Genomic DNA, 144,179 nt, shown 5'->3' with positions numbered 1-144,179 from the left:
TCCTCTCCTGGCCATCAAACTTGTGATGCCCAGATATATGTGAAGGCAAAATACCCATACACCTGGAATAAAAATAGCTACATCTTTAAACTTTAACAAATATTTCAACCTCCTTCTTGCTGTTACCAAGTAGAGGAAGGAATGATACACAGTATTTTTCCACTTACAGACAAGATAACAAATACGACAAATAAACAACTTTTCAAAATTATATTACAAATAAGATAAAGCATTGGAATGATAAAACAGCCTCATAATTCTGGATTTGTTTCTTCTCCTGCAAGGAATCTCTTGAATTGCTGGGTCAAGATAATCCAAAAGTTACCATGAGCCTGCAATGTCCTACCAAGTAAGATTCAAGTTCTTTCTTTATTCCGATCTCTTTACTACCAACACAGAATAACAGCCTTCAAAATACAAGCATATTTCCTCTAAGTTGTCTTTTCCCCCACAATATAGTAGTAAATGAGCTTACCTCAGACATCTTAAAACTGAAGATGGGCCAAAATATAGACAGCCTGTAGTTTGACCATACATGTAGTGGCATTTAGTTGTATTTTAATAAATAAAGAGTGCCTGAAGATCTGAGAGTAAAACAGTCCCATCGGTCAGCCTTATAGACTAGGTTATGGCAACACATACCTTTAATCCCAGTAGCCACAATAACACACACCTTTAATCCCAGTACCCACAAAAACACACAGCTTTAATGCCAGTAGCCACAACGACAGGCAGCTTTAATTCCAGTAGCCACACTAGTTGCCATAGAAACTGGGAGGTGCATGCCTTTAATCCCAGTGGTGCATGCCTTTGATCCCAGTCCTAGAAGAGGAATATAAGATGGGGGGAGACAGTTCTCAAAATACAGTCTCCTTCTGAGACCTCTGGAGGCAGGATTCTCATTTCAGACTGAGGTCAAGGTAAGAGCCAGTGGCTGGCTGTTTTACTTTTTAGGATCTTCAGGTTGAACCCCAATTTTGGACCCTGAGTTTTTATTAATTGTGCTTCACATACACAGTTAACTACTACAAAATTTCATTTTGTTCTTTTGTCTTTGCGTGTGTATCTGTATTTTATATTCTATATACTTATCATTTATTATATATACTTATTGTTTATTATACCATATATACTCTATTTCCTCCATTCTAATGTATAAATTCTCCCTATCTGAAGTCAGTATGCATCTCATAATGGATGTCAAATGTGACTAGAAAATTATAAAGTATTGGAATCTACTGAGATTTTATTGTCATTGCTTATTATATACATGCAGACTTAACTGTACTGAGAGGAAGTCTGCACAACTGATTGTCACTTCAATTGAATTATTTGAGTTGGTAGGTCTACTCATGATTAAATTTTTAACCTAAACATGCCTTTCTCCCTAATTGTCATTTAAAATGTCTTCTGAAAATTATATTCTGATGTATCATTGAAATGAAAAATTATTGTGTTTGTGGAAGATTTTTTTGTCACACACCAGATAATGCAATGAAAGGCAGAAGAAATTGCCAAATCTCTTGGAACAGAACATAAAAATTTCAAAGTTGGGAAAGGTTGGTGTGACCACTGTATGCACTGTAAGTGACTACCACGCAAGACTGAACATCTGTTTGTCAGAAGCCTCTGGGTGACTTTAAAAAAATAACAGATTTGTTTCTAGTTAATGAATTATAGAAAAACCAAAACCAAACCAAACAACAATAACAACAAAAGACAAAGGAAAGAAAATAAACTAAGCATTTAACCAAATGGGTTGATGAGCCCTGGATTCTACTGCATGCTTTGATATGATTTTGTCGTATCATCACAAGTCAGAGTTATGAGAAGCAGTTACATGCCCACATACCACCTCAGGAAGGTACATCAATTCTGAAAAAAATCTCTACCCTAAGATGTGAAGAAAACTTAGACTTTACTTTTGGGGGTGTTATTGAAGAAGTAAATAGGATATAATACTATGTATATACATATACACAAATATACATTATTGTTATCAGAATAAAACTTAATTACATTAAATGTGGTGCTTTTCTGCCTAGCAGTGGTGGTGCATACCTTTAATTCCAACACTTGGGAGGCAGAGGCAGGTGAATCTCTATGAATTCAAGGCCAGTCTGGTTTACAGAGTGAGTTTCAGGACAGCCAGGACTACACAGAGAAACTCTGTCTCAAAAAGCCAAAAGAAAAGTGTTTTTCCAAAATCTATGGATAAACCAATGTCCCACAATCTCTATCATATTTGTATTAAGAATAATCAAGTCCATACTGTTAGGGGAGGCCACTCGTTTGTTTCTGGCTGCCAAGATCACAAAACCATATTATTTAAATCACTGCTTGGCTAATCACTTAAGCATATTGGTAGCTAGCTCTTATAGCTTTGGTTAACCCATTTCTATTAATCTGTGTATTGCCTCATAGCTGTGGATTACTGGCAAGGTTCTAGCATGTCTGTCTCTGGTGTGAGCTACATGGTGTCTCACTGACTCTATCTACTCTTTATGTATCTCTTTCAGCCTGGCTTTATTCTGTTAAGCCGTTGGCTCAAAGCAGCTTCTTTATTCATTAACCAATAAAAGCAACATATATACAGAAGGACTTCCCACACCACTATACCATATGTAATTTTGCATTGTGACTTTAATTCAATATTTTAATCTGAGCATTTTCATAGCCATGGGTTATCTGAAAGCTCGATTTGATGGACTGGTGTACTGAAAACTTGCTTTTCAGAAAGGTTGCACCAATTGACAATCTCACTTACAGTTAATGAAAGTGTACCCCATTCAATATATGGGCTTTATTAGTTAAAATTACCCCTTTGCTCTTTTGACAGGCAAAGCAAATATTATATTATCTTTATTTACAATTTATTGATTACTGCCAAGGTTAAGTGCTTAACATTTCAATTGTTGACCATTTTAATTTTTTGTGTACAATTTAGCAGTCCATGGTTTTGGATTATTTGTCTAGTGATTCCTCAGGATGCATCACATTTGTCTCTAATAGTGAACTAGATGTTGTAGACAGCCCACTCTTTATCCATTTGGCCTACTTCCTGCGTGAATGCCCACCACCACTGCACTCTCCCCTCTCAAGATGTTAGTCTCTGTTATTTTGCTGAGGGCTTTTCTGGGAGCAAGATAAGGTATTTTGGTTATAACCAGTTACAACTTGTAAGTGTAAGAAAGTCAATGTCACACTGCTGGAAGGGCCTAGGGATAAGCATCAATATAGAACTCTGTGTATAAATACCATAAACCCTCATCATTCCATGGAATGATTCTAATGCTTCAACACAGATTCTCAGCATACAAGGTAGGGCTGAGTCCCACTTGCCCACAGGCTAATCCACACATCATTAACTTTCTTCCTTTTTTGTCTCAGTTTCCCTGTTTTCATCTTGTGCTTCTGAGGTTCCTCCCCAAATATCTACTTGTGTCTAAATCTTATACTTAGGGTCTGCTTTTGAGAAATAAAAGTACAAACAACGAAGCAATCATGTCTTCTGTCCACATACCTTTAAGAGGACTTAACAATGCCTAGGTTTCATTCACCTGGGAAATGCTAGTTGACTCCTGAAAACTTTGTAGGAGATTGCTAGCCTCTCAATATGGAAATAAAATTGGGGTTCAGAATTGCAAAGCTAGAGAGCAGAGCCTGGACTGGGTAAACTGAATAGAACAGGCCCATATGCCTGTTTGATATATAGAAACCTGTTTTATGTTCGCATTCAGATATTTATAATCTTTCTATTGTCAAGATATATATGGACTCTCTGAATGTATCTATGTCATTGCCAATTTATTAATTTAAAATGAGAAATACAATTCTTAAGCAGGCCAAAATGCTTAAGTAGTCAGATCAGTGTGCTCTTTCCTTGTAGGCAAGTTGTGTGGTGAGACAAATATATTATCTACAGATTGTTTGGTGAGCATAAAATCAGAGCAGGGAGAATTAGATCTTAAGAATGGTCACTCTGCTTAGGCAACTTGAAGCACTCTCATCAACTTCAGGGCCAGCCTTGCCAGCAAACCCATAACGTTGAGTTCACTTGGCCAAGATCATTCTGCTGGATGGAGTTTGGCTGGTAACTTTGCATTTAGCTGGCCAACTACTTTCTATTCATTGCAAGAACTCTATTATACAATTAATTTGGTTCCTACTTACAAAATCACAGTGGCATTGCAATCTCGTCTCTTCAGATTTGCCCTGGCTCACCTTGAGCAGAGCTGTGAGGGTCCTCAAAATTTTCAAAGCTGTGTTTAATTTTCATAAAAAAGTAACTCTCCAAAACTGGAAACTCCAAAGTAACTCTGACTTTGTTCCCTTTTAGTGAGATGGAGAGCTTGAGGGAGTGTTGTACAGCTGTTACCTTCCTCAAAAGATGGATGGAAATTACTTTCAACTACACAGGTATCTACTTTCTTTTCCAACTCGGCCTACTACCATCACCTTCCCATGTCCCTATCTATACACTTGTTAACCTGCCATCTCTAGAATAACCCATATTCTCTTTCTTCCATACTTCACAATGCTAGAATATCTTCCTTCCCTTATTTCCCAGTGAAGACACAACTAAATGGCCACCTCACCTAACATTCCAACACCAAAAATGAACTCTTTTCTTCTATGCTTCTATAGCACTTAATTCAACTGTCTATCACAGCATCCATCCCAGTTTAATATAAACACATATGTGTTCATTTTCCTACTAGACTACGGACTCTCAAGGGCAGAGACTATAGTCTTATATTTACTCGTCTGTTCTCAGAGATTAGCGTAGTACTTGATTGTCAGTAAATGTTTGAATAAATAAATTGTCCAAAGTCCTATAGACAACATCCAGGAACTGTTACTAAAAACAACAACAAAAGCCTTGTGGTCTTGAAAATTATATGACAATAAAATCAATAGTCATTTAGTCAAGCTTACAGTGAGCTAAGGTTTGTTTGATTGATTCAATCATTCAATAAATGTTTGTTGAGTATCTACAATGTGCCAACCATTGGTAACCAAGTAGTGAGCAATGTGCACTAGACCATGACTTTGATGAAGTTTATGTTCTTCTCAGATAAAAACAGACAACAAGCGCATAGTAAAAAACCAATTCCTAGGTGCAGCAATTATTGCAAAGAACATGAAACAGGATGACATAAATGTAAAAGTCTTGAGCCAAGAGGTATTTCAAATTTTGGATTGAGTAGTCAGGAAAAGACATTCTAAAAGAACGGCATTTGATCTGGTATGTGAATAATGAGAAGAAGCCAGCAATAAAAGGATCTGGGAGAGAATTCAGTATGCAGAAAAGCACAAGTACAAAGCAGATACGAGGTGTGCCCAAAGTCAGTGAGGTAGAAACAGGTACTGGGTGCTGAGAACACCATGTTCTGTGGCTCAGAAGAATTTGGAAATGCTGGAGGCACAGTGCAAGACGAGCTCAGAAAGATGGGCAGAGTCAGGGCAAGTCCCTTGGATCCTCAAGTTACAACAGACAGAACCTGGAGGCCTTTTAGTAGGAGGGTGATCACTTTTGATTTATGTTTTTAGAAGTTCATTAGGTTCTTACAAGCTTATAAACCAGGATTGCTATCAGTAACAAAAATCGAAAGCGATCACTAATTTCTGCTACTATGGCAACACTCGGGGTAGTAAGAGAGACACTGACATACCAAAGACAAAAGGCTGCAGTGCATCTCCGAGTAAGGTTTGCGCTTGATTCCAGGAGGTCATGGAAAACACACCCCTTTCAGAAGAGCCCTTAAAGAATGAAGCTGGGTTCTCTGGGATTGTGATTTGTAGGCTGGTTTTCTTTGCTTTATGTTTAAAAACCACCTATGAGTGAGTACATGTGGTAACTGTCTTTCCGTGTCTGGATTAACTCACTCAAAAGAATGTTTTCTAGCTCCATCCATTTGCCTACAAAATACTCCATTGTGAGGACACTAAGAGAGACTTACATAGATCTAACCTACACAGGAAATAGAAAAAGACAAGATCTCCTGAGTAAATTGGGAGCATGGGGACCTTGGGGGAGGGTTGAATGGGGAGGGGAGAGGCAGGGAGGGGAACAGAGAAAAATATAGAGCTCAATAAAATCAATAAAAAAAATTTTAAAGGAAATTTTAAAAAAAGAATGAAGCTGGGTCCCAGATGGATACTTAAAAATTGAGGTGGGAAGAAGAACAGGCCACAAATGGACTAGAGTAGTTTTTTCAGAATTAAGGTATAATTAACTTTCTGCTCACTTCTAGTAGGCAACAATCTATGCTGAAAATTCCCCTCAACTGCCTGGGATTTAGGAGTTTGGAAGAGAAAAGGGCTAAGCAGAAAGTTGTTCATGGTGCATCTCTTTTCCCTCTCTAGAAATCACGACAGAAAAACCAGTCCAACCACCTGGTCTTATTCTCAGAGTTTTCTGCTATGCACAACTTTTGTAGCAATGCCTGGAAACCAACCGTACTTCCAGCAGAACAAGTCTGTGTGTTCTGTGAGGTTACATGGATGTTTTCTTAAATAAAATTTAGGAGAGATGGGGATGGAGTCCTACTGAAACACTACTTCGGTCTTGGGCTTTTTTGCTTAGAGTAAACCAACAGGATTATTTTCTGCTGAAGCCAAAACAAAACAGGAAGGATAAAATCACCAAAGGAGGGAGAATTTTGGAGAGAGCTAAGGATGGAGACAGTTTGTAGGTGTGGGTGCCCTGGATGAGTAAAGGGACTAAAGACATGCAGTTTTAGACTATGAACAAAGGGAATTCAGCCCTGAAAAATATGGGAGAGTTTGAAAACAACCAGCAGGAGACCCAGGCACATGCTGAAAAATGCCAGGAATCTATGGTACTAGGGTACAAAACATGTCCTGGAGATGCTTGTAAGATCTAGTCTTTATATTGTAAAAAGAAAACAAAAAAGGAAATGGCCACGGTTTGGGGCTGCCTCCTAGAAGGGGGATATTAATATTTTACCTTTCCGAAGACACTTAGAATTCAGAATGCCGGACAAGGAGCTTAGGGTGTAGTGGTGAAGCTGAGGGGGAGGTTAAACCCTCATTTCTTTATCAGGTACACAAATGAAGTCAACATCCAGGCTATTAATGCAATTAAAATGCCAGGTGAGGGAACCGAAGTTACTTCTTAGGGGAGAAAAGTCGACTGACCAGAATTTGACCACATGATTAAATTCATAACACAGGAGCCTTAACCAGTAATCTAGCATCTATCTCAAGTTTTTTTTTAAGGAACTCCTGGAGAGAGGTTCTACTGTTCCCTGAGTTAGAAGGAGCCCCAAGAAGAGAGCAGGAAGAGAACAGAATGTAGAAGCTACATGCTGCGAGTCAAATGACCTACCTAGTGAGAACCTAATGGCAGTGTGGGGGAAGGGCTGATTAATTAACTGAAGTGAATGGAAGGACATAATTACAAGTGCCTTGCAATTTGATCACAGTGCCTACAGTGGGGACAGCCGTTAACTTCATAGCCCTCCAGCACCTGAACCAAGCTTGCACATGGTGCTCCTTCCCCTCCCTGTGAAACCATCTTCCCAAATCATCTGAAGATAACCTCAGATGCCGTCTTCACGGTACTATCTGCCCCATAGGAGTCAGGTGCTTGTGACCATTTCTGAAGCTGTGGGTGGACTGACCAGGCATTTTCTTCTGCCCTGAAGGCCGGCATGAAGAGCTGTTGAGAAATGACCTGTATCAGTGCAACAGGCTCCCTGCCCCAGCTGTACAGTATTACATCGCTCCTTTAGGCCAGGAAACATGACACCCAGTAAATTGGTGGGGAGCCAGGACAGCAAATGGAAGATAAGCTGTCTGCAGGTTGGATGCAGGATATTAAGGAAAGGAGTGAATGTCAGACCTCTGACAGAGGGGCACATCACAAATGAGTCAATTTTTATTATAGTGTTTGTCCTGACGTGTTTGAAATATAGCTAACCGTCCAACTCTATGGCACTTGAAAGATTTTGGCCTGACAGTTCCAGAGCCCTTCAATATGGGTGGCATTTCATTTAGAAAAAAATATATGACCATTGGCAGAGGAGATCTAAAGCAGAAAGAGATCCCAGTGACAGTTAGGCAAAGCTCTCTTGGCCTTTTTCTCAGCCTCAGAAAGAGCTGCTAAGGCAAAATCACATTGTATTTGCAGTCTTTACTTGCTCTCCTGGAGAGAGGAAGGGGGCTGAGGGGACAAATCATTAAACAATATACAGACCGTTTGGGTTCGGCTTGATGACAGAGCAAGGATACGAGGGGCTTAACCTCTCCCAGCGTTGTTTTTTCCCTGCTACCTCATTGACCTCACAGGGTTGATTGGAAAGTCAGCTGAAAAAAATAGATGAACCTAGAAATGGAAATACTTTATAAAATATAAAGGCTTACTGTTTGTCATTACTGAAGGCCAGTGTCAGCAATTATATTTTTCAGTAAAAGGATAGAAAGCAGATAATGTTGGTGCTATTTTTTAATTGTTTCAGCCCTCAAAGGTCTGTGCCACAGAGCCTTATTTGTTTCCACCTTCAAAACCACCGCTGAAAGGGTTAAAACATTCTCAGGCATTGGGAAGCAAGGCTTAACAAATAGGCAGAGACAGAGGAGAATCCCACATCAAATATTGATTTATAGAAATTTGTCCACATTTCATGACAGAAAAAGCTAACCTAAGAATAGTAAGTTTCTGTCTCATTATCGCTATCATGGCCCTTGAAACCACTTGTCTGAGGTTTACGTTCTCAAGGACAAGATTTCCTCTTCTAAGGATGCTTTATGTTTAACACCTGACCCTGATAATATGTTTTTCTTGAATAGCTTTCATACTGTGCCAACCAATGATACATGACCTTCTGATTTGTTCTTTGTTTGAATACTATATAATGAAAACACGAATTCAGTAAAATTGCAGCAGATTCCAAAAAAAAAAAAAGAAAAAAGAAAAAGCTAACCTAAGGGTGATTCATTGAATTGAATTATGTATTTGACAATGTCTCAATATCTAAACTATATAAAGAATTAAAATTTTTACATATGGGACTGATTATCTCTCCTCTCCATATCTGGGAAGGCTCCCTTGTCAGAAAATCTACCACCTCCCCTGTGCAGCAGGAGAGTCCTCTGCATCTTTACACATTTCCTGAAGTAAAATTCACATGAAGTCTATAAAATACTTGAATGAAAAGCTTTATGAATCCTATTACTTTGTACAATGAAAATATGCTAATAATAAAAGCTTTAAAACTTTTCACAAGCGGTTCTCTACTTTATCCACACTGAAGGGTGCAAGTCCAGGGGCTTCTTGGAAATTTACAATGTTATGTAACAACCAAGACTAATTCCAGAATGATTTGCTCACCCACCAAATAAACCCATACATCTAAGGAGTTGCTTTCAGTTTTCTCCTGCTGCAGCCTGGTTCCGCTCTCTTATCTGTTTATCCTCTCTACAGCCTTGCTTCTTCTGAACAAAGGATGAGTCTTTTTGTGTCTGGAGTCCTTTCCTTCCCATAATACTTTTAAGATTCACCAATGTCGTTTTAGATACTACATATGAAAAATGTACATGTGTGTGCTTGTGTAACTGTCCTTTTAAAAATGTAAATTATGTTTCATTTTGCAGACAATCTATTAATTATCTGATGGATGTTTGTGTTGTTTTCAGTTTGAGGATATTAATGTACCATTTCAGGCTGGGGATGAGGCTGAATTGGTAGAATGCCTGCCTAGCAAGAAAAGAGACTCTTGGGTTCAATCTTTAGCATCACAAAACCCAATTCAAACCAAACCTAATGTCTCTAAGCATTCTGTACACATTTTCATGTGAGCATATATACTCCTTCAAAAATATTTTATTTATTAGTATTTTATGTGCATTGGTGTTTGGCCTGCATGTGTCTCTTTAAGGATGTTGGGTCTCCTGGAGCTGGAGTTACAGATGGCTGTGAGCTGCCACGTGGGTGCTGGGAATTGAATTTAGGTCCTCTGGAAGAGCAGCCAGTACTCTGAACTGCCGAGTCATTTCTTCAGCCCAGAAATGTATGTTTCCACTTTTCCATAGAAGGGAGAAAGGCAGGGTGTCCCACCAGGATCTGCTTAGTCCCCTGGGAATGGGGACAGAGAGTGAGGAGAGACCACAGCAGGTGTTCTGCTACAGAGCTGGGGATGAGACTGGGGGATTGGATTTTGAGGAATGGAGGAAGAGATTAAGCTCTGTAGTTAGCTTGCCTGTTTCCTTGACCAGGGTGGCCTGTGGGTTCCCAGAAAATGCCTGCTGAAGTTGGGGTCTGCGATAAAATAATTTTAACCCTTCCTGTTTTTATTATGTGCTTTGTGGCCCAAGCTCTCCTCAAATTTTCAATCCTCCTGCCTCGCTCTCGGGGATTACAGGCATATCCCCACCAAATCTGGCTCTGACTGGTTGTTAAGACTGCATTGCTTAATTGTCATATGTTTTCCAATTTTCGTTCAATATTGATTTCTATTTCTATTTTGTTCTGATCAGAAAAATGTTGTACTTGATTCTTATTTCTTCGTAGCCAGGAATATTTTAGAGTGTTGATATCTTGAGCGTGGCTTCTATCAACAGAGAGACTGCCAGACCAAATTACAAAGAAATCATAACACCAAAAATTACAACAGTTGAGTCATTTCTTGCACTATTGCAAGAGCAATGGGATCAACAATCAGCCATGTACCACCTTTTTGGTTGTTGTTCTAGGCTGCTCCAGGCATATAAACTAGGCCACTTCAACACTCTGGGTGAGACAAAATGCAAGGAAGATGCAGGTCCCTTAGATAGCACCCTGAAAGACTGCACACCCACTCAACTCTCCCTTTCCCCTTGAGGGAGAAATCATGGGCCCAGGTGATCTCTCTTCATGTTGAACTGTTATTGAGAAAGGGAGTGAAATTGCTCTTCTAACTAATTTCTTGCTAATGTGTGGCTGTTCGTTGTTTTGTGCTTGTCTGGGATAGCACACTTGATGACCTGTTTTGTTTGTTGGTTTGGCTTGGGCTTTGAGACAGGGTCTGGTGATGTACACCAAGTTGACCTTTCTTATTATCTTACTTACTTACTTAGTATAATTACTATCCTACTTGCCCCAGCCTCCTGAGTTCTGAGATTTGTGCACTATTACATTCAACTAGGTAGGTAGCATAACAACTTGGTTAAATTATGGACCTCTCATAAGGATATATTGTACACACACACACACACACGCACGCACGCACGCCATAATTAAATCAATGTTTTGGGAGAGGATTGAAATGTCCTATCTTGACATTTTGCTGATGTCAATAGAACACTATTCTCTCTTTTCTTTTGGAGACTATTTAAGATAATTGGCTAGAAGTCTTTTTCTGCTAAATACAATGTTTGCACACCCACAGGGATGGCTTCTCTTTGTTTCTTTTTCTCTTGGCATGGATCAGACTATTTTGTTTCTTTGTATTTTTTGTTATGCTTTGTTCATAATTGGACATTTTAAATATGATGTGATAATTATAAGAATCATACTGTCCCTCATTTTCGTGATTTGTTGCTGCTTTTTGTGGCTGTTCTTAATTGTGTTTTAGAGATCTTTAGAGTTTGAGAAGTCTATACTTTTTGTTTTAACAGGCAATGAAAAGCTCTGTTAAGTTAGCTTGATGTTCAGTTAGTGAAGAAAAATATCTTTAAACTCTCCTTCAAGATCCAGCCACTTTGTCTTTATTAAACATTGTCCTGGTTGCTATTTACGAGAACTCGATTAATTTCCAGAGCTCCAACAAAGTTACTTATGATAGTTTTTTCTAGTCTTCCACTGGTCTTTCTTGAGGGAAAGCGCTGTTAGAGTCCCTTATCTTCTGCCATTTTCCCTGGCGTTATCTGGATATCATTCTGAAAAACTACTGTGACTATTTAAACATCTGTTTTTTTTTTCCAGGTTGGATAAGTCATTGAAATGAAGGCAGTCTATAAAAAAATATGTACCTTTCACTTGTCAAATTTTCTTTTCTGTTCACATGGCACATGGGAAGAGTAGAACTCCTCTCTGCAGGTTGTTCTGAAAACTAAGCAGTACAATCTAGAAAAGTGGTCATGCTAAGGTCTAAGCACAAAGTGGCAATCTAAGCAGAAGGCCGATTCCAAGAGAAACGTGATACAAGCTAGGTTCATTGGATTAGGTAAAGGACAACTTGAATGGTCATCTTTATCCCCCCCCCATACTAGGAACAGTACTGCACATTACCATTTGAAGAGGTAGGATGAGAAGAAAAAGTGAAACAAATTTTCACTTTATAATTTTGTTCTTAATCAATCATCAGTGGCCATCATTTATGACCTCACTTCATAGAGAGTCTTTCAGATACAGACCCAAAGAGCTCAAGACATTATTTTAATATTAGGAAGACATTTAGTCTCCTATATTCTCTTCAACATTTTTAGACTTGCACATCCAACAAGAATTTCTCTCTCATTTGCCATTTTATTTGTATCACTACTTTGTCATGAAATTATAAATTGTCCTACACCATTGTAATTTTGTGTGTGTGACTCACCCTCTACTGTTTTTCCATTATTGTCCTACAACTTCCTTGAGAATATTTTTGACATCTATGTCATTGAATTTGTTATCACCCTCAATGTCACATTGAACATGTAGTAGATATCTATATTTTCTTTGATATGTGAGAAAATACCTGACAAAAATAAACTAAGGAAGGAAAGGTTTATTTTGGCTCACAGCTTGGGGGCTCACAGTCCATCACAGCTGGAAATCATAGCTCTAAGAACTTGAAGATCAGTGCCCTTTTTCGTTTCTATTCAGTAAAGGACCTCAGCCCTTGGGATTGTTGCATCTGTCTTTAGGGTTGATCTTCTCTTATCAGTTAGACCTTTCTAGAACCACCCTCATAGTCACACTCAGACTTGTGTTTCCATGGTAATCCCAAATCTTGTCAAGTTGACAATGAAGATTAACCACAACACACAATGAAGGCTTTGAAAATATTTCAACTTGTTAAAAGGATGTATGTCCCAAATTAGTGGAACTCTCCCAGAATTTCCATGTAAAGACAAATCATTAGCCCTCTGAGTTCTTTTACAAGCTTTAAAAACATGTTTCAGCTTAGAGCAAAGTCCTATATAATGCTTACAGTGGAGCAAAAGTCTTTTTCTTGCTTTTATTAAGGTATATATAGTTTTTCTTTGCTCCTCTCCTTCTCCCCCCCCCCTTCTGCCCTCTCCTATGATCCCCAAGCTCCCAATTTACTCAGGAGATCTTGCCTTTTTCTACTTCCCATGTAGGTCTTCTTTGTTGTTTAGGTTCTCTGGGATTGTGAATTGTAGGCTGGTTTTTCTTTGCTTTATGTCTAAAAGCCAATTATGAGTGAGTACATATTATATTTGTCTTTCTGGGTCTGGGTTATCACTCTAAATATAATGTTTTCTAGATCCATCCATTTGCCTGCAAGTTTCAAGATGTCATTATTTTTTTCTGCTGTGTAGTACTCCACTGTGTAAATGTACCATATTTTCCTTATCCATTCTTCAGTCAAAGGGCATTTAGGCTGTTTCCAGGTTTGGTCTATGACAAACAATGCTGTAGCAAAATTCTTTTTTTTTTATCTTTAGCAAATATTTTAAATTCTATTTTTATTTGTATCAAGTATGAAAGCTTTTAAGAATAGAATCTCTATGCCTTTATATTTTTAAAATATACAGACAAGGGACTGGGGAAGTAGCTCAGTGGTTATGAGCACCCGGTACTCTTGCAGAGGACCCAGTTTGATTCCAACACCCACATGGTAGCCCACAACTAACTCCAGTTTTGAAGGATCTGATGTCCTCTTCCGGCCTCCTCAGACACCAGGCATGTACATGGTGCATTGACATATATGCAGACAAAACGTCCATACATGTAACATTTTTACAAGACAAAACAATTCAGACAAAGACAAAGATGATCCCAGTCTCATTGTTGCGTATATTTGTCAGACTTTCTAAATTTAAGAATTAATTCCAGAAAGTGACACATATGCATGACATGAATTTTCTGTGAAAATTCCAGGGATCTGCACCTTGTCACCGCCCCCCCGCCCAGTGCTGGGGATTATACCCTCCAAGTTCTAATCGCACCCCCCCCCAAGACCTGGAACCCTCATTCTATGTTTTGGTACAAAATAGTATTAGAGATATCTTTGTGCCCCTTACCGTTTTAAAAAATAGATCTATTTTTTTTATTGCGAAAAGAAGAAAAAAAACATAAACAAAAAACAAGTTTCCACCTCCTCCCAGTCTCCCATTTCCCTTCCCCTCCTCCCACCCTTCTCCCCCTCCTCCCACCCTTCTCCCCCTCCTCCCACCCTTCTCCCCCTCCCCCCACTCCTCTCCCCCCCCTCCCTCTCCAGTCCACAGTGTAGCAAAATTCTTAACCCAAATAAAATGCATTCTTTTGAAGAAAAATTCCTCCATCTCCAAATCTACTATTCTTTATTAACCCATTAATGATTTCTGCTAAATCAAAAGTTTTGGAAGCTTTTCAGCCCAAAGAACCCTGGATTCAAAATCAAATTGTTTGGTACATTAAGTGTTGATTCTCCATCTCTGACCTTCCAGAATGAAGCAGAAACTTGCCACTTAGCACTTTTTTTGTAAAGTCTTTCAACTCAGTAGACTTGGGGACACATCTGGCCACTCCTCCAGTTTCTGAGGTGTCAGGGAGTGATTGTTAATGATAGAGATACCTCCCCAGTCTATGGGTTTCCTCACTACCTTTTGATTATATAGGGCAACCTGGTCCATTCTGCAGGGCTTCTTCCTGCCGTCACAATATTGGCCCTTAATTATGAAAGCTTTTGCCTGGAAAGCTGTGACAGGGGTTAATGTAACTGTTTTTCCCTTCTCCACAGATCACTTTACTGGAAGCAAACCTCCCCAGAATGCTGCTTAGAGAGTTATTTATCTTTATAATTTGAAAAGGCCATGCTCATGTTCTGGTTGACTCTGGCTGAATCTTGCTATTGTTATTTTTCCTCTGTCACCTCCCACCAGTCTCATCAGCTAAAAAGATCCAAAACAGACTGCAAGAGAGAGTGGGTCAATAGCAAGCAGGTTTGGCCTTCTAAAGGGCATGACTTTTTTTTTCTCCCCAAAAAATGGTTTATCACTGGATGCTAGAAGACAAGGACATGGGTGGCTCTCCAGGGCTTTTTCCATCTTGAATTTGAATGAGCCTGGCTGCCGTGAATCCATAACAATCTTCACTTCATGCTTTTCAGCTGCCCTAATATGCTACTCAGATCACCACTGTAAAACACGAGGTGGAGGGCACATGCTTTGTGTTGGAACGGTGATCACACTTTCATTCCAGCACCTTTTAGTGCCCGACTCAGACACCCCCTTTAATGCTTTTGCTGAGGCTTGAGGCTGATGAGGATAGGGGGTGAGAGTAAGTAGCTTATATCCTACATTCCAGAAACCAGAAAGCAGCTTCTCTGACAATGCTCCCCTTTATCTGGAAGAACCTACAGCTTGGACACAAGAGACCCAAAAGAGATGGATGAGGAGCAAGGTTTTGGTCAGTCTCAAAGCCAGGTTCAAAGTTAACGTTTCTTTTCTTCTTTTCATCTTGAGCCCAGAATCCTAAAACCCTCTCTAGATAGACCCCTGTTATCAGTTTGGTATATATCTCTCAAGACTTTCTTTATGCATATCCATCTATACATCTATATCTATACCTACTATGTATCTATATATACTGAAATATATACTATATATCTATATATACTGAAATATATATACTATATATCTATATATACTGAAATATATACTATATATCTATATATACTGAAATATATGCTATATAACTATATATACTGAAATATATACTATATATCTATATATACTGAAATATATACTATATATCTATATATACTGAAATATATACTATATATCTATATATACTGAAATATATATACTATATATCTATATATACTGAAATATATGCTATATATCTATATATACTGAAATATATACTATATATCTATATATACTGAAATATATACTATATATCTATATATACTGAAATATGTATACTATATATCTATATATACTGAAATATATATACTATATATCTATATACTGAAATATGTATACTATATATCTATATATACTGAAAATACAAAAGTTTTTAGAAACACAAAGCTATTTCATTCTATAACATTTCACCATTTTAAAAACCAGTGCTTCTTAACTGTTAGCTTACATCAGAAATACTTGGGAGACTTACTTGATAAATTACAAGTTTCTCTTTTTAATTTTAAAAATTACATTGATTTACTTGGTGTGTGTGTGCGCACATGCGCGCGCGCGCGCGCGCGCGCGCGAGAGAGAGAGAGAGAGAGAGAGAGAGAGAGAGAGAGAGAGAGAGAGAGAGAGAATTTTTATTACAGGATATATGTTGAGGTCAGAGGACAAATTGATGGGGTCAGTTCTCTTCTTCCACCATGTGGGTCCAAGTGATAGATTTGGCATCGAGCATCTTCCTCCAATTTGCTGTCTTGCAAGCTCTAAATTTGTTCTTCTATAGTTTCTGGTTCAGTAGGTCTAGGTTGGGGCTCAAGAATGAAATTTTCTGAAATATTCACAGGTAAACTGAGGCTGCTGGTTCAAGGACTATATATACTTCCAGAAAAGTCAACTAACTTAAGCAATATACTTGAGGATTTTTCTGTGAAATTTCATTGTTATAACTGCTACCTAGCATTCTACGGTAGCATTTTATATATACTCATCCTATCCTATTTACCTTGTGTCATTATAGATAGCAACCCTCTCTTCCACCGTTTGCTTTTTATTATTCCCCACATGCTCACAATAGATTATTCTTGTGTGAGAAAATACTGAATCTTTTTGTCTTTCTATCCTTTAAGAGTGGTTTGCACATAATACACACTCAATGAAAGAGTGACAAAGAGATTGAATGTACCGTCTGATGCTGAGGGGGTATATGGTTTGGGGAGAGATTCAGGAACCTGAAACCTCCAGATGTGATGTTAGTGTTATATTGATAGACAGTGTGTGTTGGAGTGGGAATAGGAGGCATATACTAGTGGAAAATTTGGGCTTGTAAGATGATGCCTAGATTTCCCCTACCTCTTCTTCCCCATCCCCCATCCGTCACTGTCTCCACATCCTTAACAAAAAGAGCAGTGACTACATGGTGGCAAAAGAGATTCTGGTAAGATGCTAGGGATTTAATGCTTACATGTTACTAGAGGCAGAAAGAACTCATATTGCACTTTAATATTATCATCTGAAAGACAGAATGGTACTGGCAATGGCTACAGATGAGCGTTCATATTCCAAAATCCTGAAATCTAACATGCTCTGAAATAAAACCCCGCTTGCTTGCACAATAATATGAGGCCCCAAAGCCTATGCAATTATTGCGAACTCTGAAACACTTCTGGTCTCATGCATTTTGGAAAAGGGGTACTAAACCTGTACTGGTTTTACATTTGGAATTTAACATTTTTCATTTGAAAAGCATAAGGCATTCTTATCACTTTGGTCCTTATCTCTTCTGCCTAGAGTATGATAGTTTGCTTGCAGAGAAACATTTGCTATAGTCATATGCAGATACCTGACATATCTCCACTGGATTTGCAATATGTTTTCTTCTGATCAGTCACATTTCTTTACTAAGGCATGAATTATAATCCTCTGCTCATGGAATACAGCAACAGAAGTCACACATTCATAGAATTACTATTAGTTTGATACCATACGAAAGTTTGAGGGTCACAGAGGAATTTTAAGGTGCTATTTCTGTTCTTGAGAAGTTTGTATGTTAGGTGGGAGCATTAGGCATTTACATACAAACCAGCCTAGCAATGATATGTGCTGATGAATCATTAAGTGCCCATAAGTATAGCATAAATCTACTGAATCTATAGTCACCACCTTCCACATCAAATGCTGACAAGGATTCTCTGCTTGACAAAGTGTGGACAGGATTCTGAACCCCCTCAGCCCATCTGCAAGCATGTAAACTACAGTTTTAGCAAAGTAACCTGGTAATTCAAGTGACTGGTCACTGTAGCCTCATCAGCAAGAATCCTGTTAGGTTGATTTGGCCAGAACCCTCAGGTCCGCTGATGATTCTGCCTAGTAATTTTCTATCCACTCTCCTTTACTGTGTACTTTGGCTAAAAATTCTCTGTCTATATTTGGAGTCAAACCTAATCTCTCTCTCTCCCTGAAAAATCCCCTTGTGCTAGACTTGCACCATTCCAATGGTCCTGAGTAAAGCTTTCACAAATGATACTAATTTTTTAAAGATTCACCATCATCACCGCCATTATTATTATTTAATTACGTGTATATGTGTGTCTCTGTGTGGGTATGTATATGTGAATGACAGTGCCTTTGTTATCCAGAAGACAGTGTCTGATCCCATAGGGCTAGTTACATGATGTGGGTGATGGGAACTGAACTCAGGTCTTCTACAAGAGCAGTATATTCTTCTAACTACTGAGCCATATCTTCAGCCTCAATCATAAAATAGTTAAATGATAATGGAAGTATAACTACTTTCAGTAAAAAATATATCACAAAATTTGTATGTTATTTCAGACTTAGAATAAATAAGTGAACATAGAATTATCTCATTAAGAATTTTTATATTACCTCGTGGTATGATGGCATTGTTTAGGAAGCTGAGACAGGAAGACCAAGAGTTTGAAGACAGTCTTGGTTACATAATGAGTTCCTGGATGTCTAATAGGTTCAAAGATAGTCTGAACTATATGGCGAGAATTTTTCAGTACAGAAAAGCTATTAGTATAGCTCAATAGTAAAGTGCTTGCCTAATGTGAATCCCCACAACTACAAAAGAATTATTTGTATTAATTATATGATAAAATTATTTTTAACATATTAGATTACATATATTATTAAATTTAGTTCCACCTATCTTTTAACTTAAAAATGTGGTTATTAGATAAGTTAAAGATATTTATATGGCTCCCATTAACATCCTGTTGAACAGATCTAGTGTAAATAATGCATTATAAAATTTGTATAAATAAAAGTCTGCTGAACTGGGATAATCACAGGAGACTGGACTCTTGTTCTGCAATGATGCAAACATCACGCAGACTAACTTAATCAAGCACAAATGCATATGTGCACACAAAATGAGGGACTTTCGTGGCTCACATAACTGGGATCTCTATACAATATTTGACACTGTCAGAAGCTACATCAAACATTACTATAATGAAGAGTAGAGACAGCTTGAGTGTTCCTAAGTGAGCCCCATACTAGTGCCCTAGGCAAGCAAACCAAGCAGTAAAATTAGGAACTCGTTTTCCATCTAGCTTCAGTCGAAAATTCCAAGAGAGAACCCTAATTGGCCTGGTAAAACCTGTGGCTGCGGAGGCCAGTGCTCTCTAATTGCGAGCTTTTCTACAGTTCCCTACAGAGGGGAAAATGTTCTCCAGTGGAACGAGAAAAGGGAAATTAGGAAACTAGATGTGAAAGGCAAAACCCAGCATGTACAGTACAGCAGAAGTGTACATATGTAAATGCAATTAAGATAAAAATATAAGTTAATGTGCTACACAACGCCAAGGAACTTTTTTTCAGATTAAGTTTTCTTTCTTTCTGTTTAGTCAGAGAAATATTTTTAAGGTTTTATAACAGGGTGGAGAGATGGCTCTGCCATTAAAGGCTAGGCTCACAATCAAAAATATAAAAATATGTTTTAAAGTTTCGTCTCATTCCTTCTAATGCCACACAAGACATCTCATTAAAATATTTTTCTTTTCAGTTAAATCGAGCGCTTTTTTACAGCTACAAGAGTTACATAGTTTACCGGCAAAGGTCAGTTTTACAATTTTATCCAATCTTATCCCCACCTGGACTTGACTCCCACGTCCTTTTAGTGAAAGACTTTGAAGTTGAAGGTTGTGTTCAGGCAGGCAGGACAGCTTTACTCCCACCTTGAGTTGGAACAGATAATGGATTCCACAAAGCAGGTGTCCAACTGGCCAAGGTCATCACACAGTGAGTTGGTCTTGATATCTGAATTGCAGCTAGGGACAGACTCAGCATATGACAGGTTAATTTGATAAGTGTCCTTTTGTCTTACTATCATAGTGGCCTGAGACTATGGAACAAATCAAATGAGAAATTCTGTGTCTCCCTTAGAAGTGCCCAGCAGGCTAGCAAAACACACTGGTGTATTTGGATGATTTTGCTTCCCAAGGGCCATTTGTTCGAAAAAAAAAAATGGAAAGTGGAAATATGAAGTCAGTTTTCTCCTGACATTTCCAAGGATGAATACTTCGAAGGACAAACAGGCATAAGAGTTATCTATAATTAAAGTAAGACAAAATGGGTTTAAGTTTCTAGGCTATTTTAAAACATAGTAAATAAAATAAAATATTCTTAAAGAAATCCTTGAAAGGCATTCAGTTAAGGTGCACATATTACAATTACTTCACAGCCAGGACTGTAACTTAATTGTTAGACAACTTGCCTAGCATTCCTGAGGCCCCTGAGATCAGTCCCCTGCCCTGCTCAAACCTATTGTAGTCATGCATGCCTATAATACAAATATTCAAAAGGCAGAGGCAGGAGCATCAGAAGTTCAAGGTCATTCCTGAGTACACAGCAGATTGAGGCCAGCCTGAGATATATCAGATTCTGTTTCAGAACAAAATAAACAGGAAAAAAAATAGCTTGTAATGTTTTATTTTATGTACTACTCTGCTAAATGGCAGAACATCAGACGCAAACGAATATACATTTAGATTACTATATTCCCATTTGTACTTAACAAAGGGGCAGCAAACGTTTCTATAAATCACCAGAGTGAGAAGAAGATATAAAAGTCTTTTAAAGGCTTAACAAATAGGCAGAGACAGAGGAGAATCCCACATCAAATATTGATTTATAGAAATTTGTCCACATTTCATGACAGAAAAAGCTAACCTAAGAATAGTAAGTTTCTGTCTCATTATCGCTATCATGGCCCTTGAAACCACTTGTCTGAGGTTTACGTTCTCAAGGACAAGATTTCCTCTTCTAAGGATGCTTTATGTTTAACACCTGACCCTGATAATATGTTTTTCTTGAATAGCTTTCATACTGTGCCAACCAATGATACATGACCTTCTGATTTGTTCTTTGTTTGAATACTATATAATGAAAACACGAATTCAGTAAAATTGCAGCAGATTCCAAAAAAAAAAAGAAAAAAAAGAAAAAGCTAACCTAAGGGTGATTCATTGAATTGAATTATGTATTTGACAATGTCTCAATATCTAAACTATATAAAGAATTAAAAATTTTACATACCCAAGCTCCAAATAATCCAATTAATTAATGAAAAATGATCCAACCAGACAGTTTTCAAAAGAAACACAATAAATATATGTGAAAAAAGTTCCACGTCCTTAGACATCAGGACAATGCAAGTTAAATCTACCCTGGAGCTCTCTTTCATTTAGTAATAATGTTTCTTATGATGAAAGAAAACAGCAAATGCCAGCAAAATTACAGGAGAAACCTAACCTATAAGGGTTGGTGGTAGTGACAAGTAATTCAACCCCTATGGGAATCAGTATGGAGGTTCTGCAAAAAAAACCTAAAAATAGAATTTCCAAATAATTAAGCTCTGTCACTACTAGGCGTATATCCCAAAGGAATCAAATTCAGTGGGAAACAGAGATACATATACCCATGCTTACCATGGCACTCGTAATAATAACGCTTATGGTACCAGTGTCAGTGTCCATCACTGGATGAATGAATAAAGACAGTGTAGCACACATGAACAGCGCAGTTGATTCAGAAATAAAGAAAAATGAAATCATACTGTTTGCAGAAAAAAAGAATGGAAGGAAAATGAACATGTCAGACAGAATAAGCCATGACGATTGCCACATTTTCTTTCTTATATGAAACTGAGAAGAAAGGACAGCAAATGAGTGTAATATGGGGAGTGGGCATGATAAAATATATTAAGTGCATTAATAAAATTGTCTCAGGAAGGCCATGACTCCGTATAATTCACATCTCTTAATAATAATAATCAAAGAACACTTTGAGAGCCCATTATATCTTGAGAACAGAGGAGTCCTAATTTTTAACTGCTAACTCAGTTCTCTTTTTGCTTTGCTGTACGGATTGTAACAACATTTGTACTAGGAGCTATGAATCTAACAAAGTCTGCTTCTTCCCTAAAGAGTCAGCAACACAGCGACTGTGTAGGAACAGGCTGCCTTTATGTTGTCAGATTACGATGTTCTTTCTTTCCAAAGTTAAAGTTGCCCAACAAGCACATTTTTGAGGATCTACTGTATGTAGAACATTAAACTAATTGGTAGGTACGGAGTGACAGATTCCTTGTATGCAAGCATCTTTGATATGGATTGGGAGAGACAATTGCTAAGCATCGTTTAACTAAGGAAACAGATCATCAGAGGCTAAGAAGAAAATAAAATTATAACTAGTGCCAGGTGGTGGTGGTGCACACTTTTAATCCCAGCACTTGGGAGGCAGAGGCAAGTGGATCTCTCTGAGTTTGAGACCAGCCTGGTCTACAGAGTGAGATCCAAGACAACTGAGGAAGTTAGACAGAGAATCTTTGTCTGGAAAAAAATTATAACTAGCATTTTGACATTAAGGTGAAAGACTTGGGTAGCCTGTGTTTTAGCTAGGCTGCTTGGGGGTTAAGAAAAAAGATTGTTAAGCAGCAATATCAAGTATAATTAATGCAGGAGCTTGAATATTCAAAATGACAATAATGGAATGGGCAATGAGTTAACATTGTCAATATGAATTCTTCTTGTAGATCTCACAAACCAGGTGTAGTGATATTTCATTTGTATTTTAATAAATAAAGTCTGCCTGAAGATCAGGGAGTAAAACAGCCCCACTGACCAGTCTTTCACACCAGACAGTGTAACACACACCTTTAATCCCAGGAACCACACTAGTTTGCCATAGAAACTGGGCAGTGCATGCCTTTAATCCAAGTGGTGCATGCCTTTAATCCCAGCCCTAGAAAGGAATATAAAACAGGAGGAGACAGTTCTCAGTCTCAGCCTCATTCTGAGACTCCTGGAGGATCTCAGGATCGCCATTTCAGACTGAGGTAGAGGTAAGAGCCAGTGGCTGACTGTTTTGCTTTTTTGACCCTCAGGTTGAAGCCCAGTTTCTGTCCCTGGGTTTTTATTACTTGTGCTATACCCCTGAGTAGTTTGAATCTGGAAATGGGGATATAGAGGATAAGTGGGGACAAATGCTTGAATGGAGAATGAGGAGCTTCAGCAAGAGAGACAGCGTTATGATAGTGCTTTTCAGTATTACTTCTTGTTCCATAATGTATCCCCTGCTGTCCTAAAACTGAGACTTACCATGTTTAATAGTCTTCTAACTATTTTAAACAAATGAACTCATATATAAGAACTATATCCTATATACTACTGTCTACTTTTTACATGTAAGGTGCTGAGGAACTTTCCTATGGTAGGTTGAACAATGGGCCCCCCATAGGTGTGCAGGCCCTAGTCATAAGAAGCTGTGAATTTATTTATGGAGTGAAAGAGGTTTTGTAGATGTAATTAAGTTTAGGATTTTAAGATGGCAATATCCTTCTGGATTTTGTAGGTGGATTTAACACAATCGCAAACTTTCATAAAAAAAATCAGAGGTTAATATGGAGACAGAAGAGGGACTGATGTATCCAAGAGCCAAGGAATGCAGGCAGAAGCCTGAGGAGGCAAAGCAATAGATTCTTCCTTTGAACCACCAGAAATGGATGGTGCTGCCATTTTAGTCTAGTAAAACTGACTTTGGATTTCTGGTTCCTCAAACTGTCATATGATAGATTTATGTTATTTGTGTTGCTGTTCACCACTACATTGGTGGTAACTTTTTTATAGCAACAATAAGAAGTATGTTCCCTAAGGCCATGGAACTACAAAATAACAAAACCAGGATTTAAATGGAGTTCATTAGATGACGGGGCAAGAAATTAAACCTCTGTAACATAGGACCTATCAAAGGTAGAAAACAAATTAACTGTTGAGTACTCTGCCCTAAATGTGACATCCATATCAAGCCTCCAAGACATAGGGTGTATTACATAAGCTATGGCAAAAAGACTATAAGAGAAGAATGTTACGAAACTCTTTCTTTTGTACAAAACAAAACCATTGCCATCTTGAACACATAGAAGTTATGGCTACCTATACAAGATCCACATTAAACAAGATAAAAATAAATAAATAAATAGATAAATAATAAAAAAAACAAGGAAGTAGGGGGACATGAATTGGGATGAAGAGGAGAAGAAAATCAGCAGGAGAAGGTGATTAAGTGATGGTAATAGGGGCGAATATGATCACAGTAAAGTTTGCACATGTATGAAATTGTCAAGACGACAACAGGGAAAACTGAGGGTGCCCTCAATTTTCTTATGTTTTCATGGCCCCACAGAACTGAACGGGGAGGGAACAGAAGAGGAAGAGGGAGAATGGAAACCAGAGAGAGAGGTCCCATACCAATTGCTGTGTTCTAATCCCCTTTCCTGTTCAGTAACGCCAAAGGCTGGTGCTCTTAAAGTTGGGGGGCTTGTGGGTATAAGAATTGGCAAGTTACACACTTCCAGGCCATCCTACAGGGGCTATACTGCCCAAACCGCCTCTCTATTTCTATCCCATTCAGCTTACATCCAGATCCCCACACCCCCTGTCTCCCTCCCTCTCTCCCTCCTTTGGGGCATAGCGCCTCCCTGCCCAGCCTGCTAGGACGCTGGGACCGAACCGGGAGGACAAAGGGGTGGCCGGTAGCTCCTTTGTTCCCATAGCCTGCCCGCAGCAAGCGGGGTGGGCCCTTTGTTCGCGAGCTAACCAGGCAGCGCAGAGTTTCCATCTGGGCACCGAGTGAAACATCATTGTGGAGAAACATCTCTGGGGAGTGACATCACTGGGAAGGTACTTCAGTGGGCAAGAAGACCTGATCCTGTAAAAGAAGATCCAAAAGGGAGTATTGGGAGGAAGAGATGGGCAGACGCCAATGCAGGAATTCTCCCAACAATCTGAAAAACAAAACTGAACCACCAGAAGCCAGTGACCCCACAACAGGAGGACATGAACACCTTAATCAAGAAGAAGTAGAAAAAACTGACTTCATGAAAGTGATTGACACACTTAAACAGCATATAAAAAACGCCCTTATGGAAATGGATGAGAAGTATAATAGAAAGTTCGAGGAATTGAGTAAATCAGTGAATGATACCCTAGGAAACCAAGGAAAAACAATAAAGCAGATAAAGGAAACAGTTCATGACTTGAAAACTGAAATGGAGGCAAAGAAGAAAACACAAACAGAGGGCTGGCTGGACATGGAAAATCTAGGTAAACGAATAGAGACTACAGAATCAAGTATAACCAGCAGAATACAAGAGATAGAAGAAAGAATCTCAGATTCTGAGGATAACATAGAGAAAATAAACACTCTGATCAAAGAAAACAGCAAGTCCAACAAACTCTCATCACAAAACATTCAGGAAATATGGGACACAATAAAAAGACCAAACCTAAGAATAATTGGAGTAGAAGAAGGAGAAGAAGTGCAGCTCAACGGTACAGAAAATATACTTAATAAAATTATAGAAAAAAACTTTCCCAACCTGAAGACAGATGTACCTATGAAGGTTCAAGAAGCATACAGAACACCAAATAGGCTGGATCAAAAGAAAACATCCCCTCGCCATATAATAATCAAAACACGAAATATACAGAATAAAGAAAGAATATTAAGAGCCGCAAAGGAAAAAGGCCAAGTTACTTATAAAGGTAAACCTATCAGACTTACACCTGACTTCTCTATGGAAACCATGAAAGCCAGAAGGTCCTGGATAGATGTTCTCCAAAAACTAAGAGACCACGGATGCAAGCCCAGACTACTATATCCAACCAAACTTTCATTCACTATAAATGGAGAAAACAAAATTTTCCAGGATAAAAACAAATTTAAACAATACGTAGCCACAAATCCAGCCTTACAGAAAATAATAGAAGGAAAATCACCAACCAAGGAGTCCAACAATGACCACAATAACTCAGACATCTAGAGACTCTTCACCAGCGCAAATCAAAGAAGGAAAACACACAAACCCTACTACTTAAAAAGTGACCGGAGTTAACAACCACTGGTCATTAATATCACTTAATATCAATGGGCTCAACTCACCTATAAAAAGGCACAGGCTAAGAGATTGGATAAGAAAACAGGATCCAACATTCTGCTGTCTACAAGAAACACACCTCAACCACAAAGACAGGCACCTACTCAGAGTAAAGAGCTGGGAAAAGGCTTATCAAGCAAATGGACCTAAGAAACAAGCAGGTGTGGCCATACTAATTTCTAACAAAGTTGACTTCAAACTTAAATCAATCAGAAGAGATGGAGAGGGACATTTTATACTCATAACAGGAACAATTCATCAGGAAGAAGTCTCAATCCTGAATATCTATGCCCCTAATATAAAAGCACCCACGTACGTAAAAGAAACATTACTAAAACTCAAGGCAGCCATCAAACCACACACACTAATAGTAGGAGACTTCAACACTCCTCTCTCACCAATGGACAGGTCAATCAGACAGAAACCTAACAGAGAAATTAGAGAATTAATGGAGGTAATGAAGCAAATGGACTTAACAGACATCTATAGATTATTCCACCCAAAGAGGAAAGAATATACCTTCTTCTCTGCAGCTCATGGAACCTTCTCGAAAATTGACCACATACTTGGTAACAAAGCGAACTTACACAGTTACAAAAAAATATTAGTAACCACCTGTGTCTTATCAGATCACCATGGATTAAAGTTAGAATTCAACAACAATGCTACCCCCAGAAAGCCTACAAACTCATGGAAACTGAACAGTCATCTACTGAACCATACCTGGATTAAGGAAGAAATAAAGAAAGAAATTAAAGTCTTCCTTGAATTCAATGAAAATAAAGAAACAACATACTCGAACTTATGGGACACTATGAAAGCAGTCCTGAGAGGAAAGTTCATAGCACTAAGTGCCCACCTAAAGAAAACAGAGAAAGCACATATTGGAGACTTAACAGCCCACTTGAAAGCTCTAGAAAAAAAAGAAGCAGACTCACCTAGGAGGAGTAGAAGACTGGAAATAATCAAATTGAGGGCTGAAATCAACAAAATAGAAACACAGAAAACAATCCAAAGAATCAATGAAACAAAAAGCTGGTTCCTGGAGAAAATCAACAAGATAGATAAACCCCTATCCAAACTAATCAAACGAAAGAGAGAGAACACGCAAATTAATAAGATCAGAAATGAAAAGGGGGACATAACCACAGACACAGAGGAAATTCAGAGAGTCATTAGATCTTACTACAAAAGCCTATATGCCACAAAACTGGAAAATGTAAAAGAAATGGACACTTTTTTAGATAAATACCATTTACCAAAACTAAACCAGGACCAGGTGAACAATCTAAACAGACCTGTAAGTCGCGAAGAATTAGAAGCTGTTATCAAAAACCTCCCTACCAAAAAAAGCCCAGGACCAGATGGTTTCAATGCAGAATTCTACCAGAACTTCCAAGAAGACCTAATACCTATACTCCTTAATGTATTCCACAATATAGAATCAGAAGGGTCATTACCAAATTCCTTTTATGAAGCCACAATTACTCTGATACCAAAACCACTCAAAGACTCAACCAGGAAAGAGAACTACAGGCCAATCTCACTCATGAATATCGACGCAAAAATCCTCAACAAACTACTGGCAAATCGAATCCAAGAACACATCCGAAAAATTATCCATTATGATCAAGTAGGCTTCATTCCTCAGATGCAGGGCTGGTTCAACATACGAAAATCTATCAATGTAATCCAGCATATAAATAAACTGAAAGAAAAAAACCATATGATCATTTCATTAGATGCTGAAAAAGCATTTGACAAAATTCAACATCCATTTATGTTAAAAGTCTTGGAGAGATTAGGGATACAAGGGTCATACCTAAATATAATAAAAGCTATATACAGCAAGCCGACAGCTAACATCAAATTAAACGGAGAGAAACTCAAAGCCATCCCGCTTAACTCAGGAACACGGCAAGGCTGTCCACTCTCACCATACCTCTTCAATATAGTGCTTGAAGTTCTAGCAATAGCAATAAGACAACATAATGGGATCAAGGGGATTCGAATTGGAAAGGAAGAAGTTAAACTTTCGTTATTTGCAGATGATATGATAGTGTACATAAGCGACCCCAAAAACTCCACCAAAGAACTTATACAGCTGATAAACAGCTTTAGTAATGTGGCAGGATACAAGATCAACTCCAAAAAATCAGTTGCCCTCTTATACACAAAGGATAGGGAAGCAGAGAGGGAAATCAGAGAAGCTTCACCATTCACGATAGCCACAAACAGCATAAAATATCTGGGGGTAAATCTAACCAAGGAAGTGAAAGATCTATTTGACAAGAACTTTAAGGCATTGAAGAAAGAAATTGAAGAGGATACCAAAAAATGGATGGACCTCCCTTGCTCTTGGATTGGGAGGATCAACATAGTAAAAATGGCAATTCTACCAAAGGCAATTTATAGATTCAATGCAATCCCCATCAAGATCCCATCAAAATTCTTCACAGATCTGGAGAAGACAATAATCAACTTTATATGGAAAAACAAAAAACCCAGGATAGCCAAAACAATCCTATACAATAAAGGATCTTCTGGAGGCATTACCATCCCTGACTTCAAACTCTATTACAGAGCTACAGTAATGAAAACAGTGTGGTACTGGCATAAAAACAGAGAAGTCGACCAATGGAATCGTATAGAAGACCCGGATTTTATCCCACAAACCTATGAACACCTCATTTTCGATAAAGGAGCTAAAAGTATGCAATGGAAGAAAGAAAGCATCTTCAACAAATGGTGCTGGCACAACTGGATGTCAACCTGTAGAAGAATGAAAATAGACCCATATCTCTCACCGTGCACAAAACTCAAGTCCAAATGGATTAAAGACCTCAATATCAGTCCGAACACACTGAACCTGATAGAAGAGAAAGTGGGAAATACCCTACAACAGATGGGCACAGGAGATCGCTTCCTATGTATAACCCCAGAAGCACAGACATTAAGGGCAACATTGAATAAATGGGACCTACTTAAACTGAGAAGCTTCTGTAAAGCAAAGGACACTGTCACTAAGACACAAAGGCAACCTACTGACTGGGAGAAGATCTTCACCAACCCCGCAACAGACAAAGGTCTGATCTCCAAAATATATAGAGAACTCAAGAAACTAGACTTTAAAATGCTAATTAACCCAATTAAAAAATGGGGCACTGAACTGAACAGAGAATTCTCAACAGAAGAAGTTCAAATGGCCAAAAGACACTTAAGGTCGTGCTCAACTTCCTTAGCAATCAGGGAAATGCAAATCAAAACAACTTTGAGATATCATCTTACACCTGTCAGAATGGCTAAACTCAAAAACACCAAGGATAACCTTTGCTGGAGAGGCTGTGGAAGAACGGGTACCCTCATCCATTGCTGGTGGGAATGCAATCTTGTGCAACCACTGTGGAAGTCAGTGTTTCGGTTTCTCAGGAAATTCGGGATCAACTTACCCCTGGACCCAGCAATACCACTCTTGGGAATATACCCAAGAGATGCTCTATCAAATGACAAAAGCATTTGTTCAACTATGTTCATAGCAGTATTATTTGTAATAGCCAGAACCTGGAAACAACCTAGATGCCCTTCAATGGAAGAATGGATGAAGAAAGTATGGAATATATACACGCTAGAGTACTACGCTGCGGTAAAAAACGACTTCTCGAATTTTGCATGCAAATGGATGGAAATAGAAAACACTATCCTGAGTGAGGTGTCCCAGACCCAAAAAGATGAATATGGGATGTACTCACTCATAATTGGTTTCTAGCCATAAATAAGGACCACGGAGTCTACAATAGGTGAACCTAAAGAAGCTAAGGAAGAAGGTGAACCGAAGGAAAAACATATAGTTGTCCTCTTGGCTAAGGGAAGTAGACCAAATTTCCGGGGAGAAAATGGGATCTTGGGGGGGGGGTGGGATGGGGGTAAGGGGAGATGGGGAGAGAAAAGGTAGAAGGGAAGGAGGGGGGACTTGGGGAAACAGGAGAATTGGGATAAAGGAAAGGTGGATAGGGGAGCACGGAACCACAATTCTTAGTTAAGGGAGCCACTTTAGGGTGGGCAAGCGACTTGACCCTAGAGGGGCTCCCTAGTGCCCAAGATGAGGTTCCCAGTTAGTTCCTTGGGCAGCTGAGGATTGGGAACCTGAAATGACCCTATCCTAGAGCAATACTGACGAATATCTTGCATATCATCATAGAATCTTCATCTGGTGATGGATAGAGATCGAGACAGTGACCCACACAGGAGCACTGGACTGAGCTCCCAAGGTCCCAAGGAGGAGCAGAAGGAGGGAGAACATGAGCAAAGAATTCGGGACCACGAGGCGTGCATCCACCCACTGAGACAGAGGAGCTGATCTACGGGGAGCTCACCAAGGCCAGCTGGACTGTGACCGAAAAAGCATGGGATAAAACCGGACTCTCTGAACATGGCGAACAATGAGGGCTGATGAGACACCAAGGACAATGGCAGGGGGTTTTGATCCTACTTAATGTGCTGGCTTTGTGGGAGCCTAGCCAGTTTGGATGTTCACCTTCCTAGATATGGACGGAGAGGACCTAGGACTTAACACAGGGCAGGGAACCCGGACTGCTCTGTGGACTGGAGAGGGAGGGGGAGAGGAGTGGGGGGAGGGGGAGAAGGGTGGGAGGAGGGGGAGAAGGGTGGGAGGAGGGGAAGGGAAATGGGAGGCTGGGAGGAGGTGGAAACTTGTTTTTTGTTTATGTTTTTTTTTCTTCTTTTCGCAATAAAAAAAGAACCTATCTACTTCAAAATAAAATTAGAAATAAAATAAAACACATATGAATCACTTAACACACTATTTTACCAGAAAACTAACACAATAAGAGTTTTAGAACAAAATAATTTAAAACAAATGTATTTAGAAATGAAAAGAAAGTAGGCCCTGAAACCAGTTTATGTACTATTGTCATCCTAGATGGGGTAAAAGTTTGCTGTGCACTAGGGAAAACAAATTGGGAAGAGGCACCAGATTGTAGGTACTTCCAGGTTTTGCTTTAAGTTCACAATATTTTGTGTACTGTTGAAGTTTCCTAGCTGCAGTATACCATCATACATATTTTTCTAATGAATAAAATCAGCAATATATTTTATTTAAAGTACAATATAGATGGAATAAAAGTTTGCTTGTGCTGCTGCAATAGCGTCCCAACGCCCTCGATCGTATCCCTGCTCTAATCTCCTGTACTCTCTTTCCCCAGGCGCTGAGAATAAAGTCCACATTTTAACCATAGCTCACAAGGTTCTATAGGACAGTTCCCTGGTCTACCTTTCCAACCTTCTCTCTAATCATAACCCCCCAGGATCATGTGTTTCCTTTCTTTCATCCCACACCTCTTCCAGACCTGCATCTCCACATCTGCTATCCCTTGTGTTGAAAAGCTTTACTGCTCTCTCCGTTCCCCAAACCCTGTGTATCTTGTCTTAAGTATGTGTGCTGGTTAGGTTGGGGGGGGGGGGGGCGTTTGTTTTTTTGTCTACATGACAAAATTTGGGGTTATCTGAGAAGATAGAACCTCAGCAATTGTGTCCATCAGACTGGCCTGTGGTCATGTCTGTGAGGGCAATTTATTGAGGTGGGAGGGCCCAGTCACTGTGGGTGGTGCTACCCCTGGTCAGATGGCCCTGGATGGCATAAGAAAGCAGGTTGAGAAAGTTATGGAGAGCAATAACAGCTCTCCTTCCACAACTTCAGTCCGTACCTCCAGGTTCCTACCTTGACTCTCCTGGATGATGGATTGTGATGTGGAAGTGGAAGGGAAATAAACCCCTTCATTGCCGAGAAGCCTTTGGTCATGCTGTTTCTTCACAGCAAGATGAAAGCAAGCCAGGATCGTAGGATATACGATGCCACAAGTGGGGTTCTAAATTACAATTCTGAAAGTGGCTATGATTCACTAAAAACGGTGACAAGGTAATTTTCCTTTTATATTGTCATTTCTACATTTTATTTAGTGGACTATTTGTAAAAGAAGAAAATCTTGTGACTGTGCCTTAAAACAAAGCAACAGTGTAACCAATGGTGTTTTTATTCTAAGGCTAAGGGACAGTAAAGGAGGATGATTTAAGATGGACGCAATCATTGAGCATATTTCACTGTTCTTGGAACTCTCTTTCTTTATATAATTGATATAGCACAACCTAACTAAAGGCCAAGTCATGGTGGCCTAAATATCTACTGGTCTAGGGACAACTGGAAGACATTCTGTTAGTTTGAGTAATAATTGCCTTCATAATTAAAGTCAGTATTGCAGGGGAAAAAAGAGACACACTTTTCAGAGTCATCAATGTTCTGTAGAGAAGAAAGATATTGATTGCTACTAAGCATTGCCACAGAGATTACATTTTAGGTTGTGACATTAAATTATCCTTTGAGACAAGGTCTCTGTATGGTTGTCCTGGAACTCACTAGGTAGATAAGGCTGGCTTTGAACTCACAGAGATCCATCTGCCTCTGCCTCCTGAGTGCTGGGATTAAAGGTGTGTGCCACCACTCCTGACCTATGATATTAAATCCTTAGAACATAACTGTCGAAGAAGATGCTGAGAAAGCAAAGCAAAAAACCTTCTAGTGTTCCAACACAAGTGACTAAAATTCATAGACATTAATTTTCTTTGCATTTCTCCCTCTTCCTCCATTCTCTCCTCCCTTCCTCCCTCTATCCTTCTCTTTTTCCCCTCACAGAAGTCATGATGGTGACTTAAATGTCGGAGTCTCTTGGCATAGTGCTTTGATAATCACTTCTTTTAAAACCTTAGTCTTATTCTTCTGTTAGTTCTAGTCAGAAACTAGATGGCTGGTAGCTATGAACATAATTGACACCATGAAATATTTTACTGAGTATCCTCTTGATGGTTAACACAGAAGTGATAAACATATTTCAGATGTTTTTCTCTTTTCAAATTGACTCCCAATTAATCTCACAGTTCTATAATGATGTGTGAAGTCAAAGTTACAAAAATGATAAAATATAACTTTTAATAAAGTTATGAAATATTCTCATTCAATAGTATACAAAATGCAAGGATCACCGGAACAACGCATAAAAATAAGAGTGTCCAATAGAGATATAAAAATGGGAGAAAACTGAATCTACAAATATATCTCTACATTTTACTTTTTCAAGTAAACACATGGCTCATATGACACAGCAAATTATTTATAGTCCTTTTTTACCTGTATGTTACAAAGCAATATTGAGGGCATGAATAGAAAACAGCCTAAATCATTGACAAAAATCAATAAAAAAACCAACCAAATGAATTTTTCAGATGATAATAATGACAAATCCCTGTGTAGCAGGTTCTATCATAGTGTAATAAATAGATCTTCAGACTGTTGAGTTAAGTGAATCACCTATTTTATGGTCATAGTTGCATTTGCAATTGATAATGTAATCTTGTTGGATAACCTGTAAATATCTTATTCATCTCTCAGTATAAAAATGGAGTAGCGCCCTATTGTATGAGAGAACCATGTTTCCTAAGAGTAACAGAAGTGACTGTAACAGATCAAAACACCACTAAAGTTCTGGACCTTTCTAAAATATGTCAGAAAACAAAAGAGGACATAACCAATATTCAAAGTTTAAAAAAAACTGTTTCATTGTCATGTGTTTTCCCCTTTTCTTTTCCTTATTCATACAGTTTCAGGAAAGATCGAAATCAAAGTCTCTTTGCAGAGTCATTCTGACTTCAAGCATTTCAGTTTCCTGGATATAGGATGCTTTAGCGCTGTTGCGTTCCACAGGCTGGGGAAAGTTTACTATCAGCTTCCTACAAAGGAGGCAAGATAAAACAAAATGAGATCAGAATGAACTTCCTAGAGTAATATACCATGTTCAATAAGGGTGTGTGTGTGTGTGTGTGTGTGTGTGTGTGTGTGTCCGAGATGCTTGACTTTCCTGCAAAAGTATTTAGACAATATAAATACCAAATAAAATATACCTATATAACACAGATCATGTATCAGTTTGGATCCTTATACTTCTACGCAGGCAAGCCACATGTGGTGCATGCATACCTATGTGGAAGCAGGAAGATTCCCAAGTTCAAGACCAGTGTAGGCAACAATGAGAATCCCAGGTTACCCTGGGCTGCATAGTAAGATCCTGTTCCATTTTAAAAAATCCAAATAGTAGTTTTGAATGAGTCTCCCTCTTTCTCTAAATTGACCTTGTTCTGCATTGTATAATGTCTCAGGTTATGCCTCTAGTGTAGAACTAGAACCATGCCTCTTTAAGTTTGTTCGGCTAATCTGGTATCAGTCTAATTTATATGTAGGTAGAATGCAGACAGCTGAAACAATTCTGAAATTGGGGTGGTTCTTTAACACTTCTGCTAACACCACTTTAGGGTGAACCACTACTACATATGTAGACTTTAAATACTTGGCCTGGAATGATTTCAATGCCAGATCAATGGAAATATTTCTTTCATTTTGCTTCTGGTTCTTAATACCGTACACTGACAAATTCGTTGCGATGGATTTCTTGGTTTATCCTGCTGTTTATGGCTCAGCTGTGTGCTTTTAAATGTGTCACTGCGATAAGCCAACCATAATCCTGTCATAGTGGTAGGAATCTGAAGTATGCCAAGGGCCATAGCACGCTGATACCTGAAGAAAGTGAAACATGTGAACCACTTATTGCCCTCGCGTTCTCAGTAGACAGGGCTTAAGTGTGCATGTGTGGATGTGTATTCGTGTTTCTCTGTATGTGCACATGCAAGGGAGTGCATGTGGAGAGCAGAAGGTGGCATCAAGAGTCTTCCTCAACTGCTCTTCATCTTTTGTTCTGAGACGGGGCTCCCACTGAGCCAGCGAGCAGCACTCCCCCGTGCCCCGGTTCAGTTCTTGTCTCCAGGCTCCCGGCCTGCTTGTGTTCTTGCTCTGGCTTTACTCAAGGGTGGACTATGACCTGAAAACTGCAAAAATGAAACAAGCCCTTCCTCCGCAAGCCGCTTTGCGTCAAGGTTTCATCACAGCAACAGAAAGCAAACTCAGATGGTAGATATGTTATTCTTCACGTGTCCACGTTATTTAGATAATAGAGTACACAAACGACCTAATTCAGGCCAGGTTCTATGTGGAAAGGTGCCTCTGTGAGAGACTTTCATTTAGTGAGTTCTGGGGGATAGCTGGAATGATGGCGAAGCTAGAGCAGCTGCCTCAAGATTGATGGAGACAGTGAGAACTGCCAGAGAAACGGAAATTAACTGCATGGGGTGCTGATATGCATGGATTTTATTTAGCAGGCATGAAAATACCATGGAAGGCTGACTGTTCTCTTAACCAACTTTCCTTACAAAGGTTGTACGAAGAATAAATGTGTATAAAAACATTGCATAAAGCTTAACTGCTCTGTGGAGTGATGGTAAGAATAGTGAATCTAATTTTTGTAAGATGGGATGTAAGAATACTTTTTAAAATTATTATTTTATTTTATTACTTAAAAAATACCTATCCAAATTCCCACTTCCTTCCCTCCTCTCACTTCCCTCCCACTCCCTCCAAACACCCTCCCCACCACCCCTTCCAATTGTAAGAGAGGGCAAGGCACCATGCCCTGTGGGAAGTCAAAGGCCCTCCCCACTACATCCAGGTTGAGCAAGGTATACATTCAAAAAGCCAGTACATGCAGTAGAGACAAATCCCAGTGCCATTGTAATTGGCCCCTCAGGCTGCCCCAATTGTCAGCCACATTCAGAGGGACTAGTCTGATCCCATGCTCGTTCAGATATGAGAACAAGGAAAGAGATCTCGACTGAGGGAGCCATTTTGGGGATAGCAAGAAACCTGGCTCTAGAAAAATTCCCAAGAATCCACATGGATGACCCCAGCTAATACCCTGGGAATGAACTAGAATACCTTTTTAAGTGGGGGGAATGCTCAGAAGAATGTTTAGCTAAATATTCATCTGTAGATCATTTTGTGTTAAATGAATTTTCTGCAGAAATAAAGAATAGTCTTTTTGTAGACCACCCTTTTTTAAAAATCTTCTCAAAGCCCTAAGCTCAACAAAAGAAAATTGTAGATATTGATAATAAAGGACAGGAATGTTCCAGGAACTGCCTGCTTCCTAAGCCCAGAGAGAAAAGGTGATGAGTTCTAGAGAACGGGCCACAGCAATCGCCAATATGTATTCACTGCTGCAATCCACATGGGAATGGAGCAAATCAGTGAGACACTTAGATACTTCTTCAAATATGCACCAGAGTCCAATAATGTCCTTTCAAAAGAGTGAGTTTTGAGAGTCAGGACTCGTTTATCTATGCTTCAGGTGAAATATTTTGTAAGGCTATTCCTGAATGTGTTGTCTGAGGAACATGATTTGAACTGACAGAATGAGAAGACTATGATTTTGTGGATTTTGAAAAAAAATGAACAGTCCTCAAATTTTAATCTTAAAGGCCTACTAACTTTCAAAAGTTTAAAGATGGCACTTCCCTTCTACAACCACTGCACCCAATTTCCTATTAGTATGTAAGCAAAGCTTACAGCTTAGCACTTCCAGCTAGTTTTTTCCCTGATAGATAAAACTATATTAGAATGTCAAGGATTATTTTTCAATGGTGTCAGGCCATATCCAGTATGCAGTTGCAAAATATAAAAGCTAGATATTTCCAAACATTTTTGGATTAATCACAGTCCTGTGCATACTAAGCAAGCACTTTATCCCATAGTTAGAGCCTAGCCCCCAAATTCACTTGATTGTGCAGATGAAAATATCTGAATTCTCAACGAACACCTCACTCTTCTTAGGACTTTAAGGTTGATGAAAACTAGCTTTAAAAAGCAATATTCTAATGACTCATTAATTTGATAATATTCTACTTCAATTCTATGTTTTACTTACTTTTTAGGAGTGCGAAGATCAAGGAGAGTTTCTTGGATATCAATTTCAATTTCAGAAGGGTTTGTATCAGGCAGTTTAATTTTCACCTAAGATAAAATAAGAAAATACTACCATTTTGGAAAGCAGTTACTTTTGAAAGCATAAGACTATATAAAGAACGGAGAAATAATATTTGCTAAGAGGAAATGCCAACTGTGTGCCAGGCTATGTGGTTTCCTTTTATTGATCTTAATAAACAGAAGTTATTAGCTCCATTTTAGTCATGGAGAGACCGAGTAGTTCATCGAGGAGATAAAGGGCAGGCATCGGTAATGTGACTAAACATCTTCTGACTCACTAGACTTGTAGAGATCTCTGGACACCTTTATATGAGTAGGACTCACATAAATGTAGAAAATGTCATGTTAAGTGTAGGTTGGTCATGCCAATTTGCAATCTCTTGATAAAAATACCCATACCACATTTTCTAGGGAAGTATTGGCCTCCAGAAAAGTTAAGTGAACAAAAGAAAAATAATACTATAACTATCTCCTAAGAAGGACTTCCTACTAGTTTAGCAAGATTGCACTTACAAATGTTTCATCACATTTACTATAGGGCCCAGCAGTCAGCAGCATTTCCACTTCTGGTTATAGATCCAAAAGGCCACTTGTGGCTACATACTGAGTTGAGAAAAGCCTGAGCCACATGAGACCTTGCCTCAAAACAACAGCAATGACAAAAAGGAAAAAAGAAGAAAAAAAGAAAAAGAAAACATATTCAAAATTTTATACATGGTTTTGTTCATAATAGCAGCATTCAACATAGTCAAAATGTATCAACAACCAAAATATGCGTCCATTGATGAATGGATAAAGGAAGTATAACATGTACACACAGTGGAATATTATTGAGCTGAAGAAAAGGACAGAGTACATTAAATATTTTTAAATGTGTATGAGTGTTCTGTCTGCATGTATGCCTGTGCACCACATTATACCCAGTGCCTAGTGGTCAGAAGAAGGCATCAATCTCTTGGGACTGGAGTTACAGGCAGTTGCAAGCCGCCATGTAGGTACTGGAACTAAAACCCAGGCCTTCTGCCAAAGCCACCAGTGCTCTTTACTGCTGTGCCATCTCTCTAGCCAAAGTACATTTTATTGATAAATCCTGAAAACATTATGCTGAAGGAAAGAAGCCAAGCATTAAAAGGTGCATTGTATAGGATTTTATTTATACAGCACGTTCAACCTAGGCCAATCCAGAGGTAGAAATTGGACTGGAGTTTGATAGAGGCTGGGGAATGGAGAAAAGTATCTGCTAAATGTGTGTGAGATTTCCTTTTAGGTATAAGAAAATAATTTGGAAAATAGATATTAGTGGTGGTTATATAGCACTCTGAATAACTAAGCGTCACCAATGATAAATGTATATTTTACCACAAAATTGCACTTCTCTAATTTACATCTCTCTTAGTTAGGGTTTTTATTGCTGTAATAAAATGCCATGATCATAAACAACTTGGGGAAGAACGGGTTTATTTCATTTTAGAGCTTTTAGTCCATTATCCTCCAGGCAGGAACCTGGAGGCAGGAACTGATGCAGAAGTTATAGAGGAAGGCTGCTACTGGCTTGGTCCCCATGAACTGCTATTCATATGCATCCCAGGACCACCTGCCCAAAGATGTCACCACCCACTGTGATCTGGGCCCTCCTACATCAATCCTAAATTTTTAAAAAATGCACAGTAGGCTTGTCCAAGGGCCAATCTGGTGGGAACATTTTCTCAATTGAGGTTACCTTTTCAAAAATGACTCCAGCTTGTGTCAAAGTGACATAAATTAGCCAGCAGAACTCATTTTGTGATGGGAGTTAACATTATGATATATAAAAGTGGAAGGACATATAGTATCTATAAACAAAAGAATAAAAAAATAAAATCCAAAGTTCAGGTAAATTATAAAGCTTTTTAAAAGATGAACTTGATGACCTGACATTTTAGTTATTTGGATAGTCCAGTTGTTGGAATGGCCAGGGTAAAAGCAAGGTTTAAGGGAAATGCATATGAAATAATGTGACATACTGGAATTTCCTCCTAAAATGCTCAATGCACACAACAGTATTTCCGTAGCATAAGGTATGTGGATCAATATATGCTTCTGAATTTATTAAATCTGTACTTAAGTATGATGATAGATAGCAATCTAGAGGGGATAGTGTTTAAGTACTTACTGTGGTTAAATTTTTGTTCAAACAGTTGCCTTCTAAAATACATTTCAGAAATTAAATCTTCATAATTAGAGATGCCCTAATTGAAATAAATAGCACATTTTTCACAGAAGCAGTTATAGGCACTCTGACTCAAAATAAATGAGCATTAGATAGGACCAAAGTCCCATTTCTGCTGAAATAACCTTCCAGTCAGATAGTTAATTTGAGATGCCCTTTAATGTCTCATATTCACCAAATAGATCAAGGGATAGAACTATTTGTTTCTTAACTTTGAAATTGTTTAAAAGTAAAATAGTATTTCATAACGATTGAAAGGATAATTGAGAAGAAAGACCGATGATGTATGTGAAATTTAGATAGAATTCCTAGGCAGAACTTCAAAGTGGTTATTATAATAATCTGTGCTTCCAGTGAAAGATAATTCAAAGAAGCAGCTCACTAATTTTTCCTCTTAAGAAAATTAAAAGGAGGGACAAGAGAAAAGACAGATTAGGTGGGATGGTGCACACCAATCTCTAACAAGATAAGGATTCCATGGGGATCTAACAGTAAATCCCCTCTTGAAACTGGAAGGACTTGTACTCGTCACATGGATCAAGGGATACAATGGGTTCTTTACTTTGAACTGTTTAGTTCTTTAAAGGAAAAAATTATCTCTTGTAATCTTAGCAGAAACCCCTCCTGAAACTTGAGTCAGACTTTTTAATAATTGGTACTGTCAATGAATACTTGGAAAACAGTTGACCTCTGATTGTGAGAAAGGCTTTCTTTGTTAAAAATTTCCACGTCCAGGATACCACTGACCAAACAAAGGAATTTAGATTCTTTCTTTTACATAGCTTACAAATTGAATTCATTTAAAGATGACTACACAAACAAGATCTGAACAATGACATTATCAATAGAGATGCTAATGCTCAAGGGGGCAAAATACCATGAGATTCCACCCACAAGACAAGGAACTACAAGCAATTAATGACTGCTGAGAAGGGATCCAGTCCCTAAACAGGAATGAGCCCCCTAATTAATTACCCAATGCAAAAACGTTCAGTCCTAAAATCATATACATACAGGCAACAAAAATGAACTTAGCAGGTTGTGTGTGTGTGTGTGTGTGTGTGTGTGTGTGTACATATATAATAAAAGAGGCTAACAACTTGAGGGGGAACATAGGAGGGGTTAGAGGGGTAAAAAAAAGGGGGAAAGTGATGTAATTCTATTTCAATTAAAATGCATTAAAAAATAATTTTATCCCATGCTTTTTCAGTCACTCTCTGAACATGGCGGACAATGAGAGCTGATGAGAAGCCAAGGACAATGGCACTGGGTTTTGATCCTACTGCATGTTCTGGCTCTGTGGGAGCCTAGCCAGTTTGGATGCTCACCTTCCTAGACCTGGATGGAGGGGGGAGGACCTTGGACTTTCCACAGGGCAGGGAACTCTGACTGCTCTTCAGACTGGAGAGGGAGAGGAGTGGGAGGAGGGGGAGGGAAATGGGAGGCTGGGAGGAGGCGGAAATTTTTTTCAATAAAAAAATAAATAAAAAGTAATTTTAGGATATTTTATATATAACTTGGCTAGCCTATAATATTTACTGAAATTTCAGTAAAGCTTAATATATACAGATGGTTTCATGTTGGTATTTTGAAAACTATTCTAAATTAATTCAAGGGCTGTAGATATCATAAAATAATTCTATTGTCAGAAGTATAGACACTATTCCTGATTCATTTGAGTCTTTTAAAAAGTTGAAATTGAATTTCACTATAAAACAAAACAACATCAGGAAACTGTGATAAGAGAGACTTGTGTAGATTTTATTTTGAATAGCTTCAACAATTTAATTTCCTACTGTTGAACTATGGAAACACATGAGATTTTTTTTTCCATGCAACCCCAGTAATATATAACCTCTTGAACAACAGTAATCTGTAGGAAAATGAAAAAACAAAAATGATGATCCATACCTTGAATTTACATAAACATTCATCTTTAAAGAGTAAATATATAGAGGCATGCATTTTCTCTACAACAAGCGCACAAAATCAATAAGACAGAGCTTTAATTAATGTAAGTTTTCTATAATGTCATTAGCTTTTTAAACAGTTCAGTACTATATTGCCAGGCCTTCCTTTTCTTCTTAAATATGTCCCAGAAATATGACTCCTCTCCTATCGTAGGAGTCAAGAGGAAGCTCAGATCCAGGTGTGGTGAGGCAGCCTGTACCTCCAGCAGTTGGAAGACAGGCAGGGAGATTGTGAGTTCAAGGCCAGACTACGAAACATAGTGAGACACTGCTTACAAAACCAAAAACTAAACTTAGCTCATCTACACAATTCCACAGGCACCCAACATTCTCCTAAACAGTACACCACTATCTGTCCTGCTACAGACCAAACCAAGGCCATTATGCTTTTAACGCCATTTTCCCACAACAATAAGAAGTTTCACTGTTTATAACATAATAATTAGCATAAGGATATTCATAGCTCTTCTGCTGCTGTTTTCTACACTTCACCGATTCCTTGCTTGTCTTCTGTTAGGTACACTGGAACACACAGTGCCTCACCCCTTCCTCATTGCTTACCTCCTTGAATAGCTTCTTTGTTTTCTGTCTAAATGAAATCTGTACCTCCACTGAGGGCACTGCTTCCCTCATAGTCTTTTCAACTGGTTCTGGGTTTTGTTTGTTTCTTCCATCTCCTTTATATTACTGTCTGTCCCTTCTCTTTCAGTAAAAACATTTCATGTCCTACATCATGCCAAGTGACAAAATCCAGACACAAAAATGAAAGGGTCTGTCTTATATGCACAATCTTTTTAAAAGGAAATGCATAGACAGAGAGAGAATAGTGGCTACCAGAGATAGGGGAATGTAACATCTTGGTAACAGAGTTCAAAATTTCAAGAATGTAAGATAAATAAACCCAGAGACTTGAAATACAGCATGAAGACTATAATTAAGGTTATACTGTCTAATAAAAAATTTCTGAGATTTAACTTTAGGTATCCTTTACAAATGCCCACGAAAGGCAACATATGAAATGATGTATATATAAACTGACATGATTTTACTGACCATTTCATTATGTATATGGATATAAAACTGTTTGGTACATCTCAGGAAATTATATTTAAAATTTCCACATCTTTATACTCTAGTGTCCATTACTGCTTATATTCAAATCTCCCATCTATTTCCAGGATGCTACTGATTTCACTGAGAATAGTTCCTTACTCTTTATATTATTTCTAACATCATCTCATATCTTAAATATTAGTGATCCAAATGTTCACTCCAATGATTTTTTATATTCAAATTTCATTTCTTCAACTCCGTTAAATCTTTTCTTAAATACTACTGTCTTATGAGAGGCTTCTGCTGACTGTACTACAACAGCTCTAATTAAGGAAATAGCCATCAACTGTTATTGTGTGCATATATGTGTCTATACATACATTCTTAAATATAACCCGTTTAGTCTATATAATGTTATTTGTCTGTATAATTTCCAGGCTGAGTGTTGGCAATGGACAAGCAATTTGGTGTGCCCTTTCCCAGGGAGCATCACTTCTCCCACTCCCAGCTGTATTCAGCTGCCTGGAGTTCTTTGTGAAGGGTTGTGGCCCTGTGGGTTTGTTCCCACCACACCCACGTGTTGCTGGTGTCAGCCTTGCTCAGATCCCAGATGAGAGATCATGCTGGTAAGACTTTATGAGCATAGCTTCTGATGTTCCTAGGACACATAATCTCACAGGAAACTCCTTTATCCTCAGGATCTTACAATCTTTCCAGCCCCTCTTCTAGAGTGTGGCAGGGAGGGCATGTGGAAGGATTTGGGGGGAGGGAAAGGAGGGGGAAACATTGTAATTAAATTAAAAAAATCTCAAAAAAAAAACCCAAGGTGGATAATCGCTAGAAATGATCTGCTACTATTGCATAATATAATCCTAGGGGTATTAATTGATACAACAAATAGGAAAGAAATAGGTGGTAAAATTATTGAAAAGTAGGAAATAAACTTGCTATGTGAAAGAACATTCCAGATGGAATAACATAACTTGGCATACTAAAGGATTACAACCATATGGCTAGAGTGAGTAGAAAATAATGAACAAAGAAGTAAATGCAACCCAAGATGGAACTAAAAGAAGGTAAGACTGAGATCATATAGACCACACAGACCAGGATAAAGGCATTTGGACTTTGTTCTAAGTGCAATAGGAAGGCATTTAGGGGCCTACGTAAAGAAAGGTGTGATCTAATTTTGTATATTTGTTTGCTATCTTTTATAAGAAAAAATATTGCTATATAGTTCATCCCAGCCTCAAATTTACTCTGTAGCCTAAGCTGACCTGGGACTTACAATTCTCCCAATTCCCCCACAAAGTGCAGGGACTGTGTACTCCTTCAGGATCTTTTACATTGTATGTCAAAGGCTACAGCTGAAGCACAGAGAGGAGTCCGAGAAAAAGCAAAGCGGACCAGGCAAGAATTGCTGGTACTTTGGAACACAAAATCAATTGCAATGGTGGTGAAAATTAGAGGAATTTAGAATGTATTTTGAAAGTACAACAAATAAGACTTGCTGCTCGGTTGACTTGAAATATCAAAGAAAGGGGAATGAGAGCGGAGCTGGGTTTTCAGCTTGAGCCTCCTATGTGCTAGGCAAGTGCTCTTATCTCTTAGCTATAGTATCCCTAGTAAATAATGTTGCCGTGAGAAAGTTTAATGAGAAAGATGTTCAAAGGAAACAATTATGAGTTTTTTTTTTTTTTTTTTTTTATGGACATGTTGAGTTTCTGTCACCTACTAAAAAAGTGGGAAGTAAGCCAAGGGACTGAACTGAAAGAGAACAGATAAAGGGGAAAGGATGTCAAAGCTCAAAGGAACTGCAAACAGTGATATGGGAGCAAAGGAGAGAGGGCTGAATAGTGACGTGGGAAGAAAACCAGGAGGTAGGTCATTAACGGAAGCAGGACAAACTGCGTCTCAAAGAGGGAAAGGTCAACAGAATGGAATTCTGCTGAGTTGTCACCGTGTATCTGCAGACTCTCTCCCACCAACTTATTTCCTGAGCAGAGTATCATCATGGGGACTCAGAGCAAACTTGTAGTGATCCTTCTGTCTCTGTCTCCTGAGTGCTGCTGGAATTACAAGCAAGCACCATCACACTCAGACTGACCCTTTCTAACCAGGGTCTCGAAAGTAGAAAGAAGCTATCTGGGCGTGTTTGTATAGGGAAATTCTTTAGTTTTCAAGATTATCCTTTAGTGGTTGCTAAGGAGGGAACTCGGCGCCCGGCATGTTCTCATGTACTACATGTCTCAGTTGTAGCTACACACTCTTGATTGACCCTCTTAAAGGCAGAAGTTAATGATCCCTGGCCCCTAAGTACAAAATGATAGTAAGTGAAAATGCATCTATCTATTCTTTCCTAGATATACCTTAAGGTCTTAAAACTAGGACTACATTTTAATGTTTGTTCATTAGATCCAGCAACAAACAATAGGAAAAAAATAGATGTCGATAAAAGACTAGATAGTTGTCACCAGCTTAAAAGCATACTGAAAACTCTACTATTCTACAATGTTCTCCAAGTTCCATGTATTCCCTCTCTCTTCTCTACTAAACTTCCTTAAAGAATAGTATTTATAGGCTGGGAAATGGTGGCACACGCCTTGAATCCCAGCGCTCAGAAGGCGGAGGCAGGCAGATCTCTGTGAGTTTGAGCCAGTCTGGTCTACAGAGTGAATTTGAAAACAGGCGTGGCTGTTACATAAGAGAAACCCTGTCTCAAACAAAAAACAAAACAAAGAACAGTATTTATTTTGGTGTCTTTACTTGCTCTCTTCCTCAGGTCTGCTCAATTCATCACCCCAAAGCTGCTGTCTGCCAAAAACCAACAATCCATTCTTTTTATTTTTTTCTCACACTGATTTTATTTTTTTGAGACTCATACATGAGTCCTATATTTACATAATTTCTACCCCATTTTCTCCACCTCTAGAACTTCCTGTATCTCCCATTCCCTCTCAAATTCATGAGATTTTCTTTAGTTATTACTTATACAACATCTACACGCATGTATGTGTATGTCTATAAAGCTAGTCTGCTGAGTTAATTGACTATTTCTCATATGCATATGTATTCAGGAATGGCCACGTCTTTATTTTTATTAATTGTTACCTACAGTATATTTTGATCATATTCTTTTCTCTATCCCAAATCCCCCCAGATCCCCACCACCTCCTTACCTACCCAACTTCATGGGCTTGACTCGGCTGTCTCTTTCAAGAACAAAATCCTCAAAGCAAAAATCACAACAAACAAACACTCAAACAAACTCTTCCAAGTACCTGAGACTCAATAGGTTATGGGCCCCTGGGGAAAATTTACTCTTATTATTCCACTGACTTCTAACGGCATACCCATAGATCAGGGAACTGTTCAACCTTCATCAGAGAAGTTTCTTTTTGCAGTAGCTAAGAATTAACACAGACACCCGCAACTAGACAACGTGCAGAGACAGATACTCAGAAGCACTCAGTCAGGGATCTGTGTGAAAGAGGAGGAGGAAAGATTATAAGAGCCAGAGGTGGTGGATGACCACAAGGAAACAACATCTTCCAGGCACAATGGGCATGATACACGTACGAACTCAGAGAATTTAACAGCACAATAGAGGAGATACACATATGAACTCACAGAGACTACAATAGCACAACAGAGCTGATACACTTATGAACTCACAGACACTGTAATTAGCACAACAGAGGCAATATACATATGAACTCAAGAGAATGTAGCAGCACACACAAGGCCTGCATAGCTTCAAAACACACAAAATCCTAGCATGGAGAAGAGGAAGAGACACAAAGTTCCGCCCTTAACCAGGAGGCTACTTGCAGTCAGTACCTGCTGGCAAAGGGAAAAATCAGTTTTCTCCAATAGAGTGTTACTTGGTGTATAAACCACACTCCAAGGCAGGTCACCTGCCAGAAGTAGTTGGCCAACCCTCTTGTTTTTGTTTTTGTGAGTTTTTTTTTATTTTGTTTTGGTTTGATGGACCATTTCTTACCTGACAAATCTAGTGATATTCCCTGATATTCTGAGCATGATTCAATCCTTCTTTATTTCTTTAAAATTATCTTAACTTACATATTAAAATGTACACATTGGGCTGAGGAGATGGCTTGGTGGGCAAAGGGCTTGGTATGAACCTGAGTTCCAATCCCTAGAACACATGCAGCAGATCTGTATGTCTTTAATCACAAAGCTTCTGCCTCAAGGTTGGAGAGAAAGACAAGAGACTAGGCAGCAGTATAGACTCCTGTCACAAATGAAGTGGAGGGTAAGGACCAACACACGAGGTTGCCTTCTGATCTTCACATGTGGACTATGGACCCCACACCTCCTTGCCCATTGTATGCACAGCACCCACGTACAAATCATTCGCACGAATATTTAGAAATTATTCATATATTAATGAGGTACAACATGATATTTTAATATATTTATCCAGTGTGTGATGTTTAAATCAAGTTAGCCCTATCTTTCTCCCCCAACACATATCCTTTCTTTATTATGAAACAATGGAACTCCTTTCTCTTAGCCTTCTGAAATGTATAATACATAATTACTGGGCTTCTTCCTCCTGTATAACTATAATTTACTGCCCAGTAACCAACCTTTCCCCATTCTTCTTCCCCTCCACTCTCTCCCACCTCTGGTAAATGACCATTCTATTCTTTACAGTAAAATTGCTTATATTCTGTGTGTCTTCCTTTGTTCATTCCCTCCTTAAGAATTGCTGTTTTTCCAGTTATGAAACTGCTTGTCTGTAATCAAATGTTTCTGCCAGTTCTGGCTCAACAATTATGGAGCATGTGATTTTGGTCATTTGATGAAACCACATCAAAATGGCACCATTGAAATGTAAGATTACTGATGATTTCTATTACTAGGTAATATGTTTAAGACATTTTGCACCATTATTCTATCCATGATTTTAAGCCCTTTTGTAGTTATTATGTATCACACTATGAAAGGCTTTTTTATAATAATATTTGTAATTTTTAACATTATAAATATATATTACTTTCATAATCAAATATATTAAGTCAACACAATAACATTAGCTTTTAAGAAGATATTTGTTATCCTCTCCCACCACCACCACCATTATAAACTAATGTTACAATATTAACTATAAATGTATGTGTGTTACTGAGAGAACTATTAGAAATTTAATTGGAGGTTTACTGTGCTGCCTCAAGCTGATAATAAGGAATCCTATTACAGCTCAAATATCTTTTTTCCTGACACGTGGCTTGATATGTAACCCATCAAACAAGGTCAGCATAATCAGGAAGCTTAGCAAAACAAGACAAAATAGGTGTCTGTCCTCTAGAATTTTAAATGGAAAAAAGATCATCAACTTCATTCCTAAGTATCTAAATCTATTTATTTACTAGAAGTAAATTAATATGACTGTTTTAACCTTAAGATACGAATCAGGATTCAAGAAACACACTATTCAAGAAGCGTGTGAATTCTCGGTGAACTGATTAGAAAGATTGACAGCTTTTTGAAACAAATACATGCGATAAACATGTGACTTCCAGATGTTGTGTCTTCCAGATGCTGACTGCCTTCCAGACCATGCCTGAATCCCTTCCTGCTCTCAGAGAGGTTCAAGGATGGGAAGAAGACTTGTAGCTCACGCTTCAAAGAAATGACCATCAAAAACAAAACAACAACAACAAAAAAGTTTGTTGGGTCACACGAGATTGTTTCCTTATCAATATAGATCCTTCAGAAGTATAAGTCGAAAAGAATTATGCACCAATTCTAATTTAAAAGAAATATTAAACTACCTGCAGGCTACCTTTCCCCTCTCTTGGAACAAACTGTGAATCATTTAACAGAATAACTGTAGTCCCATTCAGTTTTGGACATTAAATATGGAGATGATTGACAATGGGAATTTGCTGATCAAAATCCCCAATGCACCCACCAGCTTCCTGACACAAATCATCCTTTGCAGAGGTCAGACTATCTCCCTACACATCTCAGATACCCATACTTCTTTTCTTCTGCTAGGCTCCTCACTTGTCAACCACAGTGCCTCTGTCAGTCCCCTTCTTTCTTCCCTTGTTTCAATGATGGATATTCTTCCTCTCTTATCATCCTTCTATCTCGAATTATATACCACTGTCTGAGGCTCACTCCACTGATCTAGTTCACCTTGGTTTTCAATATTAAAACTGGAGTAAGAATTTATGATGTGGGAGTGTCATATATCAATCTGTTGATTTCATTGGTTAAGCAATAAAGAAACTGCCTAGGCCCCTTGATAGGCCAACCCTTAGGTGGGTGGAGTAAACAGAACAGAAGGCTGGGAGAAAGAAGCTGAGTCAAGGAGTCGCCATGATTCTCCCACTCCAGGCAGACGCAGGTTAAGATCATTCCTGGTAAGCCAGCTCATGGGCTAAACAGATTATTAGAAATGGGCTAGTCCAGGTGTGAGAGTTAGCCGAGAAAAGGCTAGATATAATGGGCCAAGCGGTGTTTAAATGAATATAGTTTGTGTGTTGTTATTTCGGGGCATAAGCTAGAGCTAGCCATGTGGGCGGCCGGGTGCTGGGGACGCAGCCCCGCCGCTCTTATTACAACAAATTTATGTGTCTGAATTCTCAAATTGCTCAGCTTCATTCTAAGGGCCTCTTATGCCTCCAATTGGCCCCATTCCTGCAAGTTTCATAACTCTCAAATCCCCCCATAGTGTGTGTGTGTGTGTGTATGTATGTGTGTGTCTGTATGTATATATGTGTGCGTGTGTACAAGTTAAAAATCACACCTACTTTATTTCAAGCATGATGGAGAGCCAGCACGTTGTAGTCATACATTCTAACATCTGAGAAAGCAAATGTCAGCTTGGAAAATCAACAACTGCAGTCTCCTTCTTCTTGAGTTCCGTATAGTTTTGGATTTAACAGCCTACTAGACACCAGCAGTAAGATTTCCCACTGTGTTTCAAATTCAAACTAACAAGGACATATTGTAACTCGCAGAATTTGGTTTCCTTTGTTTTCCTTTCCACACCTCACCCTGCAATGTGCCAACAAAACAATCCAAAGCAATGGATGGTAACTGCAAATATGTGGGAAATTCACGGATTCTGAGGCTCCATGAGCTTCACAAGTGGTTCTCAAAATACATATGCACATAATGACAATGAAAAATGAGGCCATGAATTTGAAAGAGAGTAAGGACGAATATAGGAGAGGGTTTGGAGGGAGGAAAGGGAAAGGAGAAATGTAATTATTTTATAATCTGAAAAAGAAAAGAAACCACAACACACGCTTTCATGGTGTCAGGACATTACTAGTACTGATAGCTTGGCTTAGAAAGCATTTCATATTTGCTGCCTGACAAAGTACCATCTGTCCTTCAAATGTCCCGGTCAAACGCCATCCCCATCATGCAAGAACTTGGATTTTCCTTTCTTTGCATTCAAATCACTCTTCACATACATCTATCAGATTCCAACAGCCATTGCTCTGCCCAATTTTATAAGTATGTTATTAAACCAATTAATTGCTTTGTGCTTCCATACCCTCATCTGTAAAATGGGAGTAACAATAACATCTGTGTCAGGGTTAGTGTGGTGATTAATAAGGTAATTGTTGCTTCTAGAGAAATGCTTAGCACATAATCAACATTATCTCGACCATTTGCTGTTATTCCTATTATTAAGTGAAAGCAGCAAGGCAAACTCATTTTTTTCAGCCTGCAGGAAAATGTCTCTACCATGCTATTCTAGTGACCCTGAAATATCCACATAGGCCGTATAAGCAAAGTTAGACTATAGTGTGATCTAGGTCTTGGCAGAATATACTATGATCCTCTGGGAGTGTGGGAAGGTAAGTAACTTTTGAGGAATTGCCTCACTGCTATTTCGTATCCATCTTTTGACCTTGTAGGGGGCCCTCAATCTGCCATGAGGCAGTTTCTCACACTACTTCTTAGTTCCAGATAAGCATAGAACTTGCCACTTCACTTACCCCGAGTACACAGTGTAAAGTATCTGGCTGTAGTGCAGAGTTGACCCCACAGCAACAGTCTACCCTACTGCTCAGGTTACCTGCCATCTGGACCCTTTTACTTTGTTATTATCCCTTGATCAAAGGATTTGAGGAGCTGATTCAATAGTGATCTTGTTAGTACTCTTTGTCTAAGTAATAATCTCCTGCCTTTGAGGGCCATTGTTTTCCTATTGATGAATCTGTGAAAATCTGTTCAGAATGCCTAGCGGCTCCCAAAGCACCACCACTTATGGACTGTTTGGTCTTGTCAGTAATGGAGAAAGAAATTTGTTTACTTTGTTCAACATTACTTATCTACTGTGTGATCCATCTATAGCATCTGGCACGTAGTAAGTTCTCTTTAAGTATTTGTTGAATTAAAACTTTATAGCAAACAATGATAGGCAGGTATTCGAAGACAGTATAGTCAGGGATATTTATAGAAGATCCATAGAGTGGAGACCTAGGGAGAGGGAAGGATGGAGAATATAGAGAATGAAAAGGACACTAAAACAAAACAAAGTACTGGCCTTGTACTCATGAGGGATACAGAAACACGTCTGTGCTGGTTTGAATGAGAATGCTCCCTGCAGGCTCATATATTTGAATGTCTGCTTTCCAGCTGGTGGACTGTTTAGGAAGGATGAGAGGTGTGGTCTTATTGGAGGAGGTGTGTCACTGGGGTAGGCTCAGTCTCTCTCTGTATGCAACTTGTAGATATGATGTGAGCTTTTTAGCTACTTCTCAATTGCCCTGCCTATCTGCCTGCCACCACACTCCACATCATGATAATCATGGACTAATCCTCCAAAACTGTAAGCAAGTCCCCCATTAAATGATTTCTTTTGTAAATTGTCTTGGTGATGGTGCCTCATCACAATAGAAAAGTAACTAAGACAACATCTATATCACCAATGATGGAAAAACTCTAGCTCTCTTATCATTCTTTTATTAATTCATTAGGAGTATTTGATACCTTATGAGCTCAAACTTAATATAATAATATAAATAGGAGAGGCTAGATGAACATTCTTCGAAGGTGCTTCAAGGAGCCCCTATCATTCTTATTAGATACTTCATGGATGATGGTAGCTTTTTCATCAAGGAAATGGTGATTTTATGTGTTAAGATCTCTCATAAAAGTGTATTTGGGAAAAAAAGGCTTGACAGTTAAAACCAAAGTAAAACAAGTCTGTAAACCACAGACTTAGCTGCAAAACAAGTCTGTAAACCACAGACTTAGCTCAAGCTCCAGCTGGAAATATTTTATTATAGATTAAGACCAGGGAGACTGTGTAGTTACATACACACAAGTAAGTAGCAGGGGTATAATAATAGGCCATCAGAATTTGAATAATGTCACTCTTTAGGTTTGGGATTAGAAGGAAAGGACAAAAAACAAAGTGTTTTAAAAAGACTTTGGACTGGGTTGCTACATATCAATCAAGTCCAAACTCACTTAAAATATTAGCCAATGTTGAGGTTCAATTTTCTCCACATTTTAGTTTTTCTGATACAGAACTGAATCATACAATTGATGTGTATCTGTTTGATGTAGCTATCTTTTCTTTAAAACATTTTGATGAAATGAATGACAGGTTTATAATGTACGGATGTCTTAGATACAAAGAAACACCATATTATCAATAAGAAAAATAAGCACATAAAATCAAGCAAGAACTATTTATCTTAGTTGGGTTTCTATTGAGGTGATGAAAGACCACGACCAAAAGCAACTTAGGGAAGAAAGGGATTATTTTGGCTTGCAACTCTCAGGTCAACTCCATCACTGAGGGAAGTCAGAATGGGAACCTGTATGCAAGGATTGATGCAAAGGATTTGGTGAAGTGCTGAGTGCTGGCTTGCTTTTCCTAGGTTACTCAGTTTGCTTTCTTTTACAGTCTAGGATAACCTTGCCAGGAGTGGAAAAGCCCACAGTGGACTGGGCCCTCCCACATCAATTATCAATGAAGAAAATGCACACCCCAATTTGTCTACCAGCCAATCTGATGGAGGCATTTTCTTAACTGAGGTTCCTTCTTCCCAGATAAGCCCAGCTTGTGCCAAGTTAGCAAATGGGTTAGCAATCTCTTTACTCTGAGTCTTACCAGTGACTGAAGAAATGAGAACGGATGTCAACATTCATCTACTCATAGGAACAAAATCAAGCTAAAATTTGGGAGTTTGATTATTTACTGTGCGGGGAATCAACCCCATGACCCCTGCATACTTCTATTTCTATTACTTTTTCTGACATCAATACTTCCAACTCAAGTCAAAAGTTCTGTTTTGCGAGTCACTTGACCAGTATTTCATTGTCTATACTTATTCTTGATTCTTGCTGGGTGGTGGTGGCGCACGCCTTTAATCCTAGCACTTGGGAGGCAGAGGCAGGCGGATCTCTATGAGTTCGAGGCCAGCCTGGTCTACAAGAGTTAGTTCCAGGACAGCCTCCAAAGCCACATAGAAACCTTGTCTTGAAAAACCACACACACACACACACACACACACACACACACACACACGATTCTTGTTATAGTCACCATTTATTCAAATATGCCATGCTTTTAGCTTGGCTTAGAAGGCCTTTCTTTGCATGCTGTATGCTGTAGAAATTCTCTTCCTCCAAATGGAATTCACTAATCTTTTTCTGCTTTCTATCATTCCATACCTGTTACATGCTTCCACACACGTGCTGACCACAAAGAACTCCAGGGATTCTTTTTTAGACGTCTATCACGTTCACTGTAAATTTCCTGAGAAGAGTTGGCTATTTGTGAATTCTCTTTTGATGTTAGCACTTAGAACAGTGTTTGGTATGTAGTAGAAATCAATTGTTTAAAGATGAAAGGAAAGGAAAGCAAGAAAAAAAGAACAGTATAGAAGTGAAGAAGTGGGGGGTTGAAGTATGGCTCAGCTGGTAATACACTTGCCTTGTAAGCACCAGGACATGAATTTGGGTCCCCTAAACCTACATAAAAATGCCAAGTATAGTGACTCATGCTTGTAATTACAGAGCTGAGGAGATCAGGACAGGAGGATAGGGCTCTCTGACCAGTCCAGTCTAATTGGTAAAGTCCAGGCCAAAAAAAGACCTGTCTCAGAGGAGGTGGATGGTGTTCCTGAGATGAGACTGACACCTAAAACTGCCCTCCAGCCTACACACACACACACACACACACACACACACACACACACACACACACACGGACAGGGGTGTCATGGCACTAACAATGTTTTATTTGATTGTTTGTCATTGGTGTCCATGCCTTATCCAAACCTGAACTCCTGTTAGTCTTACAATTGCCTACATTGAGTTTAATTGCTTAAAACAATTTATCTTTAATGGGTTTTTATCTCTAGTTGATTATAAATTCATTAGAGAGGAAGCACAAATATTCTCTACATATTCTTATTTGGTTTCAGATAAACTGTATATTCCTGTTACGAGATATGATTTAGTTTCCAAGGATCCTTTATTCAGGATACCTTTAATATTAAAACTAATATCAATTTGCATAATAAAAAGGATAGACTTGCAACAGTTTTATTTATTTAGAGCCTAGAATTTCTCCAGAGCTTAGAGCAATCCCCAACACTAGACATCAAAAACATAATTTTACAGTAATTTAAGGGAGAGAAATTTGAATATTACTGGTAAGACCCTGGGAGCTAATTACTTCAAGATCACTTGAAATCTTAACTCATTAGAGTTTGAAAAATCTCCTGAGGTACTTAAAGTCACTATTCCCATTATGTTACTTGATTCAATTGAATGTCTTAGATTTTGTTAATAAGAGAAAACTTGAAGCTACTGCCAAAAGGAGAGTCCATTTATCATTTTCTTGAGAAAAGATATTAAACATCTCCTGTGGGTACCTCAGCATTCAATAATATAAGAGAAGGAAAAGGATTTAAAAAGAATAGCCCCTGATCTAAAAAAAAAAAAAATAAAATTCTAACACCAATTACTTTTACATGTTGCCAAAGTGAGCTGAATTTCACATTCTAAGGTTGACTCAGACTTTTCAACAACATCATTAAGGGGATGGAATAAGCAACACTTAAGTGCTTTCGTTCCTATTATTGGCATTGCTATTGTTAGAAATGGTGACATGGTCCCCAATGAGCTGTGGCGTCACTCAAACGAGGGAACTAAGCAACATTTTACAATTATTTTTAGCAGTAAAAATCAGGTCTGAAAGAAAATGCTTTTTTGAAATTCCCCATTACAAGCTGAGTCATCCCAAGAATAGAAAAATAACAGATAAGACAGATTCAGGGAAGGAAATATTTTATCCCATTTGGCCTGTAAGCTCATCAGGAGGTAATAACCAGTCACATTAGCAGACAGAACATGAATGGAAGCATATTCAGTATAATATTAGGTCGTGTTAATATGACTAGAAATAGTGCATTGTGTCATATGACCTTGCCATGTTTATTTGTACATTTTGTGTAACATGTATAAGCTCAGGTGGTTTTTGGATGCGATCCATTTTAAAAGATCCCGTCAATCCCCTGGTACCTTAAGCACAGCAGCCCCCACTTGCAGTTTACATATTTGTTTACAATCCTACAAAAATAGCAGTTAGTTATCTATAATGGTCATACACAAAATGGGGAAGAAGAGGCGACACTTACCACCAGCTGCTGACAGCATGCTGTCGAAGGATCCTTTCTTGATAGTCCAAGGTATATGTCCTCAGTTCCCACAGTTTGTTGGAATACAATCTCATAACTGAAAAAAAATCAATGACGATGCTCAGGCGAAAGAGTCATTTCATGTCACAACTTCCAACATGCATTAGAGACTTTTTGAGGTTAGTACAGAAAAAGAAAGAAAGGAAATTACTAACATTCCTAAAGTGCTCACTAGTTTTCAAATATGTACTAGAATACAAAGGAATAGAAGTCTAGCAATGCAGTCAAAATGTAAACACTGGAGCAGGACTGAGACTTTGGACATACTGTTTTCTAAAATAAAGCTTACCTGTTTCAGATCTATGACAAATCAGTGAGTTGAAGGAACTTCTGGTACAGGCCCAATAAAATTACAAGTAAAAAAAGAATCATCCCTTGAATACAGTGGCTCAGAAAATACTGGACCCATACCCATGGGATTGATGGATAGATAAAAACACATCCTTTACTGAACGTGAACCACAAAGTGAAGATAATCTAGATTCAGTCCTACTGTCTGTCATCAACTGTGTGACCTTGGTGACATTACAAAGGCACAGCATCTTGACTTCTACATTTGAATGATTTATGGGAGAGACAGAATTACCTGATCTCGATGGTCACTTGCACTTCTAAAGTTCTACTGCAGAAACAGTAGTAGTATACTTGTCATAGCTAGACTGTATGGGGTTTTGATGAAAACATGAAAGGTTTTCCTCATGTCTCTCTCCTCTCTCTCTCTCTCTCTCTCTCTCTCTCTCTCTCTCTCTCTCTCTCTCTCTCTCTCTCTCTCTCTCCTCTCTCTCTCTCTCTCTCTCTCCTCTCTCTCTCTCTCTCGTCTCTCTCTCTCTCTCTCTCTCTCTCTCTCTCTCTCTCTCTCTCTCTCTCTCTCTCTCTCTCACACACACACACACACTTCAGAAATATTTCCTTTGAGGTACCCTATCCATTCTGATAAAACTAAACAATGATTTACAATTTTTTCTTTTTCATCCTTCTCCCCCTTTCCCCTCTTTTTCTCTTTTCTTATCTTTCTTCCCTTCCACCTCTTTCATTCTCCTCTTCCTCGCCCTTTCTTCTTTCAGTGCTTGGAATCTAAATGAGGGCCTCATACACACATGCTAGAAAGTGTTCTACCAAGGACCCACACTCTCAGATATATAAATTATTTTGATCTTTAATTATACCCAGAGAAATAATGCCACTGAAGATTAGAAGGATAAAAGACTGTTGAATTTCTGACAACGTGTAAATAAGAAAGTACAAGAACGAAAAAGAAATTTCTCTGAGTTTGAATGGGACTATCAATAGGTCATTGTTTGATATGGAAAACCTTTTTCTTAATAAGCTGTAATGTCTACCAAGTATTTACAAAGATGAATCCGTGTTAAAACAAGACAGAAGGAACTGACCTGCATGTACATGACTTCCCATATGAAATTTCTCAAGCTTCCGCATTTATTTAAGCAAAGAAAGGGTACAATTTTCCTATCTCATACTATATAGGCTTGCTTTGAAGTCCCCAAGGCACCAACACCATATAGATGAGATGTCTTCCTCATTTATAATCCTAAATAATAAACTCAGCCTCCTCTTTGATGCTTTCTTCCCATCCTTCATATCTAGTCAATTGTTAAATCTTCCTACAAACTCCCTGAAGTAATGACTCTTGAATTCCTACCCCCAAGTCAGTGACTCAGCTTAGGCCCTTGTTATTTTCCATTTGGTCACTGCAATTCCTCTTTTGTGAACTTTGTGTTCATTATCCATTTTCCTCTTTACCCATTAGGACACTTTTGAAGTGTATTTCCATAAGGTGAAAAAAATCCAGATAAAAATTCTTATAAAGCAGTTTTCTTCATGTCATGACTGGAGTTATTATTCACTTTGAACCTTGGCAGATGCTCTCTGGAGAACTTCAAATGTCTAGATGAAAAGCGGACATTTACTCTAGTTTTGAGCTCGCTGCATATGGATGTGAGGTGCTCGTCCTATAATATGACAAATGAGTGACTTTCATATAGATATGTGGGGGTCATAAAACCTGAGGGTTACTTTATTCATACAGGCATAGAGATGTGCCGCCTGCCCAGCAGAAAATGACATCTCTGAAGGTTCTTTGTCTCAAAGTATCCTATTGGGGCTTTTTCTTTTCTTTTAATTTCATCTTTTTTATTTTTAACTTTTTTTTCTCATTTTTACCCTACATGTCCTTTGTGTATATAATATGGCTTCCAGCTTTGTGTTTTTGTGGGATTCCTAAGTGTGTCAACAAGTGGGTGTCTGAGTCTATATTTGTTTCATGTACCTTTTCTTAGAATCTTTTCTGCTTGTTTTGTACTATTACAGTGCATTGTATTATTAAAAAATCTTATTATATATTTTATTATATTATTATTATCCTTTAGAAGCATGTTTTGTTTCTAATGAGAGAGAAAAAGAGGGTGGATATTGATGAGAGGAAAGGTGGAGAGGAACTGGGAGGAATAAAATGAAGAGAAACTAATCAAAATATATTATATGAAAAAATCTATTTCAATTATAAAAATGGATTTAAAATATAGGTACCCTATATGGAGGTTTTTTGCAAGACATAAACTTTTGTTGATTGAAAAACTAGAAATGAGGTAGCCAAAGCAGGATAAAAAGTTTGACATTTTTTTTACTATTCCTTTTGAGCCACGTGTTTATCTTTGTAGCAATTAATTAACTCATTTAAAATGCATTGTACCCAAACTATTTTATTTTTATTTTAAACTAAAAACACAGAGATGGATAATTCTGCCAAATATTTATGATGTAAGATGTTCAGATTATTTGTAAATTTTCAGATGCCTTTATAAACAGCTCTTAAAGACTATCTACTAGAGATGTATCTGACATAGGCTTAGCTACTCAATGGACTGAGGTGGCTAGTTTTATGTCAACTTAACACAAGCTAGAGCCACTGGGAAGGGAAGAGTCAAAACTGAGAAATGTCTCCAAAAGATCAGGTCGTAGGCGAGCCTGTAGGGCATCTTCTTATTTAGTGGTTAGTGATGGGGGAGGGTCCAGCCCATTGTGGGTTGGGTCACTCCTGGGCTTGTTGGTCCTGGGTGGTATAAGAAAGTAGACTGAGCAAGCCAGTAAGCAGCACCCCTCCATGGTTTCTGCATCCGCTCCTGCCTCCAGGTTCCTGCCCCGTGAGAGTCCTGTCCTGACTTCTTTCAGTCATAAACAGAAATGCTGAAGTATAAGCTGAATAAATCCTTTCCTCCACAAGATGCTTCGTTCATGCTGTTTCCTCACAATGACAGTAACCCTAACTAGAACATGGACCTTGAAAAAAAGTCACAAAAATGTTTTAAATCTTTGATTTTTTGAAAATATAAAACTTACAGGTCTTTGACATTACTTATAAAAATCTGTATCCTTCCTTTCAGTTAATTATCTGTGATCGACCACTGCTTTTATTTTTAAAACATAAAAGCATAATAAAAAATATATACCAGTTTTGTAGTCAGACTTAAAAAGTTTGTCAGATCACTTGCCTTAAAAGTCTTTCAGAATAAAGTAGACCAGACATGAAGAAGCACATTTGAAGGTGGAGGAAAGATCCCAAGTTCGAGGCCAGCTTAGGCAGTAGAGCCTGGCCCATTACAAAACAAAACAAAAGCTTAAAACTAACAAAGTACAGTATGATTCAGCAATGCTTGCTTTATATTCCTATGTACTTTAAATACTCATGATTTTAATGTAAATGTAAAAGATATAAATGTATACAAGTGTTTAAAAGTCTATTTAACCATGACTTTTATCTATGTATGTAAATATTTAATATACTGACCAATGAGCATAGCCCTGAAATATATAGTAAGTCCTGCATGATAATTGATAATTGAAGGGAAGTCATAGACTTGTACTGAAACTACAGAACACTCTGAGTAATTGAAAGTAGGTCTTTGACACACAAACATGGTATTGTAATGTGGCTGTATGCGTTTATAATTTAATGGGCTGCTTACTCTCACATTAAACAAAAAAGAAATTGAATATAAATTTAATAATGGAAATGGCTATATTTTTCACTAATGCTAGATAACTAATAGGAAGGCATTGAGTTTCATTATTTGTTTTTGTTCTAGAACAGAAAAAAATAACCAGTTGTTCATACTCTTTGTATAGCCTTGTGGTTTTATCTTTTATGTGGTGGAAAATTCATGAATTTTATTAAATTATAATATTATCAGATGACACATCGAACCTAAGTATCTAAACACATTCCTGGTCTCATTTGACTTACTCTGGGATTTCTCGAACATCCCATATATCATCATGCTCTGCTCCTTCCGGAACTTCGTCTGGATTCCAGATATTCTCACTTTCAGTACCACTGGATTTAGGGATGGCTGTGAAGAAAGGAGAGACATAACTGAAGCCATTATTTGTTGATATAAATTACATTTAATATCACTATAGACCAAAATATTATATAAATGTAACAATAACTGTAGAAAAAACATATAAACAAAAGGAAGAAAATACAATAGCCTCCAACTCAGTAGCCTGGAGATAATCAGTGTAGTTAACCTGGTGGTATACATATTTTTCAGAAACCCAAATAGGTTCTTGTGTAAAATCTTTACATAAAGGAAAAATTGAGGCACAAGCAATCCAATTTGGATAGAGTTATATCATCTTTAACTGAGTTTTACTATAAAAATCCTTTGGCACATTTTCTGTGTATGCATTACACATTTTTTTTAAAAAAAAAGTCATGTCAATCAAAGAAATGGAAAACAATGGTTGGAGTGATTACTTTTCAATGCAGTATTCTCCTACTGTGCATGCTCACTTTAAGGAACTTTTCTATCCCTTGTCCTTTATGCAGAGCTGAGCAGGTGCCTGGCTTTCCATGTATAATCTTTAAATGTTTAAAAGCATGTAGGCTCCAGTAAGCATGCAAAAGCCCGGGTTGAATTTGTTCCATTGGCACATCAAATGGAGACCCATATTAGGCTCAAAACATTACTCTCAGCCTTTTAAGCTTTCCCAGAAATGCACCTGATTGTCAGGTTTTCCATTCCACAGTTCTTTGCAAATCATCTGCTTCTATCCAGCGTGAGCATTCCAAAACCTAAGTGCAGGCTTATACATAACATTTTACATATGACTCATTGCCCTCCAATTTTTGAGATTATTAGACCTACATTTATTGGGAAAATGGCAGCATGGAAATCCATGCAGATATGAACTAGTCTGTCAGAAGGCAAATATCTCTGAGGTAGAGCAAAGAGCCTCTTGAGTACATACAGTAATATTAACTAAAATTTTAAAACCACCCTCAGACCTCATTTTATCCATTATTTTAAGCATTCTACACACTGTCTTTAAAGTCAGTTAATTTGATGAACACAGTGTTCTCCTTTCTGCTCATCCTCTGGTAACTCTGGCCAGGAGCAGCAGAACTAACGATTTTACATTTTCAAAGACTTGTACAATATTCAATTCTGGGAAAATGTATAAACAAAATGCTTGGCTGTCACAAAAAAACAGACTTCTTATTTTTTAAACTGTGGTTTGTTTATTGTCTTAGGTGAGTATCTAACACTGAACTACAATCCTAGCCCCTGGGTCAGTGATTTTTTTTTTTAAGGAACACTATGAACTTTAGAAGCATTTCAATGTAAGGTAAAATTATGTAGCTGTTTGTTTTATTTTCTTCTTCAGAATTCTCTTTTTTTTATTGATTTTTTTTGAGCTCTACATTTTTCTCTGCTCCCCTCCTGATTTCCTTTGTAGTCTCAAAGATTTTTATATTGCCTGGTATATATTTGACTCTCAATGTATTTAAATATTCAATAAATACTTTTGAACTTGTTTTAATAAATGGATTTTGTGAAATTGCTACACTATACAAGTGTGAAAAATTAAAAATGTAGGTCTTGATATTTCTATTCTTGCAACCGAAGAAGAGCAATGTGCCTAAAATTAAGCCTAATCATATATGATTTACTCAGTCTTTTATCTCAGAAAATGCACCAAGGAATGTAGCTAGTTGAAGGCAAATTAACTCTGCTTATTAGAAAAGCACTAACCTGGCACAGAAGTAAAAATGACATCTTTGCATGGAAATGGCTGTTCAGCATGTGCATGATTGCTTCAACTTACCTTCTTTTGTTTTTGTTTTTGTAGACAGGATTTCTTTGTTTAACAACCCTGGCTGCCTGGGAACTCACTCTGTAGACCAGGCTGGCCTCAAACTCAGAGAGATCTGCCTGCCTCTGCCTCCTGAGTGCTGGGATTAAAGGTGCGTGCCAGCTGAGGATAGGGAACTGGAAATGACCCTAGCCTATAGCGATACTGACGAATATCTTGCATATCATCATAGAACCTTCATCTGGTGATGGATGGAGAAAGAGACAGAGACCCACACTGGAGCACTGGACTGAGCTCCCAAGGTCCCAATGAGGAGCAGAAGGAGGGAGAACATGAGCAAAGAAGTCGGGACCACAAGGGGTGCACCCACCCATTGAGACAGTGGAGCTGATCTACTGGGAGCTCACCAAGGCCAGCTGGACTGTGACTGAAAAAGCATGGGATAAAACCGGACTCTCTGAACATGGCGAACAATGAGGGCTGATGAGAAGCCAAGGACAATGGCACGGGGTTTTGATCCTACTTAATGTGCTGGCTTTGTGGGAGCCTAGCCAGTTTGGATGTTCACCTTCCTAGATATGGACAGAGGGGGGAGGACCTAGGACTTACCACAGGGCAGGGAACCCTGACTGCTTTTAGGACTGGAGAGGGAGGGGGAGAGGAGTGGGAGGAGGGGGAGAAGGATGGGAGGAAGGGGAGAAGGGTGGGAGGAGGGGGAGGGAAATGGGAGGCTGGGAGGAGGTGGAAACTTGTTTTTATTTTCTTCCTTTTCTCAATAATAAAAAAAAACGAAAAAATAAATAAATAAAGGTGCGTGCCATCATTGTCCGGTTCAACTCACCTCTTTATCTTTTAGAAATTGCATGCTTGTATTGAATTGAGAAATTAAAAATTAATTTGTTGTCATGTGCAACATACTGTTTTGACATATACATACATGATGGAATGACTGAATCAAGATATATATGCATTACTTCACATATCCATCATTTGTAGTGAAAACCCTTAAGATGCACCTTCATAGCAATCTAAAGTATCTTATATAATGCCATTTACTTCATTTTATTAAATATTAGTTTTTATTAATCTGAGGAAAATACTCCATTGATTTGATCGATCTATCTTACTTTACTAAATAACTTACCTTTAGGCTCTTTGGCTTTAGGTGGCCCAATATTCCCAGGGCTCATGGCTCCAATAGCAGGTGAGAGTTGTTCCTTGGGTAGAAAAAAAGAAGTCCACTACTTGTGTACAGCATATATCGCTACCAATAATTTAAATCCGATGTTTTCTATCTAAAAAACACAACCCCCATAAACTGTTCCACTTTAATCATTCACTATTGTTATACAACAAAGACACAGGTGCCAATTATTACCTTCAATGTGCTTTTCTTGTCCTTTCAAAAAAAAAGTATTTGGTTTAATAGACTCTGAGGCTGAATTGATTTTTTTGGTCGAACTAAATCCCTGGTTCCAGCCCAGTGAATCTTATCCCCCTTGGGAGAGAAGGAATGAGCCACATTCATCTCTATGAAGGTTAGAACCGAATGGTAGCAGAAAAGCATCAGCTCTTTGGAGTTTGAGCAGTGTTTGGTTAGAGTTAGATGAAAGACAGACTTATGGGTGCATGCTATTCAAATAAGAGTAAACAGAAGCTAAGATCTAGACATCAAAGGATTCATTTAGAAGTCCTAATAACAGTTCTTCTCTCTTTCTGCTTTCGGGGTGAAACATTGCTCCTTTTCCCACTTCCTAATTCAGCAACCTCCAGCTTATAGTGTCAGATGAAGGCCAAATCACTTCTTTTTTCATACAGCCATTTGCTTCTTTTGCCATCTTTCTTATGTTTGTGTGTGTGTGTGTGTGTGTGTGTGTGTGTGTGTGTGTGTGTGTGTGCGCGCGCCCACCCTTGAAGAACTCTCTTCACTCTTTCCAGCCCAGTGCAACACATATTTACTCCATCACCTCATTGGCCCCTTCCAGCGGGTCTTTGATATTTCAAGACAATCTCAAGTATCTTCCTAATTGTTCATTCTAATCTCAGACTCTGAAGTTCTGATTCACTCCATTAATGACTGTCAAAATATCCTTATTTCTATGGGTTCTGGTATACTAGCACTTCAAAGTCCCCCTTTTTAATTCTTGCCCTCATAGTCCAAGACTTTAGACACGGACAAAACTGCAAAGTCCTGTTTGGGGGAGAGTAGTAATGGCTGCCCTTGTATGTTGTTGAAAAAGCTCATCTAGGTCTCTATTATGTTAAACTATCCAAACAGTTATAAGTGGTAAGTTAATTTGTAAAATCTCAACAGTGTGCGAGACTGTCACTACTGTTTTTGGAAATGGTTATCTAAAACTCTGTGTGGAGTTAAGGAACTGCAGATATTTTTATGTGAAAATCCCAATAGCATTCTGGACCTATTTTTTCCCTCTGTTTTATCACTAAGGTCACAAAAATGTGTGGTACTTTTATTAGATTATTAATCATCAGAATATTAATAGTCAATCAGAGCAAAACAATTCTTAAAACATAAGGGCTTCTTGTTTTGCAGTGCCTCTTTCCACAGAAAATTTAAATCAGTAGAAATGAAACTGTGACCATTCTGGCAAAAATTGATATGCTCTTCCTGGACAGTTATGATTGGATGAGTATACTAGAGCAGGGGGGAGTCTCAATTTATTAACTTAATGAAAATAAATGGTTAAAAATAAAATTTCAAGTGAGAAGGTAGAATGAAATAATAAAATACCACCTGGTAATTGTTTTCTATAAGGGCACTGTTTAAGCCTGTACCATGTATCTTCAGCCAATTATCTGAGCAATTTCTCAGTCCAATTCATGTCACTTTGTAATATTGGAGAGATTTTAAATATCCTTGTCACAGTGTCTGAAGATCGGTGGAATCTTATTTTCCCATAAGTCTTGAGATCACCCGGGAGTTTGAAGGACAACTCTTCGCAATCTCCCACGGAATTAACAACTCATTTAGAAGAGGGATGGGTGCAAATGAAGCAATGTGTATGCAACAGCTTTCTTGCTGTTTTCCAGAGAGTCGATTTTAGAAAACACATCACTCTTGCAATCATTTCCTAGTTCTCAGGATTAATACATGTTAAAAATGAAAGGCATTTTCTCCACAGGAAAATTTAATAGTTCAGTAGGAACATTAATTATTCTTCCACCATACTGAATCTCTAATTCTATTCCCTCTAATGCTATCTGTACCAAGATGTCTGAGTGACCAATTATCTCAAAATTGCTTATAACCCACATATACACAATCATATATTTTTATGGCATTTTCTATTATGAATTGTACAATTCAGTAACATGATGTTACAGTCTCTCTATTTTCATAAACAATCATCTTTCCTCCTACAAAAACCCCTAGATGCAAATAAACATTGCTACCCATAAACACCAAAGGGAAGGGGGTTTGTAACCAGTGCTGATCTTTACCTCTGCATCAGTTCCAATCACGAGTCTGCTTACCAATATTCAGGGCTTCTCAGGGCTTCTGTCTTCCAAAAGTTAACCTTCTCTTTCTATATCGTATGAGCCTGCCTTTCCCAGGATGTACCCTCAGAAAGTTAGCATTTTGCTATTTCATCTTAGGGAGCAAAATGTATGCAACTTTCCAATACTAATCCCCTTGATCCCCTTATGTTGTCTTATTGCTATTGCTAGAACTTCAAGCACTATATTGAAGAGGTATGGAGAGAGTGGACATCCTTGTCGTGTTCCTGATTTTAGTGGGATGGCTTTGAGTTTTTCTCCATTTAATTTGATGTTAGCTGTCGGCTTGCTGTAAATAGCTTTTATTATATTTAGGTATGACCCTTGTATCCCTAATCTCTCCAAGACCTTTATCATAAAGGGGTATTGAATTTTGTCGAATGCTTTTTCAGCATCTAATGAAATGATCATATCTTTTTTCTTTCAGTTTATTTATATGGTGGATTACATTGATAGATTTGCGTATGTTGAACCAGCCTTGCATCTCTGGGATGAAGCCTACTTGATCATAATGGATAATTTTTCTAATGTGTTCTTGGATTCGGTTTGCCAGTATTTTATTGAGAAATTTTGCGTCGATATTTATGAGTGAGATAGGCCTGTAATTCTCTTTCTTGGTTGGGTCTTTGTGTGTTTTTGGTATCAGGGTAACTGTAGCTTCATAAAAGGAGTTTGGCAATGACTCTTCTGTTTTTATATTGTGAAATACATTAAGGAGTATAGGTATTAGCTCTTCTTGGAAGTTCTGGTAGAATTCTGCATTGAAACCATCTGGTCCTGGGCTTTTTTTGGAAGGGAGATTTTTGATAACAGTTTCTAGTTCTTCGCAACAAACAGGTCTATTTAGATTGTTCACCTGGTCCTGGTTTAACTTTGGTATATGGTATTTATCTAAGAAAGTGTCCATTTATTTTAGCTGTCCACTCTCTCCATACCTCTTCAATATAGTGCTTGAAGTTTTAGCAATAGCAATAAGACAACATAAGGGGATCAAGGGGATTCAAATTGGAAAGGAAGAAGTTAAGCTTTCGTTACTTGCAGATAATATGATAGTATACATAAGCGACCCCAAAAACTCTACCAAAGAACTCCTACAGCTGATAAACACCTTTAGTAATGTGGCAGGATACAAGATCAACTCCAAAAAATCAGTTGCCTTCCTATACACTAAGGATAAGGAAACAGAGAAAGAAATCAGAGAAGCATCACCTTTCACGATAGCCACAAATAGCATAAAATATCTTGGGGTAACTCTGACCAAGGAAGTGAAAGATCTATTTGACAAGAACTTTAAGTCTTTGAAGAAAGAAACTGAAGAGGACACCAGAAAATGGAAGGATCTCCCTTGCTCTTGGATTGGGAGGATCAACATAGTAAAAATGGCAATTCTACCACAAGCAATCTATAGATTCAATGCAATCCCCATCAAAATCCCATCAAAATTCTTCACAGATCTGGAGAGGACAATAATCAACTTTATATGGAAAAACAAAAAACCCAGGATTGCCAAAACAATCTTATACAATAAAGGATTGTCTGGAGGCATTACCATCCCTGACTTCAAACTCTATTACAGAGCTACAGTATTGAAAACAGCTTGGCATTGGCATAAAAACAGAGAAGTCGACCAATGGAATCGAATAGAAGACCCTGACTTTAACCCACAAACCTATGAACACCTGATTTTCGATAAAGGAGCTAAAAGTATACAATGGAAAAAAGAGAGCATCTTCAACAAATTGTGCTGGCAAAACTGGATGTCAATCTGTAGAAGAATGAAAATAGACCAATATCTATCACCATGCACAAAACTCAAGTCCAAATGGATTAAAGACCTCAATATCAGTCCGAACACACTGAACCTGATAGAAGAGAAAGTGGGAAGTACTCTACAACACATGGGCACAGGAGACCACTTCCTACGTATAACCCCAGCAGCACAAACATTAAGGGCCTCATTGAATAAATGGGACCTCCTGAGACTGAGAAGCTTCTGTAAAGCAAAGGACACTGTCACTAAGACAAAAAGGCAACCTACTGACTGGGAGAAGATCTTCACCAACCCCGCAACTGACAAAGGTCTGATCTCCAAAATATATAAAGAACTCAAAAAACTAGACCGTAAAAGGCTAATCAACCCAATTAAAAATGGGGCACTGAGCTGAGCAGAGAATTCTCAACAGAAGAAGTTCAAATGGCCAAAAGACACGTAAGGTCATTCTCAACTTCCTTAGCGATCACGGAAATGCAAATCAAGACAACTTTAAGATACCATCTTACACCTGTCAGAATGGCTAAAATCAAAAACACCAATGATAGCCTTTGCTGGAGAGGTTGTGGAGAAAAGGGTACACTCATCCATTGCTGGTGGGAATGCAAACTTGTGCAACCACTCTGGAAAGCAGTGTGGTGGTTTCTCAGGAAATTCGGGATCAACCTACCCCTGGACCCAGCAATACCACTCTTGGGAATATACCCAAGACATGCCCTATCATACAACAAAAGTATATGCTCAACTATGTTCATAGCAGCATTGTTTGTAATAGCCAGAACCTGGAAACAACCTAGATGCCCTTCAATGGAAGAATGGATGAAGAAAGTATGGAATTTATACATATTAGAATACTACTCAGCAGTAAAAAACAATGACTTCTTGAATTTTGCATGCAAATGGATGGAAATAGAAAACACTATCCTGAGTGAGGTAAGCCAGACCCAAAAAGAGGAACATGGGATGTACTCACTCATATTTGGTTTATAACCATAAATAAAGGACATAGAGCCTATAATTAGTGATCCTAGAGAAGCTAAATAAGAAGGTGAACCCAAAGAAAAACATATAGGCATCCTCCTGAATATTAACCTTCATCAGGTGAGAAAAGGAGACAGAGACAGAGACAGAGACAGAGACCCACATTGGAGCACCGGACTGAAATCTCAAGGTCCAAATCAGGAGCAGAAGGAGAGAGAGAGCACGAGCAAGGAACTCAGGACCGCGATGGGTACACCCACACACTGAGACAATGGGGATGTTCTATCGGGAACTCACCAAGGCCAGCTGGCCTGGGTCTGAAAAATTATGGGATAAAACCAGACTTGCTGAACATAGCGGACAATGAGGACTACTGAGAACTCAAGAACAATGGCACTGGGTTTTTGATCCTACTGCACGTACTGGCTTTGGGGGGAGCCTAGGCAGTTTGGATGCTCACCTTCCTAGACCTGGATGGAGGTGGGTGGTCCTTGGACTTCCCACAGATCAGGGAACCCTGATGGCTCTTTGGGCTGACGAGGGAGGGGGACTTGATTCGGGGAGGGGGAGGAAAATGGGAGGCGGTGGCGGGGAAGAGACAGAATTCTTTAATAAATAAATAAATAAAAATGTATGCAACTTCGTGATAAATCGCACCTAACTTTTTTCCTTGTGTCTTATTTGTTGTGTGTATTTAATGCTACTATCGATGACTTGGTTTTGGTTTGTTTGCCTCTACCACAGCTTTTCTCTAAAACTCCATGTCTCCTCACCTTGGTTATCCAGGAAAAAATCGCAGTGGCCTTCGACTGGTAATTCTTCTATCCTAAATGAAGTCCAACTTGCTGCTCCAAGGTTTAAAGGTGCTACCTGTCCAGACCCCCAAATAAGAATCACCTGATTCTATAAGCATGTGGTAGAAAACCCTTGTTAGTAGATGGAAGCTTTTTCCCCTATTATTTGGCTTAAAGTATTTTGTTGTTTTCATATGTAGCCTTTTTAAAAAAAAATATTAAGAGACTGGGATTGAGAGATCAATTAATACTGCATAATTGAAAATATTTTCTTTGTAGAAATATTGTCTAGGCATAAATAGTCCCAGCTATGGCTCTTTGCAATGGTTGTCAAGCATTCTTTGACCATAAATATAAATGACAAACATTTTGAAATGTGGCTACTGCTACCATAGTTACAGAACTATTTTCCTATTCAGTGTTCAGGTGGTGTAGAAAAATATAATTATGTTTGCTAGAAATGTACTAGAGGTTATAGTCTCATGCATAATAAGCCTTCAGCCTCCTATGCGTGTATCAGGTGACACAGCTCTGCTCCCACAGCAAGGTGGGAATGAATTGTTCAAATACAGTTCCACAATTCCCTTTAACATAATTCATTTATCTTTAAGTATATGACAACCTGTCCAGCATCCAAATCATCCTCTTCCTCAGGATACAGTAGACTGGAAAGTGCTTGCAGGTCTGAGACAGAAGGCAATGTCTTAATCTTCATAGTTTTAGCTTCCATGCCTTTTGCTTCCAAATTTTCTGTTTCCATGTTTTCAGCTTCTGTGTTTTCTGATTCCATATTCTAAGGGGAAAAGATGACCAGGCACACCTCAGTTTTCTGGGACATAAAGATTTGTTCATTCTCATGTTTCCCTTCTTACACTGTCTATGTCATATTTGAAATTACTATAAACTCTTCCACGTATGTTAAAGTCACAGAACCTGGGCAGCAAAGTAAATCCACGCTTTCAGTCTGCTTTATGTTCACTCTAACGAGCACACACCGAGTAACTACGTAAGTAATTCTGGGGCTCTAGTGTGCTTAAGCGCCACTACGGGAAAAGCTTCACAGACAGCTCAACTGTAAAATGCTTGTCTACTATGCTCAAAGCCTGGATTCAATCCTCAGCATTACAAAAATAGAAAAAGAATCCCTTGGGGGCTTGATTAAAAGCATAAGTTGTTATAAGCTATGTTTTTAGACTATCTTTTTTTTAACCTGTTTCATATCTGCTGTTTAGGGTGTATATTCCAATTTGTGAACTGAAAAAGATTTTTCTTCGGGAATATATCCAAATAACCTTTACTCATTTCTCATATTTGCCCCAGGTAAGTGTGTACCTTTCTGCTTCATTTATACTGTTAATTAACCTTTGATGAAACCCAGCCTTATAATGACATTTGAAAACTCTAATGCATTGGCTCATTTTAGTGAGATTCATAAACAAAGAAACAATTTTTTTATTATAACAGTAACACTGAATCCTATCATCCTAGTAGCAATCTGAAAAATAATCCCTGCAGTTACAACCACAGCAGGACAGTTAAGATCTTAAAAATATATCTCAGAAGTGTCAGACTTTAATGAGTAACCCAAAAAGGATGGCAGAGTTGTGCTTATTGTTGGTAAATTGGGCATAACTAAAATAGGTATCTTTCCCACAATTTTACAGATATTTTATAAACATCATTTTCTAAACTTCACTCTCAGGAACATTTCTCTAGCAGTGTTAATTAAATTATACATGAAAAATTTGCATTGTGACTAGAATGGTAGTAAATCATCTGATATACTCACTTGTCAAAGTAGTAAAGATGGTATTTTTTAAAGTGTCGTTTTACAAACATTTTTACTTTTTATACAACTGACCTTGATGCCTCCTGGGGATGTCAAGGGTATGAAATGGTAACTTCCTCTATATCTCTAATATGGAGACAAAATAGAATACTGGCTAAGAATAAGGGGGCTGAGGTCATGCTGTTTGGAATTGGATCCATCATGTACTTCTTAGCTCTGTGGTTTTGAGCAATTATTTAAATTCTTTCCGCCTAATTTTCTTTATCTGTAAAGTAGAGGATAATAGTAGTGTCTGTCTCATTGAATTGCTATAAGTATTAAGTAGCTTAATACATATAAAAGAGCCTGGACTAGTACAGGGCATATAGTAAGCACTCAAGCTATGTTGCCTATTATTAGTTCTTTATAAGTTTCATTTTGCTGGGCATGAATATCACTTTTAATAGCGATGTCAAATAAGACAATGATAAATCTCATTACACTGAAAACTCATTAAATCAGAAAAGGTGAAATAAAAAGTGACAAAACAATTTCTCTTGTAGTATGGTCTTGTAGGCGGCCACGGGAATGAATAATTGGCACATATTAAATTAAACAAAAGGGACTTCTGTTTATATTTTAAATATATTTCCTCTTTGATTATGTGTTCATTAAATATTTAGCCAACATAGAAAGCAAAATGTTTATTGAAATATTTTCTCTTTGACAGTGAAAAGGAAAAAGCCACCCAGATATCAGATATAATTAGTATCCTGACTTGAAATGCACGAAACAATATATTCACAAAACAAATATATCAGAAATTGTTTCTTACATCAGCATTACTCTATAAACTTTACAATACATGGTCAATTATTCAACACCGATGACAGCTGTTGCTTAAATATGAATGTTATATAACATCATTATCTGAAATATAGTATCCACAGATACTTGTATGATCATGAGGCTTCTGAGAATTCAATAGGGGGCTAGGGAGAGAAGAGTAAACAGACCAGGAAGCTAAGCCGTAAGAAAGGTATTCAGAAGTTCCAAATATAGCATCTGACGTCGCAGTAGCAACAGTTACTCACATAGTCATCTCTCTCTGGCAGGGACACGACAGCAGGACTTTCTGGATGAAGAGAGGTATTTAGAGCGATGGAGGACCCCCAGGTCACAGGTAGAAGTATACAAGTAAGGGTCTAGTTATTGAGAAATGTCAGGAGTTTGGAAACTAGATGAATATTCAGAATAGGGCTGGGATCAAAATTCCAGAGGAAAAACGATGCACAAGCCAGGCCCTGCCTTAGTGGCTTTCTGTCATACATCAGCCACAGTGGAGGTGATAAAGGAAGATTATGGCTCAGAAAGTGTATTGGAGACAGGACAGAGGAAAAATAAATTAATTCTAAATTTCTACCAGTTACATGGGAAGGCCCTGACTGGCTCTTGGGTGGGAAGCAGGCAGTGAGGGCACAGGGAAGCTATACATATAGAAAGAACATCTTCATAAACCACAGCTGGAATTTAGTCCGCAGTTGATGAATACTGAATGAAATATGATTAAATTCACAAGAATGTGGCATTTCAAAATAGTAACCTTGGAAGGTTATATACTGATGTAAATGATATCATCAATGCTCCAAATATTTTAGAAATTTTCTTTTCTCTTGGTATTTCCTCCATATGTATCACTAAGAAAATAGATATCATTACAGCATCATTCAGTTTGATTACACATCAGATTTTTTTCTAAGTAATTTACAAATATATCTAGACATCTACATTCAAAATATGAAGATTTCCTTCTTTGAGAGTATTAAAAAGAATTTGATATAGGCCCCAGGGCAGTTCTAAAAATACTAGTCTTAAATGTAATTTTGAGTAACAGGAAGATCATATGAATAAGTATATTAGCTGCTCAATGTGACTCACTAAAGGGGAATACCACATCTTGGGGTATAGATCTGAGTTTAAAAATCTTCCACAAGAACTCTCAGTAATATTTGATATACCTGAAGCATATTGGGAATTGGACTTCCAAATTATGCTGACATAAAATCACAGTGACTCATATTATAGCTAATTGGAGCCCAAATAAGATAAAATGGGCACTTTTATAAAAATAATATTTCACTATACCAAATGTAATAACAGTCTGCAAGCAAATGATAAGTTCTGATAAATCTGATTATACAGTTTGAGAAACAAAAGAATCACAAATATTTTGTGAATAATTAAATAGCTCAAAATATCACCAAAGAAATCGTGTGAATTACTGAAAAAGTTGTAGATCCAATGAAAATGAAATTTCTACCAACATTTTAGTAGTCTAGTGAGTCAGAAATAGGATTAAATTAAAAGATAGTTATCAAAGCTCATTTCATACAATCATCTTTTTTTTAAAGACAAAGAAAGCATGTCTTTTCAGTTCTTTGTCAGTTAGATATGCAGTCTCAACTCTGGCAACCACTGATTTCAGGATATAGCCCTGGCGGCCACATTTTCTGCCCTTCTCACACATTTTTCTCCTATATATGTTCTACATTCTGTTAAGAAGATACGTTGCAACTTGCTGCCTTTGAATCGTAGAGTACATTCTTCTAATTACTGAACTGCTTGGGCAGACTAGTGTGGTGATATTTTGTAAGAAAAACTTTCTAGAGCTATTGGGCCTATGTTTCAATGCAGCATTTACACTTCTTTTATTCAGTCTTTGGGAACAATTTCGTATGTACAATTACATGATGAATTCTGATTCCTTTCTCTTCAACACCTTCACTTATCTCACGCTCCTATGAGTTCCTTCCCCAGATTAACAATTTGGGGATTTTATTTTGATAGACATTTCATTTAACCAGGGCCATCTGTGTGACCACAGAATTTGAAATTCCCATTGGAGTTGGTAGGGTCATCAGTGAGTACACAAAAACAATGTAGTTACCCTGCTTGAATCATCAGTAGGAAATAGTTCAGCAGTGAGAACTGGGGCTCCCTAGTCCTTCCTCCATCCTTGCCTGAATGCTGACAGGCATACTTTAAATAGGCTGAGATTAGGATAGGGGCTGTCAATAAAGTACCTGCCTAAAAATCCTATATGAGGTCTTGGGCTTGATTCTCAGCAAAGGGGGACTAGAGCATGAGAAAGAGCAAAGAATCTTTTTCTTAAGGCGTGGCCACTTAGAAAATAAATGTTCTAGGCCTGTTTTTTTTTTTTTCTTTCTTCCACTCCCTGGTCTGTTTTGACCAGCCAATATCAAAAGCAGTGTTTCCAGACAGAGCTTTGATTTTGCTACATCAATCCGAGCCTTTAGAGCCTTAAGAGATAAAAATGCAGTTGGGGGATATCTTGCTAAACAATTAAAACAACAGCTAGTTCAGAACCAGCTGGAACCAAAACACTGGGACGAGTTAGGGGCTAAAAATGTCTATCAAGAAGGCTCAAGATCTGACACTGAGGCATTATCAATAGCCTCGGGATCACCACTCTTTCTAATTTATTAATTTGTTTTTGGTCTTCATACATAGCCTCAGTAAGAATGACTAATCAACTACTTGGAGAAAAGTGAGGGGTAAGTTAGTCCAGTATACGTGTTTTACTAAGTATATCAAGTATAGAGAATAGTCCTAACATATTTTACTAAGTACACCCAGTACATGAAGTCAGGAAGTAAAAAATGAACAAAAATACCTAGGGGGTGTAGCTCCAGGGTAGAGTGCTTACCAAATGTGGAAGAAGCCCTGAATTTCATCCCAGGTGTTGCAACAGCAGCAGCAGTCCAACAGCATCCTGTCTGAACTTACTAGGTGAAAGCTTATCCCCAAGGCAAACTCTGTTGATGATCGAATGACCTCAACCATTTCAAAACCTGTTTATTCTTTAGGTTTAGCATTTCTTCTAAAACTTTGTTCATATAATGCCTTATTTAGCAATTCTAGCAGAAAAATTATTTTGAGAATGTAAAAGTAAACAGCATCTCTGCTCATGTCTGAATTTAACGACAATATTCTCACTAATTGTTTTTGTCTAGTTTTGGTCATACTTAGGATTTCTTTCTAGGGCTGAATGCTTATAAGTTCTTATTCCATTATGGCATACTAATGTATTCCTGTCATTTAAAAAATCTTAGTGAGGAAGGCTGGTAGGATTGCTCAGTGGTTAAGAGTCTATACTGCTCAGCCGGGCAGTGGTGGCACAGATCAGCACTTGGGAGGCAGAGGTAGGAGGATCTCTGTGAGTTCAAGGCCAGCCTGGTCTAGAGAGTGAGTTCCTGGAGAGGCTCCAATGCTACACAGAGAAACCCTGTCTCAAAAAAATCGAAGGAAAAAAAAAGAAAAAGAAAAAAAAGAAAGGAAAAAAACAGGTGTCCATACTCTCTTCAGAGGACATTACTTCAGTTTCTAGCACCCACATCAGACAGCTCAAACTGCCTGTAATTCCAGTTCTTGGGAGATCTAATACTGACTTCCAGGATCATCTGCACTCTTGTGCACATACCTCCCCACAGACACACATAACTAATTTTTGACAACGATACTCATCAGTAATTCTCTGTCTATTAAAAGTTAATTCAGTTATGGACTGGGGATGTAGTTCAATACGTGTATTCTTAAGCATGCCAAAGGTCCTTGGTTCAATAGGAAATACACTTGTTACATCTTTAAAACACAAGAATAGCTTCCTATTTATATTTCTATCATTCACTACCATAAAACATTCATAACTATGGGAGTTTAACACGTTTTCTCTTACAAACTTAAAATATAGTTAACAGAAAGTGTTTTTTTAAGTACCTGGAATCTTTAAGAAACATAAATGCAAGCCAGGCTTTGAGGTACAGCTACTCAGAAGGCTGAGGCAGTTCAGGCAAGTCTGAGCTACGAATTCAAGGCCAGCCTGGACAACTTAGTGAGATCTTGTCTCAAAATGAAAAACAAAAAGAGGGTATAGGGATAGGGTTCAGAGATGGCATGTTACCTAAAGATAAAAACATAAGCCTCGTTTGATTTAATAATTCCTGTGTCTGTACTTTATCGAGGTTATTTATAAAAATGGAGTCTCTACCATCCTTTGAAAGATGTGCTCTGTTGCTCTGTTTTTGAGATTTCCTACCTTAACCAGGCTGATCTTGAGCTCCTGGGTTCAGAGGAACCTCACACATCAGGATCCCTAGTAACTGGTCCAGTATGAGCTTGAAAGTGAGATTTATTTATTTATTTGTTTGTTTATTTTGAAAGGGAGTTTTCATACTGAGATGGAGATTTTTAATTTTTTAGGGCTCATCCTGAGCCATCAAAAACTATGTAGTATGTTCAAAATCCTAGCAGTTGGGAAGCTGCTAGCAGAAGGATGATGAGTTGAAGGGATCCTGGACTGAACAGCAAAGGGGGTGGGGTGGTATATAGCACATTTCAGGCAAACAACACATTTGGCAATAATCCTTTCTTAGTTTTATATTCAACTTATAAATAAAAAGAGCGCTGAATGGTAATTTTTCTTTCAGTTCTTTGAACGTTCTCCTAAGAACGAAGAGCTAGTTTTGTTTACCTCTGTAGTCCATGTTTTGAATTCCTACCACAACAGGAAACTCTCAGAATTAATGATTCTTATCTCTTTGCTCAAACTGGGTTCTCTCTCATTCCTCGGATTCAATTTTTATCACAGTTTGGTTTTGTGTTTTTTAAAGGTATAGTCAAATGACAAAGTATTCTCCTAATCAGCCTCAAGTTGCGGAGCGGGAATTTTAAGGTACACTTTTTTGTAAGTGTAAGATTTGTGCACTATATTCTGACCTAGTAAACGTGTGTGAGACTGTTCTCTACTCCTCGAGGATGTAACCAACATCCTCAGAACTCTCAGGCCGCTGAAATTCTCTCCCACAAAAATATTGCTCCATAGGCAAGTGGCAGGAGCCATTTTATTTTTATTTTCCTGTCTGAAAGGCTTTACAGAGCGCACTCTTCCTCCATTTCCCAACCAAGGCCTGCTGGTACAGAATTAACACGGCTTGTTCACATAAAATGGAAGATACAGTGAGTCTCTCAACTTTGACCTCCCAGACCTACCTACAAGGAAACATTTTACACTCTCAAATTATTTTTTTAACGGAAAAGGGGGACGTATTGAGGGTGTGTGAGACCCGAGAAAGGAAAATTGGGAAATATTTGGATGTTCTTTCTCTTTCCTACAGTAGGGCAGTACCTGAGATTCCTTCTTTGGGAGTTTTTCTAGAAGCAGAAGCAACATCCTGCTTCAGGGGTTAAGGAGGGCGGGACTTCGGGAACGTTCCCCCCTACTTTGAGCAGCTTAGGGCTTTTGAGGGCTATGTCCCCGAGCCCTTAAGTATTTTAAATTCTCCCTAGTTTCTCCAACTGTCACAGTATTCAAGGACCCCCTCTGTTTTTCCCTCCTAAGGTTCAATTTTCCTCACCTTGGTCAGTGCTCCGGTCACAGCCTAGGCTCCGAAAATAGACTGCCGCTCGCTGTGCGTCGCTCTGTTGCCTGGGTAACAACTTTGTTAAACCCCTCTCCCACCTCCCACCTCGGATTCCCGCTTGACTCTGCTAGCCAATCACAGAAGAGTCTCCTTTGAAACAATACCAGAGGCAACCAATCACAGCGCGTCCCGTTCGGGGTCTATGGCCGCCCTTTCTAGTTAAGTAGGTCGACCCCGGTTGAGCTGCAGGCTCCGTCGCGGCTAGCTCCTGGGAGTTCGCTGCTTCCCTGCTGGAGAAGGTCCGGGTCCTGGTCCGCTCGTTTCTCGCCAACTGCTCCTTGCCCGCCTGCGCCTGTACTTCGCGAACGGGTTAGAAAGCTTGCTCCAACACGGAGGTAAGTGCACGACGTTTGCATTTACCCCTCGGGCTTTTTGCATGAATCTTATTTTTTCCCCTTCCTCGGTAGCGAACTCCGGGTCCGAGAACTAGTAACCTTCAGCTATCTAGAGCAGAGGACACGGAAATGGTAGGGCTCGTGGGCTCGGGTTGAGAAGCTTTTGGTGTCTGCGATGCTCTCGCTCTCCACGCCCCCCTCCCGGGACAGAGACACGTGTTGTGCCTCTTTCCCTACTAGGCACTGGCTCACTGGGACCCTGTATGGTGGTGGTCGCGGTGGTGATGGTGGTGGTGGTGGTTGCGGTGGTGGTCGCGGGGATTGCGCTTTTTATTCCCTATAGAGGCAAATCCTGTCCTTTCAGGAGGATCGGCTGACACGATGTTCCATGGGGGCCCACTGTGCCTCCTAAGTCTTCGGAAAGTCTCTTGGCCGGGCGCCCAGCTTCGCCTGCTTTGGAGGGGGGAAGCCTAGGTGTGCGGACTCTTAGCCACCGGTAGAGAACTGAGTATCTTCACCTTAGGGATAGAGTTTCCCACGAATTACCTGATTTAATTTTAAATAAAGGAGAAAAGAAGGAGTAATGGTGCAAAATTACTTGGATGTATGATTTGAGCGCTAAGCTAGGAGACATAGGATGGTTTTAATGAATACTTTTTGTTATCCAGGGAGTGGAATTTGATTACAAAGGTACGGAACTACTGCCCTTGCCTCAGCTGCTGTGCTTTTCATAACTTACCTCATATGGCAAAGAGGAAGTGATAATGAAGTTTTAGTAATGTATCCATTCTCCTTGCTATTATGCAAGATAAAGAAAAATATGAGAGTAGAATTTTAAAATTATTGGCTTTTTAGTCAAATAAGCAACACCATAATCCCTTTATTATTGCCGTGGATGACCACAGTTTAAATGCCTTCCATTTTGTTCAGTCTCTAGATACTTCGATGTGCTGCATGTTATATATGTGCTGCTATTTCTGTTGGTTCTCTTGGTTTGTCTTTGTTGTGTCTCTTTGTGCACTAATCCTAAATCTGTAATATCCAGCCAGTGCTTTGGAAACATTTTTACTATCACTCACAAAAAGAAATACATTTTAAGACGTGTGAGGGAGTGCATCTGTACTGTCAGTACTAGACGGAAGCAGGAGGATCCCAAGCTCAAGGCCAGTCTAGACTAAGTAGCAAGATACTGTCTTTAAAAGAACAACAAAAATAAATAAATTTTATGCCATATCTGTACTGTACACAAGGACGATATAATTGCCACGTTTGTAAAAATCAATATTATGTGCAATACATTTTAACACGTTCTATTTAAAAAAAAATAGTCCACGATCTATTAATAAATTGCTTTTCATTGTGAAAAAGACTGGCCTTAGACCTCTGGGCTTCAGTCTTTTGTATGCCTTTACTGAATTTATGAAAAACACAGATCATTCTGGAATACTCCAGAAACTGGTTTTCTGTGTCTGCAACAGTACCCAGGAAGAAGACGTGATCTATCTATGTTACAGATATGAAGTGTTTTTGTTTTGTATTGTGTCAGATATAAAAAAGTGTTCAGTTTTTCTCCCCCTTGGGGAAATAAATGCTATTTATTTTAGAAATAAAATGGACCCTTCAAGATTTGATTTGCCTCTGAAAGATGAAATCCTTTGCCAAGCACAATTTTCCAAAAGGTTGAGGATATAGGGAATGGTGGTTCCCAGATCAGAGATGAACCTTCCAGACACTTGGCTTCTAAATAAATGTCTTGAAACTTGGAAGTGGGGAAACATTGGGACTTGAAGAACTCAGTGAGTTACCTGGGTTCCTAATGACACTAGTACTCACTTGATTAAGATCACTATTCTTGCCTAGTGTGCTTTACTAGTAGATCAGATCTAGAGGGCAAAAATGAAGTACCGAGTGCCAACCCAAAGCACAGGTAACTGAATTGGACTTGTAGTTTTCCTTTAAAGTAATGAAATTTGAATGATGTGAAAGACTAAGCAAAATACACTTGAAGGTTACTAGCTGTACAAGGGAGATATCACTTAGATAATATTTTAGAATATATATAATTATTTTAAACATTAGTTAAATAATTTATTAAACCAACATTCAAATAAATTAAAGATGAAAATTTCACCCATTCCTGTATCATGATATCATAATCTGATTCCCCACATCTATCCTCATAATCCCAGATTTTATACACGCTTTTGAGACTTGTTTATAAACTTAGTGTTTGCTTAATTTTATCCTGAGAATTTTTTAAAGCACATTCAATATTCTTTAAATTTTGCCTTAATAACATAAACAATATTCCACTCAGTGAGTTGGTTTTACTTTATTTAGCCTAACTAAGCCAACAACAGGAAACTTATTTCTAGTTTTTATGTGTTTACAAAATAAGTGTTAAGTCATGATTACTTAAAAATCCTTTGTACAACTTGAGTTTCTGTTGGACTTAGCAAGAAGCCTAAAGAGAAGACCAAAACTCTGCACTTACATGGGTGTTTGCATTTGGCTGTCTAGTTTCTTTGCTTAAGTAGCAGTGATCAGCTATGGCGTCTTTTATATAGAAGAAGGAAGATGAATGCATTTTTTTCCAAATAGACATTTTCAAAATGATTATTTAAAATACATGAATCGTAGAAGACTCTAGGAGACTCAAGTATCTTAATGACACTCGTGTTGATTAGCCTTCTTTATGAATATCTTCTTCAAAGATTATATAAATGTGTATTAATTTTTGATTTAATTTTTTATAAAGTAGCAAATGAAGTTGACTACAAGGAAAGCTATAATTGATGTCAGAGCACACCTCCCACTTCAAGGCACACATACTATCATATTTTCTGTTCCTCTACATTCTAGAACATTAAGTAGACCTTCCTATAAAAATTATGAAATATTTCAAACAGCAAAAATAGTGATATCCCATCACCCAGGTACTTACTCACTGTAGATTTAAGAGTTACTAAAATTTGGCTATATTTGTTTTAGATGCTGATTAGTTGGGTTGCAGGTTCTTGACTTAGGTGTTGCTATCCAAACTCAGGTCACCTTCAAGAGCAGTTTAATTTAACTACTGATCCATCTCTCCAGACCCCAAATATATTTTTTCATTTAATTTTATTCTTTGAGAATTTTATGCACTGTATTTTGGTCCAATCTATCACTCCCCAACTTTAACTTTTCCCCTTTTAAAAATAAAAATTAAATGAAGCCACAAGTTTTTATTAATTTCATCATTTCTATGGAGTGATGGCTGACAAAAGTGAAAATGTATTTCTTAAAACAAATTCTGCATATCGAGGCTGGAGGGATGGCTCAGTGGTTAAGAGCACTGACTGCTCCTCCAGAGGACCTGGGTTCTATTTCTAACACCCACATAGTAGTGCACAGACACCTGTAACTCCAGTTCCAGCATATTTGACCTGGGTTCATTTCCCAGCACCACATGGCAGCTCACACCTGTCTGTCTTCCAGAGGATTCAGGTTCTAACACCCACATGGTGGTGTAGCGATGCGAGGTGTAACTCTAGTTCCAGGGTATTTGACGCCCTCTTCTGGCCTCCATGAGCACTGCATGCATGTGGTACACAGATAAACACGCAGACAAAACACCAATACACATAAATAGTAATAAATAAATCTTTTAAAGTCACCTTAGAACTAGAGATAATAACACAGTTGTTAGAGTGCTGCCTAGCATACATGGAGTTCTGGTTCAAGTCCCAGCACCTCAGAAAACTGAATGTGGTGGTACATGCTTATTACCTCTGTACCTGGGAGGTAAAGGCAAAAGAATCAGAATTTTGAGTTTATTCTTAGCTATTTAGTTGAAGGCTAGTCTAGGATACATAAAATTCCATCTTTTTTTCCCATTGGTATGTACCACCATGGTCTTCCCTTTCCCAATAACTGCTAACATCACTCACAAAAAAAAAAAAAGAGAGAGACTCATTGCATAGCAACTTACAAGTTTTTCCAGTAGCACACATTTTGCCCCTCTTTGTTCTCGGTGTTCAGATGGACCCAGGGCCTTACACACTAAGAAGCAGTGTAGCATTTTGGCACACCACCAGCATCACACTTGTAGTTTTTTGAAGACTTGTTCTTTGAGGTTTAAAAAAAATTATTATTATTATTTTGGGTAGCATACAAATTATGTTTTCCTTGTGACATTTTCATAGATGGCCATCGTATTTTAATTTGCTTAAATAACACAACCCCTTTACCCTCTCTTCTCCTACTGCCTCTCTCGAGCCCCCTCCCACCCCTAAATAGTCCTCCTGCTTTTATGTCTTGCACTTAAGGGGTTTTTGTTTTCTTTGTTTTTGTTTGTTTGTTTTACAGTTCCAGTTCTTAAAATGAAGTTCTGGTCTTCCAGCTTTACGACATCCTACCAGGAATGAGGGAAATGTACTTAGTGAGATAATCAGAACGTTCTGCTCCATAAAATATTTTAACAGGGACCCAGAACCAGCACATGTTTTTCAGAATCCCTATATTTTGTTTGACTTCAAATAATATGACCACCTTTATACATTTGATTCTTCCCTATTTTCTTCAAAATGTATGCACAAATTCCACCTTTCTCTAGCCATTGCTTACTGGTGACTCATTTAAAATAAGCTGTCATTAACTAAAATATTCAGAGTTGCCATCCATGACCATTAGTGGGAAATAAAGTCTTCAGTGTGTTTTGAGGGTTAGTTTTTTCTGACTTTCTGCTTCAGTGTTTTTTTTTTTTCTGGAAGGCTTTACATCTTAGTAGAATCAGAGATTTCTTCAGCAAATTTGTGCTCTTTTGCTTTGCCGCCTTTCTAATGAATGGTATGCTATAGAATCGCACACGCCATCAGAAGTTGCTATTCATAGGAATGGCTTTATTACTTACTAGTCACATTTTGTGTGTTTTCTGGCCAGATCCTTTCATCACGATATTCCCAGGAATGAAGAGTGTATTCACAGAGCTCAAAGGTTGTCGGGTAACTAGGCATTTTGGAGAAAATTCTATCTCCAAGGGAAATAGCTCCTTTGCTTCTAAGAAGGTGGGAACGATTTTTAATAAATTATATGACTGAGCTGGTTACCTCTCGACAGTTATTGTCAAAGCAATTATAGGGAAATGATGGTACAAATAATCCGAAACAAAATGTTTAGACCCGGAGAGACAGAAGTCCTACATATTGGTGCCAAAATGACTTCTAATAGCTACCCAGGCTCTAATTCCTTTTTCTTTTGTTCGGGGCACAGATTTATCTTCCTAATGTTATGTGCTCAAGTTATTATCAAAATACAATTATTGTGGCCATTTCCTTTACTTACCAGCTGCCTCACTTTTGGAAAGTTGTGCGGTGCTGTAGTTCCTGAATTTCCTCCATGAGAGAATTGTGATCAGAATCCCCTTGTATGAGCTATTAAAGCTAAGGAATTTTGGGTGCAATACATTTTCCTTTTCATAATTAGTCTCTGCTTATAGGAGAGTCAAGAGTTTGAGTATTGTGTCCTGAAGCATCCTCCCGTCATTCACTGATCCTAGACCAGGGTCTTACTGCCCCAAATATTCCTAAGCTTAATAAGTGACAGGAGGTAATCAAGAGTGTAGTTGATTTGCATGCTGATAAATAAGATAAATGCGTGGTATGATTTTTTTTTGTAATTGAAATTCAATTTATGTTAATTTATGTTCAGTCTCTTGCCTTGCTGAAAGCGCTCTCTAGATTTGCTGATCCTTCCTTGACATCAGGCTAGCCCAGCTTTATACTTTACTTCGGAAAGCTTTCACGCGTCACTTTTAATTCAGTTGAATTAGATAAGGTAATTTACACAGAGAGTCTTTAGTGAATTTATTTAAAAAAAATATTTTGATTTCTCACCTAGTGGAACCAACAAAATTGCAGAAGTGAGGAACAAGACGCAGCCATACATTTGGGTCTCGAACAGTCTGGCAGGTATCCATGCTCAGTGAGTTGTTTTATTTCCCTCCAGTAATTTAGTTAATTTAGGAAGCCTCGCTCAGATTGTATAGCCAGGCCAAGAACATCTGCCCATTTCCAATAGCCCTCACGGTGAGCTCTAATGATTTCTCTGGGCCTAGTGGGTAAACTTTGTGCAGAAGGTGTTTACCATTAACTATTTGTCTTTGAACATGTGTACTTCTGTTGAGTCATCCAAGACAGAATTGTAAACCTGGCTGGACATGCAAAGCTGTGATTTACTTAGTTGAAGTTGTTAGGCCCCGTGGATATAGAAAGGATAAAAGGGAAATAGTACGGAAAAAGTAAGTCAACAACAGAGAGACAGATTTTGCCACTGATAATCTTAGAATGCTTAGAAGCACAGGCCTTTTTTTTTCATTCTTAAAGAAAATACTGATCTGTACAGGGACATCAAAGTATGTCATTGTCCTGTTTATCAAAGTGCGATAGGACATACACATTGTCTTCAGGCTTTGTTAGAAATGCGTGAATGGGACTATTCCTGTTAAGAAGAATTTAAGAAACGCTAAATAAACCAATGTAATTTGAATATATAACTTGTAAACTTGAGAAAATTAAGCGAATAAGGAAATTCTGCCAACCTAATTTCCAGAAAGGATAAAAGGTACATAAATCCTAGCAAATAAAATACACCAAGTAATATTGAAGAAAAAGCCCAATTGTATCAGTTGTATTAAATATCAACCAGTTATAACCAGTCATTAAAAGATAATTATGATATTTTAAAATTTTAAATAAATGGTAATATAATGTAATTACATCATTTCCCACTTTTCTTGGAAATCAAGCCTGGTATTGGAAACACAGCCAACTACCTAGGGCTAGTGAAGTCATGGATCTTGGAGAAGAACCTACAATTGCCACTTTACTAAACCAGCATAACCCCTAATCTCATTTTAAATATTAAAAAAATTAACTATGATCTTTACAAAAATCACACTTAAAATAATAGCTTGGAAGACCATGTAATAGGAAGATATCAACAAAAGAAAGATAGTAAGGCAACATTAATATAAGACAAAATATGATTTAATGCTAGTTAAGAATAAATAGATACTCCATACTGATGAAGGAAAAAAATGGATTACCGAGAGAGAATTAAGCACAAGTTCTAACATAGGCCCTGAACAGCATAATTTTTGTTGTTGTTGTTTTTCGAGACAGATTTTCTCTGAGTAACAGTCCTGTGTGTCCTGTAACTTGCTCTTGTAGACCAGGCTGGCTTACAACCTCACGGAGATCCACCCGCCTCTGCCTCCTGAGTGCTGGGATTAAAGGCGTGCACCACTACCACCCAGCAACAGCATAATTTTTCATACACACCTGAAGCAAAACATAATGGAATTATAGAAAAAAAATTGAAAATCCCTAATAATGTTGGTTACCATTGAAAAACACCTTTATCAGAAGCTAGTTGAGTAAAATCAGTTTGAGAATAATCAAGCTAAGATCTAAATTAGATAGATGAGAAATAATCTTTAATTCACAATTTTTAGTGACAAAAGTAAAATTTTAACTGTGAAAGTAATGATTTAGAGAGGATTTTATAGCCAAAGTTACTAAATTAGCAACAATTCCAAAGCAAATGCTATAATTTAATACAGAGATGTTTCAGTTACTTGCAGAAGAATAGTAAATCCCTGAGTGCAAGGCCACCTTTTGATGGCTACTCCAAAACTTTTCATTTGCAGGTAACAATGACAGTACATAAATCTGAAAGTGTTTGTTAATTTGTACTCTAAATGTCAGTCCCAGTGGTTCATACCCGAGAGCCCAGCAGCCAGAAGGCTTAGTCAGAAGGATTGCCATGAGTTCAAGGGCATCCTGGGCTTCAGACTGAGACCTTGTTTAAAAGAAAAATTCTGCTATAAAATCAACACCAGGATTGACAACACTGGTTTTTTTTTTTTATCAATTTGTGTAGTTATATCATAGATAACTGTATTTTATGACAGTGGTATCCATAAATATAAAAGCATGTAATTACATGCAATAAAATATCTATTATATAATTTATATCAGGAGCCCCAAGAGAGTAGCGCATTTGGGGATATAAAGTTAAATAAGGTACCAAGTACCAATATTCTGCTCATTGCATCTCCTCTGTGCCTTTTGAGAATGACTGATTCCTCTTGGAATCACCAACTGGAGATCACATTTTTAACGTTGTAGGAAGTACGGATGACCTTAAAATAAACATGTAGTAACTAGCATTTTCAAAATTGCCCTTTAGAGATACTGCCTTACTCTTCTACCCACGATAGTAATCCTCAGTTTTAAGAAGTAAATACTGCTTCACATTTTAACCTCAGAAATAGAAATGAGTAGAGAGTATTTGCTGTCCAGGTGGTCGTTTTGATGTCGTAATCCTCGCTGAACACACAGGTAATGTGAAAATCTCTAGGATCAAAGTCTGAATGATGGACAGCTGGGGTGAAAATCTCTAAGATGCTAGGGATGGATTTTGACTCCTAGGAAGCAGTGCTTGCGGGCCGTGAATGGAGCATATGTTCCACAGAGTAATTATCAGGATAATAAAATAGGAGACAAAGGGAGAACTTATATATTTAAAAAGAGCATCGAAAAAATGATTTTCAGATTTTTTTTTTAAAGAAGTGACGCTGCAAGCTAAAGAAACACTTCGAGAAGCCAAAATGCACATAAGCTGCTGGATTGCATGGAGATTTGTTGATATTTTATTTTACACAGAAGCTCTTGTTTTAAGTGGGGAATTAGGTGGAGTTTTAACCTCCGTTTTGGTGACTAGGTGATCATCTATATTTTTCTGCTCTATGGTCTATGTACTCCACTTATTCAGATCAACTGTCTGATTTCATATCCCCGTTTACTGGTCAGAATATTTATTTTTAAATTGTTATTTCTCAAAATGAAATAATAACAGCAACAGGAACCTAATACTTGAAAACTTTAGTTTTGATATTTGGACAAAATAACTTCATTCTCTAGATTAAAGATTAGTGTTATCATATTTTTAATGCAATGACTACTTAGTTCACCTTCTAGTTCATTTTTGTTTTTACAATTACCCAATTACCTCTCATTTTGGAAAGATGTAAAATAATTTAAATAGCATACTTGTATGCATTTATAATTATTCTGATGGAAAATACTATGAATGTATGTGTCTGTATGCATGTACACATGCATAAATGGCTTTTATGGCCAAGAATATTTTTATCTGTCTAACTTTTTATATTTTGTATAAACTTTACATTCAGTACCATTTGTATATAATAAAAACATGTAAAGTTCTGTGAAAAGAAGAAATAATGATGCTTCAGTGAGGCGTGGTTGTGCACACTGTATTTCCAAAACTAAGGAAACAAGAGTAGGAGGATTTCAAGTTCAAAGGTAGCCAGAACTACATAGTGAAACCCTGTTTCAAAATGAGGCAGAAAGGGAGAGAGAGTGGAAGAGGAAGAAGATAGAATAGAGAGAAAGAATATAAATGAATATAAATGAATTGATATCTTCAACAGTGCTGTTCGTGACAGAGTACTGGATAATCTGAGATGAAAATTGGGTTATAAATGTGGTTACTTATGCGGTTTTTGTTTTCCTTTTCTTTTCCCCCGTTTTATTTGCTCTCCTCTACTTCTCACTTTCGCTCTCCCCGCCCCCTTACTTTCTACTTCCTCTTCTCTCTTCTCTCCCTCTGCTCTCTGAAACAAGGTATCACTATGTAGTCCAGGATGGCATTGAACCTGTGACCATCCTACCTCTGACACCAGATTTCTAGGATTACAGGCATGTGCCACTATGCCTAACTTTTTACTTTAGTGCCCACATGTTTGATAAAAAAAAAATCCATGAAGAAAGCTTTTTTGAAAAGGAAAAAGTTAAGTGACTAAAAGTATGCCAGGTTGGTATCTTTCTCCTTTCTGTCCTTTCTTCATGGCATGTAAAATAATAAGACTTAGTTTCAATGGAGTATTTTTAATCCTGATTACTTAACATTACCTTTTATAGCTATTGTATAAAAGCAGACTTTTGAGGCACATCCCACTCTTACTCTTGACTGAGCTAGGTTTATAAATTCCCAATGATCTTTCCATAGCACTTTAAGATGCTTTATGTATTGTCTTCTAACGTCTATTCCTGAGAATGAAGCAACTGCTGTCAATCTGCTTGTTGCTGCATATTAGAGAAATCATCTTTCTCTCTATTAAGTTTCTGAATATATTTAATTTTCTAGCATTTCAGAATATCATGCTTGTGCAGGGGGAATTGCTTGCTTGTACTTAGTGACCTTTTAAATCTGAAGAATCGCTTTTCTTCAGTTCTAGCTAGCTCGTGTATTAATGCCATAAATACTGTCTATGCCATTCTGCTTTTTCCTTCTGCATTCCCTGTGTGTTACATGTACATAAGAATGTGTAGCCCTTTTTCTTGTCTTTTATTTTCATTCTTGCTTCCAGTCACCCTGTGTTCTGACAGTCTTTTGCTGTTTTTCTTGTCCAGTTCACAGACTTTATATTCTCTCCAGTTATGTGTAGCTATTCTTTAAGTCTATTGTTTGAAATGTTTTTAGTGCTGGGGATCAAGCCCAGGGCATTGTAAAATGCTAGGCTGTATCTCCGGCTCAAACATTTTTTTTTCTTCTAATGCTAACATCCATTTTTTGAATGGTTTCCATGGTTTTTAACATTAATTTGCTTTGTAGACACTGCTTCTTGCTTGAACTATTTGGACATATGCAACACTTGTTTTAATGTTTTCTCCTGACTACTGTATGGTCTCTATTTCATTGGAAGAGTGTTCTCTCATTTTATGTTAAGACAGTTGACTTGGATGTCCTGTGGTTTTTATTTTGTGTGGATTAGTCTTTGGGGACTGTAAAATGTATGCAGTTTAGGAAGTGAAGACATCAGTGTTGAGTGATACTGTGGGAAAATAGCCTGGACCCACCCTGAATTTTTTCAACAGCTTCATGTTAAGAGCTTTTCCTGAGGTTTCCACAGCACGCAGGTGATATTGACTCACATTTTCTATGCACATCTACTGGACCAGCTTAGGGAGTTATCCTCCTCTTCTTCTTTGTCCTCTCAGATTTAAGTCCCACCAAGTGTCTGCTGATTGACAAATCTCTAACCTCAACCCTGGGATCTCAGATTGTTCTCCAGCCATCGTTGGGTTTCCAGCTGATAAGGCGCATATCTCACTTCTGTAGTAAGCTGCATCACCTTCTGTTCATAAATAATAACTCCACACCTGTCTGATTGCCTCTTTCTGATAAAGAAAACCTTAGCTTTATATTTTAAATCATGTCATTCAATATTTTAAACTTGTATTTCTAGGAGTGTGGAGTAAGAGGAAGTGATTCCATTTTGACCTCCATCCAAAATACTCACTTAAAAGTCTCATTGAGACCTCCAGGGTTTTTTTTTTTTTCTGCCACCCCTTTACTCCTTTTAGGGTCTGGAGTCATGACCAAGTTTAATTTTGGAGGAACTGGTACCACATCCAGGTAGGCTCACTTTTGGCTTTGCAGTGACATTAACAGCTTCACTTAGAGTTTACTTTTGCTCAGCTGGTTCTCATTTTGAGACACTGTCCTGGCCATTTTCTACCATCCTGTATCCAGCTGCACAGACGGCAGGATTGTGCCTCCGCTGCTATCAAGTCCTGCTTTAGCAGAAATCACATTTCTTTAGGGTGAGAACAAAACAGCTTGTGGTTTTTTTCATGAGTATGGAAGGTTTGTCTTTGGAAACAGACTTCAGAGTTAGATTGTGGATGGGATGTGGTGACATTCCATTTGTTTTTTGTTTTTTTTTTAATAAATAAATTTGCCTGAAGATCAGAAAGTAAAATAGCTGCCCTGGTCAGCCTTACAGACCAGGCAGTGGTGACACACACCTTTAATCCCAGTAACCACACTAGTTTGCCATAGAAACTGGGCAGTAGTGGTGCACGCCTTTAATCCCAGCCCTAAAGAGGAATATAAAACGGATGACACAGCTCTCAGACACAGTCTCATTCTGAGGATTTCAGGAGGCAGGATCGCCATTTGGACTGAGGTAGAGGTAAGAACCAGTGGCTGGCTGCTTTGCTTTTCTGATCTTCAGGTTGAACCCCAACATCTGTCTCTGGATTTTTATTAATCATGCTACAACAGAGTAATTAAAAATATGGCACATTTAACTCCAACATTTGGAATTACGCCACTCATCCCCATGAGAGTCTTAGAAAGCAAAGTCCTCTCAAATATGAGGCACAGAGCACACTGAATTCTGTTCTGTGTGCCTCCTGCAATTAGTGTGAGCCATAGAAGTATTCTGAGTTTTGGGCGTATATCATGCTGAAATGAAGCGACTTACTGAGTACCTCTCTATAAAGAAAACCTTATCATCATTGTAATGACCTTGATTGTGCAGATTTTCCCACTTGCATTTCAGAATTAATTAATGATTTTTTTTGAGGCAGCATTTCATGTTGTAACTCTGGCTGGTCTCAGACTCATGGTTAATTCTTCTCTTCAACCTTCTGAAGGCACAAGCCTCTATACCTAAATGAATTTTAGGGAAATACTCATCCAGTGTCATCTAGGTAAAAGGCAGCTGTATTTGTAGCATTCAGAAGTCCCTGATGGCAATTCTCCTTTATCCCATTATTATAAGTCATCTTTTCTTAAGGGTAACACTTTGTCATAGGTCTTGAAATATTATACATTTAAAGTTTCTAGAAACTATATAGAGGGGATGCTTCTTGTGGTCTGTAGTTTTGTTTCTAAAACTAAGACTTGTCCTGTTTGATCAACTCCAGAAGATCGGCAGAAAGTAAACGTGCATGATCTCTTCTCTGCCAAAATTCAAATTTTATCAACTACTCTTTTTTTTGAGATCGGGTCTTGCTATGTAGGCCTTGCTAGACTTCACTAAAACTCACTATATAAACAAGATTGGCATTGAAATCGCATCAATCCTCCTGCCTCTGCCTTCTGAGTGCTGGGATTACATATGTCAACACATCTTGCTCCTAAACTACTCTTTCCCCCATGAAAACAGTTTTCTCTTTAAAGTGATTCAAATCCGGTAATTTTTGTTTATGGCTGAACAAATAAGGGTATTACTATATGTATTCCTATGTTAATATTTTATTATCTTCTGTATTGAGATGAAATAACCTATAAAACACTATCACATAAACTATTCATGTTTTAAAACAATGACAAGAGCTATGTTATTCAGCTGCCACTTAATATTGCAGAGTACTGTTGAGTTGATTTTTCTGCCTTTTTAATTAAAAAATAAATGCAGCAAGGCTGGCTGTAGTGACACATAACTTTAGTCCCAGCATGGGAGGCAGAGGAAGGCAGATCTCTGTGAGTTTGAGGCCAGCTTGGTCTTCATAGTGCGTTCCAGGACAGCCAGAGTTCATAGGGAGACCCGGTCCCAAAAAAAAATGTAAAATAAATTCAACAAATTAAATTTAGGCAATACCATTTCTACACAACCTACAATGTTTGTGAGGGTTTTTGGATTGGGTGCTAGCACCTTTAAAAATGTTACAAGTGGCACTTTATCACATTAGGTGACAGCATCCACTTCTTTTGCTTTAAGCTTAGCTAACACCTTTGCTCTTCTTCGGCTTCTCATTTATTTATCTGTGGGAGCATGCCTCAGACTGAGAACGTTGGTTTCAACGTTGTTTCCATAGTGATTGCAGTTCAACCCATAGCATTTGCAAGACCCCTGCCCTGACCCATTCCTGCTATTCAGACCAGCAATAGAACAATTGTTACCGGGGCTGCTCTTCACCTTGGCTGCTGTTTCCTGTGTATGGTTTGGATTACTCTCTGATGGAAAAGTACAGTATTCAAGGTTAATATTGAGATTCTGATTTGATTGACTGAAATCTGAATGTGATTATTTATGTCATTGGCAATTTGTGTAATTGATGAAATGTGGTGGAAATGAAATAGAAACTGCCTCTCCTGGCTTGTAGGTTTAAGTCTAAAGCTAAGCAATGTTTTGAGAAAAGCTATGCTTTCAATGAACCAGAAACACCCTAGTCACAATGAAAGAATTGTCTTAATGTTTCATGCTTGATTTTAACAAGCATTTTATGCAAAATCTATTGCTTTTTTTCCTTTGGCATAATTATACTTTTTCTTGCAACTTGGAAGAGTAATGAAAAGAGCTTCCCCCACCCCTTACTTTTTACCCCATGTTCTCCCACTATAGCGTTTTGCAAAACTTCAGTAAAATATCTTCACCAATGTGTTGATGTTGATACAGGCAAGATATTGAATATCTCTGTCACTACAAGGATATATTCTTCAGTTTTCCTTTTATAGAGGCATCCACATCTTTCCTGTCCCCACTCACTCATCCTAGTAATCATCGATCTTTTCTGTAATAATGATTGTCATTTCAAATGGTTATCTATTTTAATCCTCAGCAATATACAAAATTATATACATTAAACTACATAATATATAGTATTCAGGGAATGACTTTTTACTGACTGTGATAATTGTATGGAGGTTCCCCTACTGTTGTGTACATCAATTCTTTGCTTCTTTTTTATTGGTGTATACTATTCCATCATGGAGTTGCACCGCAGTTTAACTCTTTGTTCATTGTTTCAGAGTGTCTGAGACTGGGTAATTTATAATGAATGTTTTTACTTCAATTATGAATAATGAGAAATCTAGGGCCTTGTATCTGGCAAAGGCTTTTATGCTGTGCTATTACAGGGCAAAAGGTACAATATTGGGCATGAGAAAGAGGGAAGGGGGTCAAACTCATCTTGTCTTAATGTATCCTTTATTAGAAAAAAACGACATTAAGCCACTCATACAAACATATCTAATGATATATTTAAGGGGACCACCTCTTGGTTTGTATCAAGTATTAATTTTCTAATACATAAATTTCGAGGGACACATTTCAAATTATAACATCCATGTATGTATTTATATTTACCCTTTGCTATTACAAATAAAGCTTCTATGAATATTTTTGTACATTTTTCAAGCATAAGCCTTCATTACTCTGGGCTAAATGCCCAGGAATGTAACTGCTGGGTCATATAGTAGTTGCATATTCAGTTTTATAAGAAACTGCCAAACTGTTGCCAGGTTGGCTGTGCCGTCTTGCGTACTCACCAGCAATATGTGTGTGATCCAGTTTCTCTGCATTGTCACTATCCTTTAGTGTTATCTTTCTTTTTAAATTTTATTCCCTTGGAGATAATGATACCATATTGTGCCTTTAATTTGCAATTTCCCCGATGGCTAATGATGTTGAATATCTTTTCCAGTGCTAATGTCTCATCTATATATCTTGTCTGTGGATGTCTTTCTTCAGCCAGAAAAAAACCAGCAATGTATTGTTATATGGATCCTTTTGTATAGGAACTTGGATGTTAGTGGATAATGTGATTTTACAAAAGACAGAAAGTGTTGTTTAATTTGTTGTTTTATTTTTATTATTTATGTGTGTGTGTATTTTTGGTGTATGTGTATGTGTGTGTGTGCATATACATGTTTGTGTGTGATGGTTCATGTGTGCTACAGTGTGCATGTAGGATCACAGGACAACTTCAAATGTCCTTCCTTCCATCCTATTTGAGGCAGGGTCTGTCTTGTTTGCTATACTGCTGCATATGCTGTTCTAGGTGGCCGACAAGCTTCTGGTAAATTCTGCTGATCCCATCTCACCTTAGGAGTACTAGAATTACAGACACCACACATTTGCCTTGTATACGTGGTCTAGAGATCCACGCTCAGGTCATTAGGCCTGTGTGATGAGCCCTTGTACCCACAGAGGCAGGCGATCTCCAGCCCTTTTTCTTTGAGTTATATTGATTTTTTTAAGAACTGGAAGTTTATATCACTGTTTTTTTTCTGTCATTTTTGTGTTTAATTTCATTGATTTCTTCCCTGTGTTTTCTTTTGCTTGCTTGGCCTTGTTTTGATATTCCTTGAGTTGGGAGTTTATATTCTTGATGATGCTTTTGCTGTCTTTTAATGGCCGACGTGTCTGGCTGGCTGCTTTTTTCCCCTAAAATTTCAGAGGCTGTATTTTCATTTCCATCCAATTCAACACATTTTTAAATTTCCTACTCTTGGAACCACCATTCTTTGTCCTCATTAACTCCCTTCTTCCACTAGCCTCTCCTGACTTCCCGACTCCTGCCGCAGGCTCCTTTCTACTTTTCTGTTACATGTATTCCTCTAACCTCTTCCTACCTAGTAAAATCTCTTTTCCTTTTCTATGGCCTCCTTTCTAATTTCATGACCTATATGCTTAGTTTGATTTGACTGCAATTGTAGAACACACACGTGTGTGTGTGTGTGTGTGTGTTTAATTCTTCAAAATTTGTTGAAAAGAATGTATTCCACTTGGGGCAAAGTATTTTACAAACATCAACTAGATATGGACAGTTAGTGATTGTTTTTAGTTCTTTTGTATTTTTGCTAACATTCTGACTAGTTCTATGAGCTTGTAAGAGTGATGCTAAAGCCTCTACTGATGGAATTTTCTCCTGCCATAGTGCCAGTTTCTGTTTTGTGTGTTTTGAAGCTCTTTTATTTGGTGCGTTGACAGGATTGTCCAGATGTCTTAGAGGATTGGCTCTTCATTATTGCATAACTTTCTCCTCTATCCATGGTAACCATCTTGACTCTGAAGTCTACTTATCTGATAATAATATACTGAATCTTTCTGTCATTTAATTAATGCTGCATGGAACATATCTTTTAATCTTTTTATTCTTAGCCTGCTTGTAATTGTTCTTTAAATGAATTTTTATAGACAACACATAGTTCGTCATTCATGACTTTTAAATTCCTCTCTCAAGCTCTCTTTTAATTGTTATACATAGGTCACTTAACATATTCTGTAATTATTGTTATATTAGAGCTTAAATCTGACATTTCCATTTTTATTATTATTTGCTTTTTGAAATAGAGTCTTGGTTTATAAGCCAGGCTGCAATAGAATTCATAATTCTCCTGCTTCAGTACTAGGTGTACCATACCTGGCTCGCAGTTTCTTTTCTATTTCATTAGCTGTGGGTTTGTTTTAGATTTTTTTCTTTTTTAGACAGACAGTCTCGTGTACCAAAGGCTCCATGTAGCTGAGACTAGCCTAGAACTCTTAATCCTCCTGCCTCCATCTCCCACGTGCTGGGATCACAGATGTGTGCCTCCATACTTTTGTCATTAGCTCTGCCTTCCATTTCTTTTTTTTTTTGATAGTAATGGACATGTTTATTATCTTAATCATGATGTTGGTCTTGTACCCATATGCCGGAACTTATTAAACTGTGCAATTTAAACAAATGAGGTTTACTATATGTCCATCACAAGTCAACAGAACTGTGCATACAATTATTTCCATGACTCAGCCATAAAATTTATTAGTGGGTTCCAGAATACCTGGGTTATCTGCCTTCCATTTCTGTTTTATTCCTCACCCCCACCTTTCCTGTTATTATCTGGATGTTTTAAAAACTCATTTTTACCTTTTTACATGACTTTAAAATGATGAAAGTTGGTTCAACTTGTTCTTTGACAATTTCATACATGTGTATAATGTGCTCTGACTACTCTCTCCCCACACTTTCCTGTCTCCTTCCTATTGTAATCAAGCGTTCCTCCTCCCTGCCAGTCCCTCTTACAGACTTTTGGTTTGGTTTTGTGATCCCTTTAGATTAGTAGGGCTATCTGTGTGATCCCTGGATGGGAACTATTCTCTGGAACCTGATGGGGTCACCAGTGTGTACACAACTAAAGGCATCCTCCTCTGCCTGGATCTACCGGGAGCAAATAGCTGTGCAATGAGGGCTAGGGTCTTTCGTGTGCCCCCATCCATTCCTGACGATTGACGGCCATTCTTTTGCAATCCCAGCGCAGGCACCCACAGCTGCTGGAGGTTCGTGATTGTTATGGCTATGTCTTGCACAGAAGATATTGGTTAGCAGCCACTTTCACTGTTTTCTGGTTCTTACATTTTTTCCCCTTTCTCCACTTCTGCAGTGTTCTCTGAGCCTTTCTAGGGATGGTATAGATGTCTTGCTTTTGGCTGAACACTCAGTTGTCACTTTGTCTGAGGACCTTGTGCAGCCCTGAGAGTCTGTTTACCGATGTTCACTAGCAAGAAAGGCTTTGCTGACTAAGGTTGAGGGTAGCATTTGTCTATGAGTATAAACAAATATTTACAAGACAGTGTGATACTATGTCGATTTAGCTAAACAACAGTATCCCCCTCCCACAGGGCCTGTGGCCTCCTAGAACGAAGGTTGATCAGGTTTTTCTTTTTATACAAAGGCTTTTAAAATATTTTAATGTTTTTAAGAATTTTCTACACATATACAATGTATTTTGATAATATCTACTCACTACTTTTGACTGTCACCTCTCCCAGCCAGACTCCTTCAACAGGAGTCTTTCCGGGTTTCTCTCTCTCTCTCTCTCTCTCTCTCTCTCTCTCTCTCTCTCTCTCTCTCTCTCTCTCTCTCTCTCTCTCCTTTAATGTCCCACTAAGTCCACTTAGTGCTTCCCCCCCCACACACACACATAGCAAATGGTCAGCCTATAAGTTACAACACCCACAAAGAAAATGATTCTTTGTACCCCAGCAGCCATAAAATACCAATAGCACATCGGCTAAGGTGCAGCCTCATGCATCCTTACCCCATTCACACTAGACTACTGACTGGCTTCATCTTGTGTGGGTCTTATGCGGGTGACCACAGCTACCATGAGGTCATAAGTTCAATAAACGTGTCATTTCCCGAAGACAGCATTTCACAATACTCATCCCCCCCCCATTCTCTAGATCTTACATTCTCTCTGCCCCCTTTCCAGTGCTGCTCACTGAGCATTAAGGATGGGGAGGTTGGTATGAATATTCCATTTTGAGCTGAATACTCACAGTTAGTTTTTCTTAGTACTTTGACCAGTTGTGACTTTATTACCTGCTCCTCACTGTAAAAGGAAGCTTCTCTGACCAAGGTTAAGAGCAGCCCAGGTCTTTGGGTACAAATAGAAATATTTAGAAGGCAGGCTGACAATATGAACATTTAACAAAGTAACAATAGTAGGTGTCCCCTCTTGAGCTTAGGACCTCCTAAGCCATGGGCTTTTAACCGGGTATACAGTACCTGACATGAATTCCCTCTATGGAGCAGAACTCAGATTCAGTCTGAAAGTGGTCAGCTAACCCCAATATTCATGCCACTATTGCCCAGTAAGTGCATCTTACTCTGGGAGGTTGGTATTGCAGCATTCGGGGTCCATTGCCAGGTAAGACCACTGACAAATATTTTTTTCCAGTGTCTTGTGTAGCACATTCTGGCACTATGAAATCTAGCTAGTAGGGAAGAAATTTCCTGGTCATTTTAAGATAGATTTCTTTATGTCCTTCAACCAAAGTATGTGGTATCTTTAGCAGTCGTTATGGTGGGCATCCAAGAACAATGGCAATAGTCTGTGTTGTTTTGGGTACCTCTAGCCTCTTCCTGAACAATAACTCTCTGAAATTTTTGTTTGGTATCCTGTGTCTTCTGGGAGCAGCACTGTCCACCCATGCAGGATACTGCTGTTCAAACTCCTTTTTCTTCTAAATCCAGAATGCTAACCATTACATGGTGGGACCAACCCTTCAAACTCCTTTTTCAGAAAAATTCTATTTTATAATTAGCTAGGCAATGGTGGTGGATTTTCATAAGGCTTCTTAGTTTTATCAACTCCCTACCCCCTTCATCTCCCCCACCCCTAAATCCCATTAATTCTTAAACCTCTAATCGTACGTTTTACCACATTTTCTCACATATTACATGAATTCTACTATCCCTATTACATTTTTTTTTGGGATTTTTAATTGGAATGCATGGTAGTAGTAGGTTTCCATATGGCTTTCTCATACACCCTTCATTTTGGTTAACCTGCCTCTTGCCCCCTGGTTTTCCCCACGTTCCCTCCACCTTCCCTGCTTGAACCCTTTCCACTCTCAGTGTCCTCCCTCTACTTGGATTTTACCTGTATTTTACTTTCCCCACTCCATTACTGTATCCCTTCCTATTGGCCACTTTCTAATTTCCTGGGTTCAACTCCCCACTCCATTACTGTATCCCTTCCTATTGGCCACTTTCTAATTTCCTGCGTTCAACTCCCCACTCCATTACTGTATCCCTTCCTATTGGCCACTTTCTAATTTCCTGGGTTCAACTCCCCACTCCATTACTGTATCCCTTCCTATTGGCCACTTTCTAATTTCCTGCGTTCAACTCCCCACTCCATTACTGTATCCCTTCCTATTGGCCACTTTCTAATTTCCTGCGTTCAACTCCCCACTCCATTACTGTATCCCTTCCTATTGGCCACTTTCTAATTTCCTGGGTTCAACTTGTACTTAAAGTTTAAAATGCAAAGCAGTCCAGAGCTCTGACGCACATATGAAAGAGAACACGCAGCATTTGCCACTTCTGGGCCTGGGTGATCTCACTCCATATATTTTTTCCAGTGCTATCCATTTCTCTGCAAATTCCATGCTTTCCCTTTTCATATCTAAGTCATATTCCATTGTGTGTACTGCATTTTCCCTCTCTGTTTATCAGTTGATGGATATCCAAATTAATTCGGTTTCCTAGCTCGTGACTAGAGCATCAGTGAACATGGCGTGTAGATAAGACTGCAGTAGGATCTAAAGTCCTTTGAGTATATACACGGGAGTGGCACATGTCAGGTAGCGCTCAATAAATGTCCTATGTTGTGCAGGACAGTCTTCCTTAACCACATATAATCAGACCCAAATTGTCAATAGTGCCGTGTTAAATCCTGCTCTAGTTCTAATGAGGAAAAGAAGGTTTTGTGTCTTAAACCCTTTTCTGTGTTGGAGTAAGATTCATTTAACTTAAAAGTGAGCCATGTTAAATGATATTTGCTTCCTTAGTTATCTTTGGGTGTGTGATTTAAGGACAGGTTCTGAAATTATGCCAGTATCTGAGATAAATGATCAGGATTTTTAAAATACGGGCATAAATCAAGTAGAAATTTAATTAGAGCTAGTGAAGAAGTTTCAGTGATACGGCCATTTACAAAATAAATAATATAAAAATCAATAGCTTCACTATGTTTAGGCAATAGTTGTTGGGAAATACAACCAAGAAAAGGCCCATTAACAACTTCAGCCAAAATTATTAAATGCCCAGGAATAAGCTTTGGAAAATATGCATGACTTAGATGGGGAAAGCAACAGTTTTACTGAGATATATGGAAGATACACTGAGTAATGAGCAGCATCACTGAATGACCAGACTCGGTAATATCAAAGTGATATTTACCTCCAAGTTAATCTATCCATCCAATGCAATTCTGGTGAAGCCATAGTTGTTTTGGGGAAGAAGGAAAGGAGCAAAGGACTTGAAATTTTCTAAAATTCAAGTGTAGGAATAAATGCAGGAGACCTTCCGTTCTTGATGTTGTGTTAAGCAAGTAATGATGGATTGGTTTCGGGAAAATACATCAAAATGCATGAGTTGATGCTCTTCCTGTAAGTTTAAAATGTTATGTAATGTAGACTTAAATAATTCTAGGGCTGTAATAATTGAGATTCTATTATGTAGCAGGCACAGGAAGAAAAAAAATCAGTGAAATATTTTAAGACACAGAAACAAGCCTGTGTGTATGATGGTGGTATTTCAGTTCCGTGGGGGAGAGGGCAAAATAATGAATAAATGAATTGTAATAGCTGGCTAACTGTTGTTTGCTTAAAATATTAATCATAAGAAATATTGTATGAATTAAAGGTAGAAAATAGAGTCCATAAATATTTTAAGGGCATAGGTGAATATGAAATTATGTAAGTAATGTTTCCCACACTGGCTACAAGAACATGTATTTATGTCTAATCCTTAAATAATATAGGCAAATGGTTTCAAAATAAAACTATAAATACTACAAATAGATGTAGTACACCCCCTCTGCGCTGCATCCCCTCTGCATTCTCCATTCCCAGCTTAGCACTGCTGTTGTGTTCTTAGCCTTTCACCTTTAAAAGTTATGATTATTATCGTTACTATGGGGGGTGGCACATACGCCATGGATTGCAGGGAGAGTTCAGAGGACAACTTTTCTTGAGTTTCTCTCCTTCTGCCTTTAAGTGGGTTCCAGGGACAGAACTCAAATTGTCAGGCTTGCATCACCCATCACCTTGCGGTACTGAGCCATCCCGGAGGCTCCAACCTCCCATGTTTTTCAGACGTGGAGAATATGTTCTATATCCTAGTGTGTACCCTGCTTTTTCCCCTTGTAAATTTTATACTATACTTGTTTGAAACCTTTTAAACCTGATTTCATTTCACATCATTGAGAGGCTCTTCAGCATCTTTTTAATATCATCATAGTATTCCATGTTCCGGATGTATTATAATTTGTATATCCACTCCCTTGGTAATTGTTGTATTAGTTTCCTCATTTTGGTGATGCAAACAGTAATGTAGTGGATATGATCTTTATTACATTTATGTATTTGTGTGTATGTGTGTGCCATAGAACATGTGTGAAGGTTTGAGGACAACAGGAATCCATTTAGTCCTTCCATGAAGTACCCACCCCACCGTGTGAATCCTGGGTATGAAACTTTAGGCTTGGTGGCAAGCATTTTTACCTGCTTCACCATCTCTCTAGCCCTGGGTATCATTTTATGTGGCATTTCACAAGTACACAAGAACATCTTACATATTTATTGCGGTAAAATGCACATTAAAAAACTTTACCATTTTAAGTGTACAGTTAGTCACTTCTAGGTATATAGTTCTTTGACTTACGCACACATGTATTTTGTGGCTGTATTTGCATTCTTTATGGATATGTTTCCTGAAGAATATTTCTATCTCAAATGATAGATGCATTTGTAACATTTAAAACTTTGACCATCCATTTCCCATAGGAACCATACCACTCTTCACTCTCATTAGGGATCCATGATGCTGCCTGATGTTTTCTTGGTACTTAGTAAAGTGTTAATAGTTTTGAAGTACTTGTCATCTGTTTTGTGAAATTTCTTTCAATGTAGTTACAATTTGCAGTTTTCTCTTAAAATTAGATTCAGCACTTTTTCTTACGTCTTTTAAAATATAATTTTGAGACCTAGATTAGACTATAAAAAGGGGGAAATGATGGAAACGTTTGACTACTTATAGAATAGTAAGAAATTAGAAGCCATTGACAAACTGGGTTAGGAGACTATTTACAACATATGGCAGAATAAATAGCCTTGCTATTTCATGTTATTAAAAACCACTAGTAAGAGCTGAGGATGCTCCCTTCTCTTTCCAGTTCGTTGAGTGTTTTTATCGTGAAAGGGCATTGCGCTTTTGTCAAATGCAGCTTTTTTCTTCTCTTGAGATGATAATGTGTTTTTTAATAACAGTATAATTGACATATAATTCACATCTTGCAATTCACTCTTTGAAATTGTACAATTCAGTGGGTTTTAATATAGCCACAGAGTATACAACCACCACCAGAATGTAACTTGAGAACATTTTCATTACCCCTAAAAGAAACCTTGTAACCAGTTAGCAGTCACCCTTCATTAAGCCACCTCCCTTCCCACCCCTACAGCCCTTGGCAACCACTAATACATTTCTGTCTATGACTTTGCCTATTCTGGACATTTTATGCAATTGAAATCATGCAGTACATTGCCTTTGTGCGTATTTCTTTCATTTAGCTTGGTCGTTCCCAGATTTGATCGTGCTATAGCATACAACAATGCTTAATTCCTCCTTGTTAATTCTGGTAGACTAGAGCGCCAAGAGCCTAACTTCTTGTTAGCATAAAGCTCTCACCATTTAATCACTTACCACCAAATCTTCACCTTCTAAGAGGAACTCCTTCAACTGAAACTACTTCATGCTCTGTTTTACAAAAAGTCACTTCTTTGTGGGGGAATTTTGGAGCTCTCTATTCTTAGGACCAGCAGTTAGCTCTGGGGCAGAATCTTTCTTTGACCCAGGGCTTTGGGTGCTGCGCAGTGGTAAGAGCCACTGGCCTTGATTGCCTCTTCACATGGGAAACTTTGAGCTGCGAATGAGCTTAGGCAACAGGATCAGAGTGGGGTGGTTGAATCCCTACTATTCTCCGCCTTCTGGCATGAAGTTTCTATCCTATGAATGGGAACTGGCTCAAAGAAACAAGTCCCAGAAGATTTGGCTGTACTCACCAGGAATTTTGCCCTTCACATCCGTGTTGGAGATGATGAGAATGCTGGCTGCTTGCTTTCTCATGGAAGCCATGTCTCCCTTGATTCAGATCCAGAGCCAGAGAGCAGCCCGTCTACTAAGCCACTGTTATCTGGAGTGTTATTTGTACAAAGGCAAGCAAGGGGGTGGGAGGAATGCAGTGAGTTATGGCTCATATGCCATATGTAGCCCATCACTGTTAGACCACTGACTTTTAACAGATGTTCTTGAAGAAAGCTTTCTTCAGTCACCGTATCCCCTTAGGATAATTTCCAGCAGTTTACATTTTTTAAAAACCACTTTCACCGGTTTCAAACAGTTTCACAGGAGTTCTTATGCTGCACTTCCAGGGAGGGGATGTTTCTTATCTGTTTACTGTTTCAGTGAGGTCGCTAGAAGGCTGTTAGCAGGCAGTACTGATGAGCATTTTTAAAATACAACTTCTGCTACTATCTTTTTTAACCAAAGACCTTTTATTTGTAGTTGTGTGCGTCTCCATTCTTTGCTCATATTTCCCCAATGCAAATGAATCTTGCACTGGCGCTCTACTTGTGGAGAGTTATTTTTTTAGTCACTGTATTTTCCTTGCTGCTCTGATTTTTAGGTTGCTTCTATCATCTACTACTGTGGCCACCACTGACAATTCAAGTACCATGTTTCCTACAATGTCAAATGTTCCTGCCTGTATGGCTTCCCAGGAACTCTCAAGTAAGTTTTATTCATTTTAAAGAAATTGATGTTTTCATGAGCCTGCTTAACTCAGTTTGCCAATAGAAGCTATGGATTTTCTGCATCTTAAAAATAATCACGATGTTTGATTCCATCGATGACGGTTGATATCAGTAGTTGCTTTGCTTAAGGTTTATTGTCATAACTTTAGCTGTGAGGTTTTTAAAAATTATTATGATTAATATCTTAGTTGTTTTTCTATTGCTGTGGTAAGACACTATGCCCAAGGCAACTTATAGATAAAAGAATGTTTTGGGGTTTGCTTAGAGTTTCAGAAGGTTAGAATCTATGGCCATCATGATAGGGAAAATGGCTGCAGGCCGGCACGGCACTGGAGCAGAGGCTGGGAGCTTACATCTGATCCACAGCCAAAAGTCGGAAACAAAGCACTTAGGCTGTGAAGTCTGTTTAGTTTTACTCTATAAAAAGGCATTCTAGAAGGGGTAAAACAACCCAAAATCTCTGCTATGTAAATAAAACTTGGAGAAGCTTTTACTAACCAGGTTGACAGATACGCATGTCCAGTCTTAGCTAAGACGTAGAGAAGTAGGCACTTTTCCCTATTGACAAAAACACAGTGGTTTAATTTTTTCCAAAATCACTTTGGTGGGTCACTTTTACAATATACACTAAGATTTAGAATATATCCTTGATTTAGTCTGATGATTTAACCCTATGATTTGGCAAATTAATTTGGGAGAATTACTTTGCAAATAGTTGTGTTTTTATCCAAAATATGTACAGAAATTTTGTGTATATTGCAAAATTGTGGGGTTTTTCTTTGAAACTTAAATAGAACTTACCAGTGAGGCCATCTGGGTCTGGCATTTTCAATATTTATGGGAAGAGTTTTGAGAATTGATTAAATCCCCTTAATGGTTATAGAGCTGGTTAAGTTATGTTTTATATTTTAATGAATCTCTCCAGGAGTTTTAATTTTCAGCATAAAGGTTAATTTAGATGCCTGCTGTGCACTATATCACTTCATATTGCAACAGAGTTGAGTTGAAATCTATGTTTTTGATTTCAAGTTCTTATTAACAAATGACTCCCCATATTTCATTTTAAAAAATGTCTTGAATGACTGAGGCTTAACTGACATAAGCTTCTCATTTCTTACTAATACTGTAAATTCTTACCAACACTATTTTATTTTCTAGTCACAACCTCAACGACAACCACTACCACTGTTACCACCAACACCACTACTACAATTACAAGTGGATTCAACCTGTATCTGAAACCACCAGCATCACCTTGGCATAACGACACTGGCTTAATCCGTGTGGCTTCTCTGCCGGTTACCATGACTGTAAAGTAAGCTTGCTTATTTGAAATTTTGTGTTTTGGATTATCACTTCATAGGCATAATTGCATGGGTAGCTTGAAACTAGTATTTTACGAATCAGTTGAGGGAACAGGGCAGGATTTTTTCATATTTAGCTCAGGAAGTTGAAGCGTCAACAGGCTCTGCAATACTGTTATATAGTCATTACTATTACTACTAGTAGCTATAATTTATTGTGCAATTCTGTATATTTAGCAAGATGACAATTCTTTAGGAACATCATACCATTTAATATCCACAGTTATCTTGTGAGATAGATTCTATTTGGGGTGCTGTTTTATAGCAGACAGGAACCCAGAGATTAGGTAGTTCTTTACTGGTCACACACATTGTAATGTGTGCGTCATGATAAAGATTCAAGCAAACTCTAGAGCTTATATAAACTTGCATATTAAATGAGGCATCCTGTGTGCCCTTTGTACCATTCCTGCGATGACAGACCCTTGCGTTACTATAGTGTCAAACAAAGCTAGAATATTGTCATTGGTGCCGTCATGATACAGAATAGGGGGCTGGAGAGAAGGCTCCGTGGCTAAGAGTACTTGCTGCTATTCCACAGGACTAGAGTTTGGACCGCACATCAGAACTGCCTAGAACTCCAGCTCCAGGGGCTCTGGAGCCCTCTTCTGGTCTCCATGGATACCTGTACACATGTACAGGCACTCACACATAGAGATACACACATAAAAAATAAAAGTAAATATTAAAAATAATAAAGAAAAACATACAAAATAGTTCTGTCTCCACAAGGGTTTCTCTTGGTGCCCTTTTATGAGCACATCTCTCCTTCTTTCCTTAACTTGGGACATTAATTAATCTCTTCTTCATTTCCATATTCACAATATTTTAAGAACATAGATGCAGACATGGCCCACATATGTCCTCTAATAATTGGCCTTTCTTTTCATTAAGCGTAATTCCTCCAGTTCCACCCAATGGCTTGATCTCTCTCTCTCTGTCTCTCTCTCTGTCTCTCTCTGTCTCTCCTCTCTGTCTCTCTCTCTGTCTCTCTCTCTGTCTCTCTCTCTGTCTCTGTCTCTCTCTCTCTCTCTCTCTCTGTCTCTCTCTCTCTGTCTCTCTCTGTCTCTCTCTCTCTCTCTCTCTCTCTCTCTCTCTCTCTCTCTCTCTCTCTCTCTCTCATTCCTGAGTAGTATTCCATGCTATTTTGTATAATGTAGTTTGTTTAAGCATGGAAGTATTGATTGACATCTAGGTCACTTAAAGGTTTGAGACTGTTGATATGAACATTTGTGTATACATGTTTTTGTGAACCAAAGTCTTACTTGAAAATGAAATGAAATTTATTTCCTGTCACTGCTGAAGCATGCATGGGCAGCCCATATATGGCAGTTCTACTGAACTTGTCCATATTGGCTTTCATGGTCTAAGTTGATGAGGACACCTGACCAGGTCTCTTCCTCAGGAGGGCACCAGATTTCATTACAGATAAGTTGTGAGCCACCATGTGGTTGCTGGGAATTGAACTCAGGACCTTTGGAAGAGCAGGCAGTGCTCTTAACCTCTGAGCTATCTTCCCAGGCACATCGGCGCTTGTCAGTATAACGTTTGTATATTTATTACTTTTAGGTGCCGAATACTTTCCCAGAGTGGCTATGGCATTCTGTGTATCTACCAGTAGTGTAGGAGTTACCTAGACTGTCCATATTTTCTTGCTTGGTTGTGACAATGTGACATATTTTTACTACCCTTCTTAAAGATAGAAAGCGATCTTATTGTGGTATGAATTTTGACCTTAGGTCTTTGAGAACTTGATACAATGTGCTTTGATTATATTCATCCATGCTCTCCTCCAGCTCCCCACAGGCCCATCCAGATCCTACTCATCCAACTCTGGGTTGTCCTTTCTTTTTTTTTTTTACACCCATCAAGTCTGATTGGCCCTGACCATAAATTATTGAATATGTGAACTTCCTCTTCAGCTACCCTCTCAAAGAAAACTTACTGTCCCTCTCCTAGCAGCCAGACTGAGGGTGTGACTTCATGCCCACCTCCTCTCTCCATGTTGGCATTTGGACTGGCTTGGGCTTGCACCGGTCTCATGCATGCTGTCCCAACCTCCGCAAGCTCATGTGTACAGCTGCCCTGCTGGGTCCTTATTGTCATCTACGACCTCTGGCTCTTATACTTTGATCCTCGTTAGCTATGGTACAATGATAGATATGTTTGTACATTTTAGTATTTTATGTACTTTTTGTATGTATGCATGCTGATTTTGTTTTTGCTTTTAAGTTTTGATATCAGAATAACATTTAACGAATCACTTCCAACCTTACAGCTTATAAAATGCTCCAGGAGTCATTCTTATTCCTATTTTCTAAAAGAAATTCTAGAGTTGATACTAATTCTTTAACTACTTTTTAATGAAAACTTCTGTGCCCAGATAAATGTCTCGTAGAATCCTCTAAATTAAAAATAAACGTATTTAATAGATCCAGTATCAGTCTGACTGTCTGATTCATCTTTAATAAGCTTCAGCAGTGTGTGGTTTTAAAGGAACAGGTCCATTCTTTTTCTGCATTGTCCAATTCATGAGCATAAAGTTGTTTGTGGCCCTCCCTTATTGTCTTTCCATATTGGAGCTATATTCTTGTTTCATTTCTGATGTTGGTGGTCTGTGTCTTTCTAGTGTGAATTTTATTGATATTTCTCTAAAGAACCAGCTTTTGTTTCATTGATTATTCTGTAAAACTTCCCTGTTTTCAGTTTCATTGTTATCCACTGTTGGTTCTTTTCTCCTGGTGATACTGTGTTTATTTTCTTCTCGCTAGTTTCTTAGCGGATGATCTTAGACTATTGATTTGAGGCATTTTCTTCTCATGCCAGCCTTTAGTGCCCTGCATTTCCTGCGGCCCACATCTTTCATTATGCTCTGATTGCATTTCGAGCCATGGATTATTCGGAAACATGCTGTTTACTTTCCAAGCGTTCTGAGATTTTTCTTCTTTTCTTTTGTTATTCGTGATAGCCAGTGAATGTACCATATGATTTCAGCTATTTTATATCCAGGGTTTTTTTTTTGTGCAGGAGAAGATGGTCCATCTTGCAGAATGTTCCATGAAAACCCAAACATTCTGTTTTCTTGTATTGCATGTAATGTTCTGTGTGTATGTCTGTTAGAATCTGTTATGGTATTTTCAGATTTTGGAGTTTTACCATATTTTATTCTTGTAGTTTCTTCAATTGTGAAGACTGGATTTTTGGAGTTCTCAATCAAATAATTTTGGATTTGTCTTATTTTCTTTCTTTAGCTTTATTAGTTTTTCTTTTGAGAATATTCTAGTGCCCTTTATAGTTATTTTTATTAATTTTGTTTACCACACAAAGAAATGGGCATCACTATAACATTTCCATATATATACATATATATGTGTGTATATATATATATATATCATAATTTGCTTTTATTTACACCCCTGCTGCTGTCCCCTATTTCCCATACCTACTTCTTGTTATTAATCCCTTCCTTCCCCCTAAATAGTTCCCTCTTCTCTTTTCATGATTATTTATTTTGAAAGTGTACGACTTTTTCCTAACCTCAGCTTCAGGTATGAAGTCCACTATCATTCAATTGCTCTTCTCTTTTAAGTACATTTTTTCCTATGTCTATTTTTCGCTTCCACAATTTTAAAACTTATCTCTCCCTTTCAGAAGTCCAATTGCTCTGTGTCTCCCCATGGATTTTGTAGGGCTGTTTCCATAGCATAGTGGTTACCACAGTTGCCTCACCCCGTGGCTTTTCGTGAGTTATTCTACTTCTGCTTGTTTAACTTCTTGAATCTTTACATTTATATCTTTTGCCAAATTCTCAAAGTTTGAAACCTTTTCTTTCCAATAATTTTTATCAGACCCATTCTCTTTTTCTGGAAATTCTCTTGCATACATTTTTATCTCAGTTATTATTGTCCTCTTATGTCCTTGAGACATTTTTCGTTTGTCTCTGTTTTCTCTTTGCTGGTCTGTAAATTTTAATTATCTACCATTAAGTTCACTGATTGTTTTCTGTAAGCGCCGCTCTAGTGTGAAACCCTTCAAGTAGGCTTATTCTAGTTATTATATTTTTCAGTTGTATATTTTCCACTTTCTCTATAATCCACATTTCTTTTCTGATTTTATTTATTTCAAGAGGATTAAAAATTGCCCTCTTCAGACATTTTTAGTGACTGTTTTAAAATTCCTTTCAGACAGTTCCCAGCGTCTGATACCTTTTAATGTTGTCATCTGTGATGCCAGCTTTTTCTCTTTCGAGTGATTTTCCCGGTGCCTGATACGGATGGCTTTTATTGTGTCATGGCCATTTGCCTATTATGTTAGGAGTGTTTGGGTCCTATTTATATCTGCTGTCTTTTCGCTAGATAGTCCCTTTGTTGAGACCTAGTGCGAAGGGTGGGTGTGCTTTTATGTTTTGCTTCCCACTGGGCCTTGCCCCCGGCACCCCAGCAAAAACGGAGCACTGAGTCATACTGCCTCACTGCACCTGGGTGGCATGGAAGTTCAATGTTCTTAGTTCTGCTGGCTCATTTCCTGTGCAAGTGGGACACTGTACCCCACCACTTCCCTTCCTCTTGTAGGAATGTGAGCCCAGCTTGCAGGTGGGCCCTGAAGCCCCAGATGAAGAGGCGGGTGATGAACTAACTCAGTGCTTTAGCTGATCCAGGGGTAGGCAAAATTTCAGCTGCTTGGACCTTGCTGACAGAGAGGACACAGGATGCCAACTACTCTACCTCATTCTGCCTTGTATGGTAGAATTGATGCTACATGGATGTTCTCTTGACATGGAAGCTTGGCCCTCTGCTGGGCCTCGCTGACACAAGGCTTATGGAAGAAAGGACATAGTCTTTTGATTGGCCTCCTTCATTTTTTGTTTTGCCCATTCAGGTGGAGGTTAAACTCCCCACCAAGTCTCGTTGACTCCCAGAATGGAGGAATGGGAGTCCAAACTTGTCTTAGAGCATTCATTCAGGCTTTGGAGGTTAGATTCTCTACTGGGTTTGTGTGATATCAGAGCAAAAGCTGAAGTCTAAAGATTAATCCTGCCTTACTCAATCTCATTAAGTCTTGTTGCTCTTGAGTAAGGATTTGGCTTCATTCAGCCTGCCGTACACGTCACCATTAGTAGGAGCCCAGTAGGAAATTCGAATGCTGCCTGCTATGCCAGGAGTATTACCTGCTTCCTCCCATTGAGCTGCGCTGATACTACTTCTGCTAGAGTCAGTGTGCGCTAGCTGCCCTGGTCACAGAATCCAAGATCAAGGGATGCTCAGCTTTTTATTTACAATTTTCAGGGGAGTTGGAGTTCCTCTCTGGTCCTTGTGGGCAAGGGATGCTGATATTTTGTGAATAGTGCTCAGAAGCACGCTTGGACTAACATGGTTTCGGGAGTATACATCATGCTGTTCTGATATAACAGAAAGTATGGAAGCAGACTGTGATTTAGTAGACATCTTAAGAAGTATTTGCTCTATTCCCTTAGGATAATATTCAGAGCATTAAATGGGACCTTTTTTTGCTTTTTCGAGACAGAGTTTCTCTGTAACTTTGAATCTTGTTCTGGATCTCACTCTCTAGATCAGGCTGGCCTCGAACTCACAGAGATCCACCTGCCTCTGCCTCCTGAGAGCCAGGATTAAAGGTGTGCACCGCCACCACCCAGCTCTTATTTGGCTGTTTTAAAATCACCTTTACCTGGTATTCTTTTGTGGGAAAGCAAGATGTGAGAGTCTCCCTCACAGTCCTTTCCCCCTAGTCTTCCTGTACTATTTGTTTTAAAATATGATTTCACTTTAAAAGATATGATCATGGTATATCTTTTTATATTTTAGCTCAATTGCAACTCCTGTGATGACCTATGGTCACCTGGAAAGTATGATGGACAAGTGGAGCCGTGAACAGCAGGAGCAAGAAAAGCACTTTTTTCACCAGGCCAACCACCTCAATGTTTGGAACCAGACCTTGCTTGAGGGTGTTGATGAGGTAGGGAGATATTCTCATTAACCTTCCTGTATTGTACAAGTATTCCCAGAAAAGCACACGAGAATAGACTTTGGTTTTGTGATTAGTTTTCTGTTGCACTATTGATGAGTAACTTGGAAACATTTTCCTAAGCTAATATGCTCCTTGAATTAGGAAGTGTTTGCTATTTGACGTGTGTTCGAGAAAATGTGTATTGCTCTAAAATTATTGAGACAGTTTGAATATTGACACGGTTTTGTTCCCATTTTCCTTTAAAGATTACTCTTTTGCATCGTGAAATGGAAAGAGTGAAGCTGGATCAGAGCAGGTAGAACCTTCGACTTCTTTGCTTGAAAGAGTCAAGAATTTTTTGTTCTGTTGTTTTCCCCCTGCTGTTTATTGACATTTAATTTGTTGCCCAAAATTGCTTTCAGCAGCCCTTCTGTTGACTTGTTTTGTTCAGGTTGGAACGGGAATTGGATTTTATCCTGTCCCAGCAGGAGCTGGAACAACTGTTGACCCCCTTAGAGGAGTTTGTGAAGGGGCAGAACGGGCCTTTTAATCTGCTCTGTGTGGATAACGAGTATGAGAGAATGTAAGTAACTGAATGGAGACTGAAGAATTGGGCAGAAAGAGGGAGAAACGGAACTGTAAAGCAGGGAATAGAAATCCGTAGAAAAGGGCAAGGTTCTTCTAGTTGGTATTATTTACCAGGTTGTTTGACTGCTCCGTGTTTATCTTTTGCAGAGGCTTAGAAATGAAGGAGTCATTCCGGCAGCTTTGTTTTAGAGCATTTTGTTCACTCTTATTTATCTCAAGCTCATGTTTGTCTACTGGGAAGCTTTTATATTTGTCAAGTGTGTTCTTAAATTAGAAATACAAAGCTTATGTATGATGTCATAGTATTGTGGAATATTCCTGGTCTCCTAATTTTGACATATACAAACCTAATATCTATACAGTTGTTTTTGTCATACATTATTTGATATTTTGAAGACAGACTGTTCATTTGAGGATGAACTATGGTTTTCAAAATTGGAATGATTTTGTCAGCGTTTCAGGCTAGGTATGCTTTATTTGTGTACTGTTCAGGCTTTACCTTGTGTCTGTTCACTGTCAGTGTTCCCATGGTAACTCTCTCCAGAACCGAGATTTGATAATCAGGCCACTTTATAAAGCATTAAGAGACGTTGTGGGAACATACTACATAATCTAAATTGAGACTAACTTGGACTCATTTTTGTCAGTGGCTTGTTAGTGAATTGAGATGGAGCTTTTATGTTTTGGGTTTTGTTTTCTTCATTTTTTAAGACAGGTTCTTACCGGCTTTGCCCAGGCTTCTGTCAAACTCCTGAGTTAAAGTGTTTCTGTCACCTTAGCATTCTGAGTAGAAGGAATTGCAGGCACACATCACACTGCCCAGCTGAGCTTTTGCAAATCCTTTGCCACTGAACTTATTTTTTAAGGCTTGAAAGTTAACATTTTGTAGGATTTTAAATGTGGGTTAGTACAGCTAATCTGCACTGACCTCCATTTTATTTCTACTTTTATATTTCTGCCTTTGTTTTCCTCCTCTTTCCCTTTTTATCTTTCTCTTCTTTCTTTGCTCTATTCTTTGGCATTGCATATATATATATTTCACAGACTATTTCACAGATAATAAAAACACACAAATACGTATATATACAGAGAGGGGGGTTGTTTGAGACAGGGTCTTACTATGTATCATTGACTGGCTCAGAACTCCCTAATATAGAAGAAGCTGGCCTGGGACTCCCTGTTTTGACCAATCGTTCCTTGAACTCATAGAGATCCTCCTGCCTCTGCCTCTTGAGTGCTGGGATTATAGGTGTGCAACACCATATCTGACATATTCTATATATTTATCACTTTTTTGGAAAAGGTCTTGTCTAGCACAAACCCTATAATGGCTAAGGCTGGCCTGAAATGTTTGATCCTCTTATCTCTACTTTGCAAGTGCTGTCATTACAGGAATGTGCCACCATGCACAATTTCTTCTATCTTTTTTGTTTTGTTTGTAAAATACTTAACATTTTTAGAATATACTAACTGTGGATTGGGAGGCTTAAAAACATTAATTCCTTTCCAATTTCTCTTTTGTAGCCAGATTTATATTGCAATAAAACTTTCACCAGAATTTTCAACAGTTTAGGCAACCAATTACATATAGGTGATTTGGCACAGAAAGCAATAGATGGTTACCAAGACATCTGACTGAGCCTTTTAATTTTATAGATAGTGAGTTTGAAAAATCTTCTGGCCACTTTTAATTCTTGTAAACATATCAATATACTGGACTACGTCAATCAATCAATCTTTCTCCATCCCTCCCCCCTCCCCACTCTGTCTCACAAACATTTTTGAGTGGAAATTAGATCACTAATCAGTTTGTAGTAAATTCAGATTTATCTACTTTTTATTGTTGTAAAGCTCGTTTCTCATATTATTCTTTGTTTCTTGCTATAGTATATCATATAAAGTTTTACTATGAAATTTTGTATAGTCTCTATAATTGAAGCAATCTCAACATTTATTGAATATTGCTAAACATTAGCCTTCTATCTAGGTAAATGTCCTATGCATACATTTTGTTTTCCCCAAAGGGTTTCTTTGCTGCAGCATTCATCAGAGACGAAAGCCTTTGCCTTTGTAGTCTTAGGTTGTGATAGCAATACATTTGCAAACATTGAATCCAAGAGACAATGTCCTCAGTCATAATTGAGAACCAATGTGATTATAAGGGAATTGAAACAAATCTAGTTGGCAATTACGTCTCTATATGTCAGTTACGGTAGAGGTGAGAAAATGTTTCTTGTTAATCTCTTTCTTTCAATTGCCTGTGTAGCTACAGATTAGCAGAAAATATAGATGCTGAGCTCAAAAGAATGTCTCAAGATCTCAAGGACATTATTGTTCACCTGAATTCCCTTGGAAGTCCTGCTGACACTGCCGAAACAGTATGTTCCCTGCTCTTTTTAGAAAGCCAAGATTTCACATGAAATTGGCCCTCAATCCGTTTTGTTTTGTTTTTTTAATTTGTCACATTCTCCTGTCCTTCAGAGTGCTTCATATCTGCCCTCTAGAGATATGACACTCTTAGGCAAGATTAGTGGGACAGTAAATATTTAGTAAATATTTACAGATGTAAATTTTTGTGGTCATTCCCAGGAGGGTAATATAAATGACTCTTCCAATGTGTTCAGGACTTAATCTCTACATAATTAAACGTATCCTGGTACTTTTTTATTCACTTACTCGCTAGTTAATTTTTCATAACATCTAATTGATTTACTCATATAAATATTAGCAGATATGCCTAGGTCTATTAGACATATTTATATCTTTAGAATGTAGTGACGTAACTTTTAAGACATAACATTTTCTTGTAGAATTTTTTTTTAAATATTGTCATTATGTTTCTCACTGCCTAGCGGAATACTACGTAGTTCATAAAGCAAATACATTATATTATAGGAATGTAGGGCTTAGGATCCTGTTAGAATCGAGATTCTGTGAATTAATTTGTCAGTAAGAAAGAAACAGGGTTTTTTACATTTTTCCTATACTCTAATTATAAAGAGCTTATTTCCTCTACCTTTTCCTTTTGTCTGGGCAGCACAGATGAAGTCCTCTTTTCCCCACTCCCGATAAATGGCACTAGTGCTGAGAGGAATCTCCCATTGTAGGAGCTTCTATTGTGCCGTCTATCATTAATTATAAGTAGCAGTGAGGCTGGGCTCTTGGTAGATGAGAATGAATAACTTATACATAAGTGGTGATTATTCTCTAGCAATTTCTTTGTCCAATTAGACGCAGACTGTCCTTTCTATACACACATATTATTACTGAATTTTTTTAATCACGAAAAAACAGCCAATTACAGTTGAGAAACTATTAGAATTTTGTTTGTCACCTAATCTCTTGGGGTCTTGGCTCCTTCTTTTGAAAAATATCAAGGGTAGAATAAATGATTTATAAGTTCCTTTCAGCCATAAAACAATGCTATTCTCTACTTAGCATCAATCTAAAATGGAACAATGACACATATAAATTAGTCTGGAATTACCAATACTACCATCTGCCCTGTGTTCACAAAGATGATCATGAGTCAACAAAGTACATTTCTGTTACATTCGAAATGCAATTTCAAGATTCAGAATTGTTTTGTTGTTTAGATTTCTGATGCATAGGTAAACACAAACAGATTTAGACATGGCGCAGAACTGGATTTAGCAGAGTTAGTAAAATCCTATCTTTATAATTTCCCCAATTTGCCCATAATTATTTTAACTAGTGAATAGCAAGTAGTCTTATGTTTTCATTTTTTCATTGTAGGGATAATTGAGATATTTAAGATGACTGAGTTAAAGGCAATTACTGTGTGATAGCAGGACAAAGGAAGCAAGTGATTATCCCTCTTTTCAGATAGCATAAACCATGGGACAAAAAGTAGGAAAAAACACACCTGCTAAATGATAATGTCCCTGTGGATAATGTAAATATCATCTCAAAGCCCTGCTACAATGGATTATATATCATGCCACAAAAGTAAAAGCTGTGTGTTCCAGCATTCATAGCTCTGGGATTCAATGACTTCTATTACTTTTGTATATGTGTGTCAGGGTAAATGGGAGAGACCACATGATACTTAAATTTTTTATTAAACATTATGTTCTGTTACCCAGCTGTAGTTTTAATAAAGTTCATAAAGGAAATTAAAGCATCAATATTACCAATCCCTTCTTACTATGTTGATGTACTTCTACAATTTTTTACAACGCTAGAAAAAGGTTCTGATTAAATAAAATCATAAATATACGTATAGTGATTTTTACTTCCTGTTTTCATGGTTCTCTCTTGAAATTTTAGTCACTCTTTGACAATGTGAATTTTAATGTTGCCCAAGATATTTCACCAGAGGTGAATTTTGTAATATTTTTAACATCTTTATTAGTTGAGATATTGATTTCAAATTTTGGGCAATCTAATATAGCCTTGTAATGACCAGTTATATTTAGATTTGAGTAGGCTCATATAGAGTAGAATATACTGAGTAACAAGGTATAAATATTTTAAAACTATTGACACATGCTATAAAAATTTACATTTGGAAATTTGGGCCAATTTATATTACCGTCGAGTGTATATTAATGTATTGATTTTTCCTACTTGCAAATTGAGTGTTCTGGATCTGAAATATTGAAATCTTAAATACTCCCAAATCTAAAACTCTTTCAGTGATGAAATGATGTATAAGCGGGAAAGTCCACACCCATGGAAGGGGTCACAGCCAAAAGCACTGACATAGCTGGGCTAGGGATACAGTTCAGTGGTTAGAGTCTTGTATAACATATGAGAAACAAATGAACAAGAAAACAAACAAACCAACACACGCACACAACTGCAGTTATAATGCAAATATTATATACCATCACCTTCAGGCTATATGTACGAGCTAGGCATGACATATAAATTCCATGTTTAGGCTTGTTTCCATCTCCAGGATATTTCATTATATATAATGTAATCTTCCAAAAAATTGAAAAACCTGAAATAATTCTTTTCCAAGCATTTCGGGTGGGGAGCAATCAACCTGTACTCGACTGTTGAGTGCTACTATTTTTAAAACAACGGATTTGAGGAGCACTACACGTTGGTAGGCTCCTGTAGGCCCAGCACTCAGGACGCAGAGCAAAGGGCCTTGGCTACATGGTTAAGTTCCACGCAGGTCTGTAGTGCTTAACAAGCCTCTGCTTCAAAAACCAAACCAAAACACGCAATTGCTGATTTGATTGACAAATTTGATATTCTTAATTGTATGTGGATTGATTCGTTTGCTTTCTTTTGAAATATCTTTTAATGTCCTTTATTTTTATGTTGTGCTCATCAGGGTTTTTTTTATTAGTTTGTAGGAATCCAATCCCTGATAATTACAAAATGAATAGATTGAACTAATGCATAAAAGTAATTAGTGTTATAAGTATGAAGTGGCACCATTAATGTGTAGTTCATTGTCAGTGCTCCATTTACTAGAAGAAAATTAAATGTTGCTTCTTAATTTCAATTTCCTATGTTTCTTTCTTTTTGTTTACTCCATTAGAATAATCATGATCTAAAAATCTTGGGTGTATTTTCAGCTTCAACAGATTTACAGAATTCTGAATGCAGTCTCTGCAGTGGATCAGCCAGAATTCAGGTGGGTGTCTGCTTTCTATATCGTGTTGTAGGTATGGAAATATTGGACAACACACATTGTGTTCTCCATGACCACACTGACATAAGAGCTCTGCTGAAGGGAAGCCCATATGAGCTCTGAAGCACTAAGAAGAAATTAATAAAAACAGGGAATGAATAGAGGCAGTGTATTGACAGTATGAACAGAAGCAGAACTTTTAAATTTGTTTTCTGTATACAGCTTTGAGCGCAGTCAAACAAATGTTTCCTTTACTCAGAATTGAACCCCAAAATGGGAAGAAAGACAAATACTGAAGATCCTCAAAATCAGTGCAGGTTATAGCATCCTAACTCGGTGCGGATAACCATTGAACACAACATTCCTTTTTGAGTGTGTTGTGTGGGTGGGTGTACATATGTATGCCTTGTGTGTTTGAGGCTTGTGTGTGCATGCTTGTGGAGACTGGGCAAGTAAGCATGGAGTATCTCCCTCTATGCCTCTCTGTCTTATTTTCTGATAGCGTTTCTGAGCCTTGGGTTCATGGATTAGCAGCAAGCACCTAACCAACTGAGCCACCTCCAGCGGCCCAGAGCATAGTGTTCTTAGTAATGCGTTCTTATTAGGTGAAAAGAAATGCAGAACTGAGTAAACTTTCTTAATAGTTTTATCGTCAGTGTCAGAATTATATATAGAACAAATATCACTACCATTTTGTAGCTATAGAAAAATAAATAAAATGTATGCATACATTAATGTTAATAGAAATTAGTTTTTTTTCAGGTACACAGCTATATTTCAGCCTGACATATTTCTATGATAAATACCACTTACTGTACACAATTTCTTTGTGTCAGGAGCACCAAGTAACCTTTTTCAAGATATTATAGATCTGGGACTAGTCTCTCCTCTCTTTTGTTTTCTTTTTATTTATTCTTCGCTCATATATTACATCCCAACTGCAGTTTTCCCTCCCTCCTCTCCTCCCAGTCCCTCCTCCATACCACTCTCCCCAAGATCCTCTCTTCCTCCTTTCCCTTCAGAAAAGGGCAGCCCATATATTAGGATTTTTACTGAGAAATGAGATGTAAGTTATTTTTCTTATATATTTGTATTATAAATTTAAAAGTCAAATATCATTAATAAATTTGGATTTCTTTGTTCTATACATGGAAAGGGCTTATAAGCACTGACAGTTAGATACCCAAGTTACAGGTGTAGGAAAGGGTGTGTGGATATGGGGTGAGTTAGGGGGGAGAGGGTGAATATAATCAAAGCATATTATACAAAATTCTGAATGAACTAATAAAAACATTTTATATGCTTTGCCTAAATGTAGGGATACAATGAAATATCAGGAAAAAATAATATGAAACTCAGTCAAACAAGCAATCACAAGTTTTCAAGACATAACCATAAAATAATATAATTTTTTTTCTTACTTGGCTTTCTGGATTCTTCATTCTCTGAACTAATAGACATTAGCTACAATGAACTTCTTCAGTGTCTTTCTCTTAGAAATATACCTATATTATCATTCACTGTTAGCTGCTTCTTCCCTGAGTTAGAGGAATAAATGCCCTGTCCCTCTTTAAACTGTGTTTAGAATCACTGCAGGGAAGTTAAGTTCTATATTGTTTGCACATGCATTTGTTAAAATAAGGAGATGCATGCTGTGGCGACGTGAATGAGAATGACCCCCATGAGTTCATAGATTTGAATTCGTAGGCCCCAGTTGGTGGGACTGTTGGGGAAGGATTAGAGGGTATGGCCTTTTTGGAGGAAGTGTGTCACTGGGGAGGGGATTTGGGGTTTCAAACACCTAGGTCATTCTCAGATAGTGTTCTCTGTCTGTCTGTCCGTCCGTCCGTCCCTCCCTCCCTCCCTTCCTCCCTCCCTCATGATTATGGATTGAGATGTACATTCTCAGCTACTGCCATGTCTGCTTGCCTGCTGCCATGTCTACCATGATGGGTTTAGACTCTAACCCTCTGCAACCACGAGTCCCAAATGAAACATTTTCTTTTGTTCATTGCCTTGGTCATAGTGTTTTGTCATGACAGTAGAAAAATTTCACACACACACATACACTACCACCACCACTACCATCACACACATATTCAGGTCAAGTTATTACCTCTTTTAATGTGCATTTAGTCTCTGTGAAGATTAAAAGAAGCAGTGTATAGCTTTCTTTGAATTGTGCTTTGCCCATAGTTGATAATCAGTGAATGACAGTAGGCAGAAATAGTTACTGGTTGTCAAATGTGTGCTGTATGTGTATGGGAGGGGAAGATAGGAAGGTCATGGGCTTCAAAGGTAGCTGTTAAATTGGATCTAGAGATGCTAGTTCCAGGTAGGCTGTCATTGAATACCACTTGTATAGAGACTTTGATAGATTAACTAAGAAGTGGTAAAATGTTAATAACCATGCAATGCCAAGGAATGAGATTATGAGAAGTTTTCCTGTGTGTTGCTTATTTTTCTACAGTGAACAGTACTTTTGAGGTGGAGTTAAAGGAGGTGTCACAAGGTAATTTGGGTTATAAAGAAAAATTGCAGTGATTTTTTTTTCTTGGTGGGGATCCTCTTTGTCATAAATGAAATCACAAGGCTCCCAGCCAGTGTTGCTTTTATAAAACTGAAGTTGCTAGTGTTGCCAGGGATTTACTTTATATAAGTGGAGAAATTGTGGCCCAGAAACGTTTAATGACTTCTTTAGAACCTGTGGCTGAGACCAATCATAGAAGAACTGGGACCAAGATTCAGATTTCCTTATGTACAAAACAAGATTGTTAATCCTGGTGTGCTTTTCAAACATTGTGGTTACGGTTAGATACAAAAACAAATCTTAATCATGTACAAAACAGTAGAGGACACGGCTGTCAAAATACGATAATATTTTGGACGGGCTGTAAATTTTAGGTGTCTGGGTAAAGCTCTCAGTCAGAATCGGGAGCCAGAAAGCGATGATTAATGGGAATTCCTTATTTGCTAAAGATTCATTTGAGCTAAAGAAGCAATGAAATGTAGACATTCACTTGAGATGGGGGCTCTGCTGAAAAATGGGTGAAGCCTGCTAATTCCTGATAGTGCAAGCTTCTTTTGCCATTCCCATCCAACAAGCCTTTCCTTTTCATATCAGGAAATGGGGTAATCAAGAAATGGAGCATGGCGGACTTTAATTATGCTATCCAGGAGAGGAGTTTTCTTTTTGTTTTATTTTTGCTTTTTAATAGTTAATTGAATCATGTCTGCTGAAATGGTCTGTGGACTGAAAATTTTAAGATTAAATGAATCCATTTGTTCACATTCAGAGAGCAGTTATAGAAAAATGAATGAATGTGTTATTCTGGCAATACAAATATTATATTTTACTAAAGAGAAATCATTAACTCATATAAAATCAAATCTTTATTTTAAAAGGTTTCTGGGAAATGTTTTTGTGACTTAATATCTGTAATATTGGCACAAAAATTTTCCATAATAAAACATGGCAGCTGTTACATGAAAAATATCACATATTTAACTGAAAATCATTTCTTTAAAAGTGATTTTGATGAATATTATTAACTGAGAAAAGCTAAAATGAAAAGACTATATGCTGTGTGATTCCAAATATATGGCATTCTGAAAAAGGCAAAGCTGTGGAGACAGTAAAAGAAAGATCAGTAGTGGGTGTGGTGATGAATAGACAGAACACAGAGCAGCAGAAATACTTTCTAAGGTACTGTAGTGATGTATGCCTATCATTATACCTTTGCTTCAACCCGTTTGATGAACATCGAGTGTGAACCTCAGGGTAAACGGTGGACTTAGGGTGGTAATGGTAGTCTTATCAGCTGCAAGAAATGAACCTCTCTGGTGTGGTATATTGGTAGCTGGGGAGGCTGTGATTGTTGAGGGTTGTTGGGAAATCTCTTTATCTGGGCAATAGTTTCATGAATTGAAAGCTACTCCAAAGAGTCCATTTTAGTTCAAAAAAATAAATGAAATAAATAAAAATGAATTGGAAGTTGAACATTGCATACAATTTAAGTACGTTGACACATTAAATTCATTGTCCAGTCAACTCTTCAACATACACAAAGAATGTGTGGCAAAGCAGGCTACTTCTGCCCTCTAACTTCTACACAATCTATAGGGATAGGACAGAAATAGAAAGGGGATCAGAGACTGTCAGATTTAGGGGAGTCTGAACACACTCAGGACTTCAGATGTGATGCTTATCCACTGTTAGACATTATCCATGCTTTATTCTTGCAAGTTATATAGTTGAGAGCGTGTAGTAGCCACAGATCCAAAATATGTATTCCATGTCTTGTATTCCTTTTTGTAAAAAAAAATTACAGCATTATTAAAGGTTGGCTTGATGATGGTACTGTGGTCACACATCTGTCTTCTGAGTTGACAGTCACTGAAGCTGCAGCAACTCTAGGTCTTCTTGAACCACATAGACAAAATTGACAGTCCACCTGCGGCAATTTATTTGTTTTTAGTATGTGGAGCTACTTCTGGCAGGGGAAGAAGGTGGAATAAGGGATCCGTGTTTCCTGTTGGTGATGTAGGAGGGTCTTCTATCTATCTGTTGCTTTCATTGGTTAATTAGTAAAACTGCTTGGCCTGATAGGTCAGAACATAGGTAGGTGGGGAAGACAGAACAGAAGGCTGGGAGAAAGAAAGCAGAGTCAGGCAAATACCATGCTTCTCCTACCCAGGACGCATGGTGGTTAGACTCATGCTGGTAAGCCACAGTCAAGTGGCGATACATATTAATGGAAATGGGTTAATCAAGATGTGAGAGTTAGCCAGTAAGAGGCTAGAGCTAATGGGCCAGGAAGTGTTTAAATGAATGCAATTTATGTGTTGTTATTTCGGGTGTAAAGCTAGCCGTGCAGGAGTCTGGCATGACAAAAAGCAGGCCTGCCTGCCACTTCTTTTACATGTTGGTTCATATACCACCAAATCACTGCTGTGGATGTGAATAATTACCAAATGGCACAATAGGAAAGGAGTAGGCTATGAAAAAACTTCTAGTCATTATTTGAAACTTCAATATTATCATGGATGGTATTTTTCTTATTTCATGAAGTGTCTCAAAGCTATAAGACTAAATATATTTTATTTATAATCATCACAGACTCCTAAAGAGTGGAACTGTGTACTTGTTTTATAGATTTCTCATACTTATATTGTTATTTAGAGCAGAAAGAGTTACTCTCTAGAGTAAATAAAATGGCTTTGGGGGTTATAATATTTCCAAAATATAGTCCCATACCTGTGACTACTTTACTTTTTATGCTAAATATTCTTAGTCATCAACTGTATTTTACTAATTCTTGCAATGAAATGTTTTTAGGGTCATTTTAGTTTTGCATAATGTGTTATAATCATGCTTTAGTTTTGCCCAATATTAATAGTTATTATTTGAGGTGACTGTTTCAAATTAAATTTTTGGTGTTAGATGCTTTTAAAGATGTTTTAATTCAGGCAATAAATGATTTAAAAGTATTTTGTTAACTAGGCATAGTGGCATACACCTTTAGTCCCAGCACTCAAAAAAGCAGAAGTAGTTGAATCTCTGTGAACTCTAGGTTGGCCTGATGTACAGAGTGAGTTCCAGGCTAGGCAAGGCTAAGCAGTGACACCTCGATACAAATAAAAAACCTGATTGCTCTTCGAGCTGATGAGGGAGGGGGACTTGATGGGGGAGAGGGAGGGAAATGGGAGGTGGTGGCGGGGAGGAGGCAGAAATCTTTAATAAATAAATTAATTAATTAAAAAATACTTTATTAAAGCTAAACATAGTGGCATAAACACACTAGTCCCAGTACCTTAGGAAGTAAAGACAGGGGAATCAGGCATTCAAGGTGACCCTCCACTACACAATGAGTAGCAAGTTCAAGGCTAGCCTGTATTGTATGAGACTTTGTATCAAAACAAACAGAAAAAAAAGGAGTTCTATTTTGTTAGTTATTTCAGCTGTCTGGTATGAAGAGCATCAGAGACTGGGCGGCCAAAAGATGCCTTTAAATTGCAATTGAGGAGTGCTCTTCCTTTTTCATCTTCTACAATAGACTCCGATTCACTGATTGAAGCTGTTCGTTTTACCTCTGCCTTATCTTACATTCTTTGGGCAATCTTGGTGACATTGGTAGATTGGTAAAGTACTTACTTATATTCTGGAATCGAACGTTCCACTTCAGATACTTGAGAATTGGATGGCTTCTGCCAGCGCTGTGATAGCAGCACAAAGCCACCTAAGTGGACTTTGCTCCTGTAGACTTAAACTCAACGGGGACACTCGCATCTTCCCAGTGCAGTTAATTGAAAGGCATTTTGTGTCTTTCCACTATTTAAATGATCCACTTGATCATCTTTGCCATTCTTTACACACAAAACAAATGTTGTCCCTTAATTCCAAAGAACTTCTTGTACTTTAGCTTAGGGGACTAACAGTAGAATTAAACAAATCTTCAGTTCCTGTTAAGAAATGGTGTATGATGGTTAACATTCTCAGAGCTGACTTTTCAAACTTCTTTTTCTGTATGTAAATCCAGATTTGACATACCCTCAATACATCTGCAAAATTAGATTTCTCACTAATCCTACTTATGTACATTTTGTGCCCAAGAGTATTTCCTCAAGCTGGAGAGCTTCCCCATATGAATTATATCCAACATAATTCAAATCACTTCCAAATAGCAGAATTTATATTGTTTGTGAGAAAGATGGATTTTTTTTCCCTCTGAAGCAATTTTCTTCCTGTTAGTGACAAAAACCCAAACAAACAAACAAACCCTCAAGTATACTGGAACCCCATGATAAAGCTGTTTGGGGGCCCGTGCTCAATAGCCACCTCAAATACGAACAAACCTGATGGCTGTTCTTCAGTTAAGCCTCCCAGATAATGTTCAGATAGGCAATCCCCATTTTAAGCACTTGAGTGTTTGCCAGAACAACAAATACCATTATGGTGCAAGTCCTAGCTCAGCAGCATGCTTATTGTATTGTATTTTTGAGGCATGGTTTTACTATGTAATTCAGGTTGACTTTGATTCATGGTGAGCCTCCTGCCTCAGTTTCATAAATTCTGTGCCACCATACTCCGCTCAATGCTTAGTTTATCTATTTTTAAGTTTTTATCACATTTACTTATTTGGAGGGGCCTTGTATATTTCACAGTGAGTCTGTGAAATTCGGAGGACAATTTGGGATATGAAGTTGGCTTTTTGTTTCCACCATATGGTCTCCGGGATCTAATTTATGTTGTCAGTCTTGGTGGCAAGTTCTTTTACCTGGGCCAAGGCATCTTGCTGGCCCAGCATTTAGTTTATTATAAAATATAATAGATGGATTTAACATATATTTATTGTACATATCAATGAATTTCAGTATGATACTTCAATACATGCGTGTATTATATGCTGTTTATCCAAAATTTCACAAGATTTGACAAGCAGGTGCATTAATAGAAAAAGCACTGTTAGACAGGAGTCAACTGTACAAGCCCAACTATGAATCCTAGTTAGCTTAGGCCTCTGAGAAGTTGTTTATGCCTTCCTACATTTTTATTTGCCACCACAAAGTATTGTGAGAATCAAAGTCGCATCCACAGGAATTGGAAACACGAGTGATGGGGCTGGGAGATGACTCAGTGGGTAAGAGTAATTGCTGTGCAGTCATGAGGACCTGGCTTCAGATTCCCAGCACTGGTATGAAAAGGTGGGTGTTGCCAATTCTGCCTATAAACACAGTGCCGCAGAGGTAAGGGGCAGAGATAAGAAGATTGCTGGGGCTTTCTGGCTTATAGCCTGGCTCCTATTCAGTACAATAACCTGTCTCAATGGAACAGGGCAAAGAGTGATAACATGGACACCTGATGTCCTCTGCATGCACACCTGTGTACACACATGCACATATACCACACACACATACACTGTACATACACACGCACCAAAAAAAAAACAAACAAACAAAGTGCTATGTAGCATGAATTCTAATGGGTCTTAATAATAAAAATCCGGAGTCAGCTATCAGGGGTGAAAGTTGAAAAAGATCAGGGAAACAGAGCAGCCAGTCACTAGAGAGTTCTTACCTCTACCAGTGCTCAGAGTAAAGTGGTGGTCCTGTCTCTATGACTCCTCAGACTAAAATTCTATCTCTATGAAACCTCAGCCTGCCCCCGGGCACCTGACTCCTCCCGTCTTATATTCTTCTCTTGGCCCAGCCATATCACTCCTGTCTCCACCTCCCTAGTGCTAGGATCAAAAACATGTGATCCCATGGATCACCTTTATGTGAGTTCTATTTCTCTTTTAGACAGATTCCACCTTGTGTAGCCCAGAGTGACCTTGAACTCACAAAGCTTCATCAGTTCTGTCTCCTGAGCGCTGGGATTAAAGGTGTGTGCCACCACTGCCTGACTTCTGTGACTAGCTAGTGGTTTATCTCTGCACGCTGATCTTCTGGCAAACTTTGTTAGAATACAAACAAATTATCACTACAGTGCTATGTGATTAGATATTGTAGTTTTAGATGTTGTCTAGATGTTGACTAGAACACCCACTATGTGTCCAGGCCCTGTGTTACTCTGAAGCAGGTATATATGGTTATCATTATTATTATATTATCTTTATATGTTATGTCAATGTATTATCTCTGCCTTCAGCAGGTACAAAGGCAGGAGGCAAGGTGTGATAAAGAAGAAAAACAGGGTGGGCAAAATGGCTCAGCAGGATTTTCTTTGTTTTGTTTATTTTCTGGAAGAGGGTATTTGAAGTGAGACTTCTATAATGAGTAATATTTTGATAATTTTGATAAATTCCCAGATGAAGGCCACATAAAAATGTAAAATAACTTTATTACCTGGGCTACTTACCACATGTCTGCAATAATTCAGGACACCTTGTCATTTGGTCTTTCTTCTTTATCGCTCTTTGAAATGTGTTTTTCATTGATTGTATGTGAAGAGCAGCGCTGTTCCAAGCATAGTGTCTCATCATCACTTTACTAGATCAACGAAGAGACCAGATAGATTCTTAAAGGTGTGTGCCACCACTACCTGACTTCTGTGACTAGCTAGTGTACCTGCCTTTGGTGGAGGTGAGAGCTTTGAGCATCTCTGAATACTTCTCCTATCCAGCAGTATATGCCACCAAGAACTTAAGTCTGTCCATCCGTTACTTGAATTTCAATAAACTAAATGTCTTAAAGTAGCCATGACTAGTCAGAGGATAATCTCATATTCTGTCTTCCCCTCCCCGCTATTCTCTTCACTCTCATTTTCTGAATTACAAGGAAACACTAATTACATTAAATTCCAAGAATTCAAAGTTATTGTCAAAAGCAACTTAACCTCATATATAGGACATATTCTGCAATAGCTAAAACCTTAGCATGTGGTATACCTAGGGAGGCTAAGGTAGGATAGTCACAAGTTTGAGGCCAGCCTGAATGTCATAGTGAGTTCCAGGCCAGCTTTAACGACAGAGAAAAAAGACTGTTTCAAACAACAGCAATAACAAAATACCATATTTATATGTGTCGGTCTTTTTTGTTATTAAAATTTTTCTGTGGTCAATTTAGATTCACACATAGTTGCAAGCAATAGTATAGAAACCCTACTTATTGTAACTTTATTTTTCCCAGTTATAATATTTTACAAAACTGTCGTATAATACCATAATCAGGATACTGACATTGACTCAGCCTGTCACAGATTTGTTCAGTTTTAACTGTATACATGTTAATTACATGCAGCCTTCTTGCATATGTGTAGGATTTTATATGTATCACAACAGCAAAATGCTCACTAGTTCCATGCCACATGGCTTGTTCATGTTTCCTTTTATCACAACACCCATCTTTCCTTCTGATCCCTGCCTTACCACTGAGTTTGAACCTCCTGGAAACAACTGATCTAGTCTCTTTTGCTGAAATGTATTGTGATTTATTATATAAATAGCATTGTACAGAATGTGACCTTTGAAGAATGACTTTTTCCCCGTTGTGCAAAATTCCCTAAAGATTTGGCTGGCTTGTTGAATATATGAACAGTTTGACTCTCCATGTTGGTAAGCAATATTCCAGTATAGGTATAGCACATTTTGTCTGACTGGTTATTCTATCTAGAACATTTGGGGATAAATTGAGGAAAGCTACTATGAACATTCTTGGACAGATGACAAGCCTAAGTGTCTTAGACTATAGTTCTTAGATCCTATGGCAATTGCTTGTTTACTTGTTTTCAGACAGGGTCTCATGTAGCCCAGGCTGGCCTTGAGCTCACTGTGTAGCTGAGATTGACTTTGAATTTCTGATCCTCTTGCTTCCATCCCCTAAGTACTGGGATTGCAGGTGTACTCCACCAAGCCCAGCCACATAGCAAGAAAGGCCCACAGTTTTCTATAGTGGTTGTACCTCTTTCCATTGCCACCAGCAATGTATGAGTTGTATGGTGTGTCTGTGTCCTTACCACTTTTTGGTAGTCTAAGTCTTTTTCACTTTAACCCTATAATGGATGTGTCGTGATATCATGTGGTGTGCATCGTCCTCGTGTCTAATGAGAGTGAACATCTTTTCCTTCGCTTACTGCAGTAAAATGTCTTCCATGCTTCTTTCTCCCTTTATAATTCTTCTTTACTCCGAAGTTTGAAGGATTTTTCTTGTATTCTAGATAGTAGCTCCTTATCAGATATGTAGCTTGAAGATAATCTTCCCACTCTACATCTTATCTATCTTATCATCCTCTTTATGGGAGTTAGTCACAGAACAGAAGTATGATTTTGATGATAGGCAATTTGTCAGCATTTGTTTGATTAATTTTGCTCATATCCCAAAGATTTTTCTCTAATTTTTTTCAGAAAGTTTTTATCTTTTTATATTTTTAAGGTTGTTATCCATTTGGGTTTTATTTTGTATAATAAGTTTAGATCAAGGATCTTTTGTTTGCTAATTTTGCCTAAACTCGTTCAGTTGATCCAATACTATTGGAAAAGCTGTCCTTGGTCAGTTGGGTTTATTTTATTTTCTTATTAAGTTTGTTTGTTTATATTGCATGTATGTGTTCACATGCATACACATGCCACAACACACATATCAAAGTAAGAAGACAATTTGCAGGAGTCAGTTCTCTCTACCATGTGGACTTCAGGTATTGAACTTGGGTGCTCAAATTTGGTGGCAAGCACTCTTACCTGATGAGCTATCTTGTAATCTTCTTTCCCTTTTAAAGACAGGCTCTGACATCATAGCCAAAGTTGGTCTCTAACTCACAGCAATCCTCCTGCCCCAGCCTCCTTAAACATGGGATTGCTGATATGAACCACCATATCTGGCCCTTGAAATTGCTTTCGTGCCTGATCAAAAATCTGTTTGGTGTGTGCTTGAATTTTTTTTCTGAGGTCTTTATTTTGTGGATCTTTGATTCTTTCCGCTTAAATATCACACTGCCATCATTGTTGTAGCTACATATTTTATAAATATAATATAATAAATAATATTTATTTCCTTCAGTCAAAAGTGTTTTAGCTATTTTAATTCTCTTGCTTTTCTACAAACATTTTTATGATATTTGTTAAGAATTGCATTTAAAGCTTACATTTTAGACTATAGATGGATTTGGGGGAATTAACATCTTAACTATATTATGAGCCTTCCCAGCCACAAAAATATTGTGTCTCAAAATTTTACTAGGTCTTCTTTGATTTCTTTCATCATCATTTTGTAATTTTTTCACACACTTTACATACACGTTTTTATTTTATTTTATTTACAGTGATTTTTAAGTGAATTGTGTTTCATATGCTCATTGGTAATTTATAAAACCAATTTTGTTTATTGATCATCTATCTTTTGATCTTCAAAGACAGGGACTGGAGAGCTGGTTTAGTTGTTAAGAGCACATCTTACTCTCGCAGAGGACAAGGGTTCCTTCCCTGCACCCACAGAGTGGTTCACAAACTTCTGTAACTCCAGATTCAGGGGATCAGACACCCTCTTTGTGCTTTGTGGGCACCAGACCAGCACACAGAGCATATGCACACAAAAGCAAGACACTCATGAAACATAATAAGTACATCTAATTTTTAAAAAAATGACTCACTTTTGTTTTGTTTTTGTTGTGAGACTGGGTTTCTCTGTGTAGCCCTGGCTGTCCTGGGGCTCATTCTGCAGACCAGGCTGTCCTCGTCTAATAGAGATTCACCTGCCTCTACTCCTGAGTACTGAGATTAAAGGCATGTGCTACCATGCCTGATTTATAACTCACTTATTTTATTTATTTATTTTTTTTATTGAGAAAAAAAAATTTCCGCCTCCTCCCAGTCTCCCACTCCTCCCCGCGACACACACTCCTCTCCCCCTCCCCCCACTCCCCCCCCCTCCTCTCTCCCTCTCCCCACTCCTCTCCCCCTTCCCCCACTCCTCTCCCCCTCCCTCTCCAGTCTGAGGAGCAGTCAGGGTTCCCTGCCCTGTGGAAAGTCCAAGGTCCTCCCCCCTGAGTCCATGTCTAGGAAGGTGAGCATCCAAACTGGCTAGGCTCCCACAAAGCCAGGACATGAAGTAGGATCAAAACCCAGTGCCATTGTCCTTGGCTTCTCAGTAGCCCTCATTGTCCGCCATATTCAGAGAGTCCGGTTTTATCCCATGCTTTTTCAGTCACAGTCCAGCTGGCCTTGGTGAGCTCCCAATAGATCAGCCCCACTGTCTCCGTGGGTGGGTGCACCCCTTGTGGTCCTAACTTCTTTGCTCATGTTCTCCCTTCTTCTGTTCCTCATTGGGACTTTGGGAGCTCAGTCCAGTGCTCCAGTGTGGGTCTCTGTCTCTATCTCCATCCATCACCAGGTGAAGGTTCTATGGTGATATGCAAAATATTCATCAGTATGGCTATAGGATAGGATCATTTCAGGTTCCCAATCCTCAGATGCCCCAGGAGCTAACTGGGGACCTCGCCTTGGGCACCTGGAAGCCCCTCTAGGTCCAAGTCTCTTGCCAACCCTAAGATGGCTCCCCTAATTAAGATATGTGCTTCCCTGCTCCCCCATCCAACCTTCCTTTATCCCAATCATCCCGTTGCCCCAAGTTCTCCCCATCCTACCCTTCTCACATTTCTCTCCCCATCTCCCCTTACCCCCCTCCCACCCCACCCTTAAAATCCCGATTTTTGCCTGGCCATCTTGTCTACTTCCCATATCCAGGAGGATAGCTATATGTTTTTCTTTGGGTTCACCTTCTTATCTAGCTTCTTTAGGATAACAAATTATAGACTCACTGACCTTTATTTATGGCTAGAAGCCAATTATGAGTGAGTATATCCCTTGTTCATCTATTTGGGTCTGGGTTACCTCACTCAGGATACTATTTTCTATTTCCATCCATTTGCATGCAAAATTCGAGAAGTCTTTGTTTTTTACCGCTGAGTAGTACTCTAATGTGTATATATTCCACACTTTCTTCATCCATTCTTCCATTGAAGGACATCTAGGTTGTTTCCATGTTCTGGCTATTACAAATAATGCTGCTATGAACATAGTTGAACAAATGCCCTTGTCATATGATCAGGCATCTCTTGGGTATATTCCCAAGAGTGGTATTGCTGGGTCCAGGGGTAGGTTGATCCCGAATTTCCTGAGAAACCGAAACACTGCTTTCCAAAGTGGTTGCACAAGTTTGCATTCCCACCAGCAATGGATGAGGGTACCCCTTCCTCCACAACCTGTCCAGCAGAGGCTATCATTGGTGGTTTTGATTTTAGCCAATCTGACAGGTGTAAGATGATATCTCAAAGTTGTTTTGATTTGCATTTCCCTGATCGCTAAGGAGGTTGAGCATGACCTTAAGTGTCTTTTGGCCATTTGAACTTCTTCTGTTGAGAAGTACAGCAAACCAACAGCTAACATCAAACTAAATGGAGAGAAACTCAAAGCCATCCCACTAAAATCAGGAACACGGCAAGGCTGTCCACTCTCTCCATACCTCTTCAATATAGTGCTTGAAGTTTTAGCAATAGCAATAAGACAACATAAGGGGATCAAGGGGATTCGAATTGGGAAGGAAGAGGTTAAACTTTCATTATTTGCAGATGATATGATAGTGTACATAAGTGACCCCAAAAACTCCACCAAAGAACTCCTAAAGCTGATAAACACCTTTAGTATTGTGGCAGGATACAGGATCAACACCAAAAAATCAGTCACCCTCCTATACACAAAGGATATGGAAGCAGAGAGGGAAATCAGAGAAGCATCACCTTTCACGATAGCCACAAATAGCATAAAATATCTTGGGGTAACTCTAACCAAGGAAGTGAAAGATCTATTTGACAAGAACTTTAAGGAATTGAACAAAGATATTGAAGAGGATACCAGAAAGTGGAAGGATCTCCCTTGCTCTTGGATTGGGAGGATCAACATAGTAAAAATGGCAATTCTACCAAAGGCAATTTATAGATTCAATGCAATCCCCATCAAGGTCCCATCAAAATTCTTCACAGATCTTGAGAGGACAATAATCAACTTTATATGGAAAAACAAAAAACCCAGGATAGCCAAAACAGTCTTATACAATAAAGGAACTTCTGGAGGCATTACCATCCCTGACTTCAAACTCTACTACAGAGCTACAGTATTGAAAACAGCTTGGTATTGGTATAAAAACAGAGAAGTCGACCAATGGAATCGTATAGAAGTTCCATACTTTAACCCACAAACCTATGAACACCTCATTTTCAATAAAGGAGCTAAAAGTATACAATGGAAGAAAGAAAGCATCTTCAACAAATGGTGCTGGCACAACTGGATGTCAACCTGTAGAAGAATGAAAATAGACCCATATCTATCACCGTGCACAAAACTCAAGTCCAAATGGATTAAAGACCTCAATATCAGCCCGAACATAATGAACCTGACAGAAGAGAAAGTGGGAAATACCCTACAACAGATGGGCACAGGCGATCGCTTCCTAGGTATAACCCCAGCAGCACAGACATTAAGGGCAACATTGAATAAATGGGACCTACTGAAACTGAGAAGCTTCTGTAAAGCAAAGGACACTGTCACTAAGACACAAAGGCAACCCACTGACTGGGAGAAGATCTTCACCAACCCCGCAACAGACAAAGGTCTGATCTCCAAAATATATAAAGAACTCAAGAAACTAGACTTTAAAATGCTAATTAACCCAATTAAAAAATGGGGCACTGATCTGAACAGAGAATTCTCAATATAACTCACTTCTTAATTAAAATTTTTGTAGATTATTTAGAATTTTCTACAATACGCAGTTAAGAGATCTTCAAATAAACATTGTTTCATTCTTTCCAATTTTCATGCCATTATTTTTTCTTGCACTTTTTTCACTAGCTAGAACTTCTAGAAATTCTCTCAAATATGATAAATGAGAATATACATCCTTCCTTTGTTTCTCTCTCCTTTCTGTATGTGTTGCTGAGATCAAACCTCGGGTCTTGTACTTTCTGGGCAAACACTCTACCACTTAGTTATATCCCCAGCCCTAACTTTGTTTATTTATTTATTTACTTAATTTTTTTGTACATTTCTGGTCATATACGTTAAGCCTTCAGTCTTTCTTCTTAATATAGAATATGAGCTGTAGGGTTTTGGTGGATTCTCTTTATTGAGCTCATGTAATCCCCATCTATTTCTAAGTGGATGATTTTGTTTTAATCCTAAATAGATACTAGATTTAATCAAATGTTTTCTCTGTATCAATTGTTACATTATTTTTCTTATTTGTTTATATAATGGAAACAGGGACATTTTTCAGATATAGCAGCAGCCATATATATGCAGAATAAAAATCTACTTTGATTTGGATCTGTTTTGCAACAGGTCTTTAAATATTATGAGCTATTTTAAGTATTCTTCAGATTTATTGGTCTGTAGTTTTCTCTTTTGTTTTTTTGCTGCCTTTTCCTGGTTTAGGTATTAATACTGTTTTATTAGGATTTGTCAGACAATGGTGTTAATTCTTCTTGAACGCTAGATCGTCAGTGAATCTATTTGGACCTGGATATTTTTGTAGGGGGATATCTTCACTTGTTTTTAAAACTTTTCTGATGGTGTATTTTATCTTGGTTAAATTTGAAACCTTGTGGTTTCTCAGAGAATTGGTACATCCCTGTTAGGCTGGTGAACTGTAAGTATAGAGTAGTGTAGAGTAGTTTGTAATGGAGTACCCTGTTTCTTTACTAATGCTGGTGACTTACGTTTTTCTGAGCTTAAATTTCTCCCTCTTGCCTAGAAGTTTATTAAATTTATTGACTTTTTCTCAAAGAATTAGCTTTTTAGCTCATTGATTTTTCTCTCTGGTGATTCTGTTTGCGGTTGTATTCACTCCGCTCTTTATTATTTCCTCCCTTTGCTTGCTTTGTGTTAATTTTGTCCTTTTTCTATTTTCTAAGGTAGGTACTTAGAATACTGATTGGAATCCACTGCTTGTTTCTATGGTATTCCTTTAAGAAGGCATTTCTCTTAAGCAGGGGTATGTTTGATCCCAGTTGTCATCTGCAGCCGTCACTTTCTTGGATGGTTATTTTATTTTCATCATCAAAACTTTGCAGTAGCAAACATTTGCACATGCATGTGCTAAAGACACCTCAGATTAAACTAAATTTGCCAAAAACGATTTACTTTTTAGTTTTCCTTTATTAAGTCTCTACTATCTTTGGTAAATATGTATTCATAGATAATATATATATATCATAAATTTCACTTTGAACATTATTATTTTAATTATGATCATAGGGTGTTGTTTACAGCCTAGAATATTATATTTTCTTTCTTTTGCAACTTTTTGTTTACTTTTGAATTTTATTTTTACTTTTTTGCTTAGCTTTCTATATACTTATCAGTATGTCAGTACCAAAATCCCTGCTTTTAATTTAAATTAAAGTTTTACCTAGTTCAAATTCCAAGACTCCTCTCTTCTGTAGTCTTTTAATCTCTATTGTACTGTTGGTTTCCTGGGATGTTTATTTGCCTTTTGATGGTGATAGTAGTCCCTGGGATTGAGTTTAGGCATGCTTCTTTGTGGGCATCCACTTAAGCTCTTGGAAACTTCTGATTAATCCTTAGTTTTTGTACACAGTGCCTGCCCTTAACTTGGTCTGCTATCTCTGTTCCATAGTTTAGCTTGTTCGCCGTCTTCAAAGGAAAACCTTCTTCTGCAGAACTTGATGAGGGAGTGTGAGCCAGATGTAAGATAGGGAGGAGGGGGAGGGTGCGCCTCTTAGTCACGCATCCTGTTTTCCGCTCCACTTTGGACACCATTTGGAATTATCTAGTCCTACTAATTCTATAAATCTAGTGCAAAACTTGTCGCAGTTTTTAAAGTGTTTTGCTCCTTTCTTTGTATCTTAAATGTTTTGGTGCGTTTGTCTTTTACCTCCTTTAAACATGTCTTTACTGCTGTGTTACAGGTTTATGGGTTTAGCCTGTAGAAATGCTTTGTTGATCTTCTTTTGTGATCTGCTCATCTCTCATCTAACTCTACTTCAGTTCATTCCCACACTACTGCCAGAATGATCCTATGAAATGATTATCTCTTTATTAAAGCTCCTCTACTTTTGATTGTTCAGAAATAAATTTCTTGTTCTTGGCATGATACACAGAGTAGTTTTTAACTTATTCACGGAGATTATGCATTAATGTTTCCGTATTTTCAAAATGCAGCTATGACCGTAGGGTTTAGTAGACAGTTACAGTTTATCTGTCCCCAACGTGTACCCAAGCACTATGTTCAGCTTCTTATTGTTCCTGTTAATGTTATTGTTGTAGAGGCTATAGCTGTGTGTGTATACATATGTGCATGTATGTGTATCTGTGTGTATGTGCCTATGTGTCTGTGTCACTGGAGGCCAGAGCTCAGCCTCAGTGGCATTCATCAGGAGCTAGCATACCTTGTCTTTTGAGACAGGATCTCTCACTGGGACCTTGGGCTCATCGTCTAGGCTGGTTGTGCAGCAGGCCCAAGGAATCTAGCTGTCTGCTGCAGCACCTTTTATAAGGGTATTGGGACTTGAACGTAAGCTCTCATACTCACACAGCAAGCGTTTAGCCAACTGAGCTATCTCCTCCAACTCGTCAGGTTTTGGTGAAAGAGAAGATACAAAACTGACAGCTGACAGGCCTGTACACATGAGTATCTTTCCATTCTGCTAATGACTGCTAGATATGTGGATATGCCATAGTGTTTGCTTTTATTTCTTCTATTTTTGAGATCATAATATAATTACATCATTCCCACTTCCCTTTCCTTCCTCCTAGACCTTCCATGTACCCTCCTTTCCCTCTTTTAAATTCATGGCACCTTTTAAAATTAATTGTTGTTACATGTGTATATGTATATCCATACAAAGGTTTTTGAGAGCCCATTGTTAAGTCTTAAAGTTCCCAATTTGTTTTTTTTATTTTAAATTGTTCTATATTAAATGTACTTATCAATAGTTTTGTAAAATTTATTTCTTTTAAGGTTATATGTATGGATGTTTTGCCTATATGTATGTCTCTACACCATGTGCATGCTGTGCCCAAAGAGGCCAAAAGAGCATCAGAAACTTTGGAACTGGAGTTACAGATGGTCACGAGGTACCATGTGCGTGCTGGGTACTAAACAGGAATGTTTAGCAACTGCCCTTAACCACTGGGCTATCTCTCCAGCTCCTCTGTTGGTGATTTTAATACACACCATCATTCGAGGATGTAAATATAGTTCCTTCTTACAAGTTAAAATGCTAAATCACAAGCAGTGTTGTTTTAAAGACGTGTGTGTGTGTGTTTTCTTTCAGATAAGGTGAAGTAGTTTGTATTTTTCTCAACAATTCACTCATTAGAGGACCTATTTTTCTGCACTCCTTTTACTGCCTTTGTAATTACCAGCAACACCACTACTGCCATTTCTTGACAAAACATGCAAAATTATTTCTCTGGTCCAGGTTGTATCTCTCTGGTTACTTATAGATAAGTATTTTGAAATACTTGTAAGCAATCAACACACCAGCTAATGAGTTGCCTGTTTCTGTTTCTGACCATTTTTCTGTCAGGGTATTTTTTTTCCTCTCACTGCCCCAATTATTTTCCTAGGAGAAAGTAGTACACTATAACAATGCTTTTGAGAGTACAGTATCTTCTTCTACAGTGAATTTAATAGTATCCAATGTTTATGTGTAATTAATATTTTTTTATATTTTACGTACTAATCCCAGTTTCCCCTCCTTCTGCCCTCCCCAGCTCCTCACCACCACCCATCCAATCCCTCAGAGAGGGTAGGGTCCCCATGGGGCATCAACAAAGTCTAGCACATCACTCTGAAGCAGGACCAAAGCCTTCCCCCTGTTTCTAGGCTGAACAAGGTATCTCTCCATAGGGTATGGGCTTCAAAGAGCCAGTTCATACACCAGGGATAAATTCTGATCTCACTGCCAGTGACTCTACAAACTATCCAAGCCACACAACTGTCACCCACATTCAGAGGGCCTAGTTCGGTCCTATGCAGATTCCTCAACTGTCTTTCTGGAATTAGTGAGCTCCCATGAGCTCGGATGAAGCAGGATTAATAAAAACTCAGAGAGAGAAATTGGGGTCCAACCTGAAGATCTGAAAAGTAAGCAGCCATCCACTGGCTCTCAGCCTTAGTCTGAAATGGCGATCCTGCCTCCAGGAATCTCAGAATGAGACTGAGAGCTGTCTCCTCCTATTTTATATTCCTCTCTAGTTCTGGGATTAAAGGCATGCACCGCCCAATTTCTATGGCAAACTAGCATGGCTACTGGGTTCAAAGGTGTGTGTTACTGCGACCTGGTCTGTAAGGCTGGCCAATGTGGCTGTTTTACTCTCTGAACTTCAGGTAAGTTTTATTTATTAAAATATAAATGAAATATCACTACACTCGCGGGTCAGCTGTTTCTGTGGGTTTTCTCATCATGGTCTTGGCCCCTTTGCTCATATTATCACTCCTTTCTCTCTTTGACTGGACTCCAGGATCTTGGCTCAGTGCTTAGCTGTGAATCTCTGCATCTGCTTCCATCACTCATTAGATGAAGGTTCTATGATGACAATAAGATAGTCATCAATCTGATTACAGGGAAAGGGCAGTTCAAGCACCCTCTCCACTATTACTTAGATTCTTAGCTTGGTTCATCCTTGTAGATTCCTGAGACTTTCCCTGGTGCCAGATTTCTTGCTAACCCCATAATGGCTCCCTCTGTTGAGATATCTTTCTTTGTTCTCCCTCTCCGCCCTTTCCCCCAACTAGATCATCCCATTCCCTCAAATTCTCCTCCCCCCTCCCCTTCTTTCCCCTCCTTCCACCCTCTCTTCTCCCTGCCAATTTACTCAGGAGATCTTGTTTATTTCCTCTTCCCAGGGGGATCCATTAATGTTTCTTTTAGGGTCCTCTTTGTTACGTAGCTTCTCTGGGGTAGTGGACTGAAGGCTGGTTATCCTTTGCTTTATTTCTAATATCCACTTAGAGTACACACTGTGTTTGTGTTTCTGGGTCTGGATTACCTCATTCATGATGGTTTTTTCTAGTCCATCCATTTGTCTGTAAATTTCAAGAGGTCATTGTAACTAATACATTTTAAAAATACTAATTATAGTTAAAAAACTGTTTTAACTTAATGACAAAAATCTCTTCGTTTTATAACCTTCTAGGGCAGTTTCTATACATCATTGCCTAAAACATTTGCAAGTCAGGCTAAGTTGAAGGAAAATATATCCTCAAATCAGGAGATGGGCTGGGAGTAGTTTTACCAAAATCTTTTGGTTGGGGGATGTCTTGTTTTTGTTGTTATTTTTTGGGAGGGTCAACTTAACACAAGCTAGTATTTGGGCAAAGGGACCTCATCTGAGAACAAGCGCTTTATTAGATTCCTGAAGACAAGTGTGTAGGACATTTTCTAGATATTAATGTGGGAATATACAGCCCTCTGTGGGTGGTGCGCAGCCCATGGTCCTGGTGTGTTTAAGAAAGGAAACTGAGTGTGTGTACATGTATGCATGTATGTGTAAAACCTACTGTGTCCATTTAGTGTTGCTCCTATGTACGTATGTTTAGGGCTGGGCATTTGGGGTTAGATTAACTATCAAGGGAGCTCATCTCCAAAGAAAACTAACACTCCCTCCCTCCGAAGCCATTCTATAGCACTTCATCTAATGGCATGACCTTGTGAAATTCCCCCAACCATGTTGGCTGTGATCATAATGCATGCCATATTTATGAAAATATATTGTTGAGATTTCATGACAAATTCATAATCTTTGCCACTGACCAATTAAATTATTCTGTAGAGTTGTACAAACATCAAGCATTCTAATATTTGAATGTTTTCTTTGTTCCCAAGTTTCCTATTGGGAAAAGAATTTTTGTTTTTCTATATTCAGTGTGTGTATATACGTGTGTGTGTGTGTGTGTGTGTGTGTGTGTCTGTGTGTCTGTGTGTCTGTGTAGTGAGGAGCGGTGGGCTGTGTTCCCGCCCAGCTCCCGCATGGCTAGCTTTACCCGAAATAATTACACGGAAACTGTATTATTTTAAACACTGCCTGGCCCATAAGCTCTAGCCTCTTGTTGGCTAACTCTCACATCTTGATTAACACATTTCTAATCATCTGTGTAGCACCACGAGGTGGTAGCTTACCAGGAAAGATCTTAACCTGAGTCTGTCTCGGAGAGGAGAATCATGGCGACTGCTTGAATCTGCTTCTTTCTCCCAGCATTCTCTTCTGTCTACTCTGCCTACCTAATTTTCTGTCCTATCAGGGCCAAAGCAGTTTCTTTATTAGTTAACCAATGAAAGTAACACATAGACCCTCCTCCATCATGTGTGTGTGTGTGTGTGGTTTTTTGAGACAGGGTTTCTCTGTGTAACAGTCCTGGCTGTCCTGGAACTTACTCTGTAGACCAGGCTGGACTTGAATTCACAGAGATCTGCCTGCTTCTGCCTCCCAATTTCTGGGATTAAAGGCATGTGCCACCACTGCCTGGCTTTTTTTTAAATCTTTTAAGCTTTTTAAATTTATTTATTTTTATTTTATGAGCACTGGTGTTTTATTTGCATGTGTGTCTATGTGAGGGTGTTAAACCCACTGAAACTGGAGTTATAGGCAATTGTGAGCTGCCATGTAGGTGCTGGGAATGAAACCCGGGTCCTCTGGAAGAGCAGTCAGTGCTCTTAACCTCTGAGCCATCTTTCCAGCCCCAGCATATTTTTAATAATGAAAAATGTGTATGGTATATTTTCTTCGAAGTGACTACTACTACAATTTACTTCTGCTATGATCTATGATGTATTAACTTAATATATTGACAGAAACAAATCAATAATCCTGGTCTTGGGACCAGAATTCTGGCCAGTAAGTAACATGTGCAGTATTTATCCTTAATAAATGAAAGTCCTAAAACATTTAAAGTGAGTTAATACAAAAATAGCCCTGGGAATTCAATTAGAAGACATGACAAAATGTTTAGAGTAAGCCTCTCTTAATAATGCTGACTTGTGTTTCTTGACATTTTATTGATTTTTAAGATTGTTATAAATGTACTTCTTTGCATTCAATATGTATCAATCAGCAAATTAGTGAATTGTGCTTATGTTGCCATCTCTAGTCTGAAGTTAATGGCTCGTTGCACTGCTCCTTTATGATTCCATCACATTAAAACAGTTACTTGGGGCGGGGGGGGATCTGCACCCTGCAGTTTGTTATTACAACAAGAGATTTATTTAGTCAAGCTCAGTATTCATTGTTGTTCTGTGCCCTCAACAAATAATCATGATTTAAATTGTCCATTCTTAGAGTGTGATCTTGCGGAATGTATATATGTTATATGATAAGAGGAGACATTATGCTTTTAAAGAAACTGAGCAGACATTAAGAGTGTTCTGGTTGACTGAGAGAAATGAAGTAGATCAATTAGATTTTTAGTTTTTATTTTGCAAAACTTTTCTTTCCCTAGGGGTACCAACTATTATTTATCACCTACTAAACATTAATGCCCAGTTCTATTTGTACATTTTTGTAGAAAATGTTTGAATAACATGCTTCCTCCAACAGTTTATTTTTCATGGGAGAAAAGTACAATTTGATATGGTAACTATTAATGGCATTTGGCAGTACACTGCCCCTAAGCAAATGTAAGAACCACCAAGGTAAATAACTTATTAGGAAACAACAGAAATGTAAATATTCCCAATGAACTCATGATTTGTAGGTAGCTCAGACCTACCAAAATCTATGCAGTTGGTTTACTGAGCACCTTTTCGGCACTGAAGGGTAAAAATAAAGTCAGTCCTCCCTCCAACAAAACACAAACTTAAGGCAGACTCTTATTGTCCAAAAGCTCAAGAACAAAATAGATTATTCTCATGCACTGTTTTCATAGTTTCCAAAAGGATGAATTTTTCTCTCTCATTTTCTAAAAATTAAAACTATTAAAATTGAGATGTAAAGTTTTATATGTCATAATTGAGGGGAGGGTGTGTGGTTGTGTCTCTGGAATGTGACGTTGACTAACGATTATATGACTTGTCCCCTATAGGCATAATGCAGAGGAAGGTAGAAGAGGTTACAAAGGCCTTTGAGGAGTATCGACGCAAGGAGCAGGGGTACAACATGAAGTTTGCCTTTGAATAATTATCACCCTAACCCACTCCGTTTGGATTATGCATCAACCCTGAATTCTGATGCTATTAGAGTAGTATTTACTGTTACTAATCTTTGATTGCAATAATTTGTGCATGTGTTTGATTATTTTTCATTTAAATATTGTAGAGAAGTATCCAATTTTTCTTTCAGAAGGAAATGAGATTAGTGCCGAGGGCATAACTCAATGATAGAGTGCTTACCCAGAATTAAGTAAAAGGTGTATTAAGCCCCTTGCCCAGGCAATAACTTCTTAGGTATTGATTTTGTGTATGTAATCTATATCTTATCAATGTAGAGTGTACATCCTACACCAGTACATGCCATCTTCCTACTTAATTGGGAGAAGATGTTTGCCAAAACGTACGTGCCACCCAGTCTTTACTGGGTATTTGTTGCCATTCATGTAAAGTGCTGTATACTGTAAAGTCTCAAGTGAAATTTACTGTCAACTCTGAGATATAGTTTTTAAGGCATCATTTTTATCTGTGAAAGACCATATGGGCAATGAAAGCAAGTGTCTTTCCGGAATTTGGAGTAGGTAATATGGTTTTATGGATTATGGATTTAATTAGGGCTTTGCTTTCTCTTGTGGTTCTCGAGATCAAACCCAGTGCTACACTCTTGGATTATATACCCAGCACTGAATTATGTTACTTTTGAGGGTAAGATTAACACAGTTCCCTTACTTTTGACTATTCAGATACCTCAGTGTTTTTGTTTTGTTTTTTTTTTTTTATCAAGACCTCACTGTATAGCCTAGGCTGCCTTGGTTTCCCAAGTGTCACCACACCTAGGTGTCCTAAGATTTTTGTTTGTTTGTTTTGTTTTAGCATATGATTTGGACCTGACCTTTGTGTAACTTTTCATGTTCTTAGAGAGAAAACAAAAACCTTCTTCTTAGCTTTAAAGCATCTTAGACTCATGCTTCATTGTGTCATTAAGAATGTGATGACCTAAAAGTGAAAATAAATGAATTAAAAGCTAAGAGACTGAACTTAAATTTTGTTGTCCACACAACACACGGCCACACTGAAGGGTTCATGTTACAGAAGAAAATATTTTTTAAATGACGATTAGTGATGGTAAGTTTTTTTATTTATTTATTTTTTTTGTTGAAAAAAATTTCTGCCTCCTCCCTGCCTCCCATGTCCCTCCTCCTCCTCCCACTCCTCTCCCCCTCCCCCTACTCATCTCCCCCTCTCCCCACTTCTTTCACCCTCTCCCCACTCCTCTCCCCCTCCCCCTACTCCATTCCCCCTCCCTCTCGGGGTCTAAAGAGCAGTCCAGATTCCTTGCCCTGTGGGAAGTCCAAGGTCCTCCCCACTCCATCCAGGTCTAGTAAGGTGAACATCCAAACAGGCTAGGCTCCCATAAAGCCAGTTCATGCAGTAGGATAGAAACCTAGTGCCATTGTCCTTGGCTTCTCATCAGCCCTCATTGTTCGCTATGTTCAGAGAGTCCGGTTTTATCCCATGCTTTTTCAGTCACAGTCCAGCTGGCCTTGGTGAGCTCCCAATAGATCAGTCCTATCGTCTCAGTGGGCGGGTGCACCCCTCGCGGTCCTGACTTCCTTGCTCATGTTCTCCCTCCTTCTGCTCCTCATTTGGACCTTGGGAGCTCAGTCCAGTGCTCCAATGTGGGTCTCTGTCTCTATCTCCATCCATCACCAGATGAAGGTTCTATGGTGATATGCAAGATATTCATCAGTATTGCTATAGGATAGGGCCATTTCAGGTTCCCTTTCCTCAGTTGCCCAAGGAACTAGCTGGGGACATCTCCCTGGACACCTGTGAGCCCCTCTAGAGTCAAGTCTCTTGCCAACCCTAAGATGGCTCCCTTAATTAAGATATGTGCTTCCCTGCTCCCATATCCACCCTTCCTTTATCCCAAATGATGGTAAGTCTTATGAGTAGAATAAATACTAGAACTTAATGAATTCACTTCCTGTACGAACATTTATCAGTTATTTTAGTAAGTTTTTGTCACCACTCCAAATTATAGACTGTTGAGCCAGGCAGTGGTGGTGCATGCCTTTAATCCCAGCACTCGGTAGGCAGAGGCAGGTGGATGGATATCTGTGAGTTTGAGACCAGGCTGGTCTACAGAACTAGTTCCAGGACAGAGAAACCCTGTCTCGAAAAACAAACAAACAAACAAACAAAATTATAGACTGTGAACTGGATCTGGTAGCACAGGCCTGAAATTCCAGCAAGCCAGAAGGCTGAGAGAAGGCTCACAGATTCAAGGCCAGTCTAGGCTGAGCTCAACTAATAAGAACTTCTTTCAAAGAATGAAACAATGTCTGGGCCTGAAGTTCTGTGGGAGAGTGCTGTCCTAGAATGTAAAGCTTCAATCTTTAGTCACTCTCCCCCTCCCTCTCTTTCCCTCCCTCTCTATCTGTCCCTCTCCCTCCCTCTCTGTCCGTTTTCCCCTCCCTCCCTCTCCCTTCTTCCTCCCCCCCCGTGTGTGTGTGTGTGTGTGTGTGTGTGTGTGTGTGTGTGTGTGTGTGTGTGAGAGAGAGAGAGAGAGAGAGAGAGAGAGAGAGAGAGAGAGAGAGAATGGGAATAATGAGAGATTAATGCAGGCCACTAAATTTTGTAGACTTTTTAAGGTGAAAACAGTTTTGAGTACAATTTTGAGTAATCTCTAATTTTTGAAGTTCAATATAATCATCAACATATGTTGTAGGGAGAGGGCTCCTTGTTCATCCTGGTTGCCCAGCTAACTTACACCTGAAATAACCACACAGTAACTATATTAATTTAAACACTGCCTGGCCCATTAGCTCTAACTTCTTATTGCCTAACTCTTACATCTTGATTTAGCCCCTTTCTATTAATCTATGTATCGGCATGTGGCTGTGGCTTACTGGCAAGATTCTAACTGGTGTCCATCTGAGGCAGAGGATCCATGGCTTCTCTCTCTCTACCCTTCTTCCTCCCAGCCTTTAGTTCTGTTTTCTCCACCTACCTAAGTTCTGCCCTATCAACTAGGCCAAGGCAGTTTCTTTATTCATTAACCAATGAAAGCAATGCTCAAACAGAAAGAACTCCTACACCATGTCTCCTTTTCTGTTTAAACAAAAAGGAAGGCTTTAACTTTAACATAGTAAAATTACATATAACAAAACAGTTATCAAGCAAGAATTACAGTTACAATATTTATATCTACTTTATCTTTTATCATAACTAAGGAAAACTATAACTATCTATCTATTCTTTAACTCCATCAAAGACTCCAGAAGGATATAATATTACCTAAGTAAACAGGAAGTGCTTCATAAACTTCCAAAACTCTAGAATTGACAGAGACATCTTACTGCCTGGACATTTACCCAAAATTCTTCTGTACCGTTGGGGCATCCATCTTTAGCCTACAGGCCCATAGTATCCAGCAGACTTTTTCGTGAAGCTTTAGGCAAGTTTAGCAGTCATCTCTCTGTGGGTACTGCATATCCAGTGAAGCAATCCAGGCAAGAGCAGTTTCTTGCCCAAATGACTAAGGAGCCTCTTCGATGCCCATCTTCCTCTCAAAGTAGCTTGTGCTGTGAAAATGAAATAACGAGTACATCTTATTTTGTCAAAGCTAGAAGAACAATGGCATCCTGGTGTAGTTTTCCAGACATCACTTGGTACTACCACTTGGATTGGCTGCAGTTATAAACATATCCATAGAAAACTTCACAAACTCGCTTTCCACTTGCAATTCCACAGCAGCCATGTAACAATCTTTCTCCACCCAGACCCTCTCAAAGTAGATTTGCTTTGTAGGATGTGCCCCTCCGGTATCTGGACACTCTTGTTTTATGAGAGCTAGACAGATTTACTGTGATGGTGAAATGCTCCACCCTTCCAAGAAGTCAAGAACACTAACAACCTTGGTGTCTTTTCCCATTTCCCCATTGATGGATTTGTCAGGGAGACAGTTTGGCTGAATGCCAGAGTTAAGCCCCACCTCCTTAAAGAATCTGCCTTCCTCACAGAGATGTGACCCACATTTTGTTTATACTTACATGCAGTCTTTATTCGATGTCAGAGCTACAAAGCGATGCATGTTGTATTCACACTTATCTCCCAGGGTGCTTCTAGAGCACTGGTGTTTGCATTTGGTGGATTTTTAATTACTTTAATACCTTCCATGATATTTTAAATCTACTAGAAGTCTCAAGAAGTGCAAAGTTATACAGCTTCTGTTTTGTTTTCGTGGCTGCTCTTTGGTTTCTTGCTGACATGAACATGACAGTATCAAGGACTTTGAGCAAGTCTGAACTTACTGGGTAACCTTAGAATATTTACTCATAAATAAACACCCTCTCATGCAAAAGCTTTAAAATCACACAAAAGTATTATTTTACATAAAGCTTCACAGTTGCCTATTTTTCTGAAGCAGTGGTCCTTATGCTGCAACCCTTTAATACAGTTCTTCATGTTGTGGTGACCCCCAACCACAAAATTATTTCATTGCTACTTAATAACTAATTTTGCTACTGTTATGAATTGTAACATAAATAGCTAATATGTGACCCCTGGCCCACAGGTTGAGAAACACTGTGGTATCCTTATTTAACATAAGACAAAGCTGAATCAAACAAATTAAAGACATTTAAAGAAACCGAGAACTTGACTCTAAACCCAAGTTGTGCGAATGCCAAAGTCTTCAAGATATTCTTTTCTCACCTGGCTCCTAATATAAGAAGGATTCCATTTAATTAAAAATGATCAAATAGGTGTCTTAGGGTGTTTATTGCTGCAATGAAATACCATGACCAAAAAGTGTAGTGTGAACCACAAAGATAGACACACACACACACACACACACACACACACACACAAATTATTAAGGGGTGCTATGGGGAAAATAAACTCATAGATCTGGGGACTGACCACATGCCACTTCATGCTGCCTGACCCCGTCTACATCACCCAAGGGATCTGAGAGCAAGAGCTCGAGAGACCCCCCCCCCCGCCCCCACTCAGCTTGTCAAGTCCACAGACAAGACCATGCCCTAAGGTTGGTAATTCCCAAAAGTGGCTAAAGGAATCTAAATTCCACAATAAACAAGAAAGGGGGAAAAAAGGGAGGAAAAGGTCTATGTGGCTTACACTTCAGCATTGATGTTCATCACTGAGGAAAGT

At 38.3% G+C, this 144,179-nt stretch overlaps 1 protein-coding gene and 1 pseudogene across 1 annotated transcript; one reads left to right on the top strand and one right to left on the bottom strand.

The window, feature by feature from the left end:
• Positions 1-33,856: 33,856 nt before the first annotated feature.
• On the bottom strand, positions 33,857-76,581 carry LOC121436938 (dynein assembly factor 6, axonemal-like). Its single transcript, XM_041636841.1, has 7 exons — positions 76,523-76,581; positions 68,943-69,113; positions 62,400-62,472; positions 59,400-59,505; positions 55,079-55,175; positions 37,132-37,217; positions 33,857-34,051 (listed from the first exon to the last, which is right to left on the bottom strand). The coding sequence occupies exons 2-7, from the start codon at positions 69,108-69,110 to the stop codon at positions 33,925-33,927; spliced, it is 657 nt and encodes a 218-aa protein (XP_041492775.1). The 5' UTR covers positions 69,111-69,113; positions 76,523-76,581; the 3' UTR covers positions 33,857-33,924.
• A 223-nt stretch (positions 76,582-76,804) lies between these two features.
• On the top strand, positions 76,805-139,887 carry LOC121436935 (annotated as a pseudogene).
• Positions 139,888-144,179: the final 4,292 nt, after the last annotated feature.

This window comes from Microtus oregoni, unplaced genomic scaffold, assembly GCF_018167655.1.
Source record: "Microtus oregoni isolate MIOR12 unplaced genomic scaffold, Mior012 000050F_008, whole genome shotgun sequence".
Classification (NCBI taxonomy): Eukaryota; Metazoa; Chordata; class Mammalia; order Rodentia; family Cricetidae; genus Microtus; species Microtus oregoni.
This window is presented reverse-complemented; position numbering and strand designations above follow the sequence as displayed.

Coding starts and splice junctions, on each gene's coding strand:
- LOC121436938 (XM_041636841.1), bottom strand. CDS start 69,110: ATGGAATCAGAAAACACAGAAGCTGAAAACATGGAAACAGAAAATTTG. Junction 62,473..68,942: donor ATGATTTGGATGCTGGACAG/GTTGTCATATAC, acceptor TTTCTACCCAAG/GAACAACTCTCACCTGCTAT. Junction 37,218..55,078: donor CATGCTGTCAGCAGCTGGTG/GTAAGTGTCGCC, acceptor ATTTTATCTTAG/GTGAAAATTAAACTGCCTGA.